The sequence below is a fragment of the Petromyzon marinus genome, unplaced genomic scaffold (genome assembly GCF_048934315.1).
Source record: "Petromyzon marinus isolate PM22_M1 ecotype Great Lakes invasive population unplaced genomic scaffold, UKy_Petmar_22M1.pri1.0 PM_G_Scaffold_14, whole genome shotgun sequence".
Lineage (NCBI taxonomy): Eukaryota > Metazoa > Chordata > Hyperoartia > Petromyzontiformes > Petromyzontidae > Petromyzon > Petromyzon marinus.
Genome location: NW_027422695.1, coordinates 3,209,319 through 3,353,497, shown reverse-complemented (window position 1 = coordinate 3,353,497; position 144,179 = coordinate 3,209,319). Strand labels below are relative to the sequence as shown.

Below are 144,179 nucleotides of genomic sequence, written 5' to 3'. Positions count from 1 at the left end.
TTACATACAGACACTTACATACAGGCACTTACATACAGACACTTACTTAGACACTTACTTACAGACACTGAGACACTTAAATACAGACACTTACATACAGATGCTTACATACAGACACTTACAAACACACACTGACATACAGACACTGAGACTTAGATACAGACACTTACATACAGACACTTACATAAAGACATTTACATACAGATAGTGAGACACTTACATACAGACACTTACATACAGACACTTACATACACATACTTACATACAGACACTTACATACAGACACTGAGACACTTACATACAGACACTTACATACAGACACTGAGACACTTACATACAGACACTTACATACAGGCACTTACATACAGACACTTACTTAGACACTTACTTACAGACACTGAGACACTTAAATACAGACACTTACATACAGATGCTTACATACAGACACTTACAAACACACACTGACATACAGACACTGAGACTTAGATACAGACACTTACATACAGACACTTACATAAAGACATTTACATACAGATAGTGAGACACTTACATACAGACACTTACATACAGACACTTACATACACATACTTACATACAGACACTTACATACAGACACTTACATACAGACACTTACATACAGACACTTACATATAGACACTTACATACAGACACTTACAGACTCTTACATAGAGACACTTACATACAGACACTTAGACAATTACATACAGACACTTACATACAGACTCTTACATAAAGACACTTACATACAGACAATTACATACAGACACTTACATACAGACACTGAGACACTTACATACAGACACTTACTTACAGACACTTACATACAGACACTGAGACACTTACATAGACACTTACATACAGACGCTTACATACACTTACATACAGACACTGAGACACTTACATACAGACACTTACATACACTTACATACAGACACTGAGACACTTACATACAGACACTTACATACAGACACTTATATACAGACACTGAGACACTTACATAGACACATACAGATGCTTACATACAGACACTGAGACACTTAGATACAGACACTTACATACAGACACTGTGACACTGACATACAGATACTTACATACAGACACTTACATTGAGACACTTACATACAGACACTTACATACAGACACTGAGACACTTACATAGAGACATTACTTACAGACACTTACATACAGAAGCTTACATACAGACACTTACATACAGACACTGAGACACTTACATACATACACTTACATACAGACACTGAGACACTTACATACAGACACTTACATACAGAAACTTACATACAGACACTGAGATACTTACATACAGACACTTAACATACAGACACTTACATACAGACACTTACATACAGACACTTACATACAGACACATACAGACACTTACATACAGACACTTACATACGGACACTTACATACAGCCACTTACATACAGGCACTTACATACAGACACTTACATACAGACACATACAGATCTGAGACACTTACATACAGACACTTACATACAGACACTTACATACAGACACTTACATACAGACACTAAGACACGTACATACAGACACTTACATACAGACACTTACATACAGATACTTACATACAGACACTTACATTCAGACACTTACATACAGACACTTACATACAGAAACTTACATACAGACCCTTACATACACACACTTAGACACTTACATACAGACACTTACATACAGACACTTATATACAGACACTGACATACAGACACTGAGACTTACATAGAGACACTTACATACAGACACTTACATACAGACACTTACATACAGACACTTACATACAGACACTTACATATAGACACTTACATACAGACCCTTACATACAGACACTTAGACACTTACATACAGACACTTACAGACTCTTACATAGAGACACTTACATACAGACACTTAGACACTTACATACAGACACTTACATACAGACTCTTACATAAAGACACTTACATACAGACAATTACATACAGACACTTACATACAGACACTGAGACACTTACATACAGACACTTACTTACAGACACTTACATACAGACACTGAGACACTTACATAGACACTTACATACAGACGCTTACATACACTTACATACAGACACTGAGACACTTACATACAGACACTTACAAACACTTACATACAGACACTGAGACACTTACATACAGACACTTACATACAGACACTTATATACAGACACTGAGACACTTACATAGACACATACAGATGCTTACATACAGACACTTACATACAGACACTGAGACACTTACATACAGACACTTACATACAGACACTTACATACACACACTTACATACAGACACTTACATACAGACACTTACATACAGACACTTACATATAGACACTTACATACAGACCCTTACATACAGACACTTAGACACTTACATACAGACACTTACAGACTCTTACATAGAGACACTTACATACAGACACTTAGACACTTACATACAGACACTTACATACAGACTCTTACATAAAGACACTTACATACAGACAATTACATACAGACACTTACATACAGACACTGAGACACTTACATACAGACACTTACTTACAGACACTTACATACAGACACTGAGACACTTACATAGACACTTACATACAGACGCTTACATACACTTACATACAGACACTGAGACACTTACATACAGACACTTACATACACTTACATACAGACACTGAGACACTTACATACAGACACTTACATACAGACACTTATATACAGACACTGAGACACTTACATAGACACATACAGATGCTTACATACAGACACTTACATACAGACACTGAGACACTTACATACAGACACTTACATACAGACACTGTGACACTGACATACAGACACTTACATACAGACACTTACATTGAGACACTTACATACAGACACTTACATACAGACACTGAGACACTTACATAGAGACATTACTTACAGACACTTACATACAGAAGCTTACATACAGACACTTACATACAGACACTGAGACACTTACATACAGACACTTACATACAGACACTGAGACACTTACATACAGACACTTACATACAGAAACTTACATACAGACACTGAGATACTTACATACAGACACTTAACATACAGACACTTACATACAGACACTTACATACAGACACTTACATACAGACACATACAGACACTTACATACAGACACTTACATACGGACACTTACATACAGCCACTTACATACAGGCACTTACATACAGACACTTACATACAGACACATACAGATCTGAGACACTTACATACAGACACTTACATACAGACACTTACATACAGACACTTACATACAGACACTAAGACACGTACATACAGACACTTACATACAGACACTTACATACAGATACTTACATACAGACACTTACATTCAGACACTTACATACAGACACTTACATACAGAAACTTACATACAGACCCTTACATACACACACTTAGACACTTACATACAGACACTTACATACAGACACTTATATACAGACACTGACATACAGACACTGAGACTTACATAGAGACACTTACATACAGACACTTACATACAGACACTTACATACAGACACTTACATACAGACACTTACATATAGACACTTACATACAGACCCTTACATACAGACACTTAGACACTTACATACAGACACTTACAGACTCTTACATAGAGACACTTACATACAGACACTTAGACACTTACATACAGACACTTACATACAGACTCTTACATAAAGACACTTACATACAGACAATTACATACAGACACTTACAAACACACACTGACATACAGACACTGAGACTTACATAGAGACACTTACATACAGACACTTACATACAGACACTTACATACAGATACTGACACACTTACATACAGACACTTACATACAGACACTTACATACACACACTTACATACAGTCACTTACATACAGACACTTACATACAGACACTTACATACAGACACTTACATGCACTTACATACAGACACTTACATAGACACTTACATACAGACACTTACATACTGACACTTACAAACAGACACTGAGACACTTACATACAGACACTTACATACAAACACTTACATACAGACACTTACATACAGACACTTACATACAGACACTTACATATAGACACTTACATATAGACCCTTACATACAGACACTTAGACACTTACATACAGACACTTACATACAGACTCTTACATAGAGACATTTACATACAGACACTTAGACACTTACATACAGACACTTACATACAGACTCTTACATAAAGACACTTACATACAGACAATTACATACAGACACTTACATACAGACACTGAGACACTTACATACAGACACTTAAATACAGACACTTACATACAGACACTGAGACACTTACATAGACACTTACACACAGACGCTTACATACACTTACATAGAGACACTGAGACACTTACATACAGACACTTACATACACTTACATACAGACACTGAGACACTTACATACAGACACTTACATACAGACACTTACATACAGACACTGAGACACTTACATAGACACATACAGATGCTTACATACAGACACTTACATACAGACACTGAGACACTTACATACAGACACTTACATACAGACACTGTGACACTGACATACAGACACTTACATACATACACTTACATTGAGACACTTACATACAGACACTTACATACAGACACTGAGACACTTACATAGAGACATTACTTACAGACACTTACATACAGAAGCTTACATACAGACACTTACATACAGACACTGAGACACTTACATACAGACACTTACATACAGACACTGAGACACTTACATACAGACACTTACATACAGGCACTTACATACAGACACTTACTTAGACACTTACTTACAGACACTGAGACACTTAAATACAGACACTTACATACAGATGCTTACATACAGACACTTACAAACACACACTGACATACAGACACTGAGACTTAGATACAGACACTTACATACAGACACTTACATAAAGACATTTACATACAGATAGTGAGACACTTACATACAGACACTTACATACAGACACTTACATACACATACTTACATACAGACACTTACATACAGACACTGAGACACTTACATACAGACACTTACATACAGACACTGAGACACTTACATACAGACACTTACATACAGGCACTTACATACAGACACTTACTTAGACACTTACTTACAGACACTGAGACACTTAAATACAGACACTTACATACAGATGCTTACATACAGACACTTACAAACACACACTGACATACAGACACTGAGACTTAGATACAGACACTTACATACAGACACTTACATAAAGACATTTACATACAGATAGTGAGACACTTACATACAGACACTTACATACAGACACTTACATACACATACTTACATACAGACACTTACATACAGACACTTACATACAGACACTTACATACAGACACTTACATATAGACACTTACATACAGACACTTACAGACTCTTACATAGAGACACTTACATACAGACACTTAGACAATTACATACAGACACTTACATACAGACTCTTACATAAAGACACTTACATACAGACAATTACATACAGACACTTACATACAGACACTGAGACACTTACATACAGACACTTACTTACAGACACTTACATACAGACACTGAGACACTTACATAGACACTTACATACAGACGCTTACATACACTTACATACAGACACTGAGACACTTACATACAGACACTTACATACACTTACATACAGACACTGAGACACTTACATACAGACACTTACATACAGACACTTATATACAGACACTGAGACACTTACATAGACACATACAGATGCTTACATACAGACACTGAGACACTTAGATACAGACACTTACATACAGACACTGTGACACTGACATACAGATACTTACATACAGACACTTACATTGAGACACTTACATACAGACACTTACATACAGACACTGAGACACTTACATAGAGACATTACTTACAGACACTTACATACAGAAGCTTACATACAGACACTTACATACAGACACTGAGACACTTACATACATACACTTACATACAGACACTGAGACACTTACATACAGACACTTACATACAGAAACTTACATACAGACACTGAGATACTTACATACAGACACTTAACATACAGACACTTACATACAGACACTTACATACAGACACTTACATACAGACACATACAGACACTTACATACAGACACTTACATACGGACACTTACATACAGCCACTTACATACAGGCACTTACATACAGACACTTACATACAGACACATACAGATCTGAGACACTTACATACAGACACTTACATACAGACACTTACATACAGACACTTACATACAGACACTAAGACACGTACATACAGACACTTACATACAGACACTTACATACAGATACTTACATACAGACACTTACATTCAGACACTTACATACAGACACTTACATACAGAAACTTACATACAGACCCTTACATACACACACTTAGACACTTACATACAGACACTTACATACAGACACTTATATACAGACACTGACATACAGACACTGAGACTTACATAGAGACACTTACATACAGACACTTACATACAGACACTTACATACAGACACTTACATACAGACACTTACATATAGACACTTACATACAGACCCTTACATACAGACACTTAGACACTTACATACAGACACTTACAGACTCTTACATAGAGACACTTACATACAGACACTTAGACACTTACATACAGACACTTACATACAGACTCTTACATAAAGACACTTACATACAGACAATTACATACAGACACTTACATACAGACACTGAGACACTTACATACAGACCCTTACTTACAGACACTTACATACAGACACTGAGACACTTACATAGACACTTACATACAGACGCTTACATACACTTACATACAGACACTGAGACACTTACATACAGACACTTACAAACACTTACATACAGACACTGAGACACTTACATACAGACACTTACATACAGACACTTATATACAGACACTGAGACACTTACATAGACACATACAGATGCTTACATACAGACACTTACATACAGACACTGAGACACTTACATACAGACACTTACATACAGACACTTACATACACACACTTACATACAGACACTTACATACAGACACTTACATACAGACACTTACATATAGACACTTACATACAGACCCTTACATACAGACACTTAGACACTTACATACAGACACTTACAGACTCTTACATAGAGACACTTACATACAGACACTTAGACACTTACATACAGACACTTACATACAGACTCTTACATAAAGACACTTACATACAGACAATTACATACAGACACTTACATACAGACACTGAGACACTTACATACAGACACTTACTTACAGACACTTACATACAGACACTGAGACACTTACATAGACACTTACATACAGACGCTTACATACACTTACATACAGACACTGAGACACTTACATACAGACACTTACATACACTTACATACAGACACTGAGACACTTACATACAGACACTTACATACAGACACTTATATACAGACACTGAGACACTTACATAGACACATACAGATGCTTACATACAGACACTTACATACAGACACTGAGACACTTACATACAGACACTTACATACAGACACTGTGACACTGACATACAGACACTTACATACAGACACTTACATTGAGACACTTACATACAGACACTTACATACAGACACTGAGACACTTACATAGAGACATTACTTACAGACACTTACATACAGAAGCTTACATACAGACACTTACATACAGACACTGAGACACTTACATACAGACACTTACATACAGACACTGAGACACTTACATACAGACACTTACATACAGAAACTTACATACAGACACTGAGATACTTACATACAGACACTTAACATACAGACACTTACATACAGACACTTACATACAGACACTTACATACAGACACATACAGACACTTACAAACAGACACTTACATACGGACACTTACATACAGCCACTTACATACAGGCACTTACATACAGACACTTACATACAGACACATACAGATCTGAGACACTTACATACAGACACTTACATACAGACACTTACATACAGACACTTACATACAGACACTAAGACACGTACATACAGACACTTACATACAGACACTTACATACAGATACTTACATACAGACACTTACATTCAGACACTTACATACAGACACTTACATACAGAAACTTACATACAGACCCTTACATACACACACTTAGACACTTACATACAGACACTTACATACAGACACTTATATACAGACACTGACATACAGACACTGAGACTTACATAGAGACACTTACATACAGACACTTACATACAGACACTTACATACAGACACTTACATACAGACACTTACATATAGACACTTACATACAGACCCTTACATACAGACACTTAGACACTTACATACAGACACTTACAGACTCTTACATAGAGACACTTACATACAGACACTTAGACACTTACATACAGACACTTACATACAGACTCTTACATAAAGACACTTACATACAGACAATTACATACAGACACTTACATACAGACACTGAGACACTTACATACAGACACTTACTTACAGACACTTACATACAGACACTGAGACACTTACATAGACACTTACATACAGACGCTTACATACACTTACATACAGACACTGAGACACTTACATACAGACACTTACATACACTTACATACAGACACTGAGACACTTACATACAGACACTTACATACAGACACTTATATACAGACACTGAGACACTTACATAGACACATACAGATGCTTACATACAGACACTTACATACAGACACTGAGACACTTACATACAGACATTTACATACAGACACTGTGACACTGACATACAGACACTTACATACAGACTCTTACATAAAGACACTTACATACAGACAATTACATACAGACACTTACAAACACACACTGACATACAGACACTGAGACTTACATAGAGACACTTACATACAGACACTTACATACAGACACTTACATACAGATACTGACACACTTACATACAGACACTTACATACAGACACTTACATACACACACTTACATACAGTCACTTACATACAGACACTTACATACAGACACTTACATACAGACACTTACATGCACTTACATACAGACACTTACATAGACACTTACATACAGACACTTACATACTGACACTTACAAACAGACACTGAGACACTTACATACAGACACTTACATACAAACACTTACATACAGACACTTACATACAGACACTTACATACAGACACTTACATATAGACACTTACATATAGACCCTTACATACAGACACTTAGACACTTACATACAGACACTTACATACAGACTCTTACATAGAGACATTTACATACAGACACTTAGACACTTACATACAGACACTTACATACAGACTCTTACATAAAGACACTTACATACAGACAATTACATACAGACACTTACATACAGACACTGAGACACTTACATACAGACACTTAAATACAGACACTTACATACAGACACTGAGACACTTACATAGACACTTACACACAGACGCTTACATACACTTACATAGAGACACTGAGACACTTACATACAGACACTTACATACACTTACATACAGACACTGAGACACTTACATACAGACACTTACATACAGACACTTACATACAGACACTGAGACACTTACATAGACACATACAGATGCTTACATACAGACACTTACATACAGACACTGAGACACTTACATACAGACACTTACATACAGACACTGTGACACTGACATACAGACACTTACATACATACACTTACATTGAGACACTTACATACAGACACTTACATACAGACACTGAGACACTTACATAGAGACATTACTTACAGACACTTACATACAGAAGCTTACATACAGACACTTACATACAGACACTGAGACACTTACATACAGACACTTACATACAGACACTGAGACACTTACATACAGACACTTACATACAGGCACTTACATACAGACACTTACTTAGACACTTACTTACAGACACTGAGACACTTAAATACAGACACTTACATACAGATGCTTACATACAGACACTTACAAACACACACTGACATACAGACACTGAGACTTAGATACAGACACTTACATACAGACACTTACATAAAGACATTTACATACAGATAGTGAGACACTTACATACAGACACTTACATACAGACACTTACATACACATACTTACATACAGACACTTACATACAGACACTGAGACACTTACATACAGACACTTACATACAGACACTGAGACACTTACATACAGACACTTACATACAGGCACTTACATACAGACACTTACTTAGACACTTACTTACAGACACTGAGACACTTAAATACAGACACTTACATACAGATGCTTACATACAGACACTTACAAACACACACTGACATACAGACACTGAGACTTAGATACAGACACTTACATACAGACACTTACATAAAGACATTTACATACAGATAGTGAGACACTTACATACAGACACTTACATACAGACACTTACATACACATACTTACATACAGACACTTACATACAGACACTTACATACAGACACTTACATACAGACACTTACATATAGACACTTACATACAGACACTTACAGACTCTTACATAGAGACACTTACATACAGACACTTAGACAATTACATACAGACACTTACATACAGACTCTTACATAAAGACACTTACATACAGACAATTACATACAGACACTTACATACAGACACTGAGACACTTACATACAGACACTTACTTACAGACACTTACATACAGACACTGAGACACTTACATAGACACTTACATACAGACGCTTACATACACTTACATACAGACACTGAGACACTTACATACAGACACTTACATACACTTACATACAGACACTGAGACACTTACATACAGACACTTACATACAGACACTTATATACAGACACTGAGACACTTACATAGACACATACAGATGCTTACATACAGACACTGAGACACTTAGATACAGACACTTACATACAGACACTGTGACACTGACATACAGATACTTACATACAGACACTTACATTGAGACACTTACATACAGACACTTACATACAGACACTGAGACACTTACATAGAGACATTACTTACAGACACTTACATACAGAAGCTTACATACAGACACTTACATACAGACACTGAGACACTTACATACATACACTTACATACAGACACTGAGACACTTACATACAGACACTTACATACAGAAACTTACATACAGACACTGAGATACTTACATACAGACACTTAACATACAGACACTTACATACAGACACTTACATACAGACACTTACATACAGACACATACAGACACTTACATACAGACACTTACATACGGACACTTACATACAGCCACTTACATACAGGCACTTACATACAGACACTTACATACAGACACATACAGATCTGAGACACTTACATACAGACACTTACATACAGACACTTACATACAGACACTTACATACAGACACTAAGACACGTACATACAGACACTTACATACAGACACTTACATACAGATACTTACATACAGACACTTACATTCAGACACTTACATACAGACACTTACATACAGAAACTTACATACAGACCCTTACATACACACACTTAGACACTTACATACAGACACTTACATACAGACACTTATATACAGACACTGACATACAGACACTGAGACTTACATAGAGACACTTACATACAGACACTTACATACAGACACTTACATACAGACACTTACATACAGACACTTACATATAGACACTTACATACAGACCCTTACATACAGACACTTAGACACTTACATACAGACACTTACAGACTCTTACATAGAGACACTTACATACAGACACTTAGACACTTACATACAGACACTTACATACAGACTCTTACATAAAGACACTTACATACAGACAATTACATACAGACACTTACATACAGACACTGAGACACTTACATACAGACCCTTACTTACAGACACTTACATACAGACACTGAGACACTTACATAGACACTTACATACAGACGCTTACATACACTTACATACAGACACTGAGACACTTACATACAGACACTTACAAACACTTACATACAGACACTGAGACACTTACATACAGACACTTACATACAGACACTTATATACAGACACTGAGACACTTACATAGACACATACAGATGCTTACATACAGACACTTACATACAGACACTGAGACACTTACATACAGACACTTACATACAGACACTTACATACACACACTTACATACAGACACTTACATACAGACACTTACATACAGACACTTACATATAGACACTTACATACAGACCCTTACATACAGACACTTAGACACTTACATACAGACACTTACAGACTCTTACATAGAGACACTTACATACAGACACTTAGACACTTACATACAGACACTTACATACAGACTCTTACATAAAGACACTTACATACAGACAATTACATACAGACACTTACATACAGACACTGAGACACTTACATACAGACACTTACTTACAGACACTTACATACAGACACTGAGACACTTACATAGACACTTACATACAGACGCTTACATACACTTACATACAGACACTGAGACACTTACATACAGACACTTACATACACTTACATACAGACACTGAGACACTTACATACAGACACTTACATACAGACACTTATATACAGACACTGAGACACTTACATAGACACATACAGATGCTTACATACAGACACTTACATACAGACACTGAGACACTTACATACAGACACTTACATACAGACACTGTGACACTGACATACAGACACTTACATACAGACACTTACATTGAGACACTTACATACAGACACTTACATACAGACACTGAGACACTTACATAGAGACATTACTTACAGACACTTACATACAGAAGCTTACATACAGACACTTACATACAGACACTGAGACACTTACATACAGACACTTACATACAGACACTGAGACACTTACATACAGACACTTACATACAGAAACTTACATACAGACACTGAGATACTTACATACAGACACTTAACATACAGACACTTACATACAGACACTTACATACAGACACTTACATACAGACACATACAGACACTTACATACAGACACTTACATACGGACACTTACATACAGCCACTTACATACAGGCACTTACATACAGACACTTACATACAGACACATACAGATCTGAGACACTTACATACAGACACTTACATACAGACACTTACATACAGACACTTACATACAGACACTAAGACACATACATACAGACACTTACATACAGACACTTACATACAGATACTTACATACAGACACTTACATTCAGACACTTACATACAGACACTTACATACAGAAACTTACATACAGACCCTTACATACACACACTTAGACACTTACATACAGACACTTACATACAGACACTTATATACAGACACTGACATACAGACACTGAGACTTACATAGAGACACTTACATACAGACACTTACATACAGACACTTACATACAGACACTTACATACAGACACTTACATATAGACACTTACATACAGACCCTTACATACAGACACTTAGACACTTACATACAGACACTTACAGACTCTTACATAGAGACACTTACATACAGACACTTAGACACTTACATACAGACACTTACATACAGACTCTTACATAAAGACACTTACATACAGACAATTACATACAGACACTTACATACAGACACTGAGACACTTACATACAGACACTTACTTACAGACACTTACATACAGACACTGAGACACTTACATAGACACTTACATACAGACGCTTACATACACTTACATACAGACACTGAGACACTTACATACAGACACTTACATACACTTACATACAGACACTGAGACACTTACATACAGACACTTACATACAGACACTTATATACAGACACTGAGACACTTACATAGACACATACAGATGCTTACATACAGACACTTACATACAGACACTGAGACACTTACATACAGACATTTACATACAGACACTGTGACACTGACATACAGACACTTACATACAGACATTTACATTGAGACACTTACATACAGACACTTACATACAGACACTGAGACACTTACATAGAGACATTACTTACAGACACTCACATACAGAAGCTTACATACAGACACTTACATACAGACACTGAGACACTTACATACAGACACTTACATACAGACACTGAGACACTTACATACAGACACTTACATACAGAAACTTACATACAGACACTGAGATACTTACATACAGACACTTAACATACAGACACTTACATACAGACACTTACATACAGACACTTACATACAGGCACATACAGACACTTACATACAGACACTTACATACGGACACTTACATACAGCCACTTACATACAGGCACTTACATACAGACACTTACATACAGACACATACAGATCTGAGACACTTACATACAGACACTTACATACAGACACTTACATACAGACACTTACATACAGACACTAAGACACGTACATACAGACACTTACATACAGACACTTACATACAGATACTTACATACAGACACTTACATTCAGACACTTACATACAGACACTTACATACAGAAACTTACATACAGACCCTTACATACACACACTTAGACACTTACATACAGACACTTACATACAGACACTTATATACAGACACTGACATACAGACACTGAGACTTACATAGAGACACTTACATACAGACACTTACATACAGACACTTACATACAGACACTTACATACAGACACTTACATATAGACACTTACATACAGACCCTTACATATAGACACTTAGACACTTACATACAGACACTTATAGACTCTTACATAGAGACACTTACATACAGACACTTAGACACTTACATACAGACACTTACATACAGACTCTTACATAAAGACACTTACATACAGACAATTACATACAGACACTTACATACAGACACTGAGACACTTACATACAGACACTTACTTACAGACACTTACATACAGACACTGAGACACTTACATAGACACTTACATACAGACGCTTACATACACTTACATACAGACACTGAGACACTTACATACAGACACTTACATACACTTACATACAGACACTGAGACACTTACATACAGACACTTACATACAGACACTTATATACAGACACTGAGACACTTACATAGACACATACAGATGCTTACATACAGACACTTACATACAGACACTGAGACACTTACATACAGACACTTACATACAGACACTGTGACACTGACATACAGACACTTACATACATACACTTACATTGAGACACTTACATACAGACACTTACATACAGACACTGAGACACTTACATAGAGCCACTACTTACAGACACTTACATACAGAAGCTTACATACAGACACTTACATACAGACACTGAGACACTTACATACAGCCACTTACATACAGACACTGAGACACTTACATACAGACACTTACATACATGCACTTATATACACACACATACAGACACTTACAAACAGGCACTGAGACACTTAAATACAGACACTTACATACAGACACTTAACATACAGACACTTACATACAGACACTTACATACAGACACTTACATACAGACACTTACATACAGACACATACAGACACTTACATACAGACACTTACATACGGACACTTACATACAGCCACTTACATACAGCCACTTACATACAGACACTTACATACAGACACTTACATACAGACAATGAGACACTTACAAACAGACACTTACATACAGAAACTTACATACAGACACTGAGATACTTACATACAGACACTTACATACAGACACTTACATATAGACACTTACATACGGACACTTACATACAGCCACTTACATACAGACACTTACATACAGACACTTACATACAGACACATACAGACGCTGAGACACTTACATACAGACACTTACATACAGACACTTACATACAGACACTTACATACAGACACTTACATACAGATAATTACATACAGACACTTACATTCAGACACTTACATACAGACTCTTACATGCAGACACTTACATACAGACCCTTACTTACACACACTTAGACACTTACATACAGACACTTACATACAGACACTTATATACAGACACTTACATACAGACACTTACATACAGACACTTACATACAGACCCTTACTTACACACACTTAGACACTTAAATACAGACACTTACATACAGACACTTACATACAGACACTTACAAACACACACTGACATACAGACACTGAGACTTACATAGAGACACTTACATACAGACACTTACATACAGACACTTACATACAGATACTGACACACTTACATACAGACACTTACATACAGACACTTACATACACACACTTACATACAGTCACTTACATACAGACACTTACATACAGACACTTACATACAGACACTTACATACAGGCACTTACATACAGACACTTACATAGAAACTTCCATACAGACACTTACATACTGACACTTACAAACAGACACTGAGACACTTACATACAGACACTTACATACAAACACTTACATACAGACACTTACATACAGACACTTACATACATACACTTACATATAGACACTTACATACAGACCCTTACATACAGACACTTAGACACTTACATACAGACACTTACATACAGACTCTTACATAGAGACATTTACATACAGACACTTAGACACTTACATACAGACACTTACATACAGACTCTTACATAAAGACACTTACATACAGACAATTACATACAGACACTTACATACAGACACTGAGACACTTACATACAGACACTTACATACAGACACTTACATACAGACACTGAGACACTTACATAGACACTTACATACAGACGCTTACATACACTTACATAGAGACACTGAGACACTTACATACAGACACTTACATACACTTACATACAGACACTGAGACACTTACATACAGACACTTACATACAGACACTTACATACAGACACTGAGACACTTACATAGACACATACAGATGCTTACATACAGACACTTACATACAGACACTGAGACACTTACATACAGACACTTACATACAGACACTGTGACACTGACATACAGACACTTACATACATACACTTACATTGAGACACTTACATACAGACACTTACATACAGACACTGAGACACTTACATAGAGACATTACTTACAGACACTTACATACAGAAGCTTACATACAGACACTTACATACAGACACTGAGACACTTACATACAGACACTTACATACAGACACTGAGACACTTACATACAGACACTTACATACAGGCACTTACATACAGACACTTACTTAGACACTTACTTACAGACACTGAGACACTTAAATACAGACACTTACATACAGATGCTTACATACAGACACTTACAAACACACACTGACATACAGACACTGAGACTTAGATACAGACACTTACATACAGACACTTACATACAGACACTTACATAAAGACATTTACATACAGATAGTGAGACACTTACATACAGACACTTACATACAGACACTTACATACACACACTTACATACAGACACTTACATACAGACACTTACATACAGACACTTACATACAGACACTTACATATAGACACTTACATACAGACCCTTACATACAGACACTTAGACACTTACATACAGACACTTACATACAGACTCTTACATAGAGACACTTACATACAGACACTTAGACACTTACATACAGACACTTACATACAGACTCTTACATAAAGACACTTACATACAGACAATTACATACAGACACTTACATACAGAAACTGAGACACTTACATACAGACACTTACTTACAGACACTTACATACAGACACTGAGACACTTACATAGACACTTACATACAGACGCTTACATACACTTACATACAGACACTGAGACACTTACATACAGACACTTACATACACTTACATACAGACACTGAGAAACTTACATACAGACACTTACATACAGACACTTATATACAGACACTGAGACACTTACATAGACACATACACATGCTTACATACAGACACTTACATACAGACACTGAGACACTTACATACAGACACTTACATACAGACACTGTGACACTGACATACAGACACTTACATACAGACACTTACATTGAGACACTTACATACAGACACTTACATACAGACACTGAGACACTTACATAGAGACATTACTTACAGACACTTACATACAGAAGTTTACATACAGACACTTACATACAGACACTGAGACAATTACATACAGACACTTACATACAGACACTGAGACACTTACATACAGACACTTACATACAGAAACTTACATACAGACACTGAGATACTTACATACAGACACTTAACATACAGACACTTACATACAGACACTTACATACAGACACTTACATACAAACACTTACATACAGACACATACAGACACTTACATACAGACACTTACATACGGACACTTACATACAGCCACTTACATACAGACACTTACATACAGACACTTACATACAGACACATACAGATCTGAGACACTTACATACAGACACTTACATACAGACACTTACATACAGACACTTACATACAGACACTAAGACACGTACATACAGACACTTACGTACAGACACTTACATACAGATACTTACATACAGACACTTACATTCAGACACTTACATACAGACACTTACATACAGACACTTACATACAGACCCTTACATACACACACTTAGACACTTACATACAGACACTTACATACAGACACTTATATACAGACACTTACATACAGACACTTACATACAGACACTTACTTAGACACTTACTTACAGACACTGAGACACTTAAATACAGACACTTACATACAGACACTTACATACAGACACTTACAAACACACACTGACATACAGACACTGAAACTTACATAGAGACACTTTCATACAGACACTTACATACAGACACTTACATACAGATACTGACACACTTACATACAGACACTTACATACAGACACTTACATACACACACTTACATACAGTCACTTACATACAGACACTTACATACAGACACTTACATACAGACACTTACATACAGGCACTTTCATACAGACACTTACATAGACACTTACATACAGACACTTACATACTGACACTTACAAACAGACACTGAGACACTTACATACAGACACTTACATACAAACACTTACATACAGACACTTACATACAGACACTTACATACAGACACTTACATACAGAAACTTACATACAGACCCTTAAATACACACACTTAGACACTTACATACAGACACTTACATACAGACACTTATATACAGACACTTACATACAGACACTTACATACAGATACTTACATACAGACACTTACATTCAGACACTTACATACAGACACTTACATAAAGAAACGTACATACAGACCCTTAAATACACACACTTAGACACTTACATACAGACACTTACAAACACACACTGACATACAGACACTGAGACTTACATAGAGACACTTACATACAGACACATACAGACACTTACATACAGACACTTACATACGGACACTTACATACAGCCACTTACATACAGGCACTTACATACAGACACTTACATACAGACACATACAGATCTGAGACACTTACATACAGACACTTACATACAGACACTTACATACAGACACTTACATACAGACACTAAGACACGTACATACAGACACTTACATACAGACACTTACATACAGATACTTACATACAGACACTTACATTCAGACACTTACATACAGACACTTACATACAGAAACTTACATACAGACCCATACATACACACACTTAGACACTTACATACAGACACTTACATACAGACACTTATATACAGACACTGACATACAGACACTGAGACTTACATAGAGACACTTACATACAGACACTTACATACAGACACTTACATACAGACACTTACATACAGACACTTACATATAGACACTTACATACAGACCCTTACATACAGACACTTAGACACTTACATACAGACACTTACAGACTCTTACATAGAGACACTTACATACAGACACTTAGACACTTACATACAGACACTTACATACAGACTCTTACATAAAGACACTTACATACAGACAATTACATACAGACACTTACATACAGACACTGAGACACTTACATACAGACACCTACTTACAGACACTTACATACAGACACTGAGACACTTACATAGACACTTACATACAGACGCTTACATACACTTACATACAGACACTGAGACACTTACATACAGACACTTACATTCACTTACATACAGACACTGAGACACTTACATACAGACACTTACATACAGACACTTATATACAGACACTGAGACACTTACATAGACACATACAGATGCTTACATACAGACACTTACATACAGACACTGAGACACTTACATACAGACACTTACATACAGACACTGTGACACTGACATACAGACACTTACATACAGACACTTACATTGAGACACTTACATACAGACACTTACATACAGACACTGAGACACTTACATAGAGACATTACTTACAGACACTTACATACAGAAGCTTACATACAGACACTTACATACAGACACTGAGACACTTACATACAGACACTTACATACAGACACTGAGACACTTACATACAGACACTTACATACAGAAACTTACATACAGACACTGAGATACTTACATACAGACACTTAACATACAGACACTTACATACAGACACTTACATACAGACACTTACATACAGACACTTACATACAGACACTTACATACAGACACTTACATACAGACACTAAGACACGTACATACAGACACTTACATACAGACACTTACATACAGATACTTACATACAGACACTTACATTCAGACACTTACATACAGACACTTACATACAGACCCTTACATACAGACCCTTAAATACACACACTTAGACACTTACATACAGACACTTACATACAGACACTTATATACAGACACTTACATACAGACACTTACATACAGACACTTACTTAGACACTTACTTACAGACACTGAGACACATAAATACAGACACTTACATACAGACACTTACATACAGACACTTACAAACACACACTGACATACAGACACTGAGACTTACATAGAGACACTTACATACAGACACTTACATACAGACACTTACATACAGATACTGACACACTTACATACAGACACTTACATACAGACACTTACATACACACACTTACATACATTCACTTACATACAGACACTTACATACAGACACTTACATACAGACACTTACAAACACACACTGACATACAGACACTGAGACTTACATAGAGACACTTACATACAGACACTTACATAGACACTTACATACAGACACTTACATACTGACACTTACAAACAGACACTGAGACACTTACATACAGACACTTACATACAAACACTTACATACAGACACTTACATACAGACACTTACATACAGACACTTACATATAGACACTTACATACAGACCCTTACATACAGACACTTAGACACTTACATACAGACACTTACATACAGACTCTTACATAGAGACACTTACATACAGACACTTAGACACTTACATACAGACACTTACATACAGACTCTTACATAAAGACACTTACATACAGACAATTACATACAGACACTTACATACAGACACTGAGACACTTACATACAGACACTTACATACAGACACTTACATACAGACACTGAGACACTTACATAGACACTTACATACAGACGCTTACATACACTTACATACAGACACTGAGACACTTACATACAGACACTTACATACAGACACTTACATACAGACACTGAGATATTCACATACAGACACTTACATACAAACACTTAACATACAGACACTTACATACAGACACTTACATACAGATACTTACTTAGACACTTACTTACAGACACTGAGACACTTAAATACAGACACTTTCATACAGACACTTACATACAGACACTTACAAACACACACTGACATACATACACTGAGACTTACATACAGACACTTACGTACAGACACTTACATACAGACACTTACATAAAGACATTTACATACAGATACTGAGACACTTACATACAGACACTTACATACAGACACTTACATACACACACTTACATACAGACACTTACATACAGACACTTACATACAGACACTTACATACAGGCACTTACATACAGACACTTACATAGACACTTACATACAGACACTTACATACTGACACAAACAGACACTGAGACACTTACATACAAACACTTACATACAGACACTTACATACAGACACTTACATACAGACACTTACATACAGACCCTTACATACACACACTTAGACACTTACATACAGACACTTACATACAGACTCTTACATAAAGACACTTACATACAGACACTTAGACACTTACATACAGACACTTACATACAGACTCTTACATAAAGACACTTACACACAGACAATTACATACAGACACTTACATACAGACACTAAGACACTTACATACAGACACTTACATACAGACACTTACATACAGACACTGAGACACTTACATAGACACTTACATACAGACGCTTACATACACTTACATACAGACACTGAGACATTTACATACAGAAACTTACATACAGACACTTACATACAGACACTTACATACAGACACTGAGACACTTACATACAGACACTTACATACAGACACTGAGACACTTACATAGAGCCACTACTTACAGACACTTACATACAGAAGCTTACATACAGACACTTACATACAGACACTGAGACACTTACATACAGACACGTACATACAGACACTGAGACACTTACATACAGACACTTACATACATGCACTTATATACACACACTTACATACAGACACTTACAAACAGGCACTTACATACAGACACTTACATACAGACACTTACAAACATACACTTACATACAGAAACTTACATACAGACACTTACATACAGATACTTACATACAGACACTTACAGACACTTACATACAGCCACTTACATACACGCACTTACATACAGACACTTGCATACAGACACTTACATACAGACAGATACAGACACTTACATACAGACACTTACATACAGACACTAAGACACTTACATACAGACACTTACACACAGACATTTACATACAGATACTTACATACAGACACTTACATACAGACACTTACATACAGACACTGTGACACTGACATACAGACACTTACATACAGACACTTACATTCAGACACTTACGTACAGAAACTTACATACAGACACTGAGACACATAGAGACACTACTTACAGACACTTACATACAGAAGCTTACATACAGACACTTACATACAGACACTGAGACACTTACATACAGACACTTACATACAGACACTGAGACACTTACATACAGACACTTACATACAGGCACTTATATACAGACACTTACATACAGACACTTACAAACAGGCACTTACATACAGACACTTACATACAGACACTAAGACACTTACATACAGACACTTACACACAGACATTTACATACAGATACTTACATGCAGACACTTACATACAGACACTTACATACAGACACTGAGACACTTACATACAGACACTTACATACAGAAACTTACATACAGACACTGAGATACTTACATACAGACACTTACATACAGACACTTAACACACAGACACTTACATACAGACACTTACATACAGACACTTACATACAGACACTGAGACACTTACATACAGACACTTACATACAGACACTTACATACAGACACTGAGATATTCACATACAGACACTTACATACAAACACTTAACATACAGACACTTACATACAGACACTTACATACAGATACTTACTTAGACACTTACTTACAGACACTGAGACACTTAAATACAGACACTTACATACAGACACTTACATACAGACACTTACAAACACACACTGACATATAGACACTGAGACTTACATACAGACACTTACGTACAGACACTTACATAAAGACACTTACATAAAGACATTTACATACATATACTGAGACACTTACATACAGACACTTACATACAGACACTTACATACACACACTTACATACAGACACTTACATACAGACACTTACATACAGGCACTTACATACAGACACTTACATAGACACTTACATACAGACACTTACATACTGACACAAACAGACACTGAGACACTTACATACAGACACTTACATACAAACACTTACATACAGACACTTACATACAGACACTTACATACAGACACTTACATACAGACCCTTACATACACACACTTAGACACTTACATACAGACACATACAGACTCTTACATAGAGACACTTACATACAGACACTTAGACACTTACATACAGACACTTACATACAGACTTTTACATAAAGACACTTACATACAGACAATTACATACAGACACTTACATACAGACACTGAGACACTTACATACAGACACTTACATACAGACACTTACATACAGACACTGAGACACTTACATAGACACTTACATACAGACGCTTACATACACTTACATAGAGACACTGAGACACTTACATAGACACATACAGATGCTTACATACAGACACTTAAATACAGACACTGAGACACTTACATAGACACATACAGATGCTTACATACAGACACTTAAATACAGACACTGAGACACTTACATACAGACACTTACATACAGACACTGTGACACTGACATACAGACACTTACATACATACACTTACATTGAGACACTTACATACAGACACTTACATACAGACACTGAGACACTTACATAGAGCCACTACTTACAGACACTTACATACAGAAGCTTACATACAGATACTTACATACAGACACTGAGACACTTACATACAGCCACTTACATACAGACACTGAGACACTTACATACAGACACTTACATACATGCACTTATATACACACACATACAGACACTTACAAACAGGCACTGAGACACTTAAATACAGACACTTACATACAGACACTTAACATACAGACACTTACATACAGACACTTACATACAGACACTTACATACAGACACTTACATACAGACACATACAGACACTTACATACAGACACTTACATACGGACACTTACATACAGCCACTTACATACAGCCACTTACATACAGACACTTACATACAGACACTTACATACAGACAATGAGACACTTACAAACAGACACTTACATACAGAAACTTACATACAGACACTGAGATACTTACATACAGACACTTACATACAGACACTTACATATAGACACTTACATACGGACACTTACATACAGCCACTTACATACAGACACTTACATACAGACACTTACATACAGACACATACAGACGCTGAGACACTTACATACAGACACTTACATACAGACACTTACATACAGACACTTACATACAGACACTTACATACAGATAATTACATACAGACACTTACATTCAGACACTTACATACAGACTCTTACATACAGACACTTACATACAGACCCTTACTTACACACACTTAGACACTTACATACAGACACTTACATACAGACACTTATATACAGACACTTACATACAGACACTTACATACAGACACTTACTTAGACACTTACTTACAGACACTGAGACACTTAAATACAGACACTTACATACAGACACTTACATACAGACACTTACAAACACACACTGACATACAGACACTGAGACTTACATAGAGACACTTACATACAGACACTTACATACAGACACTTACATACAGATACTGACACACTTACATACAGACACTTACATACAGACACTTACATACACACACTTACATACAGTCACTTACATACAGACACTTACATACAGACACTTACATACAGACACTTACATACAGGCACTTACATACAGACACTTACATAGAAACTTCCATACAGACACTTACATACTGACACTTACAAACAGACACTGAGACACTTACATACAGACACTTACATACAAACACTTACATACAGACACTTACATACAGACACTTACATACATACACTTACATATAGACACTTACATACAGACCCTTACATACAGACACTTAGACACTTACATACAGACACTTACATACAGACTCTTACATAGAGACATTTACATACAGACACTTAGACACTTACATACAGACACTTACATACAGACTCTTACATAAAGACACTTACATACAGACAATTACATACAGACACTTACATACAGACACTGAGACACTTACATACAGACACTTACATACAGACACTTACATACAGACACTGAGACACTTACATAGACACTTACATACAGACGCTTACATACACTTACATAGAGACACTGAGACACTTACATACAGACACTTACATACACTTACATACAGACACTGAGACACTTACATACAGACACTTACATACATACAGACACTTACATACAGACACTGAGACACTTACATAGACACATACAGATGCTTACATACAGACACTTACATACAGACACTGAGACACTTACATACAGACACTTACATACAGACACTGTGACACTGACATACAGACACTTACATACATACACTTACATTGAGACACTTACATACAGACACTTACATACAGACACTGAGACACTTACATAGAGACATTACTTACAGACACTTACATACAGAAGCTTACATACAGACACTTACATACAGACACTGAGACACTTACATACAGACACTTACATACAGACACTGAGACACTTACATACAGACACTTACATACAGGCACTTACATACAGACACTTACTTAGACACTTACTTACAGACACTGAGACACTTAAATACAGACACTTACATACAGATGCTTACATACAGACACTTACAAACACACACTGACATACAGACACTGAGACTTAGATACAGACACTTACATACAGACACTTACATACAGACACTTACATAAAGACATTTACATACAGATAGTGAGACACTTACATACAGACACTTACATACAGACACTTCCATACACACACTTACATACAGACACTTACATACAGACACTTACATACAGACACTTACATACAGACACTTACATATAGACACTTACATACAGACCCTTACATACAGACACTTAGACACTTACATACAGACACTTACATACAGACTCTTACATAGAGACACTTACATACAGACACTTAGACACTTACATACAGACACTTACATACAGACTCTTACATAAAGACACTTACATACAGACAATTACATACAGACACTTACATACAGACACTGAGACACTTACATACAGACACTTACTTACAGACACTTACATACAGACACTGAGACACTTACATAGACACTTACATACAGACGCTTACATACACTTACATACAGACACTGAGACACTTACATACAGACACTTACATACACTTACATACAGACACTGAGAAACTTACATACAGACACTTACATACAGACACTTATATACAGACACTGAGACACTTACATAGACACATACACATGCTTACATACAGACACTTACATACAGACACTGAGACACTTACATACAGACACTTACATACAGACACTGTGACACTGACATACAGACACTTACATACAGACACTTACATTGAGACACTTACATACAGACACTTACATACAGACACTGAGACACTTACATAGAGACATTACTTACAGACACTTACATACAGAAGTTTACATACAGACACTTACATACAGACACTGAGACAATTACATACAGACACTTACATACAGACACTGAGACACTTACATACAGACACTTACATACAGAAACTTACATACAGACACTGAGATACTTACATACAGACACTTAACATACAGACACTTACATACAGACACTTACATACAGACACTTACATACAGACACTTACATACAGACACATACAGACACTTACATACAGACACTTACATACGGACACTTACATACAGCCACTTACATACAGACACTTACATACAGACACTTACATACAGACACATACAGATCTGAGACACTTACATACAGACACTTACATACAGACACTTACATACAGACACTTACATACAGACACTAAGACACGTACATACAGACACTTACATACAGACACTTACATACAGATACTTACATACAGACACTTACATTCAGACACTTACATACAGACACTTACATACAGACACTTACATACAGACCCTTACATACACACACTTAGACACTTACATACAGACACTTACATACAGACACTTATATACAGACACTTACATACAGACACTTACATACAGACACTTACTTAGACACTTACTTACAGACACTGAGACACTTAAATACAGACACTTACATACAGACACTTACATACAGACACTTACAAACACACACTGACATACAGACACTGAAACTTACATAGAGACACTTTCATACAGACACTTACATACAGACACTTACATACAGATACTGACACACTTACATACAGACACTTACATACAGACACTTACATACACACACTTACATACAGTCACTTACATACAGACACTTACATACAGACACTTACATACAGACACTTACATACAGGCACTTTCATACAGACACTTACATAGACACTTACATACAGACACTTACATACTGACACTTACAAACAGACACTGAGACACTTACATACAGACACTTACATACTGACACTTACAAACAGACACTGAGACACTTACATACAGACACTTACATACAAACACTTACATACAGACACTTACATACAGACACTTACATACAGACACTTACATATAGACACTTACATACAGACCCTTACATACAGACACTTAGACACTTACATACAGACACTTACATACAGACTCTTACATAGAGACACTTACATACAGACACTTAGACACTTACATACAGACACTTACATACAGACTCTTACATAAAGACACTTACATACAGACACTGAGACACTTACATACAGACACTTACATACAGACACTTACATACAGACACTGAGATATTCACATACAGACACTTACATACAAACACTTAACATACAGACACTTACATACAGACACTTACATATAGACACTTACATACAGACCCTTACATACAGACACTTAGACACTTACATACAGACACTTACATACAGACTCTTACATAGAGACACTTACATACAGACACTTAGACACTTACATACAGACACTTACATACAGACTCTTACATAAAGACACTTACATACAGACAATTACATACAGACACTTACATACAGACACTGAGACACTTACATACAGACACTTACTTACAGACACTTACATACAGACACTGAGACACTTACATAGACACTTACATACAGACGCTTACATACACTTACATACAGACACTGAGACACTTACATACAGACACTTACATACACTTACATACAGACACTGAGAAACTTACATACAGACACTTACATACAGACACTTATATACAGACACTGAGACACTTACATAGACACATACACATGCTTACATACAGACACTTACATACAGACACTGAGACACTTACATACAGACACTTACATACAGACACTGTGACACTGACATACAGACACTTACATACAGACACTTACATTGAGACACTTACATACAGACACTTACATACAGACACTGAGACACTTACATAGAGACATTACTTACAGACACTTACATACAGAAGTTTACATACAGACACTTACATACAGACACTGAGACAATTACATACAGACACTTACATACAGACACTGAGACACTTACATACAGACACTTACATACAGAAACTTACATACAGACACTGAGATACTTACATACAGACACTTAACATACAGACACTTACATACAGACACTTACATACAGACACTTACATACAGACACTTACATACAGACACATACAGACACTTACATACAGACACTTACATACGGACACTTACATACAGCCACTTACATACAGACACTTACATACAGACACTTACATACAGACACATACAGATCTGAGACACTTACATACAGACACTTACATACAGACACATACAGATCTGAGACACTTACATACAGCCACTTACATACAGACACTTACATACAGACACTTACATACAGACACATACAGATCTGAGACACTTACATACAGACACTTACATACAGACACTTACATACAGACACTTACATACAGACACTAAGACACGTACATACAGACACTTACATACAGACACTTACATACAGATACTTACATACAGACACTTACATTCAGACACTTACATACAGACACTTACATACAGACACTTACATACAGACCCTTACATACACACACTTAGACACTTACATACAGACACTTACATACAGACACTTATATACAGACACTTACATACAGACACTTACATACAGACACTTACTTAGACACTTACTTACAGACACTGAGACACTTAAATACAGACACTTACATACAGACACTTACATACAGACACTTACAAACACACACTGACATACAGACACTGAAACTTACATAGAGACACTTTCATACAGACACTTACATACAGACACTTACATACAGATACTGACACACTTACATACAGACACTTACATACAGACACTTACATACACACACTTACATACAGTCACTTACATACAGACACTTACATACAGACACTTACATACAGACACTTACATACAGGCACTTTCATACAGACACTTACATAGACACTTACATACAGACACTTACATACTGACACTTACAAACAGACACTGAGACACTTACATACAGACACTTACATACTGACACTTACAAACAGACACTGAGACACTTACATACAGACACTTACATACAAACACTTACATACAGACACTTACATACAGACACTTACATACAGACACTTACATATAGACACTTACATACAGACCCTTACATACAGACACTTAGACACTTACATACAGACACTTACATACAGACTCTTACATAGAGACACTTACATACAGACACTTAGACACTTACATACAGACACTTACATACAGACTCTTACATAAAGACACTTACATACAGACACTGAGACACTTACATACAGACACTTACATACAGACACTTACATACAGACACTGAGATATTCACATACAGACACTTACATACAAACACTTAACATACAGACACTTACATACAAACACTTACATACAGACACTTACTTAGACACTTACTTACAGACACTGAGACACTTAAATACAGACACTTTCATACAGACACTTACATACAGACACTTACAAACACACACTGACATACAGACACTGAGACTTACATACAGACACTTACGTACAGACACTTACATACAGACACTTACATAAAGACATTTACATACAGATACTGAGACACTTACATACAGACACTTACATACAGACACTTACATACACACACTTACATACAGACACTTACATACAGACACTTACATACAGACACTTACATACAGGCACTTACATACAGACACTTACATAGACACTTACATACAGACACTTACATACTGACACAAACAGACACTGAGACACCTACATACAGATACTTACATACAAACACTTACATACAGACACTTACATACAGACATTTACATACAGACACTTACATACAGACCCTTACATACACACACTTAGACACTTACATACAGACACTTACATACAGACTCTTACATAAAGACACTTACATACAGACACTTAGACACTTACATACAGACATTTACATACAGACTCTTACGTAAAGACACTTACACACAGACAATTACATACAGACACTTACATACAGACACTAAGACACTTACATACAGACACTTACATACAGACACTGAGACACTTACATAGACACTTACATACAGACGCTTACATACACTTACATACAGACACTGAGACACTTACATACAGACACTTACTTACAGAAACTTACATACAGACACTGAGATACTTACATACAGACACTTACATACAGACACTTACATACAGACACTTACATACAGACACTTACATACAGACACTTACATACAGACACTGAGGCACTTACATACAGACACTTACATACAGACACTTACATACAGACACTGAGATATTCACATACAGACACTTACATACAACACTTAACATACAGACACTTACATACAGACACTTACATACAGACACTTACTTAGACACTTACTTACAGACACTGAGACACTTAAATACAGACACTTACATACAGACACTTACATACAGACACTTACAAACACACACTGACATACAGACACTGAGACTTACATACAGACACTTACGTACAGACACTTACATACAGACACTTACATAAATACATTTACATACAGATACTGAGACACTTACATACAGACACTTACATACAGACACTTACATACACACACTTACATACAGACACTTACATACAGACACTTACATACAGACAATTACATACAGGCACTTACATACAGACACTTACATAGACACTTACATACAGACACTTACATACTGACACAAACAGACACTGAGACACTTACATACAGACACTTACATACAAACACTTACATACAGACACTTACATACAGACACTTACATACAGACACTTACATACAGACCCTTACATACACACACTTAGACACTTACATACAGACACTTACATACAGACTCTTACATAAAGACACTTACATACAGACACTTAGACACTTACATACAGACACTTACATACAGACTCTTACATAAAGACACTTACACACAGACAATTACATACAGACACTTACATACAGACACTAAGACACTTACATACAGACACTTACATACAGACACTTACATACAGACACTGAGACACTTACATAGACACTTACATACAGACTCTTACATACACTTACATACAGACACTGAGACATTTACATACAGGCACTTACATACAACAACAACAACAACCGCCATTCGCCACTAAGTGGCGGTGACGTCACCACGACGCTTGTGCCAGGCTATGTGCACCCTGAGGCCACGTGAAGTGTCGAACGCCCGCTGGCAGGAGGTCACGGGGCAGACCCAGGTGCCACGGGTCGACTGACTGAGATGACTGGCTGATGCACCACCTGTGCCCCCTACTGTGCCAACCTGCTGTGCTTTAGCCACCCGGCGCTCCGCTCGCTGTTGTGAGCGTCGCTCCTCCGCCCTCCGTTGTTGTTGGAGGGCGACTGCCTCCAACTGCCCAGTAGCATCCTTCACGAGCCTCCTCCACAGAGGCCGATCTTGACACCGCTGGTACCAGTCATCGGCAAGTCCACTCAGCTCCACGTCCTCCTGTACCACATCACTCCATCTCTTCTCTAGCCCGTGCCGCGCCCGCTTAGCCCCCTCAATCCGGCCAAACAAAAGCTGTTTCGGCATGCGGTGGCTGGGCATGCGGGCTACATGACCCAGCCATCGCAGCCTTGCCTGCCGGAGGAGCTCACCGATGGGACCCTGCCCAGATCTTTCAAGGATTTGTGAGCTCCTCACACAATCCAGTCTGGTTAAACCCAGGATGGATCGTAGGCAGGCCAGCCTAAATGTTTCTAACCGGCGAAGATGTTCCATTAGGGGGGTCCACGTTTCGCAAGCGTAGAGAAGGGAGGGAATGACCGTGGCCGAGAAGACCTGAAGCTTAGTGCGGAGCGACAGACCAGGTAGCTTCCACACAGCGTTACGCAACCGATGAAAAGATATTGCCGCTCGACTGATTCGGAGTGAGACCTCTGCTGTTAAACTGGAGCCAGTCATAAGCACACTGCCCAGGTATGGGAAACTCTCCACTCTCTCCACAACTGCCCCATCACCGATTGGGAGTTGTGGGGGTGGAGTGTCCGATGGTACAAAATACCCAGGCAGGTGCTTAGTTTTGGTGGGGCTGATGGTAAGGCCCCACCTCTTAGTGGCACGCTCCAGTCTCAGCAGCAGCGTCTCCAACTCCTCCTCTGACTGAGCAGCTATTACCAAGTCATCAGCATACATAACATGGTTGAGCAATAGGGAGCCATCCCTTGACCGCACCCGGGCATCGATTAGCCTCCCATTATATCTGTACCATATGGAGATTCCCCCGGTACAGCTATTGAAGGCTTCACGAACTACGTGGTCAAAATAGATGTTAAATAATGTGGGAGCCAGAGGACATCCCTGTCGCACCCCAAGGTGTACAGGGAATGGCTCTGACTCCCGGCCACGTAGTTTTACCCGGGCCCGCCCACCATCATGAAGGTCCTTAATGATCGTGAGCAGAGGGTCAGGTACTCCAAAAGCACGAAGAACGACCCAGAGCCCAGGCCTACTGATGGTATCATAGGCCTTGACCAGGTCAATAAAGCAGAGATGTAGGTCTTGTTGGAATTCCCTACACCTCTGCTGTAGCAGACGGACAGAAAATATGGCATCTGTGCAGGACCGCCCTTTCCTGAAACCGCATTGGGGCTCCGCAAGCCTCTCCTCAGCGTGCCTGGCAAGGCGATGCTGAATAATCCTTGCCAGGACCTTTCCCGGCACACTGAGGAGTGAGATGCCCCTGTAGTTGTTACAGTCTGTGCGGTCCCCCTTCTTAAAAAGGGGGACCACCAGGGCATCCTTCCAATCCTGCGGAACCCGTCCAGTGGTCCAGACTGTTGTTATGATGTCATATAGGGCAGTCTGTGCACAAACGCCACCCTCCCTCAGCATTTCGCTTGGGAGATCATCTCTGCCCGCTGCCTTTCCTGGTCTCAGACTCCGGATCGCCTTCAATACTTCCTCAGCAGATGGCACCTCAGCCAGCCACTCACAGGGGGTGACTTCATCCAATATTTGAGGCACCGCAGCCTCAGCAGGCACATACAGACACTTACATACAGACACTGAGACACTTACATACAGACACTTACATACAGACACTGAGACACTTACATAGAGCCACTACTTACAGACACTTACATACAGAAGCTTACATACAGACACTTACATACAGACACTGAGACACTTACATACAGACACTTACATACAGACACTGAGACACTTACATACAGACACTTACATACATGCACTTATATACACACACTTACATACAGACACTTACAAACAGGCACTTACATACAGACACTTACATACAGACACTTACAAACATACACTTACATACAGAAACTTACACACAGACACTTACATACAGATACTTGCATACAGACACTTACAGACACTTACATACAGCCACTTACATACAGACACTTACATACAGACACTTGCATACAGACACTTACATACAGACACATACAGACACTTACATACAGACACTTACATACAGACACTAAGACACTTACATACAGACACTTACACACTGACATTTACATACAGATACTTACATACAGACACTTACATACAGACACTTACATACAGACACTGTGACACTGACATACAGACACTTACATACAGACACTTACATTCAGACACTTACATACAGAAACTTACATACAGACACTGAGACACATAGAGACACTACTTACAGACACTTACATACAGAAGCTTACATACAGACACTTACATACAGACACTGAGACACTTACATACAGACACTTACATACAGACACTGAGACACTTACATACATACACTTACATACAGGCACTTATATACAGACACTTACATACAGACACTTACAAACAGGCACTTACATACAGACACTTACATACAGACACTTACAAACATACACTTACATACAGAAACTTACATACAGACACTTACATACAGATACTTACATACAGACACTTACAGACACTTACATACAGCCACTTACATGCAGACACTTACATACAGACACTTACATACAGACACTTACATACAGACACATACAGACACTTACATACAGACACTTACATACAGACACTAAGAAACTTACATACAGACACTTACACACAGACATTTACATACAGATACTTACATACAGACACTTACATACAGACACTTACATAAAGACACTGAGACACTTACATACAGACACTTACATACAGAAACTTACATACAGACACTGAGATACTTACATACAGACACTTACATACAGACACTTAACACACAGACACTTACATACAGACACTTACATACAGACACTTACATACAGACACTTACATACAGACACTGAGACACTTACATACAGACACTTACAAACACACACTGACATACAGACACTGAGATATTCACATACAGACACTTACATACAAACACTTAACATACAGACACTTACATACAGACACTTACATACAGACACTTACTTAGACACTTGCTTACAGACACTGAGACACTTAAATACAGACACTTACATACAGACACTTACATACAGACACTTACAAACACACACTGACATACAGACACTGAGACTTACATACAGACACTTACGTACAGACACTTACATACAGACACTTACATAAAGACATTTACATACAGATACTGAGACACTTACATACAGACACTTACATACAGACACTTACATACACACACTTACATACAGACACTTACATACAGACACTTACATACAGACACTTACATACAGGCACTTACATACAGACACTTACATAGACACTTACATACAGACACTTACATACTGACACAAACAGACACTGAGACACTTACATACAGATACTTACATACAAACACTTACATACAGACACTTACATACAGACACTTACATACCGACACTTACATACAGACCCTTACATACACACACTTAGACACTTACATACAGACACTTACATACAGACTCTTACATAGAGACACTTACATACAGACACTTAGACACTTACATACAGACACTTACATACAGACTCTTACATAAAGACACTTACATACAGACACTTACATACAGACACTGAGACACTTACATACAGACACTTACATACAGAAACTTACATACAGACACTGAGATACTTACATACAGACACTTACATACAGACACTTAACACACAGACACTTACATACAGACACTTACATACAGACACTTACATACAGACACTTACATACAGACACTGAGACACTTACATACAGACACTTACATACAGACACTTACATACAGACACTGAGATATTCACATACAGACACTTACATACAAACACTTAACATACAAACACTTACATACAGACACTTACATACAGACACTTACTTAGACACTTACTTACAGACACTGAGACACTTAAATACAGACACTTACATACAGACACTTACATACAGACACTTACAAACACACACTGACATACAGACACTGAGACTTACATACAGACACTTACGTACAGACACTTACATACAGACACTTACATAAAGACATTTACATACAGATACTGAGACACTTACATACAGACACTTACATACAGACACTTACATACACACACTTACATACAGACACTTACATACAAACACTTACATACAGACACTTACATACACGCACTTACATACAGACACTTACATAGACACTTACATACAGACACTTACATACTGACACAAACAGACACTGAGACACTTACATACAGACACTTACATACAAACACTTACATACAGACACTTACATACAGACACTTACATACAGACACTTACATACAGACCCTTACATACACACACTTAGACACTTACATACAGACACTTACATACAGACTCTTACATAGAGACACTTACATACAGACACTTAGACACTTACATACAGACACTTACATACAGACTCTTACATAAAGACACTTACATACAGACAATTGCATACAGACACTTACATACAGACACTGAGACACTTACATACAGACACTTACATACAGACACTTACATACAGACACTGAGACACTTACATAGACACTTACATACAGACGCTTACATACACTTACATAGAGACACTGAGACACTTACATACAGACACTTACATACACTTACATACAGACACTGAGACACTTACATACAGACACTTACATACAGACACTTACATACAGACACTGAGACACTTACATAGACACATACAGATGCTTACATACAGACACTTACATACAGACACTGAGACACTTACATACAGACACTTACATACAGACACTGTGACACTGACATACAGACACTTACATACATACACTTACATTGAGACACTTACATACAGACACTTACATACAGACACTGAGACACTTACATAGAGCCACTACTTACAGACACTTACATACAGAAGCTTACATACAGACACTTACATACAGACACTGAGACACTTACATACAGACACTTACATACAGACACTGAGACACTTACATACAGACACTTACATACATGCACTTATATACACACACTTACATACAGACACTTACAAACAGGCACTGAGACAATTAAATACAGACACTTACATACAGATGCTTACATACAGACACTGAGATACTTACATACAGACACTTACATACAGACACTTAACATACAGACACTTACATACAGACACTTACATACAGACACTTACATACAGACACTTACATACAGACACATACAGACACTTACATACAGACACTTACATACGGACACTTACATACAGCCACTTACATACAGCCACTTATATACAGACACTTACATACAGACACTTACATACAGACACTGAGACACTTACAAACAGACACTTACATACAGAAACTTACATACAGACACTGAGATACTTACATACAGACACTTACATACAGACACTTAACATTCAGACACTTACATATAGACACTTACATACAGACACTTACATACAGACACTTACATACAGACACATACAGACACTTACATACAGCCACTTACATACAGACACTTACATACAAACACTTACATACAGACACATACAGACGCTGAGACACTTACATACAGACACTTACATACAGACATTTACATACAGACACTTACATACAGACACTAAGACACGTACATACAGACACTTACATACAGACACTTACATACAGATACTTACATACAGACACTTACATTCAGACACTTACATACAGACTCTTACATACAGACACTTACATACAGACACTTACATACAGACACTTATATACAGACACTTACATACAGACACTTACATACAGACACTTACTTAGACACTTACTTACAGACACTGAGACACTTAAATACAGACACTTACATACAGACACTTACATACAGACACTTACAAACACACACTGACATACAGACACTGAGACTTACATAGAGACACTTACATACAGACACTTACATACAGACACTTACATACAGATACTGACACACTTACATACAGACACTTACATACAGACACTTACATACACACACTTACATACAGTCACTTACATACAGACACTTACATACAGACACTTACTTACAGACACTTACATACAGGCACTTACATACAGACACTTACATAGACACTTACATACAGACACTTACATACTGACACTTACAAACAGACACTGAGACAATTACATACAGACACTTACAAACAAACACTTACATACAGACACTTACATACAGACACTTACATACAGACACTTACATATAGACACTTACATACAGACCCTTACATACAGACACTTAGACACTTACATACAGACACTTACATACAGACTCTTACATAGAAACATTTACATACAGACACTTAGACACTTACATACAGACACTTACATACAGACTCTTACATAAAGACACTTACATACAGACAATTACATACAGACACTTACATACAGACACTGAGACACTTACATACAGACACTTACATACTGACACTTACATACAGACACTGAGACACTTACATAGACACTTACATACAGACGCTTACATACACTTACATAGAGACACTGAGACACTTACATACAGACACTTACATACACTTACATACAGACACTGAGACACTTACATACAGACACTTACATACAGACACTTACATACAGACACTGAGACACTTACATAGACACATACAGATGCTTACATACAGACACTTACATACAGACACTTACATACAGACACTGAGATATTCACATACAGACACTTACATACAAACACTTAACATACAAACACTTACATACAGACACTTACATACAGACACTTACTTAGACACTTACTTACAGACACTGAGACACTTAAATACAGACACTTACATACAGACACTTACATACAGACACTTACAAACACACACTGACATACAGACACTGAGACTTACATACAGACACTTACGTACAGACACTTACATACAGACACTTACATAAAGACATTTACATACAGATACTGAGACACTTACATACAGACACTTACATACAGACACTTACATACACACACTTACATACAGACACTTACATACAAACACTTACATACAGACACTTACATACACGCACTTACATACAGACACTTACATAGACACTTACATACAGACACTTACATACTGACACAAACAGACACTGAGACACTTACATACAGACACTTACATACAAACACTTACATACAGACACTTACATACAGACACTTACATACAGACACTTACATACAGACCCTTACATACACACACTTAGACACTTACATACAGACACTTACATACAGACTCTTACATAGAGACACTTACATACAGACACTTAGACACTTACATACAGACACTTACATACAGACTCTTACATAAAGACACTTACATACAGACAATTGCATACAGACACTTACATACAGACACTGAGACACTTACATACAGACACTTACATACAGACACTTACATACAGACACTGAGACACTTACATAGACACTTACATACAGACGCTTACATACACTTACATAGAGACACTGAGACACTTACATACAGACACTTACATACACTTACATACAGACACTGAGACACTTACATACAGACACTTACATACAGACACTTACATACAGACACTGAGACACTTACATAGACACATACAGATGCTTACATACAGACACTTACATACAGACACTGAGACACTTACATACAGACACTTACATACAGACACTGTGACACTGACATACAGACACTTACATACATACACTTACATTGAGACACTTACATACAGACACTTACATACAGACACTGAGACACTTACATAGAGCCACTACTTACAGACACTTACATACAGAAGCTTACATACAGACACTTACATACAGACACTGAGACACTTACATACAGACACTTACATACAGACACTGAGACACTTACATACAGACACTTACATACATGCACTTATATACACACACTTACATACAGACACTTACAAACAGGCACTGAGACAATTAAATACAGACACTTACATACAGATGCTTACATACAGACACTGAGATACTTACATACAGACACTTACATACAGACACTTAACATACAGACACTTACATACAGACACTTACATACAGACACTTACATACAGACACTTACATACAGACACATACAGACACTTACATACAGACACTTACATACGGACACTTACATACAGCCACTTACATACAGCCACTTATATACAGACACTTACATACAGACACTTACATACAGACACTGAGACACTTACAAACAGACACTTACATACAGAAACTTACATACAGACACTGAGATACTTACATACAGACACTTACATACAGACACTTAACATTCAGACACTTACATATAGACACTTACATACAGACACTTACATACAGACACTTACATACAGACACATACAGACACTTACATACAGCCACTTACATACAGACACTTACATACAAACACTTACATACAGACACATACAGACGCTGAGACACTTACATACAGACACTTACATACAGACATTTACATACAGACACTTACATACAGACACTAAGACACGTACATACAGACACTTACATACAGACACTTACATACAGATACTTACATACAGACACTTACATTCAGACACTTACATACAGACTCTTACATACAGACACTTACATACAGACACTTACATACAGACACTTATATACAGACACTTACATACAGACACTTACATACAGACACTTACTTAGACACTTACTTACAGACACTGAGACACTTAAATACAGACACTTACATACAGACACTTACATACAGACACTTACAAACACACACTGACATACAGACACTGAGACTTACATAGAGACACTTACATACAGACACTTACATACAGACACTTACATACAGATACTGACACACTTACATACAGACACTTACATACACACACTTACATACACACACTTACATACAGTCACTTACATACAGACACTTACATACAGACACTTACTTACAGACACTTACATACAGGCACTTACATACAGACACTTACATAGACACTTACATACAGACACTTACATACTGACACTTACAAACAGACACTGAGACAATTACATACAGACACTTACAAACAAACACTTACATACAGACACTTACATACAGACACTTACATACAGACACTTACATATAGACACTTACATACAGACCCTTACATACAGACACTTAGACACTTACATACAGACACTTACATACAGACTCTTACATAGAAACATTTACATACAGACACTTAGACACTTACATACAGACACTTACATACAGACTCTTACATAAAGACACTTACATACAGACAATTACATACAGACACTTACATACAGACACTGAGACACTTACATACAGACACTTACATACTGACACTTACATACAGACACTGAGACACTTACATAGACACTTACATACAGACGCTTACATACACTTACATAGAGACACTGAGACACTTACATACAGACACTTACATACACTTACATACAGACACTGAGACACTTACATACAGACACTTACATACAGACACTTACATACAGACACTGAGACACTTACATAGACACATACAGATGCTTACATACAGACACTTACATACAGACACTGAGACACTTACATACAGACACTTACATACAGACACTGAGATACTTACATACAGACACTTACATACAGACACTTAACACACAGACACTTACATACAGACACTTACATACAGACACTTACATACAGACACTTACATACAGACACTGAGACACTTACATACAGACACTTACATACAGACACTTACATACAGACACTGAGATATTCACATACAGACACTTACATACAAACACTTAACATACAGACACTTACATACAGACACTTACATACAGACACTTACTTAGACACTTGCTTACAGACACTGAGACACTTAAATACAGACACTTACATACAGACACTTACATACAGACACTTATAAACACACACTGACATACAGACACTGAGACTTACATACAGACACTTACGTACAGACACTTACATACAGACACTTACATAAAGACATTTACATACAGATACTGAGACACTTACATACAGACACTTACATACAGACACTTACATACACACACTTACATACAGACACTTACATACAGACACTTACATACAGACACTTACATACAGGCACTTACATACAGACACTTACATAGACACTTACATACAGACACTTACATACTGACACAAACAGACACTGAGACACTTACATACAGACACTTACATACAAACACTTACAAACAGACACTTACATACAGACACTTACATACAGACACTTACATACAGACCCTTACATACACACACTTAGACACTTACATACAGACACTTACATACAGACTCTTACATAGAGACACTTACATACAGACACTTAGACACTTACATACAGACACTTACATACAGACTCTTACATAAAGACACTTACATACAGACACTTACATACAGACACTGAGACACTTACATACAGACACTTACATACAGAAACTTACATACAGACACTGAGATACTTACATACAGACACTTACATACAGACACTTAACACACAGACACTTACATACAGACACTTACATACAGACACTTACATACAGACACTTACATACAGACACTGAGACACTTACATACAGACACTTACATACAGACACTTACATACAGACACTGAGATATTCACATACAGACACTTACATACAAACACTTAACATACAAACACTTACATACAGACACTTACATACAGACACTTACTTAGACACTTACTTACAGACACTGAGACACTTAAATACAGACACTTACATACAGACACTTACATACAGACACTTACAAACACACACTGACATACAGACACTGAGACTTACATACAGACACTTACGTACAGACACGTACATACAGACACTTACATAAAGACATTTACATACAGATACTGAGACACTTACATACAGACACTTACATACAGACACTTACATACACACACTTACATACAGACACTTACATACAGACACTTACATACAGACACTTACATACACGCACTTACATACAGACACTTACATAGACACTTACATACAGACACTTACATACTGACACAAACAGACACTGAGACACTTACATACAGACACTTACATACAAACACTTACATACAGACACTTACATACAGACACTTACATACAGACACTTACATACAGACCCTTACATACACACACTTAGACACTTACATACAGACACTTACATACAGACTCTTACATAGAGACACTTACATACAGACACTTAGACACTTACATACAGACACTTACATACAGACTCTTACATAAAGACACTTACATACAGACAATTGCATACAGACACTTACATACAGACACTGAGACACTTACATACAGACACTTACATACAGACACTTACATACAGACACTGAGACACTTACATAGACACTTACATACAGACGCTTACATACACTTACATAGAGACACTGAGACACTTACATACAGACACTTACATACACTTACATACAGACACTGAGACACTTACATACAGACACTTACATACAGACACTTACATACAGACACTGAGACACTTACATAGACACATACAGATGCTTACATACAGACACTTACATACAGACACTGAGACACTTACATACAGACACTTACATACAGACACTGTGACACTGACATACAGACACTTACATACATACACTTACATTGAGACACTTACATACAGACACTTACATACAGACACTGAGACACTTACATAGAGCCACTACTTACAGACACTTACATACAGAAGCTTACATACAGACACTTACATACAGACACTGAGACACTTACATACAGACACTTACATACAGACACTGAGACACTTACATACAGACACTTACATACATGCACTTATATACACACACTTACATACAGACACTTACAAACAGGCACTGAGACAATTAAATACAGACACTTACATACAGATGCTTACATACAGACACTGAGATACTTACATACAGACACTTACATACAGACACTTAACATACAGACACTTACATACAGACACTTACATACAGACACTTACATACAGACACTTACATACAGACACATACAGACACTTACATACAGACACTTACATACGGACACTTACATACAGCCACTTACATACAGCCACTTATATACAGACACTTACATACAGACACTTACATACAGACACTGAGACACTTACAAACAGACACTTACATACAGAAACTTACATACAGACACTGAGATACTTACATACAGACACTTACATACAGACACTTAACATTCAGACACTTACATATAGACACTTACATACAGACACTTACATACAGACACTTACATACAGACACATACAGACACTTACATACAGCCACTTACATACAGACACTTACATACAAACACTTACATACAGACACATACAGACGCTGAGACACTTACATACAGACACTTACATACAGACATTTACATACAGACACTTACATAAAGACACTAAGACACGTACATACAGACACTTACATACAGACACTTACATACAGATACTTACATACAGACACTTACATTCAGACACTTACATACAGACTCTTACATACAGACACTTACATACAGACCCTTACATACACACACTTAGACACTTACATACAGACACTTACATACAGACACTTATATACAGACACTTACATACAGACACTTACATACAGACACTTACTTAGACACTTACTTACAGACACTGAGACACTTAAATACAGACACTTACATACAGACACTTACATACAGACACTTACAAACACACACTGACATACAGACACTGAGACTTACATAGAGACACTTACATACAGACACTTACATACAGACACTTACATACAGATACTGACACACTTACATACAGACACTTACATACAGACACTTACATACACACACTTACATACAGTCACTTACATACAGACACTTACATACAGACACTTACTTACAGACACTTACATACAGGCACTTACATACAGACACTTACATAGACACTTACATACAGACACTTACATACTGACACTTACAAACAGACACTGAGACACTTACATACAGACACTTACAAACAAACACTTACATACAGACACTTACATACAGACACTTACATACAGACACTTACATATAGACACTTACATACAGACCCTTACATACAGACACTTAGACACTTACATACAGACACTTACATACAGACTCTTACATAGAGACATTTACATACAGACACTTAGACACTTACATACAGACACTTACATACAGACTCTTACATAAAGACACTTACATACAGACAATTACATACAGACACTTACATACAGACACTGAGACACTTACATACAGACACTTACATACTGACACTTACATACAGACACTGAGACACTTACATAGACACTTACATACAGACGCTTACATACACTTACATAGAGACACTGAGACACTTACATACAGACACTTACATACACTTACATACAGACACTGAGACACTTACATACAGACACTTACATACAGACACTTACATACAGACACTGAGACACTTACATAGACACATACAGATGCTTACATACAGACACTTACATACAGACACTGAGACACTTACATACAGACACTTACATACAGACACTGTGACACTGACATACAGACACTTACATACACTTACATTGAGACACTTACATACAGACACTTACATACAGACACTGAGACACTTACATAGAGACATTACTTACAGACACTTACATACAGAAGCTTACATACAGACACTTACATACAGACACTGAGACACTTACATACAGACACTTACATACAGACACTGAGACACTTACATACAGACACTTACATACAGGCACTTACATACAGACACTTACTTAGACACTTACTTACAGACACTGAGACACTTAAATACAGACACTTACATACAGATGCTTACATACAGACACTTACAAACACACACTGACATACAGACACTGAGACTTAGATACAGACACTTACATACAGACACTTACATACAGACACTTACATAAAGACATTTACATACAGATAGTGAGACACTTACATACAGACACTTACATACAGACACTTACATACACACACTTACATACAGACACTTACATACAGACACTTACATACAGACACTTACATACAGACACTTACATATAGACACTTACATACAGACCCTTACATGCAGACACTTAGACACTTACATACAGACACTTACATACAGACTCTTACATAAAGACACTTACATACAGACAATTACATACAGACACTTACATACAGACACTGAGACACTTACATACAGACACTTACATACAGACACTTGCATACAGACACTGAGACACTTACATAGACACTTACATACAGACGCTTACATACACTTACATACAGACACTGAGACACTTACATACAGACACTTACATACACTTACATACAGACACTGAGACACTTACATACAGACACTTACATACAGACACTTACATACAGACACTGAGACACTTACATAGACACATACAGATGCTTACATACAGACACTTACATACAGACACTGAGACACTTACATACAGACACTTACATACAGACACTGTGACACTGACATACAGACACTTACATACATTAACTTACATTGAGACACTTACATACAGACACTTACATACAGACACTGAGACACTTACATAGAGACATTACTTACAGACACTTACATACAGAAGCTTACATACAGACACTTACATACAGACACTGAGACACTTACATACAGACACTTACATACAGACACTGAGACACTTACATACAGACACTTACATACAGGCACTTACATACAGACACTTACTTAGACACTTACTTACAGACACTGAGACACTTAAATACAGACACTTACATACAGATGCTTACATACAGACACTTACAAACACACACTGACATACAGACACTGAGACGTACATACAGACACTTACATACAGACACTTACATACAGACATTTACATAAAGACATTTACATACAGATAGTGAGACACTTACATACAGACACTTACATACACACACTTACATACAGACACTTACATACAGACACTTACATACAGACACTTACATACAGACACTTACATATAGACACTTACATACAGACCCTTACATACAGACACTTAGACGCTTACATACAGACACTTACATACAGACTCTTACATAGAGACACTTACATACAGACACTTAGACACTTACATACAGACACTTACATACAGACTCTTACATAAAAACACTTACATACAGACAATTACATACAGACACGTACATACAGACACTGAGACACTTACATACAGACACTTACTTACAGACACTTACATACAGACACTTACATAGACACTTACATACAGACGCTTACATACACTTACATACAGACACTGAGACACTTACATACAGACACTTACATACACTTACATACAGACACTGAGACACTTACATACAGACACTTACATACAGACACTTATATACAGACACTGAGACACTTACATAGACACATACAGATTCCTACATACAGACACTTACATACAGACACTGAGACACTTAGATACAGACACTTACATACAGACACTGTGACACTGACATACAGACACTTACATACAGACACTTACATTGAGACACTTACATACAGACACTTACATACAGACACTGAGACACTTACATAGAGACATTACTTACAGACACTTACATACAGAAGCTTACATACAGACACTTACATACAGACACTGAGACACTTACATACAGACACTTACATACAGACACTGAGACACTTACATACAGACACTTACATACAGAAACTTACATACAGACACTGAGATACTTACATACAGACACTTAACATACAGACACTTACATACAGACACTTACATACAGATGCTTACATACAGACACTTACAAACACACACTGACATACAGACACTGAGACTTACATATAGACACTTACATACAGACACTTACATACAGACACTTACATAAAGACATTTACATACAGATAGTGAGACACTTACATACAGACACTTACATACAGACACTTACATACACACACTTACATACAGACACTTACATACAGACACTTACATACAGACACTTACATATAGACACTTACATACAGACCCTTACATACAGACACTTAGACACTTACATACAGACACTTACATACAGACTCTTACATAGAGACACTTACATACAGACACTTAGACACTTACATACAGACACTTACATACAGACTCTTACGTAAAAACACTTACATACAGACAATTACATACAGACACGTACATACAGACACTGAGACACTTACATACAGACACTTACTTACAGACACTTACATACAGACACTTACATATAGACACTTACATACAGACCCTTATATACAGACACTTAGACACTTACATACAGACACTTACATACAGACTCTTACATAGAGACACTTACATACAGACACTTAGACACTTACATACAGACACTTACATACAGACTCTTACATAAAAACACTTACATACAGACAATTACATACAGACACGTACATACAGACACTGAGACACTTACATACAGACACTTACTTACAGACACTTACATACAGACACTTACATAGACACTTACATACAGACGCTTACATACACTTACATACAGATACTGAGACACTTACATACAGACACTTACATACACTTACATACAGACACTGAGACACTTACATACAGACACTTACATACAGACACTTATATACAGACACTGAGACACTTACATAGACACATACAGATGCTTACATACAGACACTTACATACAGACACTGAGACACTTACATACAGACACTTACATACAGACACTGTGACACTGACATACAGACACTTACATACAGACACTTACATTGAGACACTTACATACAGACACTTACATACAGACACTGAGACACTTACATAGAGACATTACTTACAGACACTTACATACAGAAGCTTACATACAGACACTTACATACAGACACTGAGACACTTACATACAGACACTTACATACAGACACTGAGACACTTACATACAGACACTTACATACAGAAACTTACATACAGACCCTGAGATACTTACATACAGACACTTAACATACAGACACTTACATACAGACACTTACATACAGACACTTACATACAGACACTTACATACAGACACATACAGACACTTACATACAGACACTTACATACGGACACTTACATACAGCCACTTACATACAGACACTTACATACAGACACTTACATACAGACACATACAGATCTGAGACACTTACATACAGACACTTACATACAGACACTTACATACAGACACTTACATACAGACACTTACATACAGACACTGAGATATTCACATACAGACACTTACATACAAACACTTAACATACAGACACTTACATACAGACACTTACATACAGACACTTACTTAGACACTTACTTACAGACACTGAGACACTTAAATACAGACACTTACATACAGACACTTACAAACACACACTGACATACAGACACTGAGACTTACATACAGACACTTACATACAGACACTTACATGCAGACACTTACATAAAGACATTTACATACAGATACTGAGACACTTACATACAGACACTTACATACAGACACTTACATACACACACTTACATACAGAAACTTACATACAGACACTGAGATACTTACATACAGACACTTACATACAGACACTTAACATACAGACACTGAGACACTTACATACAGACACTTATATACAGACACTTACATACAGACACTGAGACACTTACATACAGACACTTACATACAGACACTTACATACAGACACTGAGATATTCACATACAGACACTTACATACAAACACTTAACATACAGACACTTACATACAGACACTTACATATAGACACTTACTTAGACACTTACTTACAGACACTGATACACTTAAATACAGACACTTACATACAGACACTTACAAACACACACTGACATACAGACACTGAGACTTACATACAGACACTTACATACAGACACTTACATACAGACACTTACATAAAGACATTTACATACACATACTGAGACACTTACATACAGACACTTACATACAGACACTTACATACACACATCTACATACAGACACTTACATACAGACACTTACATACAGGCACTTACATACAGACACTTACATAGACACTTACATACAGACACTTACATACAGACACTTACATACAGACACATACAGACGCTGAGACACTTACATACAGACACTTACATACAGACACTTACATACAGACACTTACATACAGACACTAAGACACGTACATACAGACACTTACATACAAACACTTACATACAGACTCTTACATAAAGACACTTACATACAGACACTTAGACACTTACATACAGACCCTTACATACAGACTCTTACATAAAGACACTTACATACAGACAATTACATACAGACACTTACATACAGACACTAAGACACTTACATACAGACACTTACATACAGACACTTACATACAGACACTGAGACACTTACATAGACACTTACATACAGACGCTTACATACACTTACATACAGACACTGAGACATTTACATACAGACACTTACATACAGACACTTACATACAGACACTGAGACACTTACATACAGACACTTACATACAGACACTGAGACACTTACATACAGACACTTACATACAGACACTTACATACAGACACTTACATACAGACACTGAGACACTTACATACAGACACTTACATACAGACACTGAGACACTTACATACAGACACTGAGACACTTACATACAGACACTGAGACACTTACATACATACACTTACATAAAGACACTGAGACACTTACATAGACACTTACATACAGACGCTTACATACAGACACTTACATAAAACACTGAGACACTTACATACAGACACTTACATACAGACACTTACATACAGACACTGAGACACTTACATACAGACGCTTACATACAGACACTTATATACAGACACTGAGACACTTACATACAGACACTTACACACAGACACTTACATACAGACACTTACATACAGACACTTACATACAGACACTTACATACTGACACTGTGACACTGACATACAGACACTTACATACAGATACTTACATAGAGACAGTTACATACAGAAACTTACATACAGACACTTACATACAGATACTTACATACAGACACTTACAGACACTTACATACAGCCACTTACATACAGACACTTACATACAGACACTTACATACAGACACTTACAGACACTTACATACAGACACATACAGACACTTACATACAGACACTTACATACAGACACTAAGACACTTACACACAGACATTTACATACATATACTTAAATACAGACACTTACATACAGACACTTACATACAGACACTGAGACACTTACATACAGACACTTACATACAGAAACTTACATACAGACACTGGGACACTTACATACAGACACTTACATACAGACACTTACATACATACACTGAGATATTCACATACAGACACTTACATATAAACACTTAACATACAGACACTTACATACAGACACTTACATACAGACACTTACTTAGACACTTACTTACAGACACTGAGACACTTAAATACAGACACTTACATACAGACACTTACATACAGACCCTTACTTAGACACTTACTTATAGACACTGAGACACTTAAATACAGACACTTACATACAGACACTTACATACAGACACTTACATAAAGACATTTACATACAGACACTGAGACACTTACATACAGACACTTACATACAGACACTTACATACGCACACTTACATACAGACACTTACATACAGGCACTTACATACAGACACTTACATAGACACTTACATACAGACACTTACATACTGACACAAACAGACACTGAGACACTTACATACAGACACTTACATACAAACACTTACATACAGACACTTACATACAGACACTTACATACAGACACTTACATACAGACACTTACAGACACTTACATACAGACACATACAGACACTTACATACAGACACTTACATACAGACACTAAGACACTTACACACAGACATTTACATACATATACTTACATACAGACACTTACATACAGACACTGAGACACTTACATACAGACACTTACATACAGAAACTTACATACAGACACTGAGATACTTACATACAGACACTTACATACAGACACTTAACATACAGACACTTACATACAGACACTTACATACAGAAACTTACATACAGACACTTACATACAGACACTGAGACACTTACATACAGACACTTACATACAGACACTTACATACATACACTGAGATATTCACATACAGACACTTACATATAAACACTTAACATACAGACACTTACATACAGACACTTACATACAGACACTTACTTAGACACTTACTTACAGACACTGAGACACTTAAATACAGACACTTACATACAGACCCTTACTTAGACACTTACTTATAGACACTGAGACACTTAAATACAGACACTTACATACAGACACTTACATACAGACACTTACATAAAGACATTTACATACAGACACTGACACACTTACATACAGACACTTACATACAGACACTTACATACGCACACTTACATACATACACTTACATACAGGCACTTACATACAGACACTTACATAGACACTTACATACAGACACTTACATACTGACACAAACAGACACTGAGACACTTACATACAGACACTTACATACAAACACTTACATACAGACACTTACATACAGACACTTACATACAGACCCTTACATACAGACACTTAGACACTTACATACAGACACTTACATACAGACTCTTACATAAAGACACTTACATACAGACACTTAGACACTTACATACAGACACTTACAGACTCTTACATAAAGACACTTACATACAGACAATTACATACAGACACTTACATACAGACACTAAGACACTTACATACAGACACTTACATACAGACATTTACATACAGACACTGAGACACTTACATACAGACACTTACATACAGACACTGAGACACTTACATACAGACACTGAGACACTTACATACAGACACTGAGACACTTACATACAGACACTTACATACAGACACATACAGACGCTGAGACACTTACATACAGACACTTACATACAGACACTTACATACAGACACGAAGACACTTACATACAGACACTTACATACAGACACTTACATACAGACACTTACAAACAGACACTTACATACAGAAACTTACACACAGACACTTACATACAGATACTTACATACAGACACTTACAGACACTTACATACAGCCACCTACATACAGAGACTTACATACAGACACTTACATACAGACACATACAGACACATACAGACACTTACATACAGACACTTAAATACAGACACTGAGACACTTACATACAGACACTTACATACAGACACTTACATACAGACACTGAGATATTTACATACAGACACTTACATACAAACACTTAACATACAGACACTTACATACAGACACTTATATACAGACACTTACATAGAGACACTTACATACAGACACTTACTTAGACACTTACTTACAGACACTGAGACACTTAAATACAGACACTTACATACAGACACTTACATACAGACACTTAATTTAACTTAGGTATAAAATAAATTTAATTTAAATAAAATAAAAATGTAAAAAATTAATTTAACGTAGGTATAAAATAAATTTAATTGAAATAAAATAAATTTAATTTATAAAAAAAATAATTTAACGTAGGTATAAAATAAAATTAATTTAATTTAAATAAAAAAACTCATTCATTTATAAAAAAAAATACGTAGGTATAAAATACATTTTAATTAAATAAAAATTAAAATGAAATTTAACGTAGGTATAAAATAAAATGTAATGGAATTAATTAATTAATAATTTTTATTTTTTTATCTCCGTGACTTTACCGAAAGAAACAAAGAGTGTGGACCCACGTGACATCAAGGCTGTCCTAGTCTAGGCAAGGCCTCAGGGTGTACCGGGCCTTTCACAACAGCAGCAGCAGCAACAATGGTTCTCTTGAGAAAATGCTTTAAAAAAAAAGTCAACGTAGCTTACCTTGACACTCGCGAACTTTAAAGATTAAAATAATTAAAACAAAACTAAACACTCACACGCACATGGGCGCGCAACGTTCAGCGTGCAGCGCATTAAAAATGGTAGCGTCCTCCCGCGATCTGATTGGTCGCCCTGCGTGCCAAAGTGGAGAGGGGGGAGGGCCAGCGATCCGATTGGTCGAGAGGCAAACCTGGGCGCGTCTCCGGCGGTGGTGCGCAGCGATTGGTCAACAGGTGTCCTATGCTAATTTTGGTATGCTAATTAGTTTTAATCTGTATGCTATTGTAGTTTATTTATCCATACTCATTAAGTTTAATGTTTATCCTAAATTAGTTAAAAATGTATGCTCGTTTAGTTAACATTCTATGATAGTATCGTTATATTTTTTATCCTATAACAGCAGTGCATACTGGCTGTGGTGGTACCTGCTATGATTACAGCAGTACATACTGACTAGTGTTACCTGCTATGATTACAGCAGGTATACTGACTAGTGGTACCTGCTATAATTACATCAGTGCATACTGTGGTGGTACCTGCTTTCACTACAGCAGTGCATACTGACCGTGGTGGTACCTGCTAAGGTTACAGCAGTGCATACTGCTTATATGCTTTATCACGTGTCGTGAATGTGATAGTTTCATCCCAGAAATGGTGTCCTTGACCGGCCCAGAGCAGACATTTCACTTTGCCTTAGAACCAGAGGTGGCACAGCATTAGCAATTCCAAGTTCTTTATGTGACCAATAGCAACGAATTACGTGGCAAGCATTTGAAATGAGTGGGTTATGACGTACTGTACTTCACTCTTATCGACCATTTACATAAGTCTGTTACTGGCGTTGTGCTGCCTTGGCTGGTACCAACTTCTTCTTTGACCACATGGACCACACGGATGAACGGTCTACGCGAGTCGAGCGACCGATGGAGAAGACCTATGGGGGCACGCGGCGGGAGACTCTCAGGCGAAATTGTGGAAGTCGCGTGACAGAGGCCACGCGTGGAGGATAGACGCATGCTGGCGAGACGTCGTCTTCAGTTTAAGTTTCACGTTTTAGGTGTAGAGCCCTGTGAGCCGTGCGGCCCTTGACTCGGGTGCAACCGCAACAAACAAAAAACGTGAACATATTCATGTTGTGGGTCACTGTTGACGATATGGGTCCCTACTGACGAGGTGAGTGTCCATATTCATGTTGTGGGTCACTGTTGACGATGTGGGTCCCGATTGAAGATATGGGTCCGGATTAAAGAGGTGAGCGTCTCTTTTGATGTGGGTCTCTATTGACGAGGCGAGCATCCCTGTTGACGATGTTGGTCCCTGATGACGATGTGGGTCCGTGTTAACGATGTTAGTATTGAATTGGTCCTCGTCTAATAGCATATATGTTCTACCATATGTAAACCCATACGACAATAAATGTTACAATACATAGCATGTATAAGAATTCAAATTCATGTCAACCACCACTCACCCTCCCCTCGACTCACTCCCACGATCAGCCCTCCACTAGGGTACCCCCCCCCCCCCGTGCACACCGGTGGCAGAGGGCCTTGTTGGACCCAAGACACCTCTCCTTCTTTCCACAGAGCTACAAGACAATCAGAGTCTAGTCGTCCTACACATCGTCAGCAAGACGGATGAGGTGAGCTACGTCTGGCTGTGTGTGGCGCCGAGCGTGAAGATTTTCTTCTCTTCTGCAGCGTGCGTCCACGTCAAGTTTCACCATCAAGCGCGCCCAGACTCCTCCACGGCTCCGCTGCCTCTCCTGCCCTCGTCCTCCTGCTTCCGCTCCGTCCGATCGCCCCCCTCTCCTCCCGCCCCTTGCTGTCTCTCTTCACACGCGCACTCCGACCTCCCTCGCCTTCCACGTCAGGAGGTACGCCCGAGATCATTCGTCCTGCCCACACCAGCGGCTCACGCATCGTCTGACCGCGTCTCCGTTCATGCAGGTAAGGGCACCATCACGGCATAGCGGTTAGCGGCGCTGCGCTATTCTCGCTCACGGCAAATACCAGCGACAATTAGGGGCCGTCCGTGAATGACGTCACGCACCTAGAGGGGGGGGGGGGTGGGCGGGGTCAGACGTTTGTGACGATGTGTGACGAGGGGGGGGGTTTGAGAAATGTGACGTCACACCAAATTGTGCAACTTTAAATATAGACACGTTCTACTTAATTAGACTTTGTAATAAATGTTTTCTACCTACATCAGAGTGCAGCGCCACATTAACAACGCACTACAATGACAACAATAGTTTAAAGAGATTTGAAGCATGTTTTATCTTTTTTTTGGGTGGAGGGGGCGGAGGGGGGCAGAGCTTTGTGACGTCATATTTGAGGGGGAGGGGTCTGACTTTGTGACGTCGTGTGACGATGGGGGCGGGGGGGGTCAAAAATCCTCTAAAATCACGTGACGTCATTTAAGGTCGGCCCCTGACCTGAAGCAGTCCTGAGCGTCACTTAGGTGGACTCAGCCATAATTAAGGAGGTGGTGAGGTGGGTGGGGGTGCTAACATCAGAATTGGAGAGACGAGCGGCCAGCCGTGGTTCTGTCCACACCAGCCCCTGGTGATGTTCCATCGCGACCCTCACCGTTGCTCGCTAACAGCGCACGCCCAGTGGGAGTCGATGAGTCCGTGGGTTTCTGTGCGAGTCCGTGGGTTCACGTGTGGGTCTGTGGATGCGTCAGTCTACATTGGGGAGCCTTTGTCTTTTTATTTTGGGGACTAGTGCAGCACTAGTGTGTAGTAGTGTATAGTGTAGTGTATAGTAGTGTATAGTGTAGTGTATAGTAGTGTATGGTGTAGTGTATAGTGTAGTGTATAGTGTAGTGTATAGTAGTGTATAGTGTAGTGGATAGTGTAGTGTATAGTAGTGTAGTGTATAGTAGTGTAGTGTATAGTAGTGTATAGTGTAGTGTATAGTAGTGTATGGTGTAGTGTATAGTGTAGTGTATAGTAGTGTAGTGTATAGTGTAGTGTATAGTGTAGTGTATAGTAGTGTGTAGTGTATAGTAGTGCATATTGTAGTGTATATTGTAGTGTATAAGTGTATAGTGTAGTGTATAATAGTGTATTGTATAGTAGTGTAGTGTATAATAGTGTATAGTGTAGTGTATAAGTGTATAGTGTAGTGTATAATAGTGTGTATTGTAGTGTATAGTGTAGTGTATATTGTAGTGTATAAGTGTATAGTGTAGTGTATAATAGTGTATTGTATAGTAGTGTAGTGTATAGTAGTGTATAGTGTAGTGTATAAGTGTATAGTGTAGTGTATAATAGTGTATTGTATAGTAGTATATAGTGTAGTGTATAATGTAGTGTATAATAGTGTTTAGTATAGTGTAGTGTATAGTAGTGTAGTGTATAGTGTAGTGTATAGTTTAGTATACTAGTTATCACGTGACTAGTGTAGCTAGCCAGGTGGTGACCACACTCGTGCGTGCATATCCACTCGTCCGTGTATGCAAGTAAGCGCTCGTGTGTGTATGTGCACCCGCGTGTTTGTTCGTGTCTGTATGTACGCACACTGTTGCACATGGTTCGCTCGTGTGGGTGTGTAGTGGAACGCACTGCTCGTGAAAACGTTGCCTCATTACGCGGTAAATGATGCGGCACGACAGGAGGGCACTGCAGGGATGAGGCTCTCCGCTCTTGGTGCTGTGAATTAAAACAGCGCCAGGGTGGAGAGTCCCGTCCCTACAGCTCGTAGCTGTGACGGAGCGAGAGTGATCAGCGGACAACCACCATGGTTGCCAGGTAAGGGGAGACTTTACCTGGAACTCGACCTCCACACGTGTTCCCCGTGAACATTGTCGCAATAAACGTACGATCAGTAATCTTTAAAATATCAGACCTTTGTTGTTCCGCAAGAATATTAACGCTCAAACTCGTATCGAACTCTTCATGAATTCACTTGGTCAAACAGTTCAGGTACTCGGCAAAGCATTTCACCAACCGGTATGCAACAGTTAAACAATCTACTCCAAATCAACACTGAAATGTCAAATCATCATCCACCATTGACTTCCACATCGATGGAAGCCATTTGCCATGACGTGCAAGCCATTAAACACCGGAACAACGAACGTGCCATTCAAGTACATCTTGAAACCCATTATCTGAAGTAGTTTGTATTAAACAATAACTAAATAATAGAAACACGTTTACAATATTGAGCGAAGTTATAGTCACGGACTTTTTCCAACTTTAGCTCAACAGGACCACAAAAGCTCAGATATGTGGTGCATAATCAATGAATCAATCTGATTAAAATCATGAACTGGCTAAACACTTTTAGATTTCAACATCACCTTAAAAAATAACATTTTAAATATAAGCGCGCAACTTTATCTATCTGTGATGAGCGCTGCACTTTCCATTGTTTTCATGCAAGGGGCGCTGTAAACCTACGCACCCCCTGCATGGACGACGGAGGCGCAGGGAAAGACGTTCGATTACGTTGGAATCGATCTGTAGACGGCAGTCTTCTCGCACGGCCAGCTCCGTGTCGCCTTATCTCGATCCCGCAATCCCAAACAGGTGAAAGTCCGCATCGAACCGAACCCCCGGCAAGGCCATCTACTTAACGTTGAGAGAAAATTCACTCGAAATGTCCTTTTCAATGTAGCCTTCCAGATGTAAATTGATACAAGCTTTTAATGAAGAAGTAAAATAATCTAATTCAAAACACAACACAATTCAAAGATGCTTCATTTTAAAACTTCAAAACGGAGCATGAGGTACTTGCGTGAATGCGTCCTTCGTGTGCAAATGTTGTGACTTTCCTGGCCTGAAGGCCGTCAATGTGTTGGACCATTAAATGGTGCACAGCGTCTCAACAACAGCAGTGGGGTTTGCTTCAACCGATAGGTACGAACATCCAGACGTGAATCAGCAAGGAGCATTTCTAGTCCCAGTTAGACAAAATCTACGTCAACACGTAAGACAAAACTACAATTCGTGTTGTAGAGAATGTACCTCCTCCTATACGTGTAACTTTTAAATGGTATGGCTTGTAACTGATGAATGATCCGAGCGTGCTCCCTATTTCAAAGACAATGAGTTGCTCCAGAGGCAGACGCTTCGTGAAACACAAAAATACCCTTTGACCTGTATCACAAGAACAACGTGTCTCACCCGAGTGATCTGTACAGGTTACTTCCAAACACACACACACACTTTGTCCTAACATCACTTATTCAATGTTTGACCCTCAGACAAAATGTTACATGCACGCGCACAATCAGACACGGTATTCATTCTAAATAATTGACGGGCATATAAACAAAATTGAATTACTGCAGCGAAATTGACTGCATCACGTTACATCGTATTAACAAGAAGCTATTTTACAAATACGCACCGTCTGCTTAACAGTGTATGTACAACGTACTATTGTTGCGTCATTCAAAACGAGTAGGCCGTTGCATGCTGGCGTCTGGGTCAAAATGTAGCAAATTCTAAACATTACGCTACAAATAATAGATCACGGCGTTTCGATGGCAACACAAGCAATCGTCATCAGGTAGGACAAGCACAGCAGCAATAAGAGGAAACTGCTGGAGTAGGCGCCTACTACTTCAGCAGTTTCTCTTGCTGTGGTTGTCCCACCTGATGACGATTGCTTGTGCTGTGATCTAAACGCCGTGATCTGTTATGTTTCTACCCACGTGGTGACTTTACCGAAATAACTCAAGAGTGTGGATTCCTGCAGTCACGAAAGCTTCGAATCAAGATTGCCTACAAACTACACAACTGAGATGACGCATCAATCATCGCCCCCTACTGACAGGCTCTTGTCCACATGCAGGCTGGTGCAGGGCCACCACCTTGTGCCACACAGGGGCAGCTGCTAATTGGGGATGCTCTTCGAGTGTTCAGACGAGGTACGACACGAAACTTCGAGTTGCTGAGGCGGTTAAGCAAGCACCGTGTAAAAGCAATTATTATAACATAGTGAATGCTTGGGAGCTTATTGTCTCTCGCTCCTGGTTAGAGATCTACCCAACCCACAGGTCCACAAAGACTGGCCGCCCTTACTCTGCAGGTTGAACCTAGGAGCTGAGTGTTCAACTTCACGTTCTTGTCATTAAAGGCCGGTGACAAAGGTGCATCTAGTGTAGCGACATCGTCTCAAGCTTACACATCTAACGGGTCTCCACTTGACTTTGTATTGTCAAGGAGGAAGTCCACCCACACCTCTACTTCCACAAACTGCTGGGAGTTGCCTCGCTCTGCCTCACAGTAAGAATTCTCCTCCTGCTTCATGTTGCCTCCATCGATGTGAAGGTCGGATTTTGAAGTTGAATCTTCATCTTCACATTTTACCTTCACTTCTTCGCTCATCACTTCTTCCCTCTTCACCATCACCTCTTCACGTTTCACCTCGATACCCTTAAGTGTCAAAGCTGGGATTTTCCTCCGGTTCTTGTTTCATGAGGGATGGGCTGATTGCGGCACTTTGACTTTCACAAGCTGATTTCAGACGCCACTCCTTGTGAATCTTCTGATGCTTTTGTGTTCTCTGGTGTACTTGAAGATTTGATGAATGTGTAAACGCCTTCCTGCAGAGTGCACCTGAAGAGTTTCTCTCTCGTGTGTGTTCTCTGGTGTACTTTAAGATGTGGTGACTGTGAAAATGCCTTCCCGCACAGAGTGCACTTGAAGGGTTTCTCTCCTGTGTGTGTTCTCTGGTGTTTTTGAAGAACAGATGACTGTGAAAATGCCTTTCCACACACACTGCACTTAAAGGGTTTCTCTCCCGTGTGTGCTCTCTGGTGTCTTTGACGATTTGATGAATCTGCAAACGCCATCCCGCACAGAGTGCACCTGAAGGGTTTCTCTCCCGTGTGTGTTCTCTCGTGTCTTTGAAGATGTGACACATGTACAAACGCCATCCTGCACAGAATGCACCTGAAGGGTTTCTCTCCTGTGTGTGTTCTCTGGTGTAATTTAAGATGTGATGACTGTGCAAACGCCATCCCGCACAGAGTGCACCTGAAGGGTTTCTCTCCTGTGTGTGTTCTATGGTGTTTTTTAAAAACAGATGACAGTGAAAATGCCTTCCCACACACACTGCACTTGAAGGGTTTCTCTCCTGTGTGTGTTCTCTGGTGGGTCTGAAGAACTGATGAATGTGCAAACGCCTTCCCACACACAGTGCACTTGAAGGGTTTCTCTCCAGTGTGTGTTCTCTGGTGTACTTGAAGATGTGGGGACTGTGCAAACGCCATCCCGCACAGATTGCACTTGAAGGGTTTCTCTCCCGTGTGTGTTCTCTGGTGTCTTTTAAGAGCAGATGACCGTGAAAATGCCTTCCCACACACACTACACTTGAAGGGTTTCTCTCCCGTGTGTGTTCTCTGGTGTCTTTGAAGATTAGATAAATCTGGAAATGCCTTCCCACACACACTGCACTTGAAGGGTTTCTCTCCCGTGTGTGTTCTCTGGTGTTTTTTAAGAGCAGATGACTGTGAAAATGCCTTCCCACACACACTACACTTGAAGGGTTTCTCTCCCGTGTGTGTTCTCTGGTGGGTCTCAAGAACTGATGGCCATGCAAATGCCTTGTCACACACAGTGCACTTGAAGGGTTTCTCTCCTGTGCGAGTTCTCTGGTGCTGTGTCAAATTTCCAGTCCGATCCGTGCTGTATGCACGCTGGTCGCAATGTTGACTTGTCGTACCGAGCTGCGCTGACTGCCTTTGCTCCATCAGACCAGCGTCAGCTGCAGACAGAAAATAAGAATATCCACACCATCTTCACGTCAATATCGAGGCACAGAGGAATGCATATATAGTCACATGTGACTTCGACGTCTATACTTATTCATGTATTCATGATGCAGTGAAAAAGTTTCCCAAATTCCTCACACGGGCTGTTATGGCACACAATGAGAGGGCAAATATCATTAATATGCCTGGAAGTCCTCGTCTCTTCAAAATGAATGTTAACTCAAAACTCCGAGTACACAATTTCGGCAAAGGGTGTTGAAAACAATATTATTTGTGTTTTGCAGAAATGCATTAATTAATGTTCAATCGCAACTTAGAGGTGTGAATCCAGGCTCAGATGTCCTTAAATGCTGGGATGAACAGATCCGACTTCAGCTGAATGTGTGTGCTGTGTTCACCTCCTGTTTCGATTCTTACAAAGAGTTCCAGAGGAAAACAAAAATAAACTATTGTTTTGATATAACTTCCGTGTTCAACAGAGTTAATAGATCTTCTTTGGTTCTTTCGGTAAAGTCACGTAGAATGAGAATAAAATAAAACAAAATTCTCACGACGTTTCGGCCACAACACAAGTGGCCTTCTTCAGGTGAAAGGAACAAACCTGTCAGGACGACAGAGTTACAATGAACGCTGCTAAGATTCGCAGCGTCTTTTAAGCTGGTTGAGAGAAGTGAGGCACCTTGACAAAGGGGTTTACATAACAGGATAATTTAGCATAGACTTTACTGCAAACACAAACTTGACACTGTCACACACTGGCACGGGTCAAGAGGCGGTGGCATGTCCAGAACCATGCCTGGCCACCTTCATCTGCTTGGCATGAATGCTTCCTCACTCCAAGTAATTAATTGAGGATCAACGAACATAGCCGAGGCTAACTGGAGTTTGCGTGTCTCTCCGTGGTGAGATGTTAACTACCTCAACCGGTACACAGGAAGTCGTGGGTTCGATCCCGACCCTGACGCCTGCTGTATATTTGGAGTTTGCGCGTCTCTCCGCTGAGTGTCTTTGACCGATAGACATTGACACACGTATTCTTGTTTCTTTCGGTAAAGTTACGTAGATAAAAAATAACAATAACTGATACTACAATTACATTAAATAAAGACCACTTGTGTTGCAATCAAAACGTGTTTTTTTTGCTTTATTTACTATTTTTTATTTTTATTATGTTATTTAAATTTCTATCTACGTGACTTTACCGAAAGAACCAAGAATATTAATTCCTGCAGTCACCAAAGTTTTAAGTCAAAACATTCACACATGTTGACAAAGCCTCACCTTGTGTTGTTGTGGGCAGGTCGCTTCTGATAACAAGAGCGGTATAGCAGCTCAAGCGGGATTGGCCTGCTGAAAAAAATAAAAACTGCGTGAATATTTACAATAAAACAAAGTTACAAAGTGGCGAGCCGGGTGAAGACAAATTAAACTTAAGCGAGATAATTAAAGTAAACGCAATCAGGCGAGGGCAGGAGGCAAGGCCCCGCGTGGCTAGGCCCCGCGCTGTAAAGTTCCAACCTGGACATCGATTCCCATGCTCGCTGCTACTCAACTGACATCCCTACGAGAGAGAGCGAGGCTCTACCTTGGTAAACAACAACAACCACCACAACCACCACCACAACAACCACAATCGCAATGAGAATTTCTCACCTCGGATTTCCGTGACGTCACGCAGCAGCAGGTGACATGACGTCACTTTCCGGGAAACGAGACACGCTCCTCCCACAATGAGCTGCTCCGTAGATAAATAAATTAGAGAATGATTATATTATGTTAATGTCACATAGCCCATAGCTCTATTAATTTGGTATAGCCCTGTGAGCCATTCGGCTCTTGAATCGGGTGCAACCGCAACAAACAAAAAACATGAACAAGAAAACATCTTAAAGTGATCATGTGACTGTCCAAACAGAAAATCCAGGAGAAAAAAACATCAAAATATTCCTGAGATAGCACCGTACACCAACGCTGTGTGCAAAAATCCCAGTGGGATGCAAGTCAAACAACAACAACCACAAGAAAACTAAGATTAAGGCCATCAGTCTAACTCCGTACTACAATAAACAAAAACATGGCCATCTTCATTAGCAGCGGCATTGACATTGCCACCATCAGTTGTTGCGGTGTCATCAGCGGCATTGACATCATCCGATATATCGTAGGTGCTGAACTCGTCGCAATAAACTCGCGACGGCTTTAACGGATACATAATGTTAATGAGCCGCCAGTCACTGGGCGTAGCTTTGCCCAAATAAGGATTGGCACTGGAACGATATCGGCAGTGACCCCAGCGGAGGTGACGTCACGCTCAAGAACGCGGTGGAATACCGTGGTGACATGACGTCACTAGCGAGGTACACCTCCCCCTGGCGTTTCACGCCGATGAAGTAAGGCTGAGTGGTGACGTCACAGAGCGGGATTGGAGTTTAAGTTGATTTAGATTCATTTTACATTGCTCCCTCCCTTGGGTGCGTGGGCTCAGCTACAACAACAACGTGGACATTATTGTGTATACACTGTGTGTGTACACTGTGTGTGTGTACACTGTGTGTGTACACTGTGTGTGTACACTGTGTGTGTGTACACTGTGTATGTGTTTGTATACACTGTGTGTGTGTACACTGTGTGTGTGTACACACTCTGTCTGTGTACACTGTGTGTGTGTACACTGTGTGTGCACTCTGTGTGTGTGTACTGTGTTTGTACACTGTGTCTGTGTGTACACTGTGTGTGTACTCTGTGTGTATACACTGTGTGTGTGTACACTGTGTGTGTGTACTCTGTGTGTGTACACTGTGTGTATACACTGTGTGTGTGTACTCTGTGTGTGTACACTGTGTGTGTGTACACCGTGTGTGTGTACACTGTGTGTGTGTACTCTGTGTGTGTGTACACTGTGTGTGTGTGTACACTGTGTGTACTCTGTGTGTGTACACTGTGTGTGTGTGTACACCGTGTGTGTGTACACTGTGTGTGTGTACTCTGTGTGTGTACACCGTGTGTGTGTACACCGTGTGTGTGTACACTGTGTGTATACACTGTGTGTGTACACTCTGTGTGTGTGTACACTGTGTGTACACAATGTGTGTACACTGTGTCTGTGTACACTGTGTGTGTACACTGTGTGTACTGTGTGTGTAAGGTGTTTGTACACTGTGTATACAGTGTGTGTGTGTACAGTGTGTACACTGTGTGTGTGTACACTGTGTGTACGTATATACACTATGTATGTACATACACACTGTGTGTACACTGTGTGTGTACAATGTGTGTGTGTACACTGTGTGTGTGTGTACACTGTGTGTGTACACTGTGTGTGTGTAGTGGGGGGCACAGGTGGTGCATTGGCCAGTCATCTCAGTCAGTCGACCCATGGCATCTTTTCATCAATTTATTTTCAATTTATTATTTTTATTTATTATTAAAATGTTACTTTATTATTTTTATAATTTATTTTTCTATCTACGTGACTTTACCGAAAGAACCAGGAATATGGTAGCGCTTTCTCTATTTATTGCCGAGGTTCAAGATTCAAATCCGATAGGCATATCTGGCTACCCCAGTAACATTCACAACAACATGCGCAGTCTACTTAACAGCGGATGTCAAACAAACCACTGTGTCACTCACAACGCACATTGCATGTTGGTATCACGGTCAAAATAGTGGCAATTCCAGACACTATCCAGAAACTCCACAGGGAGATGACGCGTCAATGATCGCCCCCTACCGACAGACTCATGTCCACGTGCAGGCCGGTGCAGGGCCACCTTGTGCCACACAGGGGCAGCTGCCACGAGGGGGCGCCCTTCGATTGTTTGAGATAAGGTTCGATACGAAACACCGAGTTGCTGAGGCAATTAGGCAAGCGACTTATGAGTGCAAATATGTTGTTTATAACGTAGTGAATGCTTGGGAGCTTAATTGTCTCTCGCTCCTGCTCACAATTTACCCAGCCCACAGCTCCACAGATACCAGACGCTCCTCCTTGGCAGGTTCGGTTATGTACTGTGCGAAATAAGTTCCAGATACACACACAGAGACTCACACAGATACACACACAGATACACACACAGAGACTCACACAGAGACCCATCGATTATCACGGTTGGCAACATACGGTGCGAAATAAATTACAGATAAACACTCCTTTGAGCAAGTTTAAGTCACGGGGCGTGCAAGTTGACCGGGCGCGTGTTGCTACTGACAGTCGTTGAATACGGTTAGATAGACGCTGATAGACACACACACAGACAAGACAGGCGGACAGACACAGACAAGAGGAACACAGAGACGACAGAGAGACACAGGCAAAGAGAAACACAGAGGCAAACAGATGACACAGACGGACAGAGACAGAGAGATGTTGAATCGAACACACTGAACTCGCTCCATTGAAAGAGATTCCTCGATCTTCGCAATGCCCGGAAGTCGTTCTTATTTTTATTGATTTAATTGCGTGTGGTGTGTACGTGCAAGCAATGTGGGATATCGATGTACACAGATATGAACAAGATTAGCAGACAAGACGTATTTAATTTAATCGGTCTCTCCACGAAACAAAGGAATGTTGAACACGAAATATAAATCCCACGGCCTTCGTGCAAGTCCATAATTACTGCAGCATTGCTTCAGTGCAAGCCAACTGTGGACCGGTTTTGGTGGACACTGTGTGTGTACACTGTGTGTGTGTACACTGTGTGTGTGTACACTGTGTGTGCAAGCCAACTGTGGACCGGTTTAGGTGGACAATGTCTCAACAGCAGTGGGGCTTGCTTCAAGCCATGGTTGTGAACATCCAGACGTTAATCAGCAAGGAGCACTTCTAGTTCGAGCTCGACAAAATCTACGTCAACACGTAAGACAAAATTATAATTCGTGTTGTAGAGAATGTATCTCCTCTACGTGTAACTTTAAGGTGGTATGCCTTGTAACTGATGAATTATCCGAGTGTGCTTCCTATGTCAAAGACAATGAGTTGCTCCAGATGCTTCCTGAAACACAAAACTAGCCTTTGACCTGTATCACAAGAACAACGGGTCTCACCTGAGTTATCTATACAGGTTACTTCCAAACACACACACACTTTGTCCTAACATCACTTATTCAATGCTTGACCCTTATAAAAAATAAAGTGATGCATGTACACACAATATCAGACAAGTGTTCATTCTAAATTATTGACAGGAATTTTAACAAAATTTAATTAAATTTTGATTTAAAGCTTTCGTGACTGCAGTAATTCATATTCTTAGTTTTTTCGGTAAAGTCACGTTGAAGAGAAACAACAAAATAACAAAATATATATAAAACAATAAAAAATTCTCACGACGTTTCGACCATAACTCAAACGGTCATCATCAGGCGGAAAAAAATAATAAATGCAGGCCGGTGCAGGGCCACTACCCTGTGCCACACAGTATCAGCTGCTACTTGGGGATGCTTTTCGAGTGTTTCAGACGAGATCCGAAACTCCGAGTTGCCGAGGCGATTAAGCAAGCACCGAATTAATGCAATTATTATAACATAGTGAATGCTTGGGGGCTTCTTGGCTCTCGCTCCTGGTCAGAGATCTCCCCAACCCACGGGCCCACAAAGACTAGCCGCTCGCTCTTACTCTGTAGGTTGAACCTAGGAATTGAGTGTTCAACTTCACATTCTTTTCATTAAAGGCCTGTGACAAAGGTGCATCTATTGTAGCGACCGTCTCAAGCTTACACATCTACCGGGTCTCCATTTGACTTTGTAATGTCTAGGAGCAAGTCCACCCACACCTCCACTTCCATGAATTGCTGGGAGTTGCCTCGCTCTGCCCCAGTCAGAATTCACCTCTGGCTTCACGTTGCCTCCATCAATGTGAAGGTCCGATTTTGGAGTTGAATCATCTTCACATTTCACCATCACCTCTTCCCTCTTCACCATCACCTCTTCATATTTCACCTTGAGACCTTTAAAAGTGTCCAAGCTGGGATTTTCTTCCGGTTCGTGTTTCATAAGGGATGGGCTTATTGTGGCACTTTGACTTTCACAAGCTGATTTCAGACTCCACTCCTTGCAGATCTTCTGATGCTTCTGTGTTCTCTGGTGTACTTGAAGATTTTATGAATGTGCAAACACCTTCTTGCAGAGTGCACCTGAAGGGTTTCTCTCCTGTGTGTGTCCGATCCCGGGATCCCCTACCAGGTGAAAGTCCGCATCGAACCGAACCCCCGGCAAGGCCATCGTCTACTTAACGATGACAGAAAATTCACACGAAATGTCCTTTTCAACGAAGTCTTCCAGATGTAAAATTAACTTTTAATGAAGAAATAAAATAATCTAAATCAAAACACAACACAATTCAAAGATGTTTCATTTTAAAACTTCAGAACTTGCGTGAATGCGTCCTTCGTGTGCAAATGTTGTGACTTTCCTGGCCTGAAGGCCGTCAATGTGTTGGACCATTAAATGGTGCACAGCGTCCCAACAACAGCAGTGGGGTTTGCTTCAACCGATAGGTACGAACATCCAGACGTGAATCAGCAAAGGGCATTTCTAGTCCCAGTTAGACAAAATTTACATCAACACATAAGACAAAACTACAATTCTTGTTGTAGAGAATGCATCTCCGCTACGTGTAAATTGTAAGTGGTATGCCTTGTAACTGATGAATGATCCGAGCGTGCTCCCTATTTCAAAGACGATGAGTTGCTCCAGAGGCCGACGCTTCGTGAAACACAAAACACCCTTTGACCTGTATCACAAGAACAACGGGTCTCACCCGAGTGATCTGTACAGGTTACTTCCAAACACACACACACACACACTTTGTCCTAACATCACTTAATCTATATTTGAACACTTAATCAATGTTTGACACTCATAGAAAAAAATGTTACATGTACACGCACAATCAGACAAGTATTCATTCTTAATTATTGACAGGCATATTAACAAAATTGAATTACTGCAGTGAAATATCCTGCATCAGGTTCCATCGTATTCACAAGAAGCTATTTTTAAAAATACGCACCGTCTGCTTAACAGTGTATGTACATATTCGTGGTTCTTTCGGTAAAGTCACGTAGAAGGGAAACAATAAAATAATAAAAAATATAAAACAATAAAATTCTCACTGCAGTCGAAACGTCGTGAGAATTCTATTGTTTTATATTTTTATTATTTTATTGTTTCCCTTCTACGTGACTTTGCCAAAACAACCAAGAATATGAATCCTTGCAGTCACGAAAGCTTTAAATCAAAAGTGTATGTACACCGTACTATTGTTGCGTCATTCAAAACGAGTAGGCCGTTGCATGCTGGCGTCTGGGTCAAAATGTATCAAATTCTAAACATTACGCTACAAATAATAGATGAGGGCGCTTCGATGGCAACACAAGCAATCGTCATCAGGTGGGACAAGCACAGCAGCAATAGTAGGCGCCTACTACTTCAGCAGTTTCTCTTGCTGTGGTTGTCCCACCTGATGATGATTGCTTGTGTTGTGATCTAAACGCCGTGATCTGTTATGTTTCTACCCACGTGGTGACTTTACAGAAAGAACTCAAGAGTGTGGATTCCTGCAGTCACGAAAGCTTCGAATCAAGATTGCCTACAAACTACACAACTGAGATTACGCATCAATCATCGCCCCCTACTGACAGGCTCTTGTCCACATGCAGGCTGGTGCAGGGCCACCACCTTGTGCCACACAAGGGCAGCTGCTACTTGGGGATGCTCTTCGAGTGTTTCAGACGAGGTACGACACAAAACTCCGAGTTGCTGAGGCGGTGAAGCAAGCACCGTGTAAATGCAAATATTATAACATAGTGAATGCTTGGGAGCTTATTGTCTCTCGCTCCTGGTTAAAGATCTACCCAACCCACGGGCCCACAAAGACTGGCCGCCCTTACTCTGCAGGTTGAACTAGGAACTGAGTGTTCAACTTCACGTTCTTGTCATTAAAGGCCTGTGACAAAGGTGCATCTATTGGAGCGACATCATCTCAAGCTTACACATCTACCGGGTCTCCACTTGACTTTGTATTGTCTAGGAGGAAGTCCACCCACACCTCCACTTCCACAAACTGCTGGGAGTTTCCTCGCTCTGCCTCACAGTCAGAATTCTCCTGCTTCACGATGTGAAGGTCCCATTTTGGAGTTGAATCTTCATCTTCATATTTTACCTTCACTTCTTCGCTCTTCACCATCACTTCACCACATTTCACCTTTACTTCTTCGCTCTTCACCATCATTTCTTCCCTCTTCACCTTCACTTCTTCATATTTCACCTCGATACCTTTAAAAGTGTCCAAGCTGGGATTTTCTTCCGGTTCGTGTTTCATGAGGGATGGGCTCATTGCGGCACTTTGACTTTCACAAGCTGATTTCAGACTCCACTCCTTGTGGATCTTCTGATGCTTCTGTGTTCTCTGGTGTACTTGAAGATTTGATGAATGTGCAAATGCCTTCCCGCACACACTGCACTTGAAGGGTTTCTCTCCCGTGTGTGTTCTCTGGTGTGTTTTAAGAGCAGATGACTGTGAAAATGCCTTCCCACACACACTGCACTTGAAGGGTTTCTCTCCCGTGTGTGTTTTCTGGTGTGTTTTAAGAGCAGATGACTGTGAAAATGCCTTCACACACACACTGCACTTGAAGGGTTTCTCTCCCGTGTGTGTTCTCTGGTGTGTTTTAAGAGCAAATGAATCTGAAAATGCCTTCCCACATACACTGCACCTGAAGGGTTTCACTCCCGTGTGTGTTCTCTGGTGTTTGTTAAGAGCAGATGAATCAGAAAATGTCTTCCCACACACACTGCACAAGAAGGATTTCTCTCCCGTGTGTGTTCTCTGGTGTGTTTTAAGAGCAGATGACCGTGAAAATGCCTTCCCACACACACTGCACTTGAAGGGTTTCTCTCCCGTGTGTGTTCTCTGGTGTGTTTTAAGAGTAGATAAATCTGAAAATTTCTTCCCACACACAGTGCACTTGAAGGGTTTCTCTCCTGTGTGTGTTCTCTGGTGTGCTTTAAGAGCAGATGACCATGAAAATGCCGTCCCACACACACTGCACTTGAAGGGTTTCTCTCCCGTGTGTGTTCTCTGGTGTTTTTTAATATTAGATGAATCTGGAAATGCCTTCCCACACACACTGCACATGAAGGGTTTCTCTCCCGTGTGTGTTCTCTGGTGTGTGTTAAGAGCAAATGAATCTGAAAATGTCTTCACACACATACTGCACTTGAAGGGTTTCTCTCCCGTGTGTGTTCTCTGGTGTTTTTTAAGAGTCGATGAATCTGAAAATGCCTTGTCACACACAGTGCACTTGAAGGGTTTCTCTCCTGTGTGAGTTCTCTGGTGCCGTGTCAAATTTCCAGTCCGATCCGTGCTGTATGCACGCTGGTCGCATTGTTGACTTGTCATACCGAGCTGCGCTGAGTGCATTTGCTCCATCAGACCAATTCTGCGGAGGAAGCGTCAGAGGAAGCGTCAGCTGCAGACAGAAAAAAAATATCCACACCATCTACACGTCAGTATCGAGGCACAGAGGAATGCATATATAGTCACATGTGACTTACACGTCTATACTTATTCATATATTCAGGATGTAAAAACGTTTCCCAAATTCATCACAGGGCTGTTATGGCACACAATGCGAGGGCAAATGGTTATAAACATGCCTGGAAGTCCTCGTATCTTCAAAATGAATGTTAACCCAAAACTCCGAGCACACAATTTCAGCTGTCTGGCTACAAAAGGAATATTTATGAGAGCTAAATTCAGCTGACATAGCAGACGGTGTTGAAAACAATACTATTTTTGTAATGCAGAAATTCATAAATTAACGTTCAATCGCAACTTAGAGGTGTGAATCCAGGCTCAGATGTCCTTAAATGCTGGGATGAACAGTTCCGACTTCAGCTGCATGTGTGTGCTGTGTTAACTTCCTGTTTCCATTCTTACAAAGAGTTCCAGAGGAAAACAAAAGTAAACTATTGTTATGATATAACCTCCGTGTTCAACAGAGTTAATAGACGTTACTGCAAACACAAACTGTACACTGTCACTGGGTAAACAGGCGGTGGCGTGTCTAGAATCACGCCTGGCCACCTTCATCTGCTTGGCATGAATGCTTCCTCACTCCAAGTAATTAATTGAGGATCAACGAACATATCCGAGGCTAACTGGAGTTTGCGTGTCTCTCTCCGTGGTGAGATGTTAACTACCTCACCTGGTATACAGGAAGTCGTGGGTTCGATCCCGACCCTGACGCCTGCTGTATATTTGGAGTTTGCGCGTCAATCCGTTTAGCGTCTTTGACCGATAGACATTGACACACGTATTCTTGTTTCTTTCGGTAAAGTTACGTAGACAGAAAATAACAATAACAGATAATACAATTACATTAGATAAAGACTACTTCTTCTTTGGTTCTTTCGGTAAAGTCACGTAGAATGAGAATAAAATAATAAATTGATAAAATAAAATAACACAATAATATTCTCACGACGTTTCGGCCACAACACAAGCGGCCTTCATCGTTGTGGCCGAAACGTCGTGAGAATATTATTGTGTTATTTTATTTCATCAATTTATTATTTTATTCTCATTCTACGTGACTTTACCGAAAGAACCAAAGAAGATGAATCCTTGCAGTCACGAAAGCTTTAAATCGAAAATTAAAGACTACTTGTGATGCGATCAAAACGACGTGAGTTGTTTTGCTTTTTTCATTGAGACCTCCTTTGCCAGAAACAAGATATAGGAATAGGTTTTACCCTTTTAACTGGCACAAAAACTGACACCTTTATTCAAGGCATCATGTTTGCAATAACCACAACACAAGCAGTCAAAATGCAAACAAAAAAGACAACTCTGATAATAATATGCATTGTCCTTGAATTTGATTGTCCTGAATCTTTGTGCCAGTTAAAAGGGTAAAACCAATTCCTATATCTTGTTTCTGGCAAAGGAGGTCTCATAATGTTAATGCTCACCCCGAGCCCTCAATACTCTGATAGTGCGCTGTTTTTGAGTTGTACGCCTTTTGGCGTCTTCTGGTCCAACATCAATGGAGACTAGGCTCTAAGAAAAGCTGTCTCGGGTGTGGACCAATCAAATTCAAGGACAGTGCATATTATTATCAGAGTTGTCTTTTTTGTTTGCATTTTGACTGCTTGTGTTGTGGTTATTGCAAACATGCCTTGAATAAAGGTGTCAGTTTTTGTGCCAGTTAAAAGGGTAAAACCTATTCCTATTGTTTTATTTACAATTATTTGTTCATTTTCATTGTTATTTTCATTTAACTTTCTATCTGCGTGACTTTACCGAAAGAACCAAGAATATTAATTCCTGCAGTCACCAAAGTTTTAAGTCAAAACATTCACACACGTTGACAAAGCCTCACCTTGTGTTGTTGTGGGCAGGTCGCTTCTGATAACAAGAGCGGTATAGCAGCTCAAGCGGGCTTGGCCTGGTAACAAAAAAATAAAAACTGCGTGAATATTTACAATAAAACAAAGTTACAAAGTGGCGAGCCGGGTGAAGACAAATTAAACTTAAGCGAGATAATTAAAGTGAACGCAATCAGGCGAGGGCAGGAGGCAAGGCCCCGCGTGGCTAGGCCCCGCGTTGTAAAGTTCCAACCTGGACATCGATTCCCATGCTCGCTGCTACTCAACTGACATCCCCACGAGAGAGAGAGGCTCTACCTTGGTAAACAACAACAGCAACCACCACAACCACCACCACGACCACCACCACAACGATGAGAATTTCTCACCTCGGATTTCAGTGCAAGCGCACACACGGCAGCTTCCTGTTGCCTCGCGACAGCAGGAAGTAGTATGACGTCACTTCCCTCCCACGAACGGCTCTCTAACTGAATAAATTATGTTAATGAGACCGGGCCAAACTGCGAGGGATGGAAGCGTGAGCGCCGAGCCCGTCGCAATAAACTCGCGACGGCTTTAACGGACACATTATGTTAATGAGCCACTAGTCACTGGGCGTAGCTTTGCCCAAATAAGGATTGCCACTGGAACGATATAGGCAGTGACCCAAACGGAGGTGACGTCATGCTCAAGAGCGCGGTGGACGGAGGAGGGATGAATACCGTGGTGACATGACGTCACTAGCCAGGTACACCTCCCCCTGGCGTTTCACGCTGATGAAGTAATGCAGAGTGGTGACGTTACAGAGTTGGAGTTTAAGTTGATTTAGATTCATTTTCCATTGCTCCCTCCCTTGGGTGTGTAGTGAGTTCGAAATAGGTGCACACACGACTCCTTGGGAGGCAACGCTGATTTATTAGAACGGTAAGTAATATAACACTGCACATAAGGTGGTGACCACCAACCTACTCTAGCTAACACATACTTCTCAAATACTCTAGCGTGACCCAGCGAGGTGGGCTACTGCCAGGTCCGCTGACTGGAGGCTTGACTCTTCTTGGCGTCTTCACGATGCATCTTCGTTCTTGATACGGGCAGCCTCGAACCTCGTGAGGAGGCTGCTTATATGGGCCTCGGCGTGCCCGGGCCCCACCCCGGCCACGCCTCCCTTCGAGAACCCTCTCGAAGCCCCCCTGCTGTCCACGTGCCCTCCGAGGTGCCTCCTAGGCCCCCAGTCACGTGTCCAGCCGGGGTCACCGAGAGTGCCACGGCCTCACACCACCCTCGTGGCCTCCCGGAGCCCAGAACCGGCCCTGACGTCATTCCCGCCTCCAGCCGAGATGACGTCATGCGTGTGTGTAGACCCGCGTGGTCATGACGCTCCCCCGCATAGTGACGTCACGCTTGTGCGTGTGTACACAGTAGTGATTCTACAATCACTACACACACAGTACACACACGTTACACACACGGTACACACACACACACGTTACACACACACACGCACAGTACACACAATGCACACACACACAGTACACACAAACGGTACACACACACAGTACACACACACGGTACACGCACACACACGCACGGTACACACACACACGCACAGTGCACACACACGTTACACACACACAGTATACACACACACACACACGGTACACACACATACGTTACACACACACACGGTACACACACGGTGCACACACACACACAGTACACACACACACGGTACACACACACGGTACACACACACACTCACAGTACACACACACACATGCACGGTACACACACACACACGGTACACACACAGTACACACACACACGCACAGTACACACACACGGTGCACACACACGCACGGTACACACACACACGCACGACACACACAGTACACACACACACGGTGCACACACACACGGTACACACACATGCACGGTACACACACGCACGGTACACACACACACGCACAGTACACACACACAGTACACACACACGGTACACATACGCACAGTACACACACACACACGCACAGTACACACACACTCACGGTACACACAGTACACACACGTACGCACGGCACGCCCACACTCCTTCAGTCACGTGACTAAGGTTGACACGCCGTCCCGTCTCCCGAGGTGACCTCTTGGCTCTCTCGTCTCTCCTCGACACGTAGATTCATTTCTTACTCTTACCTAGAAACGTCATTGTCTGTCTGTGTGTCTCTGTGGACACAACTTGTGAGGAATTGTACTCACAAACTGTGGGGTTTACGTTTCAAATAAAGTGCCCAGATACCACGCAATAAGCCCCGTGGTGAGCCAGTGCTATTCCTATTTCCAATCAGTCAACTTGAAAGTAGTTAAATTAACAATTTATTACCAATCTCCATATATATCAAAGGCAAAGTTGTGAATGTGTGCGTCTGTTCAAAATGTTTAGCGTACTTCCCGACACGCACCAAGCTTGAAATTTGCCATGTGGGTAATTTCCAGACTGTACACCGTGCAAACATTATACAAATACACTTTTGTATATTTTTTGGGGGGGGACGCACAATAATGGATAAGCATGAAAACACCACGATACATAGGACTTACTTTGAATAGAATCTTGGAATTGATTGTGTACATGTTGAAATTGGTAAATTTGCATTTTGAGCACACTGCTGTTTTAATAAATGTTCATGATTCTGAGAATATAACTAATTCTGAGCATCATAATGACCACATTGGAATGGTCATCATGAATGGGGGTACAATGATTTTTTATAACAATAGGAATGCGGTTTTGAGCATGACTATTGATATTTGGGACTCATTTATGACAATAGATTGATAATTTTGTTTTGCTCATCAATCAGGATACTTTTGATTTAAAGCTTTCGTGACTGCAGTCATTCATATTCTTAGTTCTTTCGGTAAAGTCACGTTGAAGGGAAACAACAAAATAATAAAATATATATAAAACAATAAAAATTCTCACGACGTTTCGACCATAACACAAACGGTCGTCTTCAGGTGTGGTGGTTTGCATAAATATATTTTTTAAACGGTGCATTTATTTATTTATAAAAACGTTAGCGCAACGCGCAGCGATTTGGCAGTTTATTTAGGACTAGTCCATCTATATTCTGAAAAGAGGAGGGGGGAGACAATTTTTTTTATAATGTATGCTGTCTGAAAGCCACTGTAAGCGTGAACAATCAATTAAGACCTGAAATGGTTTATCAAATCTTTCCAATGATTGCTAAGATAGAATCCATCTTCTCGGTTGAAATTGTCTCTGTGCTTGTATATGTGGATAGCCTCATGAACGAATCTCTCATGGTAGCCAGATGGCTTACAAAGAACCTCTGGGAATTGAACATCAGCTCCCTCACCAAGAAAGCTCAACAGAGGATGTACTTTCTACGGCAGCTGAAGAAATTCAACCTGCCAAAGACAATGATGGTGCAATTCTATACAGCGATCATTGAATCCATCCTCACCTCCTCCATAACCGTCTGGTATGCTGCTGCCACTGCCAAGGACAAGAGCAGACTGCAGCGTATCATCCACACTGCTGAGAAGGTAATTGCCTGCAATCTACCAACCCTCGAGGACCTGCACACGACAAGGTCCATGAGGCGAGCGAGGAAGATTATGGCCGATTTCTCCCACCCTGGACACTCTCTGTTTCAGCTACTCCCCTCTGGCAGAAGGCTTCGGTCCATCAGGACCAAAACCTCACGCCATAAAAACAGTTTCTTCCCATCTGCTGCTGGCCTGTTAAACAAGGCCAAGGGCTAACACTGTTTTTAACATTTGATCTACATAACGACACCTTGCCGATATTAACTATGTTACCCTATTTGTATTTTTTATTTTTAAATTATATCTTAAAGCTATTTTATATTCGATATTTATTTAATTTTATATACTTCAGCGCCCTTGGTGTTAGACTTTTAACCCTTATTATAGTAAGACTTGTTTAAAACTTATTTAAGATTTTAGATTCCTATATGTTGAATGTATGCACCATCCTGCCAAAGTAAATTCCGTGTCGGTGTGAACTTACATGGCGAATAAAACCCTTTCTGATTCTGATCTGGCTACCATGAGAGATTCGTTCATGAGGCTGTCCACATATACAAGCACAGAGACAATTTCAACCGAGAAGATGGATTCTATCTTAGCAATCATTGGAAAGATTTGATAAACCATTTCCGGTCTTAATTGATTGTTCACGCTTACAGTGGCTTTCAGACAGCATACATTATAAAAAATTTCGTCTCCCCCCTCCTCTTTTCAGAATATAAATGGACTAGTCCTAAATAAACTTCCAAATCGCTGCGCGTGGCGCTAACGTTTTTTATAAATAAATAAATGCACCGTTTAAAAATAATTTTATGCAAACCAACACACCTTAAGACGACCGTTTGTGTTATGGTCGAAACGTCGTGAGAATTTTTATTGTTTTATATATATTTTATTATTTTGTTGTTTCCCTTCAACGTGACTTTACCGAAAGAACTAAGAATATGAATCAGGATACTGTTAATGATGCGCATGCCCATAAAGTTGTTGAAATGACTAGAAATGCAAGTTGTGTATACTCTCCAACCCCATTCCTCTACCTACCCATTCCCTTGACGGGCTCCGTGCCCACTTAAACCCATGACGATGACGGTGATGATTCCACCTCTCGCTGTAACAATCAAAGCACCTCCAACTTCTGAATGCAAAGGTGCTGGTTGGTGTAACGCCAAAACACATCGTCAACGCCGCTCCCAAGCCCGCCCTACGTTAGTTACATCGTTAGGATCAACAAAATAAAAAGTTCCACGGAGGAAACTAAAATGACATTACGCAATCCCCAAAGTGGCACGCGGTAGGCTACACGACTCGGAGAACAACGTCAGACTTCAAGACTTGCATCGTCATCATCATCATCATTCTTCCTCTCCACAAGTCATCACACGTCAATATTCAACAAGCTGCACACACGTGCAAGTCACCTCTCGACCCCCGCCACCTGCACAGTTAACGCGATCAGACCCGGGGGTCAAATTAAAATTGTGTCGTCTTTGGTGACGTATTGCAATCGGTGTAATTTTAATGATGTACGTACAGCAACTGCTGTACGTAGATCAAATTATATCATTGACAACGGGGTCCGCTTTTGCGGTATCTGCTTGCGGTCTTTTAATTATATAGATATGTAGTCAGTTCATTAGTATGGGGTTCCTCTATAAGGAATTGTAATTGTAAAATGTATTACTTAATAATACGATTCCAGGCCGCACTTAGCTTGTAGCAGTCAGAGCAGTTAAAATGACTGTACATGTAAAATAAATTTGATTAAAATTTTTAATTTAATTTAACGTAGGTATAAAATAAATGTAATTTAAATAAAAGAAATGTAATTTATTTTAAAAAATGTATTTAAATAAAATAATTTAACTTATGAAAAATTTAATTTAACGTAGGTATAAAATAAAATTAATTTAAATAAAATAATGAAATTTATTTTAAAAGTTAAATTAAACGTAGGTATTAAATAAAATAAATGTAATTTAAATAAAATAAATTTAATTTATTAAAAATTTAATTGAACGTAGGTATTAAATAAAATTAATTTAAATAAATGTAATTTATGAAAATATCAATTTAATTTTACGTAGATATAAAATAAAATACATTTAATTTAAATAAATGTAATTCATAAAAAAATTAAACGTAGGTATAAAATAAATTTAATTTATTAAACATTTCAATTCAATTTAACATATGTATGAAATAAAATTTATTACACATTTAAATTAAATTTAACGTAGGTATAAAATAAAATGAATTTAAATGATAAAAAATATTCATTTATAAAAAAAAATACGTTGGTATAAAATAAGTTTAAATTAACTTAATTAACCATTTAAGTGAAATTTAACGTAGGTATAAAATTAATTTTAATTAAATTAAATAATAAATAAATTTTGCTTTCTACCTCCGTGACTTCACCGAAAGAAGCAAAGAGTGTGGACCCACGTGACATCAAGGCTGTCCTAGTCTAGGCAAGGCCTCAGGGTGTACCGGGCCTTTCACAACAACAACAGCAGCAGCAGCAGCGGTTCTCTTGAGAAAATACTTTAAAAAATAAAGTCAACGTAGCTTACCTTGACAATCGCGAGCTTTAATGATTAAAATAATTAACACAAAACTAAACACTCACACGCACATGGGCGCGCGGCGTTCAGCGTGTAGGGCATTAAAAATGGTAGCGTCCTCCCGCGATCTGATTGGTCGCCGCGTGCCAAAGTGGGGAGGGGGGGAGGGCCAGCGATCCGATTGGTCGAGAGGCAAACCTGGGCGCGTCTCCGGCGATGGTGCGCAGCGATTGGTCAACGGTTGTCCTATGCTAATTTAGGTATGCTAATTAATTTGAATCTGTATGCTAATGCATTATATTTATCCATACTCATTAAGTTTAATGTTTATCCTAAATTAGTTAAAAATGTATGCTCGTTTAGTTAACATTCTATGATAGTATCGTTATCTTTTTTTATGCTATAACAGCAGTGCATACTGACTGTGGTGGTACCTGCTATGATTACAGCAGTACATACTGACTAGTGGTACCTGCTATGATTACATCAGGGCATACTCTGGTGGTACCTACTTTCACTACAGCAGTGCATACTGCTGTGGTGGTACCTGCTAAGATTACAGCAGGTATACTGACTAGTGGTACCTGCTATAATTACAGCAGTGGATACTGACTGTGGTGGTACCTGCTTTCACTACAGCAGTGCATACTGACTGTGGTGGGTACCTGCTAAGGTTACAGCAGTGCATACTGCTTATATGCTTCATCACGTGTCATGAATGTGATCGTTTCATCCCAGAAATGGTGTCCTTGACCGGCCCAGAGCAGACATTTCACTTTGCCTTAGAACCTGAGGTGGCACAGCATTGGCAATTCCAAGTTCTTTATGTGACCAATAGCAACGAATAATGTGGCAAGCATTTGAAATGAGTGGGTTATGACGTACTGTACTTCACTCTTATCGACCATTTACATAAGTCTGTGTTACTGGCGTTGTGCTGCCTCGGCTGGTACCAACTTCTTCTTTGACCACGTGGACCACGCGGATGAATGGTCTACGCGAGTCGAGCGACCGATGGAGAAGACCTATGGGGGCACGCGACGGGAGACTCCCAGGCGAAATCGTGGAAGTCGCGTGACAGAAGCCACGCGTGGAGGATAGATGCATGCTGGCGAGACGTCTTCAGTTTAATTTAAGTTTCACGTGTCAGGTGTAGAGCCCTGTGAGCCGTGCGGCCCTTGACTCGGGTGCAACCGCAACAAAAACGTGAACATATTCATGTTGTGGGTCACTGTTGATGATGTGGGTCCCTACTGACGAGGTGAGTGTCCATATTGATGTTGTGGGTCACTGTTGACGAAGTGGGTCCCTACTGACGAGGTGAGTGTCCATATTCATGTTGTGGGTCACTGTTGACGATGTGGGTCCCGATTGAAGATATGGGTCCGGATTAAAGAGGTGAGCGTCCCTTTTGATGTGGGTCTCTATTGACAAGGCGAGCATCCCTGTTGACGATGTGGGTCCCTGTTGACGATCTGGGTCCGTGTTAACGATGTTGGCACTGAATTGGTCCTCGTCTAATAGCCTATATGTTCTACCATATGTAAACCCATACGACTATAAATGTTACAATACATAGTATGTATAAGAATTCAAATTCATGTCAACCACCACTCACCCTCCCCTCGACGCACTCCCACGCTCAGCCCTCCACTAGGGTACCCCCCCCCCCCGCCCACACCGGTGGCAGAGGGCCTTGTTTGATTCAAGACAACTCTCCTTCTTTCCACAGAACTACAAGACAATCAGAGTCTAGTCGTCCTACACATCGTCAGCAAGACGGATGAGGTGAGCTACGTCTGGCTGTGTGTGGCGCCGAGCGTGAAGATTTTCTTCTCTTCTGCAGCGTGCGTCCACGTCAACTTTCACCATCAAGTGCGCCCAGACTCCTCCACGGCTCCGCTGCCTCTCCTGCCCTCGTCCTCCTGCTTCCGCTCCGTCCGATCGCCCCCCTCTCCTCCCGCCCCTTGCCGTCTCTCTTCACACGCGCGCTCCGACCTCCCTCGCCTTCCACGTCAGGAGGTACGCCCGAGATCACTCGTCCTGCCCGCACCAACGGCTCACCCATTGTCTGACCGCGTCTCCGTTCATGCAGGTAAGGGGCACCATCACGGCGTAGCGGTTAGCGGCGCTGCGCTATTCTCGCTCACGGCCAATGAGAGCGACAATTAGGGGCCGTCCGTGAATGACGTCACGCACCTAGAGGGAGGGGCTGGGTCAGACGTTTGTGACGATGTGTGACAAGGGGGGGGGGGGGGGGGGGTTTGAGAAAAGTGACGTCACATCAAATTGCGCAACTTTAAATAAATATAAACACGTTCTACTTAATTAGACTTTGTAATAAATGTTTTCTACCTACAACATCAGTATGCAGCGCCACATTAACTACGCACTACAATGACAACAATAGTTTAAAGCGATTTGAAGCATGTTTTTTTGGGGGGGGGGGGCGGAGGGGGGCAGAGCTTTGTGACGTCATATTTGAGGGGGAGGGGTCTGACTTTGTGACGTCGTGTGACGATGGGGGCGGGGGGGGGTCAAAAATCCTCTAAAATTACGTGACGTCATTTAAGGTCGGCCCCTGACCTGAAGCAGTCCTGAGCGTCACTTAGGTGGACTCAGCCATAATGAAGGTGGTGAGATGGGTGGGGGTGCTAACATCAGAATTTGAGAGACGAGCGGCCAGCCGTGGTTCTGTCCACACCAGCCCCTGGTGTTGTTCCATCGCGACCCTCACCGGTGCTCGCTAACAGCGCATGCCCAGTGGGAGTCGATGAGTCCGTGGGTTTCTGTGCGAGTCCGTGGGTCCACGTGTGGGTCTGTGGATGTCAGTCTACATTGGGGAGCCTTTGTCTTTGCAGTTTGGGGACTAGTGCAGCACTAGTGTGTAGTAGTGTATAGTAGTGTATAGTGTAGTGTATAGTATAATAGTGTTTAGTGTAGTGTATAGACGTGCATATTGTAGTGTATAGTAGTGTATAGTCGTGCATATTGTAGTGTATATTGTAGTGTATAAGTGTAGAGTGTAGTGTATAGAAGTGTATTGTATAGTAGTGTATATTATAGTGTAAAAGTATATAGTGTAGTGTATAGTAGTGTAGTGTATAGTAGTGTATAGTGTAGTGTATAATAGTGTTTAGTGTATAATAGTGTTGTGTATAGTGTAGTGTATAGTAGTGTGTATAGTAGTGTATAGTGTAGTGTATAGTGTATAATAGTGTTTAGTGTATATAGTGTAGTGTATAGTGTAGTGTATAGTAGCATAGTGTATAGTGAAGTGTATAGTGTAGTGTATAGTTTAATATACTAGTTATCACGTGACTAGTGTAGTTAGCCAGGTGCTGACCAGCAGGCTAGCTATACTAGTTATCACGTGACTAGTGTAGCTAGCCAGGTGGTGACCACACTCGTGCGTGCATCTCCACTCGTCCGTGTCTGCAAGTAAGCGCTCGTGTGTGTATGTGCACCCGCGTGTTTGTTCGTGTCTGTATGTACGCACACTGTTGCACATGGTTCGCTCGTGTGGGTGCGTAGTGGAACGCACTGCTCATGAAAACATTGCCTCGTTACGCGGTAAATGATGCGGCACAACAGGAGGGCACTGCAGGGATGAGGCTCTCCGCTCTTGGTGCTGTGAATTAAAACAGCGCCAGGGCAGAGAGTCCTGATTCCTACAGCTCGTAGCTGTGACGGAGTGAGAGTGATCAGTGGACAGCCACCATGGTTGCCAGGTAAGGGGAGACTTCACCTGGAACTCGACCTCCACACGTGTTCCCCTTGAACATTGTCGCAATAAACGTACAATCAGGAATCTTTAAAATATCAGATCTTTGTTGTTCCGCAAGAATGTTAACGCTCAAACTCGTATCGAACTCTTCATGAATTCACTTGGTCAAACAGTTCAGGTACTCGGCAAAGCATTTCACCACCCGGTATGCAACAGTTAAACAATCTACTCCAAATCAACACCGAAATGTCAAATTATCATCCACCATTGACTTCCACATCGATGGAAGCCATTTGCCATGACGTCCAAGCTATTAAACACCAGAACAACGAACGTGGCATTCAAGCACATCTTGAAACCCATTATCTGAAGTAGTTTGTATTAAACAATAACTAAACAGAAACACGTTTACAATATTGAGCGAAGTTATAGTCACAGACTTTTTCCAACTTCAGCGCAACAGGACCACAAAAGCTCGGATATGTGGTGCATAATAAATGAATCAATCTGATTGAAATCATCAACTGGCTAAACACTTTTCGATTTCAACATCACCTTATAAAAGAATAACATTTTAAATATAAGCGCACAACTTTATCTATCTGTGATGAGCGCTGCACTTTCCGTTGTTTTCATGCAGGGGGCGCTGCAAACCTACGCACCCCCTGCATGGACGACGGAGGCGCAGGGACAGACGCTCGATTACGTTGGAATCGATCTGCAGACGGCGGTCTTCTCGCACGGCCAGCAGCTCCGTGTCGCCTTATCTCGATCCCGCAAACCCAAACAGGTGAAAGTCCGCATCGAACCGAACCCCCGGCAAGGCCATCTACTTAACGTTGAGAGAAAATTCACACGAAATGTCCTTTTCAATGAAGTCTTCCAGATGTAAATTGATACGAGCTTTTAATGAAGAAATACAAATTATCTAATTCAAAACAACACAATTCAAATATTTCATTTTAAAACTTCAAAACGGAGTATGGGGTACTTGCGTGAATGCGTCCTTCGTGTACAAATGTTGTGACTTTCCTGGCCTGAAGGCCGTCAATGTGTTGGACCCTTATTGGTGCACAGCGTCTCAACAACAGCAGTGGGGTTTGCTTCAACCGATAGGTAACGAACATCCAGACGTGAATCAGCAAGGAGCATTTCTAGTCCTAGTTAGACAAAATCTACGTCAACACGTAAGACAAAACTGCAATTCGTGTTGTAGAGAATGTATCTCCTCCTATACGTGTAACTTTTAAGTGGTATGCCTTGTAACTGATGAATGATCCGAGTGTGCTACCTATTTCAAAGACAATGAGTTGCTCCGGATGCTTCGTGGAACACAAAAACACCGTTTGACCTGTATCACAAGAACAACGGGTCTCACCTGAGACTTCTGTACAGGTTACTTTCAAACACACACTTTGTCCTAACATCACTTATTCAATGTTTGACCCTTATAGATCAAATGTTACAAGTATGCACAAAACCAGACAAGTATACATTCTAAATTAATGACAGGCATATTAACAAAATTGGATTACTGCAGTGAAATATACTACATCACGTTACATCGTATTAACAAGAAGCTTTTAAAAAAAGTTGCACAGTCTGCTTCACAGTGTATGTAAAACATACTATTGTGTCATTCAAAACGAGGCCATTGCATGCTGGCGTCTGAGTGAAAATGTAGCAAATTCTAAACATTACTTACAAACTACACAACTGAGATGACGCATCAATCATCGCCCCCTACTAACAGGCTCTTGTCCACACGCAGGCCGGTGCAGAGCCACCATCTTGTGCCACACAGGGACAGCTGCTACTTGGGGATGCTTTTCGAGCGTTTGAGATGAGACACAAAACTCCGAGTTGCTGAGGCGATTAAGCAAGCACCATGTAAAAGCAATTATGATAACATAGTGAATTCTTGGGAGCTTATTGGCTCTTGCTCCTGGTTAGAGATCTACCAAACCCACGGGCCCACAAAGTGTGTGACAAAGGTGCATCTATTGTAGCGACATCGTCTCTGGCTTACACATCTACCGGGTCTCCAATTGACTTTGTATTGTCTAGGAGCAAGTCCACCCACACCTCCACTTCCACAAACTGCTGGGAGTTGCCTCGCTCTGCCTCACAGTAAGAATTCTCCTCCTGCTTCACGATGTGAAGGTCCCATTTTGGAGTTGAATCTTCATCTTCACATTTCACCTTCACATCTTTGCTCTTCACCATCACTTCTTCACATTTCACCTTCACCTCTTCACATTTCACCTCGATACCTTTAAAAGTGTCAAAGCTGGGATTTTCCTCCGGTTCTTGTATCATGAGGGATGGGCTCATGGTGGCACTTTGACTTTCACAAGTTGATTTCAGACTCCACTCCTTGTGGATCTTCTGATGCTTCTGTGTTCTCTGGTGTACTTTAAGATGTGGTTGCTGTGCAAACGTTATCCCGCACGGAGTGCACCTGAAGGGTTTCTCTCCTGTGTGTGTTCTCTGGTGTACTACAAGAAGAGATGAATGTGCAAACGCCTTCCCACACACACTGCACTTGAAGGGTTTCTCTCCAGTGTGTGTTCTCTGGTGTATTACAAGAGCAGATGAACGTGGAAACGCCTTCCCACACAGACTGCACCTGAAGGGTTTCTCTCCCGTGTGTGTTCTCTGGTGTTCTACTAGAGTAGATGAATGTGCAAACGCCACCCCACACACACTGCACTTGAAGGGTTTTTCTCCTGTGTGAGTTCTCTTGTGCCGTGTGAAATCTCCAGTACGATCCGTGCTGTATGCACACCGGTCGCATTGTTGCCTTGTCCTACCGAGCTGCGCTGAGTGCATTTGCTCCATCAGACCAATTCTGCAGAGGAAGCGTCAGAAAAAGCGTCAGCTACAGACAGAAAAAAATAATATCCACACCATCGACACGTCAGTATCGATGCACAGAGGAAAGCATATATACACAGTAACACGTGACTTACACGTCTATACTCGTTCATATATTCATGATATAGTGGAAAAGTGTCCCAAATTCATCACACGGTCTGTTATGGCACACAATGAGAGGGCAAATGGTTATAAACATGCCTGGAAGCCCTCGTATCTTCAAAATGAATGTTCACTAAAAACTCCGAACACACAATGTCGGCTGTCTGGTCACAAAAGGAATATTTATGAGAGCTAAATTCAGCTGACATTGCAAAGGGTGTTGAAAACAATACTATTTGTGTTATGCAGAAATGCATGAATTAATGTTCAATCGCAACTCAGATGTCCTTGAATGCTGGGATGAACAGTTCCGACTTCAGCTGAATGTGTGTGCTGTGTTCACCTCCTGTTTCCATTCTTAGTAAGAGTTCCAGAGGTAAACAAAAATAAACTATTGTTTTGATATAACCTCCGTGTTCAATAGAGTTGATAGACTTTACTGCAAATACAAACTTGACACTGTCACACACTGGCGGTGGCGTGTCTAGAATCATGCCTGGCCACCTTCATCTGCTCAGCATTAATGCTTCCTCACTACACCAAGTAATTAATCGAGGATCAATGAACATAGCCGAGGCTAACTGGAGTTTGCGTGTCTCTCTCCGTGGTGAAATGTTAACTACCTCACCTGGTATACAGGAAGTCGTGGGTTCGATCCCGACCCTGACACCTGCTGTATATTTGGAGTTTGCGAGTCTCTCCGCTGAGCGTCTTTGACCGATAGACATTGACACACGTATTCTTGTTTCTTTCTGTAAAGTTACGTAGACAGAAAATAACAATAACAGATAATACAATTACATTAAATAAAGACTACTTGTGTTGCGATCAACACGACGTGAGTTGTTTTGCTTTATTTGGAATTATTCATTTATTTTATTGTTATTTTTATTTAATTTTCTATCTACGTGACTTTACCGAAAGAACCAAGAATATTAATTCCTGCAGTCACCAAAGTTTTAAGTCAAAACATTCACACACGTTGACAAAGCCTCACCTTGTGTTGTTGTGGGCAGGTCGCTTCTGATAACAAGAGCGGTATAGCAGCTCAACAAAAGAACGAAAATAAAAACTGCGTGAATATTTACAATAAAACAAAGTTACAAAGTGGCGAGCCGGGTGAAGACAAATTAAACTTAAGCGAGATAATTAAAGTGAATGCAAATCAGGCGAGGGCAGGAGGCAAGGCCCCGGGTGGCTAGGCCCCGCGTTGTAAAGTTCCAACCTGGACATCGATTCCCATGCTCGCTGCTACTCAATTGACATCCCTACGAGAGAGAGGCTCTACCTTGGTAAACAACAACAACCACCACCACAACGACCACCACCACAACAACGATGAGAATTTCTCACCTCGGATTTCAGTGCAAGCGCGCACACGGCAGCTTCCTGTTACCTCGTGACAGCAGGAAGTAGTATGACGTCACTTCCCTCCCACGAGCGGCTCTCTAACTGAATAAATTATATGCTTATATGCTTAGTTTTTGAATTACTGCAGTCACGAAAGCTTTAAATAAAATTGAATAAATTATGTTAATGAGCCGGCCCAAACTGCGAGGGATGGGAGCGTGAGCGCCGAACCCGTCGCAATAAACTCGCGACGGCTTTAACGGACACATTATGTTAATGAGCCGCCAGTCACTGGGCGTAGCTTTGCCCAAAAAAGGATTGCCACTGGAACGATATCGGCAGTGACCCAAGCGGAGGTGACGTCACGCTCAAGCGCGCGGTGGACGGGCGAGGGGTAAAAACCTTGGTGACCTGACGTCACTAGGGAGGTACACCTCACCCTGGCGTTTCACGCCGATGAGGTAATGCAGAGTGGTGACGTCACAGAGTTGGAGTTTCCATTGCTCCCTCCCTTGGGTGTGAGCTCAGCAACAACGTGGACATTATTGTGTATACACTGTGTGTGTGTACACTGTGTGTGTACACTGTGTGTGTCACTGTGTGTCGCTGTGTGTGTCACTGTGTCACTGTGTGTGTCACTGTGCCTGGCACAAGCGTCGTGACGTCACCACCACTTAGTGGCGAATGGCGGTTGTTGTTGTGTCACTATGTCATTGTGTGTCACTGTGTGTACACTGTGTGTGTACCCTGTGTGTACACTGTGTGTGTACAGTGTGTATACACTGTGTGCAAACTGTGTGTGTACAGTGCATACACTGTGTGTGCACACTGTGTGTGTGTACACTGTGTGTCTACACTGTGTGTGTGTACATTGTGTGTGTACACTGTGTGTGTACACTGTGTGTACACTGTGTGTGTACACTGTGTGTACACTGTGTGTCTACACTGTGTGTACACTGTGTGTGTGTGTGTACACTGTGTGTCCGCATTGAACCGAACCCCCGGCAAGGCCATCCACTTAATGACGAGAGAAAATTCACACGAAATGTCCTTTTCAATGAAGTCTTCCAGATGTAAATTGATACAAGCTTTTAATGAGGAAATAAAATAATCTAATTCAAAACACAACACAATTCAAAGATGTTTCATTTTAAAGCTTCAAAACGGAGCATGGGGTACTTGCGTGAATGCGTCCTTCGTGTGCAAATGTTGTGACTTTCCTGGCCTGAAGGCCGTCAATGTGTTGGACCATTATTGGTGCACAGCGTCTCAACAACAGCAGTGGGGTTTGCTTCAACCGATAGGTAACGAACATCCAGACGTCAATCAGCAAGGAGCATTTCTAGTCCTAGCTAGACAAAATCTACGTCAACACGTAAGACAAAACTACAATTCGTGTTGTAGAGAATGTACCTCCTCCTATACGTGTAACTTTCAAGTGGTATGCCTTGTAACTGATGAATGATCCGAGCGTGCTCCCTATTGCAAAGACGATGAGTTGCTTCAGAGGCAGACGCTTCGTGAAACACAAAAGTACCCTTTGACCTGTATCACAACAACGGATGTCACCCGAGTTATGTGTACAGGTTACTTCCAAAACACACACGCACTTTGTCCTAACATCACTTATTCAATGTGTGACCCTCAGACAAAATGTTACATGCACGCGCACAATCAGACAAGTATTCATTCTAAATCATTGACGGGCATATTAACAACATTGAATTACTGCAGCGAAATTGACTGCATCACGTTACATCGTATTAACAAGAAGTAATTTTACAAATACGCACCGTCTGCTTAACAGTGTATGTACACCGTACTATTGTTGCGTCATTCAAAACGAGTAAGCCGTTGCATGTTGGCGTCTGGGTCAAAATGTAGCAAATTCAAAACATTACGCTACAAATAATAGATCACGGCACTTCGATGGCAACACAAGCAATCGTCATCAGGTGGGACCACAGCAGCAAGAAGAAGAAACTGCTGGAGTAGGTGCCTACTACTTCAGCAGTTTCTCTTGCTGTGGTTGTCCCACCTGATGATGATTGTGCGTGTTGCGATCTAAACGCCGTGATCTGTTATGTTTCTACCCACGTGGTGACTTTACCGAAAGAACTCAAGAGTGTGGATTCCTGCAGTCACGAAAGCTTCGAATCAAGATTGCCTACAAACTACACAACTGAGATGACGCATCAATCATCGCCCCCTACTGACAGGCTCTTGTCCACATGCAGGCCGGTGCAGGGCCACCACCTTGTGCCACACAGGGGCAGCTGCTACTTGGGGATGCTCTTCGAGTGTTTCAGATGAGGTACAACACAAAAATCCGAGTTGCTGAGGCGGTTAAGCAAGCAACGTGTAAATACAATTATCATGATAACATAGTGAATGCTTGGGGGCTTATTGTATCTCGCTCCTGGTTAGAGATCTACCCAACCCACAGGTCCACAAAGACTGGCCGCCCTTACTCTGCAGGTTGAACCTAGGAACAGAGTGTTCAACTTCACGTTCTTGTCATTAAAGGCCTGTGACAAAGGTGCATCTATTGGAGCGACATCGTCTCAAGCTTACACATCTACCGGGTCTCCACTTGACTTTGGATTGTCTCGGAGGAAGTCCACCCACACCTCCACTTGCACAAACTGCTGGGAGTTGCCTCGCTCTGCCTCACAGTCAGAATTCTCCTCCTGCTTCACGATGTAAAGGTCCCATTTTGGAGTTGAATCTTCATCTTCACATTTTACCTTCACTTCTTCCCTCTTCACCATCACTTCTTCACTCTTCACCATCACTTCTTCCCTCTTCACCATCACCTCTTCATATTTCACCTCGATAACTTTAAAAGTTTCCAAGCTGGGATTTTTTTCCGGTTCGTGTTTCATGAAGGATGGGCTCATGGTGGCACTTTCACTTTCACAAGCTGATTTCAGACTCCACTCCTTGTGGATCTTCTGATGCTTCTGTGTTCTCTGGTGTACTTTAAGATGTGGTGACTGTGCAAACGCCTTCCTGCACAGAGTGCACTTGAAGGGTTTCTCTCCTGTGTGTGTTCTCTGGTGTATTACTAGAGCAGGTGACCGTGACAAAGGTTTCCCACAAACACTGCATTTGAAGGGTTTCTCTCCCGTGTGTTCTCTGGTGTTTTTTAAGAGCAGATGACTGTGAAAATGCCTTCCCACAAACACTGCATTTGAAGGGTTTATCTCGCGTGTGTGTTCTCTGGTGTTTTACAAGATCAGATGACTGTGCAAATGCCTTCACGCACACACTGCACTTGTAGGGTTTCTCTCCCGTGTGTGTTCTCTGGTGTTTTACAAGATTGCATGACTGTGTAAACGCCACCCCACACACACTGCACTTGAAGGGTTTTTCTCCTGTGTGAGTTCTCTTGTGCCGTGTGAAATCTCCAGTACGATCCGTGCTGTATGCACACCGGTCGCATTGTTGCCTTGTCCTACCGAGCTGCGCTGAGTGCATTTGCTCCATCAGACCAATTCTTAAAGAGGAAGCGTCAGAAAAAGCGTCAGCTACAGACAGAAAAAAATAATATCCACACCATCGACACGTCAGTATCGATGCACAGAGGAAAGCATATATACACAGTAACACGTGACTTACACGTCTATACTCGTTCATATATTCATGATATAGTGGAAAAGTGTCCCAAATTCATCACACGGTCTGTTATGGCACACAATGAGAGGGCAAATGGTTATAAACATGCCTGGAAGCCCTCGTATCTTCAAAATGAATGTTCACTAAAAACTCCGAACACACAATGTCGGCTGTCTGGTCACAAAAGGAATATTTATGAGAGCTAAATTCAGCTGACATTGCAAAGGGTGTTGAAAACAATACTATTTGTGTTATGCAGAAATGCATGAATTAATGTTCAATCGCAACTCAGATGTCCTTGAATGCTGGGATGAACAGTTCCGACTTCAGCTGAATGTGTGTGCTGTGTTCACCTCCTGTTTCCATTCTTAGTAAGAGTTCCAGAGGTAAACAAAAATAAACTATTGTTTTGATATAACCTCCGTGTTCAATAGAGTTGATAGACTTTACTGCAAATACAAACTTGACACTGTCACACACTGGCGGTGGCGTGTCTAGAATCATGCCTGGCCACCTTCATCTGCTCAGCATTAATGCTTCCTCACTACACCAAGTAATTAATCGAGGATCAATGAACATAGCCGAGGCTAACTGGAGTTTGCGTGTCTCTCTCCGTGGTGAAATGTTAACTACCTCACCTGGTATACAGGAAGTCGTGGGTTCGATCCCGACCCTGACACCTGCTGTATATTTGGAGTTTGCGAGTCTCTCCGCTGAGCGTCTTTGACCGATAGACATTGACACACGTATTCTTGTTTCTTTCTGTAAAGTTACGTAGACAGAAAATAACAATAACAGATAATACAATTACATTAAATAAAGACTACTTGTGTTGCGATCAACACGACGTGAGTTGTTTTGCTTTATTTGGAATTATTCATTTATTTTATTGTTATTTTTATTTAATTTTCTATCTACGTGACTTTACCGAAAGAACCAAGAATATTAATTCCTGCAGTCACCAAAGTTTTAAGTCAAAACATTCACACACGTTGACAAAGCCTCACCTTGTGTTGTTGTGGGCAGGTCGCTTCTGATAACAAGAGCGGTATAGCAGCTCAACAAAAGAACGAAAATAAAAACTGCGTGAATATTTACAATAAAACAAAGTTACAAAGTGGCGAGCCGGGTGAAGACAAATTAAACTTAAGCGAGATAATTAAAGTGAATGCAAATCAGGCGAGGGCAGGAGGCAAGGCCCCGGGTGGCTAGGCCCCGCGTTGTAAAGTTCCAACCTGGACATCGATTCCCATGCTCGCTGCTACTCAACTGACATCCCTACGAGAGAGCCAGGCTCTACCTTGGTAAACAACAACAACCACCACCACAACGACCACCACCACAACAACGATGAGAATTTCTCACCTCGGATTTCAGTGCAAGCGCGCACACGGCAGCTTCCTGTTACCTCGCGACAGCAGGAAGTAGTATGACGTCACTTCCCTCCCACGAGCGGCTCTCTAACTGAATAAATTATATGCTTATATGCTTAGTTTTTGAATTACTGCAGTCACGAAAGCTTTAAATAAAATTGAATAAATTATGTTAATGAGCCGGCCCAAACTGCGAGGGATGGGAGCGTGAGCGCCGAACCCGTCGCAATAAACTCGCGACGGCTTTAACGGACACATTATGTTAATGAGCCGCCAGTCACTGGGCGTAGCTTTGCCCAAAAAAGGATTGCCACTGGAACGATATCGGCAGTGACCCAAGCGGAGGTGACGTCACGCTCAAGCGCGCGGTGGACGGGCGAGGGGTAAAAACCTTGGTGACCTGACGTCACTAGGGAGGTACACCTCACCCTGGCGTTTCACGCCGATGAGGTAATGCAGAGTGGTGACGTCACAGAGTTGGAGTTTCCATTGCTCCCTCCCTTGGGTGTGAGCTCAGCAACAACGTGGACATTATTGTGTATACACTGTGTGTGTGTACACTGTGTGTGTACACTGTGTGTGTCACTGTGTGTCGCTGTGTGTGTCACTGTGTCACTGTGTGTGTCACTGTGCCTGGCACAAGCGTCGTGACGTCACCACCACTTAGTGGCGAATGGCGGTTGTTGTTGTGTCACTATGTCATTGTGTGTCACTGTGTGTACACTGTGTGTGTACCCTGTGTGTACAGGGTACACACAATGTGTTGGACCATTATTGGTGCACAGCGTCTCAACAACAGCAGTGGGGTTTGCTTCAACCGATAGGTAACGAACATCCAGACGTCAATCAGCAAGGAGCATTTCTAGTCCTAGCTAGACAAAATCTACGTCAACACGTAAGACAAAACTACAATTCGTGTTGTAGAGAATGTACCTCCTCCTATACGTGTAACTTTCAAGTGGTATGCCTTGTAACTGATGAATGATCCGAGCGTGCTCCCTATTGCAAAGACGATGAGTTGCTTCAGAGGCAGACGCTTCGTGAAACACAAAAGTACCCTTTGACCTGTATCACAACAACGGATGTCACCCGAGTTATGTGTACAGGTTACTTCCAAAACACACACGCACTTTGTCCTAACATCACTTATTCAATGTGTGACCCTCAGACAAAATGTTACATGCACGCGCACAATCAGACAAGTATTCATTCTAAATCATTGACGGGCATATTAACAACATTGAATTACTGCAGCGAAATTGACTGCATCACGTTACATCGTATTAACAAGAAGTAATTTTACAAATACGCACCGTCTGCTTAACAGTGTATGTACACCGTACTATTGTTGCGTCATTCAAAACGAGTAAGCCGTTGCATGTTGGCGTCTGGGTCAAAATGTAGCAAATTCAAAACATTACGCTACAAATAATAGATCACGGCACTTCGATGGCAACACAAGCAATCGTCATCAGGTGGGACCACAGCAGCAAGAAGAAGAAACTGCTGGAGTAGGTGCCTACTACTTCAGCAGTTTCTCTTGCTGTGGTTGTCCCACCTGATGATGATTGTGCGTGTTGCGATCTAAACGCCGTGATCTGTTATGTTTCTACCCACGTGGTGACTTTACCGAAAGAACTCAAGAGTGTGGATTCCTGCAGTCACGAAAGCTTCGAATCAAGATTGCCTACAAACTACACAACTGAGATGACGCATCAATCATCGCCCCCTACTGACAGGCTCTTGTCCACATGCAGGCCGGTGCAGGGCCACCACCTTGTGCCACACAGGGGCAGCTGCTACTTGGGGATGCTCTTCGAGTGTTTCAGATGAGGTACAACACAAAAATCCGAGTTGCTGAGGCGGTTAAGCAAGCAACGTGTAAATACAATTATCATGATAACATAGTGAATGCTTGGGGGCTTATTGTATCTCGCTCCTGGTTAGAGATCTACCCAACCCACAGGTCCACAAAGACTGGCCGCCCTTACTCTGCAGGTTGAACCTAGGAACAGAGTGTTCAACTTCACGTTCTTGTCATTAAAGGCCTGTGACAAAGGTGCATCTATTGGAGCGACATCGTCTCAAGCTTACACATCTACCGGGTCTCCACTTGACTTTGGATTGTCTCGGAGGAAGTCCACCCACACCTCCACTTGCACAAACTGCTGGGAGTTGCCTCGCTCTGCCTCACAGTCAGAATTCTCCTCCTGCTTCACGATGTAAAGGTCCCATTTTGGAGTTGAATCTTCATCTTCACATTTTACCTTCACTTCTTCCCTCTTCACCATCACTTCTTCACTCTTCACCATCACTTCTTCCCTCTTCACCATCACCTCTTCATATTTCACCTCGATAACTTTAAAAGTTTCCAAGCTGGGATTTTTTTCCGGTTCGTGTTTCATGAAGGATGGGCTCATGGTGGCACTTTCACTTTCACAAGCTGATTTCAGACTCCACTCCTTGTGGATCTTCTGATGCTTCTGTGTTCTCTGGTGTACTTTAAGATGTGGTGACTGTGCAAACGCCTTCCTGCACAGAGTGCACTTGAAGGGTTTCTCTCCTGTGTGTGTTCTCTGGTGTATTACAAGAGCAGGTGACCGTGACAAAGGTTTCCCACAAACACTGCATTTGAAGGGTTTCTCTCCCGTGTGTTCTCTGGTGTTTTTTAAGAGCAGATGACTGTGAAAATGCCTTCCCACAAACACTGCATTTGAAGGGTTTATCTCGCGTGTGTGTTCTCTGGTGTTTTACAAGATCAGATGACTGTGCAAATGCCTTCACGCACACACTGCACTTGTAGGGTTTCTCTCCCGTGTGTGTTCTCTGGTGTTTTACAAGATTGCATGACTGTGTAAACGCCATCCCGCACATCGTGCACCTGAAGGGTTTCTCTCCCGTGTGTGTTCTCTGGTGTAGTTTAAGATGTGGTGACTGTGCAAACGCCATCCCGCACAGAGTGCACCTAAAAGGTTTCTCTCCCGTGTGTGTTCTCTGGTGTTCTACAAGATTAGATGAATGTGCAAACGCCTTCCCACACACACTGCACTTGAAGGGTTTCTCTCCCGTGTGAGTTCTCTTGTGCCGTGTGAAATCTCCAGTACGATCCGTGCTGTATGCACACCGGTCGCATTGGAGCCTTGTCCTACCGAGCTGCGCTGAGTGCCTTTGCTCCATCAGACCAATTCTGCAGAGGAAGCGTCAGAGGAAGCGTCAGCTGCAGACAGAAAAAAATAATATCCACACCATCTACACGTCAGTATCGATGCACAGAGGAAAGCATATATACACAGTAACACGTGACTTACACGTCTATACTTATTCATATATTCATGATATAGTGGAAAAGTGTCCCAAATTCATCACACGGGCTGTTATGGCACACAATGAGAGGGCAAATGGTTATAAACATGCCTGGAAGCCCTCGTATCTTCAAAATGAATGTTCACCCAAAACTCCGAGCACACAATTTCAGCTGTCTGGCTACAAAAGGAATATTTATGAGAGCTAAATTCAGCTGACATAGCAAAGGGTGTTGAAAACAATACTATTTGTGTTAGGCAGAAATGCATAAATTAATGTTCAATCGCAACTTAGAGGTGTGAATCCAGGCTCAGATGTCCTTAAAAGCTGGGATGAACAGTTCCGACTTCAGCTGCACGTGCGTGCTGTGTTAACTTCCTGTTCCATTCTTATAAAGAGTTCCAGAGGAAAACAAAAAATAACTATTATGATATAACCTCCGTGTTCAACAGAGTTAATAGACGTTACTGCAAACACAAACTGTACACTGTCACTGGGTAAACAGGCAGTGGCGTGTCTAGAATCATGCCTGCCACCTTCATCTGCTTGGCATGAATGCTTCCTCACTCCACCAAATAATTGAGGATCAACGAACATAGCCGAGGCTAACTGGAGTTTGCGTGTCTCTCTCCGTGGTGAGATGTTAACTACCTCACCTGGTATACAGGAAGTATACCAGGCCGATAGATATTGACACACGTATTCTTGTTTCTTTCAGTAAAGTTACGTAGATAGAAAATAACAATAATTGATAATACAATTACATTAAATAAAGACCACTTGTGTTGCGATCAAAACGACATGAGTTTTTTTGCTTTATTTACATTTATTTATTTTTCTTGTAATTTTCATTTAATTTTCTATCTACGTGACTTTACCGAAAGAACCAAGAATATTCATTCCTGCAGTCACCAAAGTTTTAAGTCAAAACATTCACACACGTTGACAAAGCCCCACCTTGTGTTGTTGTGGGCAGGTCGCTTCTGATAACAAGAGCGGTATAGCAGCTCAAGCGGGCTTGGCCTGCTAACAAAAGAACGAAAGTAAAAACTGCGTGAATATTTACAATAAAACAAAGTTACAAAGTGGCGAGCCGAGTGAAGACAAATTAAACTTAAGAGAGATAATTAAAGTGAATGCAAATCAGGCGAGGGCAGGAGGCAAGGCCCCGGGTGGCTAGGCCCCGCGTTGTAAAGTTCCAACCTGGACATCGATTCCCATGCTCGCTGCTACTCAACTGACATCCCTACGGGAGAGCGAGGCTCTACCTTGGTAAACAACAACAACAACCACCACAACCACCACCACAACGAAGAGAATTTCTCACCTCGGATTTCAGTGCAAGCGCGCACACGGCAGCTTCCTGTTACCTCGTGACAGGAGGAAGTAGCATGACGTCACTTCCCTCCCACGAGCGTCTCCGTAACTGAATAAATTATGTTAATGAGGCCGGCCCATATGTGGAGGGACGGGGGCGTGGGCGCTGAACCCGTCGCAATAAACTCGCGACGGATTTAACGGACACATTATGTTAATGAGCCGCCAGTCACTGGGCGTGATGAATACTAGGTGCCTCGGTGAATGTATATGCTCTGACTTTAACATAGCTATTTCTGTGACCAGTTACAAGCTAATCACTCAGCTATTTCAATGCTAAATTCTATGCTAATTCCTTGTCAAGGGGTACCTCTGCGGATGTGTATACTTTAACTTAGCTATTTCAATGAGCCATTTCAATGCTAAATTATATGCTAATTCCTTTGTCAAGGCGCTTGGTCTTTTTCTTCTCACACAGCTTAAAGGTCGTGATGTAAGCGTGGCTTCTTCCACTCCAGCGCTGTCCTCCAGACAGTCTCGTCCCTTCATCTGATGAAGGCCGCTTGTGTTGTGGCCGAAACGTCGTGATTTTTTGTTAATTTTTTATTTTATTTTCACCTACGTGACTTTACCCAATAGAACCAAAGAGTATTTGATCCTAGCAGTCACGAAAGCTTTAAATCTAGAATTTACCCAATAGAACCAAAGAGTACTGGGCGTAGCTTTGCCCAAATTAGGATTGCCACTGGAACGATATCGACAGTGACCCAAGCGGAGGTGACGTCACGCTCAAGAGCGCGGTGGGCGGGGTTGGGGTGAATACCTTGGTGACATGACGTCACTAGCGAGGTACACCTCCCCCTGGCGTTTCACGCCGATGAGGTAATGCAGAGTGGTGACGTCAGAGGGTTGGAGTTTAAGTTGATTTAGCTTCATTTTCCATTGCTCCCTCCCTTGGGTGCGTGGGCTCAGCAACGTGGACATTATTGTGTATACACTGTGTGTACACTATGTGTGTACACTGTGTGTGTGTGTACACTGTGTGTGTGTGTACACTGTGTGTGTGTACACTGTGTGTGTGTGTACACTGTGTGTGTACACTATGTGTGTGTACACTGTGTCACTGTGTGTGTCACTGTGTGTGTACACTGTGTGTGTACACTGTGTGTGTACAGTGTGTGTACACTGTGTGTACGTATATACATTGTGTGTGTACACTGTGTGTGTGTACACTGTGTGTCACTGTGTATACACTGCGTGTGTATACACTGCGTGTGTATACACTGTGTGTGTGTACACTGTGTGTATACACTGTGTGTGTCACTGTGTGTCACTGTGCGTCGCTGTGTGTGTCACTGTGTCACTGTGTGTGTGTCACTGTGCCTGGCACCAGCGTCGTGGTGACGTCACCACCACTTAGTGGCGAATGGCGGTTGTTACGTCACTGTGTCACTGTGTGTACACTGTGTGTGTACACTGTGTGTGTACACTGTGTGTCACTGTGTCACTGTGTGTGTGTCACTGTGTGTACACACTATGTGTGTCACTGTGTCACTGTCACTGTGTGTGTACACTGTGTGTGTGTGTACACTGTGTATACACTGTCACAGTGTGTGTACACTGTGTGTACACTCTGTGTATACACTGTGTGTCACTGTGTGTCGCTGTGTGTGTCACTGTGTCACTGTGTGTGTGTCACTGTGCCTGGCACAAGCGTCGTGGTGACGTCACCACCACTTAGTGGCGAATGACGGTTGTTGTTGTGTCACTGTGTCAGTGTGTGTCACTGAGTGTGTACACACTGTGTCACTGTGTCACTGTGTGTCACTGTGTGTGTACACTGTGTGTCACTGTGTGTGTGTACACTGTGTATACACTGTGTGTATACACTGTGTATGTACCCTGTTTGTGTCCACATTGAACCTAACCCCCGGCAAGGCCATTTACTTAATGACGAGAGAAAATTCACACGAAATGTACTTTTCAATGAAGTCTTCCAGATGTAAATTGATACAAGCTTTTAATGAGTAAATAAAATCATCTAATTCAAAACAACACAATTCGAAGATGTTTCATTTTAAAACTTCAAAACGGAGCATGGGGTACTTGCGTGAATGCGTCCTTCGTGTGCAAATGTTGAGACTTTCCTGGCCTGAAGGCCGTCAATGTGTTGGACCATTATTGGTGCACAGCGTCTCAACAACAGCAGTGGGGTTTGCTTCAACCGATAGGTACGAACATCCAGACGTTAATCAGCAAAGAGCATTTCTAGTCCCAGTTAGACAAAATCTACGTCAACACGTAAGACGAAACTACAATTCGTGTTGTAGAGAATGTACCTCCTCCTATACGTGTAACTTTCAAGTGGTATGCCTTGTAACTGATGAATGATCCGAGCGTGCTCTCTATTTCAAAAACAATGAGTTGCTCCAGAGGCAGACGCTTCGTGAAACACAAAAGTACCATTTGACCTGTATCACAAGAACAACGGGTCTCACCCGAGTTCTCTGTACAGGTTACTTCCAAAACACACACTTTGTCCTAACATCACTTATTCAATGTGTGACCCTCAGACAAAATGATACATGCACGCGCACAATCAGACAAGTATTCATTCTAAATCATTGATGGGCATATTAACATCGAATTACTGCAGCGAAATTGACTGCATCACGTTACATCGTATTAACAAGAAACTATTTTACAAATACGCACCGTCTGCTTAACAGTGTATGTACAACAAACTATTGCTTCGTCATTCAAAACGAGTAGGCCGTTGCATGCTGGCGTCTGGGTCAAAATGTAACAAATTCTAAACATTACGCTACAAATAATAGATCACGGCACTTCGATGGCAACACAAGCAATCGTCATCAGGTGGGACAAGCACAGCAGCAATAAGAAACTGCTGGAGTAGGCGCCTACTACTTCAGCAGTTTCTCTTGCTGTGGTTGTCCCACCTGATGACGATTGCTTGTGTTGTGATCTAAACGCCGTGATCTGTTATGTTTCTACCCACGTGGTGACTTTACCGAAATGACTCAACAGTGTGGATTCCTGCAGTCACGAAAGCTTCGAATCAAGATTGCCTACAAACTACACAACTGAGATGACGCATCAATCATCGCCCCCTACTGACAGGCTCTTGTCCACATGCAGGCTGGTGCAGGGCCACCACCTTGTGCCACACAGGGGCAGCTGCTACTTGGGGATGCTCTTCGAGTGTTTCAGACGAGGTACGACACTAAACTCCAAGTTGCTGAGGCGATTAAGCAAGCACCGTGTAAATGCAATTATTATAACAGTGAATGCTTGGGGGCTTATTGTCTCTCGCTCTTGGTTAGAGATCTACCCAACCCACAGGTCCACAAAGACTGGCCGCTCTTACTCTGCAGGTTGAACCTAGGAATTGAGTGTTCAACTTCACATTCTTGTCATTAAAGGCCTATGACAAAGGTGCATCTATTGGAGCGACATTGTCTCTGGCTTACACATCTACCGGGTCTCCACTTGACGTTGTATTGTCTCGGAGGAAGTCCACCAACACCTCCACTTCCACAAACTGCTGGGAGTTGCCTCGCTCTGCCTCACAGTCAGAATTCTCCTCCTGCTTCACGTTGCCTCCATCGATGTGAAGGTCCCATTTTGGAGTTGAATCTTCATCTTCACATTTCACCATCACTTATTCCCTCTTCACCATCACCTCTTCATATTTCACCTTGATACCTTTACAAGTGTCCAAGGTGGGATTTTCTTCCGGTTCGTGTTTCATGAGGGATGGGCTCATGGCAGCACTTTGACTTTCACAAGCTGATTTCAGACTCCACTTCTTCTGATGCTTGTGTTCTCTGGTGTACTTAAAGATGTAGTTTATGTGCAAACGCCTTCACGCACAGAGTACACATGAAGGGTTTCTCTCCCGTGTGTGTTCTCTGGTGTGCTACAAGAACAAATGACTGTGCAAATGCCTTCCCACACACACTGCACTTGAAGGGTTTCTCTCCCGTGTGTTCTCTGGTGTGTTACAAGAGTAGATGAAAGTGTAAACGCCTTCCCACACAGAGTACACTTGAAGGGTTTCTCTCCCGTGTGTGTTCTCTGGTGTTTTACGAGAGCAGATGACTGTGAAAACGCCTTCCCACACACACTGCACTTGAAGGGTTTCTCTCCCGTGTGTGTTATCTGGTGTGTTACAAGAGTAGATGAAAGTCTAAACGCCTTCCCACACAGAGTGCACTTGAAGGGTTTCTCTTCCGTGTGTGTTCTCTGGTGTTTTACAAGAGCAGATGACTGTGCAAACGCCTTCCCACACACACTGCACTTGAAGGGTTTCTCTCCCGTGTGTGTTCTCTGGTGTGTTACAAGAGTAGATGAAAGTGTAAACGCCTTCCCACACAGAGTGCACTTGAAGGGTTTCTCTCCTGTGTGTGTTCTCTGGTGTACTTGAAGATTATATGACTGTGAAAATGGCTTCCCACACACAGTGCATTTGAAGGATTTCTCTCCCGTGTGTGTTCTCTGGTGTCTTTTAAGAGCAGATGACCGTGAACATGCCTTCCCACACACAGTGCACTTGAAGGGTTTCTCTCCTGTGTGTGTTCTCTGGTGGGTCAAACAGTTTTCGTTGAAACCTTCTGCTGCCAGGCCACCAAGATTATACGGCTTACCAAAAATACATGAAGTTGATACACCTCTTCGTCCCATAGTCTCTACTATCAGCTCCCCCCACCTATAAACTAGCTCGTTTTTTTGTCTGAAATCCTGCGTCCTTTCACTGGAAAGACCACCTCTGCGGTACAAAATTCTACTCACCTGGTATCGACAATTAAGGGTATTTCCCTGTCCCCAGACGACCTGCTTGTCAGTTTTGATGTAGTTTCCTTATTCACCAAGGTTCCTGTACCTGACACCATTGCAATCATTGAAGACTTGGTTCATCAAGGACTAAACACTGAGGTACCCCCCCTGGTGAGACACTGTTTAACCAATACATACTTCACTTGGAATGGAACTTTCTACAAACAAACTGAGGGCACCCCAATGGGCTCCCCCCTTTCTCCAGTTATAGCTAACATTTTCATGGAGAAATTTGAGACTGACGCCATCCAGACTGCCACTCTGCGCCCAACCTTATGGAAGAGGTACGTGGATGACACTTTTGTCATCTGGCCACATGGCCGGCCTGCTCTAGACCAATTCTTCGACCACATCAATTCCATACACCTAGCCATCAGATTTACCATGGAAGTCGAAATAGATGGCAAGATACCTTTTTTGGATGTCCTAATTAAAAAGAGACCTGATGGTTCAATGAGCCACTCTGTCTACAGGAAAGCTACCCATACGGATGCTTATCTGAAACCGGATTCCCACCACCATCCATCACAGAAGAATTTTCTCATCAAGACTCTGTATCATAGAGCCCAATGCATATCCGACCAGGAACACATAAGCAGTGAACTCAAGCACGTACACCAAGCTCTTAGGGCTAATGGTTACTCCGACTATACAATCCGCAAAGCTATCACTCAAACCATGAAGAAGAACCCTCTTGAGGAGCCTTTCAAAACCATCACTTTACCCTACATTGCTGGGATCACAAAAAAGATCTCCAAAATCTTGAATAAACACAAGATCCAGGTCCGTTTCAACACATTACATAAAATTCGTGATCTGGTTCCGTCTGTAAAAGATGTGATTCCGGACATACAATACCCTGGTGTCTACAAACTAAGTTGCCTCTGTGGTAGTAGTTACGTTGGAGAAACCAAACGCCATGTCTTGGACCGCATTCGTGAACACAAAGCAGACCTTAAACACGGTAGGACCAACACCTCGGCCGTAGCAGATCATTGTTCTAATTCAGTAGGCTCACATGCCATTGACTTTTCCAAGACAGAGGTTCTTTGTAAGCCATCTGGCTTCCATGAGAGATTCGTTCATTAGGCTATCCACATACACAAGCACAGAGACAATTTCAACCGAGAAGATGGATTCTATCTTAGCAATCATTGGAAAGATTTGATAAACCATTTCAGTTCTTAATTGAGTGTTCACGCTTACAGTGGCTTTCAGACAGCATACATTATAAAAAAAAATTTCGTCTCCCCCCTCCTCTTTTCAAAATATAGATGGACTAGTCCTGGGTAAACTGCCAAATCGCTGCGCGTGACGCTAACGTTTTTTTATAAATAAATAAATGCGCCGTTTAAAAATAAATTTATGCAAACCAACACACCTGAAGATGACCGTTTGAGTTATGGTCGAAACGTCGTGAGAGTTTTTTATTGTTTTATATATTTTATTATTTTGTTGTTTCTCTTCAACGTGACTTTACCGAAAAAACTAAGAATATGAATTACTGCAGTCACGAAAGCTTTAAATCAAAACATATATTTTCATTTAGAGAGCCGCTCGTGGGAGGGAAGTGACGTCATACTACTTCCTGCTGTCGCGAGGTAACAGGAAGCTGCCGTGTGCGCGCTTGCACTGAAATCCGAGGTGAGAAATTCTCATCGTTGTTGTGGTGGTGGTCGTTGTGGTGGTGGTGGTTGTTGTTGTTGTTTACCAAGGTAGAGCCTCTCTCTCTCTTTCGTAGGGATGTCAGTTGAGTAGCAGCGAGCATGGGAATCGATGTCCAGGTTGGAACTTTACAACGCGGGGCCTAGCCACGCGGGGCCTTGCCTCCTGCCCTCGCCTGATTGCATTCACTTTAATTATCTCGCTTAAGTTTAATTTGCCTTCACCCGGCTCGCCACTTTGTAACTTTTGTTTTATTGTAAATATTCACACAGTTTTTACTTTCGTTCTTTTGTTAGCAGGCCAAGCCCGCTTGAGCTGCTATACCGCTCTTGTTATCAGAAGCGACCTGCCCACAACAACACACGGTGAGGCTTTGTCAACGTGTGTGAATGTTATGACTTGAAACTTTCGTGATTGCAGGAATTCATATTCTTGGTTTATTCGGTAAAGTCACGTAGATAGAAAATTAAATTAAAATAACATATTGTAAAAATAATTAAGAATTGTAAATAAAGCAAAAACCACGTCGTTTTGATCGCAACACAAGTGGTCTTTATCTTATTAAATTTAATCTGTTATTTTTATTTTCAATCTACGTGACTTTACTGAAAGAACCAACAATACGTGCGTCAATGTATCTATCGGTCAAAGACGCTAAGCGCGTGCCGCTGTTGACTCTGAATGTGTGGAGGGGAACACCTTCACCACGGGGAGAGAGAGATAGAGACACGGATAGCCTTGGCTATGTTGATTGATCCTCGATTCATTACTTGGTGGAGTGAGGAAGAATTAATGCTGAGCAGATGAAGGTGGCCAGGCATGGTGCTTGTCACACCACCACCTGTTTACTCATGGCAGTGTGTGACAGTGTGAAGTTTGTGTTTGCAGTAAAGTCTGTTAACTCTATTGCACACGGAGGTTATATCAAAACAATAGTTTATTTTTGTTTTCCTCTGGAACTCTTAATAAGAATGGAAACAGGAGGTGAACACAGCACACACATTCAGCTGAAGTCAGAACTGTTCATCCCAGCATTAAAGGACATCTTAGCCTGGATTCACACCTCTAAGTTGCGATTGAACATTAATTCATGCATTTATGCAAAACACAAATAGTATTGTTTTCAACACCCTTTGCTATGTCAGCTGAATTTAGCTTTCATAAATATTCATTTTGTAGTAAGACAGCCGAAATTGTGTGCTTAGAGTTTTGAGTTAACATTCATCTTGAATATATGAAGGCTTCCAGGCATATTCATGACATTTCCCCTCTCATTGTGTGCCATAACAGCCCGTTGAGAGAAACCCTTCAGGTGCACTCTGTACGTGAAGGCGTTTTCACGTTCATCAAATCTGATTAATTTGGGAAACTTTTTCACTACATCATGAATATATTAATAAGTATAGACGTGTAAGTCACGTGTGCATTCCTCTGTACCTGACATGTAGATGGTGTGGATATTATTTTTTTATGTCTGCAGCTGACGCTTCCTCTGCAGAATTGGTCTGATGGAGCAAAGGCACTCAGCGCAGCTCGGTACGACAAGTCAACAATGTGACCAGCGTGCATACAGCACGGACCGGACTGGAAATTTGACACGGCACCAGAGAACTCACACGGGAGAGAAACCCTTCAAATGTACTGTGTGTAACAAGGCATTTGCATGGCCATCAGTTTTTCAGAACCACCAGAGAACACACACGGGAGAGAAACCCTTCAGGTGCACGATGTGCGGGATGGCGTTTGCACAGTCATGTAATCTTGTAACACACCAGAGAACACACACGGGAGAGAAACCCTTCAAGTGCAGTGTGTGTGGGAAGGCATTTTCACATTTATCTACTCTTAAAAAACACCAGAGAACACACACAGGAGAGAAACCCTTCAAGTGCAGTGTGTGTGGGAAGACATTTTCAGATTTATCTACTCTTAAAAAACACCAGAGAACACACACAGGAGAGAAACCCTTCAAGTGCAGTGTGTGCGTGAAGGCATTTTCACAGTCATCTGATCTTGTAAAACACCAGAGAACACACACAGGAGAGAAACCCTTCAGGTGCAGTGTGTGCGTGAAGGCATTTGCACAGTCATCTGATCTTGTAAAACACCAGAGAACACACACGGGAGAGAAACCCTTCAGGTGCACGATGTGCGGAATGGCGTTTACACAGTCATGTAATCTTGTAACACACCAGAGAACACACACGGGAGAGAAACCCTTCAAGTGCAGTGTGTGTGGCAAGTTATTTTCAGGTTTATCTACTCTTAAAAAACACCAGAGAACACACACAGGAGAGAAACCCTTCAAGTGCAGTGTGTGTGTGAAGGCATTTGCACAGTCCTCTGATCTTGTAACACACCAGAGAACACACACGGGAGAGAAACCCTTCAGGTGCACGATGTGTGGGATGGCGTTTACACAGTCATATAATCTCGTATTACACCAGAGAACACACACGGGAGAGAAACCTTTCAAGTGCAGTGTGTGTGTGTGAAGGCATTTTCATGCTCATCTGCTCTTGTAACACACCAGAGAACACACACAGGAGAGAAACCCTTCAAGTGCAGTGCGTGTGGGAAGACATTTTCACAGTCATCTGCTCTTAAAACACACCAGAGAACACACACGGGAGAGAAACCCTTCAGGTGCAGTGTGTGTGGGAAGACATTTTCACAGTCATTTGCTCTTAAAACACACCAGAGAACACACACAGGAGAGAAACCCTTCAGGTGCAGTGTGTGTGGGAAGACATTTTCAGATTCATCTACTCTTAAAAAACACCAGAGAACACACACGGGAGAGAAACCCTTCAAGTGCACTGTGTGTGGGAAGACATTTTCACAGTCATCTACTCTTAAAAAACACCAGAGAACACACACGGGAGAGAAACCCTTCAGGTGCAGTGTGTGTGGGAAGACATTTTCAGATTCATCTACTCTTAAAAAACACCAGAGAACGCACATGGAAGAGAAACCCTTCAAGTGCACTGTGTGTGGGAAGACATTTTCACAGTCATCTACTCTTAAAACACACCAGAGAACACACACGGGAGAGAAACCCTTCAGGTGCACTCTATGCGGGAAGGCGTTTGCAGTTTCATCAAATCTTCAAGTACACCAGAGAACACAGAAGTATCAGAAGATCCACAAGGAGTGCAGTCTGAAATCAGCTTGTGAAAGTCAAAGTGCCGCAATGAGCCCATCCCTCATTAAACACGAACCGGAAGAAAATCCCAGCTTGGACACTTTTAAAGGTATCGAGGTGAAATGTGAAGAGGTGAAGGTGAAATGTGAAGAGGTGATGGTGAAGAGCGAAGAAGTGAAGGTAAAATGTGAAGATGAAGATTTAACTCCAAAATGGGACCTTCACATCGTGAAGCAGGAGGAGAATTCTGACTGTGAGGCAGAGCGAGGCAACTCCCAGCAGTTTGTGGAAGTGGAGGTGTGGGTGGACTTCCTCCGAGACAATACAAAGTCAAGTGGAGACCCGGTAGATGTGTAAGCCAGAGACGATGTCGCTCCAATAGATGCACCTTTGTCACAGGCCTTTAATGACAAGAATGTGAAGTTGGACACTCAGCTCCTAGGTTCATCCTGCAGAGTAAGGGCGGCCAGTCTTTGTGGACCTGTTGGTTGGGTAGATCTCTAACCAGGAGCGAGAGACAATAAGCTCCCAAGCATTCACTATTTTATTATAATTGCATTTACACAGTGCTTGCTTTATCGCCTCGGCAACTCGGAGTTTTGTGTCTCGTCTGAAGCACTCGAAGAGCATCCCCAAGTAGCAGCTGCCCCTGTTTGGCACAAGGTGGTGGCCCTGCACCGGCCTGCATGTGAACAAGAGCCTGTCAGTAGGGGGCGATGATTGATGCGTCATCTCAGTTGTGTCGTTTGTAGGCAATCTTGATTCGAAGCTTTTGTGACTGCAGAAATCCACACTCTTGAGTTCTTTCGGTAAAGTCACCACGTGGGTAGAAACATAACAGATCACGGCGTTTAGATCGCAACACAAGCAATCGTCATCAGGTGGGACAACCACAGCAGGAGAAACTGCTGAAGTCGTGGCGCCTACTCCAGCAGTTTCTTCTTCTTGCTGCTGTGCTTGTCCCACCTGATGACGATTGCTTGTGTTGCCATCGAAGCGCCCTCATCTATTATTTGTAGCGTAATGTTTAGAATTTGCTACATTTTGACCCAGGCGCCAGCATGCAACGGCCTACTCGTTTTGAATGACGCAACAATAGTACGTTGTACATACACTGTTAAGCAGACGGTGCGTATTTGTAAAATAACGTCTTGTTAATACGATGTAACGTGATGCAGTCAATTTCGCTGCAGTAATTCAATGTTGTTAATATGCCCGTCAATGATTTAGAATGAATACTTGTCTGATTGTGCGCGTACATATAACATTTTGTCTGAGGGTCAAACATTGAATAAGTGATGTTAGGACAAAGTGTGTGTGTGTTTGGAAGTAACCTGTACAGAGAACTCGGGTGAGACCCGTTGTTCTTGTGGTACAGGACAAAGGGTACTTTTGTGTTTCACGAAGCGTCTGCCTCTGGAGCAACTCATTGTCTTTGAAATAGGGAGCACGCTCGGATCATTCATCAGTTACAAGGCATACCACTTGAAAGTTACACGTATAGGAGGAGGTACATTCTCTACAACACGAATTGTAGTTTTGTCTTACGTGTTGACGTAGATTTTGTCTAACTGGGACTAGAAACGCTCCTTGCTGATTCACGTCTGAATGTTCGTACCTATCGCTTGAAGCAAACCCCACTGCTGTTGTTGAGACGCTGTGCACCAATAAGGGTCCAACACATTGACGGCCTTCAGGCCAGGAAAGTCACAACATTTGCACACGAAGGACGCATTCACGCAAGTACCCCATGCTCTGTTTTGAACTTTTAAAATGAAACATTTGAATTGTGTTGCGTTTTGCATTAGATGATTTTATTTCCTCATTAAAAGCTTGTATCAATTTACATCTTGAAGACTTCATTGAAAAGGACATTTCGCGTGAATTTTCTCACGTCATTAAGTGGATGGCCTTGCCGGGGGTTTGGTTCAATGTGGACACAAACAGTGTACACACATAGTGTACACACACACAGTGTACACGCACAGTGACACACAGTGTATACACATAGTGTACACACACAGTGTATACACAATAATGTCCACGTTGCTGAGCCCACGCACCCAAGGGAGGGAGCAATAGAAAATGAATCTAAATCAACTTAAACTCCAACTCTGGGACGTCACCACTCTGCATTACCTCATCGGCGTGAAACGCCAGGGGGAGGTGTACCTCGCTAGTGATGTCATGTCACCAAGGTATTCACCCTTCCCCCGTCCACCGCGCTCTTTGGGCGTGACGTCACCTCCGCTCGGGTCACTGCCGATGTCGTTCCAGTGGCAATCCTTATTTGGGCAAAGCTACGCCCAGTGACTGGCGACTCATTAACATAATCTGTTCGTTAAAGCCGTCGCGAGATTATTCAGCGCCCACGCCCCAATCCCTCGACATATGGGCCGGCCTCATTAACATAATATATTCAGTTGGAGAGCCGCTCTTGGGAGGGAACTGCCGTGTGCGCGCTTGCACTGAAATCCGAGGTGAGAAATTCTCATCGTGGTGGTGGTCGTTGTGGTGGTGGTGGTTGTTGTGGTTGTTGTTTACCAAGGTAGAGCCTCGCTCTCTCTCGTAGGGATGTCAATTGAGTAGCAGCGAGCATAGGAATCGATGTCTAGGTTGGAACTTTACTCCAGGTTGGAACTTTACTCTTAAAGAACACCAGAGAACACATACGGGAGAGAAACCCTTCAGGTGCAGTGTGTGTGGGAAGACATTTTCATGGTCATCCGCTCTTAAAACACCAGAGAACACACACGGGAGAGAAACCCTTCAAGTGCAGTGTGTGTGGGAAGACATTTTCAGATTCATTTGCTCTTAAAACACACCAGAGAACACACACGGCAAAGAAACCCTTTAAGTGCAGTGTGTGTGGGAAGGCATTTTCAGATTAATCTACTCTTTTAAAACACCAGAGAACACACAGGAGAGAAACCATTCAAGTGCACTGTGTGTGGGATGGCATTTTCACGGTCATCTGCTCTTAAAACACACCAGAGAACACACACGGGAGAGAAACCCTTCAGGTGCAGTGTGTGTGGGAAGACATTTTTAGGTTCATTTGCTCTTAAAACACACCAGAGAACACACACGGGAGAGAAACCTTTCAAGTGCAGTGTGTGCGGGAAGGCATTTGCACATTCATCAAATCTTCAAGTACACCAGAGTACACACACGGGAGAGAAACCCTTCAAGTGCAGTGTGTGCGGGAAGGCATTTGCACATTCATCAAATCTTCAACTGCACCAGAGAACACAGAAGCATCAAAAGATCTGCAAGGAGTGGAGTCTGAAATCAGCTTGTGAAAGTCAAAGTGCCGCAATGAGCCCATCCCTCATGAAACACGAACCGGAGAAAATCCCAGCTTGGACACTTTTAAAGGTATCGAGGTGAAATGTGAAGAGGTGAAGGTGAAATGTGAAGAGGTGAAGGTGAAGAGGGAAGAAGTGATGGTGAAGAACAAAGAAGTGAAGGTGAAATGTGAAGATGAAGATTCAACTCCAAAAATGGGACCTTCACATCGATGGAGGCAACGTGAAGCATGAGGAGAATTCTGACTGAGGCAGAGCGAGGCAACTCCCAGCAGTTTGTGGAAGTGGAGGTGTGGGTGGACTTGCTCCTAGACAATACAAAGTCAAGTGGAGACCCGGTAGATGTGTAAGCTTGAGATGTCGCTCCAATAGATGCACCTTTGTCACAGGCCTTTAATGACAAGAACGTGAAGTTGGACACTCAGTTCCTAGGTGCAACCTGCAGATTAAGGCTGGCCAATCTTTGTGGACCTGTGGGTTGGGTAGATCTCTAGCCAGGAGCGAGAGACAATAAGCTCCCAAGCATTCACTATGTTATAATATTTGCATTTACACGGTGCTTGCTTTATCACATCGGCAACTCGGAGTTTTGTGTCGTACCTCGTCTGAAACACTCGAAGAGCATCCCCAAGTAGCAGCTGCCCCTGTGTGGCACAAAGTGGTGGCCCTGCACCGGTCTGCATGTGGACAAGAACCTATCAGTAGGGGGCGATGATTGATGCGTCATCCCAGTTGTGTAGTTTGTAGGCAATCTTGATTCGAAGCTTTCGTGACTGCAGGAATCCACACTCTTGAGTTCTTTCGGTGAAGTCACCACGTGGGTAGAAACATAACAGATCGCGGCGTTGAGACCACAACACAAGCAATCGTCATCAGGTGGGACAACCATAGCAAGAGAAACTGCGGAAGTAGTAGACGCCTACTCCAGCAGTTTTTTCTTGCTGCTTGCTTGTCCCACCTGATGACAATTGCTGGTGTTGCCATCGAAACGCCGTGATCTATTATTTGTAGTGTAATGTTTAGAATTTGCTACATTTTGACCAAGACGCCAGCATGCAACGGCCTACTCGTTTTGAATGACGCAACAATAGTACGGTGTACATACATTGTTAAGCAGACGGTGCGCATTTGTAAAATAACTTCTTGTTAATACGATGTAACGTGATGCAGTCAATTTAGCTGCAGTAATTCAATGTTAATATGACCGTCAATGATTTAGAATGAATACTTGTCTGATTGTGCGCGTACATGTAACATTTTATCTGAGGGCCACATTGAATAAGTGATGTTAGGATAAAGTGTGTGTGTGTGTTTTGGAAGTAACCTGTACATAGAACTCGGGTGAGACCCGTTGTTCCTGTGATACAGGTCAAAGGGTGTTCTTGTGTTTCACGAAGCGTCGGCCTCTGGAGCAACTCATTGTCTTTGAAATAGGGAGCACGCTCGGATCATTCATCAGTTACAAGGCATACCACTGGAAAGTTACACGTATAGGAGGAGGTACATTCTCTACAACAAGAATTGTAGTTTTGTCTTACGTGTTGACGTAGATTTTGTCTAACTGGGACTAGAAACGCTCCTTGCTGATTCACGTCTGGATGTTCGTAACCATCGGTTGAAGCAAACCCCACTGCTGTTGTTGAGACGCTGTGCACCATTTAATGGTCCAACACATTGATGGCCTTCAGGCCAGGAAAGTCACAACATTTGCACACGAAGGACGCATTCACGCAAGTTCTGAAGTTTTAAAATGAAACATATTTGAATTGTGTTGTTCTGATTTAGATGATTTCATTTCTTCATTAAAAGTTTATTTCATTTTACATCTGGAAGACTTCGTTGAAAATTACATTTCGCGTGAATTTTCTCTTGTCATTAGGTAGATGGCTTTGCCGGGGGTTCGGTTCGATGCGGACTTTCACCTGGTAGGGGATCGCGGGATCGAGATAAAGCGACACGGAGCTGCTGGTCGTCTGCAGATCAATTCCAACGTAATCGAGCGTCTGTCCCTGCGCGTCCATCGATCGCATGCAGGGGGTGTGTGTAGGTTTACAGCGCCCCCTGCAGGAAAACGACGAAGTGCAGCGTTCATCACGGATAAAGTTGTGCGCTTATATTTTAAATGTTATTCTTTTATAAGGTGATGTTGATATCGAAAACTGACACATAGCTGGCATGCCATAAATAGGAAATTAACTCTGCTTATTCGAATCAATGCATTCATATATGTTGATGAACTGTTTTCAAGCAGATTTTGTGTCTCTAACGGCGACTACAGGGACCACGTGATTGTTTAAAAATGTATTTTGATTATAACTATAATTGCCTACAATTCGTCATGTGTAGCTTCTTTAGACTATAATTTATTCGATACCCAAAATGTATTTATTTGAAAACATAGAGCTGATATTTATTCTTGGTTCTTTCGGTAAAGTCACGTAGAAGGGAAACAATAAAATAACAAAAATATAAAACAATTAAATTCTCACGACGTTTCGACTGCAACACAAGCAATCATCATCAGGTGTCACACACAGGCACACACAGAGACACAGGCACACACAGATATACAGGCACACACTATACACACACTGTACACACACAGTGTACACAGAAACAGTGTGTACACACAATAATGTCCACGTTGTAGTTGCTGAGCTCACGCACGCAAGGGGTCTCTGTTCAAGAGATGGAGCAATGGAAAATGAATCTAAATCAACTTAAACTCCATCCCCGCTCTGTGACGTCACCACTCAGTATGACCTCATCGCTCTGAAACGCCAGGGGGAGGTGTGCCTCGCTAGTGACGTCATGTCACCAAGGTATTCACCCCACTCCCGTCCACCGCGCCCATGAGCGTGACGTCACCTCTGCTTGGTCACTGCCGATATCTGTTCCGGTACAATCCTTATTTGAGCAAAGCTACGCCCAGTGACTGGTGGCTCATTAACATAATGAGTTCGTGAAAGCCGTCGCGAGTTTATTGCGACGGGTTCAGCACCCACGCCCCCATCCCTCGACATATGGCCCGGGCTCATTAACATAATTTTATTCAGTTACGGAGCCGCTCGTGGGAGGGGAGTGTCTTGTTCCCCGGACGTGACGTCATGTCACCTACTCCTGCCGCGTGACGTCACGAGGTAACAGGAAGCGATCGCTTCGCTCTTGCACTGAAATCCGAGGTGAGAAATTATTATCGTGTTGGTGGTCGTGGTTGTGGTGGTTGTTGTAGTGGTTGTTGTGGTTGTTGTTTACCAAGGTAGAGCCTCTATCTCGTAGAGATGTCAGTTGAGTATCAGCGAGCATGGGAATCGATGTCCAGGTTGGAACTTTACAGCGCGGGGCCTAGCCACGCGGGGCCTTGCCTCCTGCCCTCGCCTGATTGCATTGACTTTTATTATCTCGCTTAAGTTTAATTTGTCTTCACCCGGCTCGCCACTTTGTAACTTTGTTTTATTGTAAATATTCACGCAGTTTTTATTTTCGTTCTTTTGTTAGCAGGCCAAGCCCGCTTGAGCTGCTATACCGCTCTTGTTATCAGAAGCGACCTGCCCACAACAACACAAGGTGAGGTTTTGTCAACGTGTGTGAATGTTTTGACTTAAAACTTTGGTGACTGCAGGAATTAATATTCTTGGTTCTTTCAGTAAAGTCACGTAGATAGAAAATAAAATAGGATAATAAATTAAAATAAATGTTTTTTTTTAAATAAAGCAAAAAACCCACGACGTTTCGATCGCAACACAAGTGTTCTTTATCTTATTAAATGTAATCTGTTATTTTTATTTTCTATCTACGTGACTTTACTGAAAGAACCAACAATACGTGCGTCAATGTCTATCGGTCAAAGACGCTAAGCGCGTGCCGCTGTTGACTCTGAATGTGTGGAGGGGAACACCTTCACCACGGGTAGAGAGAGACAGAGACACGGATAGCCTCGGCTATGTTGATTGATCCTCGATTCATTATTTTGTGGAGTGAAGAAGAATTAATGCTGAGCAGATGAAGGTGGCCAGGCATGGTTCTGGTAACACCACCACCTGTTTACTCATGGCAGTGTGTGACAGTGTCAAGTTTGTGTTTGAAGTAAAGTCTATTAACTCTGTTGAACACGGAGGTTATATCAAAACAATAATTTATTTTTGTTTTCCTCTGGAACTCTTCATAAGAATGGAAACAGGAGGTGAACACAGCACACACATTCAGCTGAAGTCGGATCTGTTCATCCCAGCATTCAAGGACATCTGAGCCTGGATTCACACCTCTAAGTTGCGATTGAACATTAATTTATGCATTTCTGCATAACACAAATAGTATTGTTTTCAACACCCTTTGCTATGTCAGCTAAATTTAGCTTTCATATATATTCCTTTTGTAGTCAGACAGCCGAAATTGTGTGCTTAGAGTTTTGAGTTAACATTCATCTTGGAAGATATGAAGGCTTCCAGGCATATTAATGACATTTTCCCTCTCATTGTGTGCCACAACAGCCCGTGGAGAGAAACCCTTCAGGTGCACTCTGTACGTGAAGGCGTTTTCACGTTCATCAAATCTGATTAATTTGGGAAACTTTTTCACTAAATCATGAATATATTAATAAGTATAGACGTGTAAGTTACGTGTGCATTCCTCTGTGCCTGACGTGTAGATGGTGTGGATATTATTTTTTTCTGTCTGCAGCTGACGCTTCCTCTGCAGAATTGTTCTGATGGAGCAAAGGCAGTCAGCGCAGCTCGGTACGACAAGTCAACAATGCGACCAGCGTGCATACAGCACGGACCGGACTGGAAATCTGACACGGCACCAGAGGAGTCACACAGGAGAGAAACCCTTCAAGTGCAGTGTGTGTGGGAAGGCGTTTGCATGTTCATCTGTTGTTAAAAAACACCAGAGAACACACACGGGAGAGAAACCCTTCAAGTGCAGTGTGTGTGGGAAGGCGTTTGCAGATTCATCAAATCTTCAAGTACACCAAAGAACACACATGGGAGAGAAACCCTTCAAATGTACTGTGTGTAACAAGGCATTTGCATGGCCATCAGTTTTTCAGAACCACCAGAGAACACACACGGGAGAGAAACCCTTCAGGTGCACGATGTGCGGGATGGCGTTTACACAGTCATGTAATCTTGTAACACACCAGAGAACACACACGGGAGAGAAACCCTTCAAGTGCAGTGTTTGTGGGAAGACATTTTCAGGTTCATTTGTTCTGAAAACACACCAGAGAACACACACGGGAGAGACACCCTTCAAGTGCAGTGTGTGTGGGAAGACATTTTCATGGTCATCTGCTCTTAAAAAACACCAGAGAACACACACAGGAGAGAAACCCTTCAAGTGTACTCTGTGCGGCAAGGCGTTTTCAGATTCATGTCATCTTGTAACACACCAGAGAACACACACGGGAGAGAAACCCTTCAAGTGCAGTGTGTGTGGGAAGGCATTTGCACAGTCATCTGCTCTTGTAGAACACCAGAGAACACACACGGGAGAGAAACCCTTCAAGTGCAGTGTGTGCGTGAAAGCATTTGCACAGTCATCGGCGCTTGTAAAACACCAGAGAACACACACGGGAGAGAAACCCTTCAAGTGCAGTGTTTGTGGGAAGGCATTTTCATGGTCATCTGCTCTTAAAAAACACCAGAGAACACACACGGGAGAGAAACCTTTCAGGTGCACTCTGTGCGGGAAGGCGTTTGCACGTTCATCAAATCTTGAAGTACACCAGATAACACACACGAGAGAGAAACCCTTCAAGTGCAGTGTGTGCGTGAAGGCGTTTGCACATTCATCTGATCTTGGAAAACACCAGAGAACACACACAGGAGAGAAACCCTTCAAGTGCAGTGTGTGCGTGAAGGCGTTTGCACATTCATCTGCTCTTGTAGTACACCAGAGAACACACACGGGAGAGAAACCCTTCAAGTGTACTCTGTGCGGGAAGCCGTTTGCAGATTCATCAAATCTTCAAGTACACCAGAGAGCACAGAAGCATCAGAAAATCCACAAGGAGTGCAGTCTGAAATCAGCTTGTGAAAGTCAAAGTGCCGCAATGAGCCCATCCCTCATGAAACACGAACCGGAAGAAAATCCCAGCTTGGACACTTTTAAAGGTATCGAGGTGAAATATGAAGAGGTGATGGTGAAATGTGAAGAAGTGATGAGCGAAGAAGTGAAGGTAAAATGTGAAGATGAAGATCCAAAATGGGACCTTCACATCGTGAAGCAGGAGGAGAATTCTGACTGAGGCAGAGTGAGGCAACTCCCAGCAGTTTGTGGAAGTGGAGGTGTATGTGGACTTGCTCCTAGACAATACAAAGTCAAGTGGAGACCCAGTAGATGTGTAAGCCAGAGACGATGTTGCTTCAATAGATGCACCTTTGTCACAGGCCTTTAATGAGAAGAATGTGAAGTTGAACACTTTGTGGGCCCATGGGTTGGGTAGATCTTTAACCAGGAGCGAGAGACAATAAGCTCCCAAGCATTCACTATGTTATCATAATAATTGCTTTTACATAGTGCTTGCTTAACCGCCTCAGCAACTCGGAGTTTTGTGCCGTATCTCGTCCGAAACACTCGAAGAGCATCCCCAAGTAGCTGCCCCTGTGTGGCATAAGGTGGTGGCCCTGCACCGGCCTGCATGTGGACAAGAGCCTGTCCGTAGGGGGCGATGATTGATGTGTCATCTCAGTTGTGTAGTTTGTAGGTAATGTTTAGAATTTGCTAAATTTTCACTTAGACGCCAGCATGCAATGGCCTACTCGTTTTGAATGACACAATAGTATGTTTTACATACACTCTGAAGCAGACTGCAACTTTTTTTAAAAGTTTCTTGTTAATACGATGTAACGTGATGCAGTATATTTCACTGCAGTAATCCAATTTTGTTAATATGCCTGTCAATTTAGAATGTATACTTGTCTGGTTTTGTGCATACTTGTAACATTTGATCTGTAAGGGTCAAACATTGAATAAGTGATGTTAGGACAAAGTGCGTGTGTGTTTGAAAGTAACCTGTACGGAGAACTCAGGTGTGACCCGTTCTTGTGATACAGGTGAAACGGTGTTGTGTTCCACGAAGCATCTGGAGCAACTCATTGTCTTTGAAATAGGTGGCACACTCGGATCATTCATCAGTTACAAGGCATACTACTTAAAAGTTACACGTATAGGAGGAGGTACATTCTCTACAACACGAATTGTAGTTTTGTCTTACGTGGTGAGGCCACGTGATGTGTCGAAGGCTCTCTGCCAGCTCAGGACAGACCCAAGTTGCCATGTGCTCAATAAGATGACTGACAGAGGCACCACTGCACCGACTTGGTGTGGCCGACGCTCCGCTCGTTGTCGTGAGCGTCGCTCATCCGCCCTCCGTTGTTACTGGAGGGCGACTGCCTCCAACTGCCCAGCAACGTGCTTCACGAGCCTCCTCCACAGAGGCCGATCTTGACACCGCTGGTACCAGTCATCGGCAAGCCCACTCAGCTCCACATCCTTCTTGTACAGCATCAGTCCATACATCTTTAAGAGGGTTATCGAAATGCCATGCTACAGACAGATCGGCAGATATGAACGAACAGAGCTAATGCATTAACATCTCAACCTTGGTTGGAAAGCGTTAAAAAGGAATGTCTTATTTGACCTGAACTGCATATTGATTGATTTGAGTTAAGGACAATAAAAAAACTAATACAGAGATCGTGCACTCACATCAGTCTGGGTTAGCGCGTGAGAGGACCTCCTGTAATACTATGATCTTACCAGATACGGAGACAAATTGGCATTAATGCAGATTTGAGGCTATGCGGATGGCTTTGAACCCAAAGCACCCTTCAATGGTAATGCACATAATAGAGACATGCTTTGTTCACTTTTCTAAACCCATGCTTTTAAAATAATCTCAAGCAATTTTCTCTGCCAGTCATTGCCTGATCTTATTGCACACAAACACTCACACACTCACACACACACACAAAGATCCCCCGTACAGCCTTCAACAGACTGCTGGGGCAAGTGCTGTTAACGAGCACCTATGAAGGATTGCACGGCACACGAGGGGGTGGGTAGCCAGCACCGCGCCCGGCCGCCTTTGTATCCCGAGTGGTGATGCTCACATCACACTGGGTACTCATTTTTAGGCTGAGTCGACCTAGGGAAGGCCCAGGACCGGTTCAGATAATCATCACTGGCGGTGTTGGCCGTGAGCGGGAAACGACTCCGGGTCTCTGGGTTCGTAGCGCAGCGTAGCGCTAACCGCTGCCCTACCGCTCGTACAAAGATACGTTTAAACACGCGCACGTAAATACACATTCTGTTTGACTAACACTTCTTTAAAACCGTACGTAGCCAAACATTTCCGTTGTTGAGTTTCTGGATAATGTTTTGGAATTACAACAATTTTGACCGTGACACCAACATGCAATTACCTGTGCGTTGTGAGTGACACAATACTCTGTTTTACATCCGCCGTGAAGCAGAACAGCGCATATTGTGGTGAATGTTACTGGGGTGGCCAGGTGTGCCTGTCGGATTTGAACTTTGAACCTCTGCAACAAATAGAGAATGCGCTACCATATTCCTGGTTCTTTCGGTAAAGTCACGTAGATAGAATACAAAAAATAAACAAAATAAAATAAAAATAAAATTTTAAAAATACGAATAAATAAAAATAATAAAAAAAATTAAATAAATTGATGATAAGATGCCATGGGTCGACTGACTCAGATGACTGGCTAATACACCACCTTTGCCCCCCACTACCCACACACACACAGAGTGTGTATGTACACACTGTATGTGTACGTACACACATACAGTGTGTACATACACACACACAGTGTGTGTATGTACACACACAATGTCCACGTTGTTGCTGCGTTCACGCACCCAAGGGAGGGGGCAATGGAAAATGAAGCTAAATCAACTTAAACTCCATCCCCGCTCTGCGACGTCACCACTCAGCATGACCTCATCGGCATGAAGTGCCATCGGGAGGTGTACTTTGCTAGCGACGTCATGTCACCAAGGTATTCACACTGCCAACCCCGTCCACAGCGCTCTTGAGCATGACGTCGCCTCCGCTTGGGTCACTGCCGATGTCAATCCAGTGCCAATCCTTATTTGGGCAAAGCTACGCCCAGTGACTGGCGGTTCATTAACATAATGTATCCGTTGAAGCCGTCGAGTTCAGCAGCCACGCCCCATCCCTCGACATATGACCAGTTCACATTAACATAATCTATTCAGTTGCCGAGCCGCTTATTATGGGAGGGGCGTGTCTCTTACCTCGGAAGTGATGTCATGTTACCTGCTTACATGCAGTCAATTTCGCTGCAGTAATCAATGTTAATTAGAATTAATACTTGTCTGATTGTGCGCGTACATGTAACATTTTGTCTGAGGGTCACACATTGAATAAGTGATGTTAGGACAAAGTGTGTGTGTGTGTGTGTTTGGAAGTAACCTGTACAGAGAACTCAGGTGAGACCCGTTGTTCTTGTGATACAGGTCAAAGGGTACTTTTGTGTTTCACGAAGCGTCTGCCTCTGGAGCAAGTCATCGTCTTTGAAATAGGGAGCACGCTCGGATCATTCATCAGTTACAAGGCATACCACTTGAAAGTTACACGTATAGGAGGAGGTACATTCTCTACAACACGAATTGTAGTTTTGTCTTACGTGTTGACGTAGAGTTTGTATAACTGGGACTAGAAATGCTCCTTGCTGATTGACGTCTGGATGTTCGTACCTATCGGTTGAAGCAAACCCCACTGCTGTTGGGGTCCAACACATTGACGGCCTTCAGGCCAGGAAAGTCACAACATTTGCACACGAAGGACGCATTCACGCAAGTACCCCATGCTCCATTTTGAAGTTTTAAAATGAAGCATCTTTGAATTGTGTTGTGTTTTGAATTGGATGAGTTTATTTCTTCATTAAAAGCTTGTATCAATTTACATCTGGAAGACTTCATTGAAAAGGACATTTCGTGTGAATTTTCTCTCGTCATTAAGTAGATGGCCTTGCCGGGGGTTCGGACACAAACAGTGTACACACACAGTGTACACACACACAGTGTACACACACAATGTATACACACTGTACACACACACAGTGTACACACACACAGTGTGCACACACTGTGTACACACAGTATACACACAGTGTACACACAGTTTATACACAGTGTATACACAATGTACACACACACAGTGTACACAGACAGTGTACACACACACAGTGTATACACAGTGTACACACACAGTGACACACAAAGACAAAGATCCCCCGTGTAGCCTTAACAGACTGTAGGGGCAAGTTCTGTTAGCGAGCACCTATGAAGGCCGGAACGGTACACGAGGGGGTGGGTGGCCAGCACCACGCCCGACCGCCTTTGTCTCCCTAGTGGCGATATTTACACACCGCACCAGGTACTCAGTGACACACAGTGACACACACAGTGTATACACATAGTGTACACACACACACGGTGTATACACAATAATGTCCACGTTGCTGAGCTCACACACCCAAGGGAGGGAGCAATGGAAAATTAATCTAAATCAACTTAAACTCCAACTCTGTGACGTCACCACCCAGCATTACCTCATCGGCGTGAAACGCCAGGGGGAGGTGTACCTCGCTAGTGACATCATGTCACCAAGGTATTCACCCCTCCCCCGTCCACCGCGCACTTGAGCGTGACGTCACCTCCGCCTGGGTCACTGCCGATATCGTTCCAGTGCCAATCCTAATTTGGGCAAAGCTACGCCCAGTGACTGGTGGCTCATTAACATAATGTATTCGTTAAAGCCGTCGCTAGTTTATTGCGACGGGTTCAGCGCCCACGCCCCCATCCCTCCACATATGGGCCGTGCTCATTAACATAATTTATTCAGTTACAGAGCAGCTCTTGGGAGGAAAGTGACGTCATACTACTTTCTGCTGTCGCGAGGTAACAGGAAGCTGCCGTGTGCGCGCTTGCACTGAAATCCGAGGTGAGAAATTCTCATGGTGGTGGTGGTCGTGGTTGTGGTGGTGGTTGTTGTTGTTTACCAAGGTAGAGCCTCACTCTCTCTCTTGTAGGGATGTCAGTTGAGTAGCAGCGAGCATGGGAATCGATGTCCAGGTTGGAACTTTACAACGCGGGGCCTAGCCACGCGGGGCCTTGCCTCCTGCCCTCGCCTGATTGCATTCACTTTAATTATCTCGCTTAAGTTTAATTTGTCTTCACCCGGCTCGCCACTTTGTAACTTTGTTTTATTGCAAATATTCACGCAGTTTTTATTTTCTTTTGTTAGCAGGCCAAGCCCGCTTGAGCTGCTATACCGCTCTTGTTATCAGAAGCGACCTGCCCACAACAACACAAGGTGAGGCTTTGTCAACGTGTGTGAATGTTTTGACTTAAAACTTTGGTGACTGCAGGAATTAATATTCTTGGTTCTTTCGGTAAAGTCACGTAGATAGAAAATAAAATAAAAATAACATAACAAACGTAAAAAATAGTAAATAAAGCAAAAAAACCCACGTTTTGATCGCAACACAAGTAGTCTTTATTTAATGTAATTGTATTATCTGTTATTGTTATTTTCTATCTACGTAACTTTACAGAAAGAACCAAGAATACGTATGTCAATGTCTATCGGTCAAAGACGCTAAACGGAGTGACGCGCAAACTCCAAATATACAGCAGGCGTCAGGGTCGGGATCGAACCCACGACTTCCTGTATACTAGGTGAGGTAGTTAACATTTCACCACGGAGAGAGACACGCAAACTACAGTTAGCCTCGGCTGTGTTCGTTGATCCTCAATTAATTACTTGGTGGAGTGAGGAAGCATTCATGCCAAGCAGATGAAGGTGGCCAGGCATGATTCTAGACACGCCACCGCCTGTTTACCCAGTGACAGTGTACAGTTTGTGTTTGCAGTAACGTCTATTAACTCTGTTGAACACGGACGTTATAGCACAACAATATTTTACTTTTGTTTTCCTCTGGAACTCTTTATAAGAATGGAAACTGGAGGTGAACACAGCACACACATTCAGCTGAAGTCGGAACTGTTCATCCCAGCATTTAAGGACATCTGAGCCTGGATTCACACCTCTAAGTTGCGATTGAACATTAATTTATGCATAACACAAATGGTATTGTTTTCAACACCCTTTGCTATGTCAGCTGAATTTAGCTCTCATAAATATTCCTTTTGTAGCCAGACAGCCGAAATTGTGTGCTCGGAGTTTTGGGTGAACATTCATTTTGAAGATACGAGGGCTTCCAGGCATGTTTATGACCATTTGCCCTCTCATTGTGTGCCATAACAGCCCTGTGATGAATTTGGGAAACTTTTTCACTGCATCATGAATATATGAATAAGTATAGACGTGTAAGTCACATGTGACTATATATGCATTCCTCTGTGCCTCGATACTGACGTGTAGATGGTGTGGATATTATTTTTTTCTGTCTGCAGCTGACGCTTCCTCTGACGCTTCCTCCGCAGAATTGGTCTGATGGAGCAAATGCACTCAGCGCAGCTCGGTATGACAAGTCAACAATGCGACCAGCATGCATACAGCACGGATCGGACTGGAAATTTGACACAGCACCAGAGAACTCGCACAGAAGAGAAACCCTTCAAGTGCAGTGTGTGTGACAAGGCATTTGCACAGTCATCTGTTCTTAAAATACACCAGAGAACACACACGGGAGAGAAACCCTTCAAGTGCAGTGTGTGTGGGAAGGCATTTGTGCAGTCATCTGCTCTTGTAGCACACCAGAGAACTCACACGGGAGATAAACCCTTCAAGTGCAGTGTGTGTGGGATGGCATTTGCACAGTCAGCTGCTCTTATAGTACACCAGAGAACACACACGGGAGAGAAACCCTTCAAGTGCAGTGTGTGTGGGAAGGCATTTGCGCAGTCATCTGCTCTTGTAGCACACCAGAGAACTCACACGGGAGAGAAACCCTTCAAGTGCAGTGTGTGTGGGAAGGCATTTGCACAGTCAGCTGCTCTTATAGTACACCAGAGAACACACACGGGAGAGAAACCCTTCAAGTGTACTCTGTGCAGGCAAATGTTTGCAAATTCATCAAACCTTCAAGTACACCAGAGAACACAGAAGCATCAGAAGATCCACAAGGAGTGGAGTCTTAAATCAGCTAGTGAAAGTCAAAGTGCCGCAATGAGCCCATCCCTCATGAAACAAGAACCGGAGGAAAATCCCAGCTTTGACACTTAAAGGTATCGAGGTGAAATGTGAAGAGGTGATGGTGAAGAGGTGATGGTGAAGAGCGAAGAAGTGAAGGTAAAATGTGAAGATGAAGATTCACCAAAATGAGACCTTAACATCGATGGAGGCAACGTGAAGCAGGAGAATTCTGACTGAGACAGAGCGAGGCAACTCCCAGCAGTTTGTGGAGGTGTGGGTGGACTTCCTAGACAATACAAAGTTAAATGGAGACCCGGTAGATGTGTAAGCCAGAGACGATGTCGTTACAATAGATGCATCTTTGTCACAGGCCTTTAACGAAAAGAATGCGACGTTGAACACTCAGGTCCTAGGTTCATCCTGCAGAGTAAGAGCGAGCGGATAGTCTTTGTGGACCTGTGGGTTGGGGAGATCTCTGACCAGGAGCGAGAGCCAAGAAGCCCCCAAGCATTCACTATGTTATAATAATTGCTTTTACACGGTGCTTGCTTAATCGCCTCGGCAGCTCGGAGTTTTGTATCTCGTCTGAAACACTCGAAGAGCATCCCCAAGTAGCAGCTGCCCCTGTGTGGCACAGGGTGGTGGCCCTGCACCGGCCTGCATTTATTATTTTTTTCCGCCTGAGGACGACCGCTTGTGTTACAATCGAAACGTTCTGATCTATTATTATTTTGTCTACCTACGTGACTTTACTGAAAGAACCAAAGAGTATGTGAACAAGAGGCTGTCAGTAGGGGGCGATGATTGATGTTTCATCTCAGTTATGTAATTTGTCGCTAATGTTTAGAATTCGCCAGCATGCAATGGCCTACTCGTTTTGAATGACACAACAGTATGTTTTACATCCACTGTTAAGCAGACGCTGCATATTTTTTGTTTAAATAGCTTCTTAATCAGATGTTATCTGATGCAGGACATTTCACTGCAGTAATTAAATTTTGTTAAAATGCCTGTCAATTATTCAGAATGAACGCTTGTCTTATTTTGTGTGTACATGCATCATTTCATTTATAAGGGTCAAACATTGAATAAGTTACGTTAGGACAAAGTGTGTGTGTGTGTGTGTGTTTTGGAAGTAACCTGTACAGAGAACTCAGGTGAGACCCGTTGTTCTTGTGATACAGGTCATGAAGCATCTGGAGCAACTCATTGTCTTTGACATAGGAAGCACACTCGGATCATTCATCAGTTACAAGGCATACCGCTTAAAAGTTACACGTATAGGAGGAGGTACATTCTCTACAACACGAATTATAATTTTGTTTTACGTGTTGACGTAGATTTTGTCGAACTAGGACAAGAAATGCTCCTTCCTGATTCACGTCTGGATGTTCACAACCAATGGTTGAAGCAAGCCTGACCGCCTGCCGCGCCCCTCACAACCATTTGCGGCCTTGGGCCAGGAAAGTCATGAAAAAAATTGCACACGAACAACGCCTCCACGCAAGCTCCCGATGCTCCGTCTTGAAGTCTGAAAATGAAACAACTTTTAATTGTATTTTGTCTTGAATTGTATAATTGTATTCATTAAAAGCTTATTCATTGAAAACGATATTTCGTGTGAATTTTCTCTCGTCATTAAGTAGACGATGGCCTTGCCGGGGGTTCGGTTCGATGCGGACTTTCACCTGGTTGGGATCGCCGGATCGAGATAAGGCGACACGGAGCGGCTGACCGTCTGCAGATCGATTCCAACGTAATCGAGCGTCTGACCCTGCGCCTCCGTCGTTGGTAACAGGGGGTGCGTGTCTCCCTTGTGGAGTTTCTGGATAATGTTTGGAATTGCCACAATTTTGACCGTGACACCAACATGCAATGACCTGTGCGTTGTGAATGATGCAACGTTATGTTTTACATCTGCCGTTTAGCAGACTGCGCATATTGTGGTGAATGTTACTGGGGTAGCCAGGTGTGCCTGTCGGATTTTAACCTTGAACGTCTGCAATAAATAGAGAATGTGCTACCACATTCTTGGTTCTTTCGATAAAGTCACGTAAATAGAAAATAACAAAAACAAGAAAATTGGAAAATAATAAATTGATGAAAAGATGCCCATTGGTCTACTGAGATGACTGTGCCCCCCACAGTGTACACACTGTACACACACACAGTATACACACACATACACACAGTGTACACACACACAGTGTACGTACACACAGTGTGTACACAATTTCAGTTTATATATTTTGGTATACCCCTGTGAGCCATTCGGCTCTTGAATCAAGTCCAACCACAACAAACACGAACAAGAAACATCTTAAAGTGACTACTTTGTGTGACTCTGCAAACAGAAAATCCATGAAAAAACAGCAAAATATTCCTGACAAAAGCACCGTACACCAACGCTGTGTGCTAAAAATCCCAGTGGGATGCAATGTCCACGTTGTTGTTGTTGTTGCTGAGTTCAAGGGAGGGAGCAATGGAAAATGAATCTAAATCAACTTAAACTCCAACCCCGCTCTGTGACGTCACTACTCAGCATCACCTCATCGGCGTGAAACGCCAGGGGGAGGTGTCCCTCGCTAGTGACGTTATGTCACCAAGGTATCCACCCCACCCCGTCTACCGCGCCCTTGAGCGTGACGTCACCTCTGCCTGGGTCACTTCCGTTATCTGTTCAAGTACAATCCTTATTTGGGCAAAGCTACGCCCGGTGACTGGCGGCTCATTAACATAATGTATTCGTGAAGGCCGTCGCGAGTTTATTGCGACGGGTTTCAGCACCCACGCCCCATCCCTCCACGTATGGGTCGGGCTCATGAACATAATTTATTTAAATTATGACCGCTCGTTGCAGGAGGGGAGTGTCTTGTACCACGCAAGTGACGTCACCTCCTGCTGCCGCGTGACGTCACGAGGTAACAGGAATCTGCCGCTCCGTGCGTGAACTGAAATCCGAGGTGAGAAATTCTCATCGCGGTTGTGGTGGTGGTTGTGGTGGTGGTTGTTGTTGTTGTTGTTTACCAAGGTAGAGCCTCGCTCTCTCGTAGGGATGTCAATTGAGTAGCAGCGAGCATGGGAATCGATGTCCAGGTTGGAACTTTACAGCGCGGGGCCTTGCCACGCGGGGCCTTGCCTCCTGCCCTCGCCTGATTGCGTTCACTTTAATTATCTCGCTTAGTTGAGCAATCTTTGTAAGAAAGTAATCTACCAGGCTATGCATTTATTGTGTGTTGACCGACTCTCTGTGTTGCATTGCATTACATTTCCAAGTTTTACTCAGTTTGTTTGATTAAGTGAGCTTTTGATTTAAAGCTTTCTTGACTGCAGGGATTCATATTCTTGGTTCTGTCGGTAAAGTCACCACCACGTAGAAGGGAAACAATAAAATAATAAAAATATAAAACAATAAAATTCTCACGACGTTTTGACTGCAACACAAGAAGCAATCATCATCAGGTGTGAAAACCACAGCAAGAACATCATCAGGTGTGAAAACCACAGCAAGAACATTTTCTTGCTGCGGTTCTCACACCTGATGATGATTGCTTCTTGTGTTGCAGTCGAAACGTCGTGAGAATTTTATTGTTTTATATTTTTATTATTTTATTGTTTCCCTTCTACGTGGTGACTTTACCGACAGAACCAAGAATATAAGTGAGCTTTCTCTCTCTGCGTGTCCTCGTGTTATTATTATTTCCTGCAGTCACCAAAGTTCCAAATCTCTCATTGACACAAGGCCGTAATTATAATATATAATAATTATAATATGTTATAATAATTATAATATATATTGGTGGGGGACATATCCCCCCACAATAATCAAATATGCTCAAAATGTCCCCCCAATATATTGCTATAAAAATATTTTTTTAAATAATAATTGCTATGCTATGTTAATAAAAACAACAATTTCGCTAAACCTTGGCCACAAAACCAGGACTTGTCTTCATATAACAATGCGTAGATTTGTGTTTATATGATTGCGTTGTACTTTATGAATCCCTAATCTCTGCCATTACATACTATGAAACAAGAAAAGTTAAAAAAGAAACAACACAGAGCAATGTAATACAATATTATACATTATTGTATCAAATAATACAAATTCCATCCCATGTGTTAGCGAAATTTTTCAATATTTTAGGAAATGTCAGGAAATTAGTTTTAAAATTTAGATTTTTTCTTTCTGGGGGGGGACCCCAGACCCCCTGGTAGATTTGGTCTCCCCCAATCTTGACTCCATGGCTACGGCCTTGTTATTCTGTCTCTCACTGTTCAAATAAACCTACCGTTAACATTATAGACTGATCATTTCTTTGTCAGTGGGCAAACGTACAAAATCAGCTGGGGATCAAATACTTTTTTCCCTCACTGTATGTGTGTATCTCTCTCTGTGTGTCTCTGTGTTATATCTGTCTCTGTCTGTGTGTCTCTCTTTCAAATTGAGCAACCTTTGGAAGAACGTGATCAACCAGGTGGGGTGTTGACTGTTATGTTGGCCGACTCTCTGTGTTGTATTACATTACATTTCTAAGTTAACTAGGTTTGTTTTCTCTTGCATTTGTACCTGATGATGATTGCTTGTGTTGCAATTGAAATGTCGCATGCTATGTGCACACAGCGTTGGTGTACGGTGCTTTTTGTGGAATATTTTGCTGTTTTTCCCTGGATTTTCTGTTTGCACAGTCACACAAAGTCACTTCAAGATGTTTTCTTGTTCATGTTTTAGTTTTTTTTTGTTGCGGTTGCACCCGATTCAAGAGCCGAATGGCTCACAGGGCTATACCAAATAACTGAACTATGACCTATCCCCCCCCTCCCCAAGCCTGTTAGCCACGCCCCATCACCCTCCCCCACACACGTCACCCCCCTCCCCTAGCCTTGTTAGCCACGCCCCATCACCCTCCCCCCCCACACACGTCACTCTCCCCCCCACACCCTCCTCCCCAAGCCTTGTTAGCCACGCCCCATCACCCTCCCCCACACACGTCAGCCCCCTCCCCACCCCCCCAAGGCTGTTAGCCACGCCCTGTCACCCTCCCCCCCACACACACGTCACTCCCCCACCTCACCCCCCCCTCCCCGTGTCTGCTAGCGAGCCACGTGACAGGCAACGAGGAGACAGAGCGAGGCCTCGTGGCGAGGCTCACTGAGGAGGAGGATTTGACGAGGACGACGATGGCGGAGCTGCAGGGATCGTCGTCGTTGTTGGTGCCCGTGGGGCTCTGTGTCGCGTGCTGTGTCGGTCTCGTCGCCTGTGCCGGTGTAGAGACCGACGCCACGGGTACAGCAGCAGCAGCAGGAGCAGCAGCAGGAGCAACAGCAGCAGGAGGAGGTGAGTGATATTTTTGTAATTTATATATTCTCACAATAAGGAAAGGCAGTGTCTATTTGTGTCATCCCTTCACGTGAAGTCCTCGTCACAACAGCAACGTTTTGAGGCATAAGCAATTATAAAATAACATTTAGACTTAAAGCTTTCGTGACTGTGCAAGGATTCATCTTCTCGGTTGTTTCGGTAAAGTCACCACGTAGAAGGGAAACAATAAAATAATAAAACAATAAAACAAAATTCTCGCCTATTATGTTTTTTTATTATTTTATTATTTCCCTTCTACGTGGTGACTTAACCGAAAGAACCAAGTATAATAAAACTCTTACAACATAGGATCACAAAGTGGCGTCACACACAGAGTTACTCGTTAGCTCATCAAGCTGTGTTATGGGTGGGGGAGGGGCGTCAGTGCTTTGATTGGTAATCGATGCTTGCCAGTGCGTTGATTGGTAATCAATGCTCGTCAATGCGTTGATTGGTAATCGATGTGTGTCAATGCGTTGATTGATAATTGATGCTCGTCAGTGCGTTGATTGGTAATCGATGTGTGTCAATGCGTTGATTGATAATCGATGTGTGTCAATGCGTTGATTGGTAATCGATGTGTGTCAATGCGTTGATTGGTAATCGATGTTCGTCAGTGCGTTGATTGGTAATCGATGTGTGTCAGTGCGTTGATTGGTAATCGATGTGTGTCAATGCGTTGATTGGTAATCGATGTGTGTCAATGCGTTGATTGGTAATCGATGTGTGTCAGTGCGTTGATTGGTAATCGATGTTCGTCAATGCATTGATTGGTAATCGATGTGTGTCAATGCGTTGATTGGTAATCGATGTGTGTCAGTGCGTTGATTGGTAATCGATGTGTGTCAGTGCGTTGATTGGTAATCGATGTGTGTCAGTACGTTGATTGGTAATCGATGTGTGTCAATGCGTTGATTGGTAATCGATTTGTGTCAATGCGTTGATTGGTAATCGATGTGTGTCAGTACGTTGATTGGTAATCGATTTGTGTCAATGCGTTGATTGGTAATCGATGTGTGTCAATGTGTTGATTGGTAATCGATGTGTGTCAGTGCGTTGATTGGTAATCGATTTGTGTCAATGCGTTGATTGGTAATCGATGTGTGTCAGTGCGTTGATTGGTAATCGATGTGTGTCAGTGCGTTGATTGGTAATCGATGTGTGTCAGTGCGTTGATTGGTAATCGATGTGTGTCAGTGCGTTGATTGGTAATCGATGTGTGTCAGTGCGTTGATTGGTAATCGATGTGTGTCAGTGCGTTGATTGGTAATCGATGTGTGTCAGTGCGTTGATTGGTAATCGATGTGTGTCAGTACGTTGATTGGTAATCGATGTGTGTCAATGCGTTGATTGGTAATCGATGTGTGTCAATGCGTTGATTGGTAATCGATTTGTGTCAATGCGTTGATTGGTAATCGATGTGTGTCAGTGCGTTGATTGGTAATCGATGTGTGTCAGTACGTTGATTGGTAATCGATGTGTGTCAATGCGTTGATTGGTAATCGATGCTTGTCAATGCGTTGATTGGTAATCGATGTGTGTCAATGCGTTGATTGGTAATCGATGTGTGTCAGTGCGTTGATTGGTAATCGATGTGTGTCAATGCGTTGATTGGTAATCGATGTGTGTCAGTGCGTTGATTGGTAATCGATGTGTGTCAGTGCGTTGATTGGTAATCGATGCTCGTCAATGCGTTGATTGGTAATCGATGTGTGTCAGTGCGTTGATTGGTAATCGATGTGTGTCAGTACGTTGATTGGTAATCGATGTGTGTCAATGCGTTGATTGGTAATCGATGCTTGCCAATGCGTTGATTGGTAATCGATGTGTGTCAGTGCGTTGATTGGTAATCGATGCTTGCCAATGCGTTGATTGGTAATCGATGCTTGTCAATGCGTTGATTGGTAATCGATGCTTGCCAATGCGTTGATTGGTAATCGATGCTTGTCAATGCGTTGATTGGTAATCGATGTGTGTCAATGCGTTGATTGGTAATCGATGTTTGTCAATGCGTTGATTGGTAATCGATGTGTGGCAGTGCGTTGATTGGTAATCGATGTGTGTCAGTACGTTGATTGGTAATCGATGCTCGTCAATGCGTTGATTGGTAATCGATGCTTGCCAATGCGTTGATTGGTAATCGATGTGTGTCAGTGCGTTGATTGGTAATCGATGCTTGCCAATGCGTTGATTGGTAATCGATGCTTGTCAATGCGTTGATTGGTAATCGATGCTTGCCAATGCGTTGATTGGTAATCGATGCTTGTCAATGCATTGATTGGTAATCGATGTGTGTCAATGCGTTGATTGGTAATCGATGTTTGTCAATGCGTTGATTGGTAATCGATGTGTGTCAGTGCGTTGATTGGTAATCGATGCTTGCCAATGCGTTGATTGGTAATCGATGTGTGTCAGTGCGTTGATTGGTAATCGATGCTCGTCAATGCGTTGATTGGTAATCGATGTGTGTCAGTGCGTTGATTGGTAATTGATGTGTGTCAGTACGTTGATTGGTAATCGATGTGTGTCAATGCGTTGATTGGTAATCGATGCTTGCCAATGCGTTGATTGGTAATCGATGTGTGTCAGTGCGTTGATTGGTAATCGATGCTTGCCAATGCGTTGATTGGTAATCGATGCTTGTCAATGCGTTGATTGGTAATCGATGCTTGCCAATGCGTTGATTGGTAATCGATGCTTGTCAATGCGTTGATTGGTAATCGATGTGTGTCAATGCGTTGATTGGTAATCGATGTTTGTCAATGCGTTGATTGGTAATCGATGTGTGTCAGTGCGTTGATTGGTAATCGATGTGTGTCAGTACGTTGATTGGTAATCGATGCTCGTCAATGCGTTGATTGGTAATCGATGCTTGCCAATGCGTTGATTGGTAATCGATGTGTGTCAGTGCGTTGATTGGTAATCGATGCTTGCCAATGCGTTGATTGGTAATCGATGCTTGTCAATGCGTTGATTGGTAATCGATGCTTGCCAATGCGTTGATTGGTAATCGATGCTTGTCAATGCATTGATTGGTAATCGATGTGTGTCAATGCGTTGATTGGTAATCGATGTTTGTCAATGCGTTGATTGGTAATCGATGTGTGTCAGTGCGTTGATTGGTAATCGATGCTTGCCAATGCGTTGATTGGTAATCGATGCTTGTCAATGCGTTGATTGGTAATCGATGTGTGTCAATGCGTTGATTGGTAATCGATGTTTGTCAATGCGTTGATTGGTAATCGATGTGTGTCAATGCGTTGATTGGTAATCGATGTTTGTCAGTGCATTGATTGGTAATCGATGCTCTTCAATGCGTTGATTGGTAATCGATGTTTGTCAGTGCATTGATTGGTAATCGATGCTTGTCAGTGCGTGATTGGTAATCGATGCTTGTCAGTGCGTTGATTGGTAATCGATGCTCGTCAATGCGTTGATTGGTAATCGATGTGTGTCAATGCGTTGATTGGTAATCGATGCTTGTCAATGCGTTGATTGGTAATCGATGTGTGTCAATGCGTTGATTGGTAATCGATGCTTGTCAATGCGTTGATCTGCTTGCGTTGTGATCGAAACGTCGTGATTGTGATTTGTTTTAATATAATTTTATTGTACTTCTACACACGTGACTTTACCGACAAAAACACCACAACGAGTAATTTTATCGCGGTCACGACAGCTTTAATACCTCATTAACAGAAAGAGTTTTGTTTACTCATTTTGTTGTGTTCGTCAGCCCCAGTGTTCTGTTTCGATTTAAAGCTTTCGTGACTGCAAGGATTCATCTTCTTTGGTTCTTTCGGTATAGTCACCACCACGTAGAATGAGAATAAAATAATAAATTGATAAAATAAAATAACACAGTAAAATTCTCACGACGTTTCGGCCACAACACAAGCGGCCTTCATCAGGTGAAGGGACGAGACTGTCTGGAGGACAGCGCTGATGAAGGCCACTTGTGTTGTAGCCGAAACGTCGTGAGAATTTTACTGTGTTATTTTATTTGATCAATTTATTATTTTATTCTCATTCTACGTGGTGACTTTACCAAAAGAACCAAAAAAGAGAGTTTTGTTTCTTCATTTTGTTGTGTTCGTCAGCCCCAGTAAGCCACATCGTGACGCTACAGAACTTTAAACGAACACACCGCACTAACACGTACACAACAAGTACCAGCACTGTGTGTGACACTCATTACTCCTATTGATTCGTCTGTGTGGGGGGATGTGTGTGTGTGTGGTGTGTGGGGGAGGGGATGTGTGTGTGTGGGGGATGTATGTGTGTGTGGTGTGTGTGGGGGGGGATGTGTGTGGGGGGGGAGGGGATGTGTGTGTGGGGGGATGTGTGTGTGTGTGTGGGGGGATTTGTGTGTGTGTGGGGATGTGTGTGTGTATGGGGAGGGGATGTGTGTGTGTGTGTGGGGGGGGATGTGTGTGGGGGGGGAGGGGATGTGTGTGTGTGTGTGGGGAGGGGATGTGTGTGTGTGGGGGGGGATGTGTGTGTGGGGGGGGTGTGTGTGGGGATGTGTGTGTGGGGGGAGGGGATGTGGTGAGTGGGGGGAGGGGATGTGTGTGTGTGGGGGGAGGGGAGAGAGATCCATTGTCATTGTTACAGGATCCAATTATTATTGTGTGGTGACGTGCCCTGTTGATTGTTAATTGTGTCTGTGTAGTTAACTGCAGGGCACGCGGCCTCTGTGGGACTGTTAGAGGGATGTGAATGTCACGGCTACCCTGCCAGCTGAATGTATTTGTGTCATTCACGGTACTTCACAGATAACCGGAAGGTTTTAATGATGATGGCATTTTACTTGGAATTTTCATTGAGCTTTCAAGGAACTTTTTTTCACCACTAATTTATTAACGTCCCTAACGAGAGTTGTTGTTGTCACCACGCCTACGGTGGTGTTAATGTGTTTGTGTTTTCACATCGTTGGAATTGTAAAGCTCCCGCTTTTGCTCTTTTGTTAGGTCGTGGGGAATCCAATGGCGGTGCTAATTGAATGTTCGCAGTCACTAATTCAAGGCGTCTCCTTAACAACAACAACAAAGTTGAGCACCACCCTCCCCCCCAGACCTGCAAGTTAGTCATTGTTAGTCATTGAAGTTAGTCATTGAAGTCATTAAAGTTAGTCATTGACTAGCTTGCAGGTCTGGGGGGGTTCAGCCATTGACTAACTTGAATTTTTCACCCCCTGCGTCATTCTCATTGTTTTCACAAGTTGCGGTGGTTTCTGATGTTTCTCCCAATTACCACGACTCACGGTGACCCCCCCCCCACCCCCCCACTCCGTCACCTCCACCGCAATCCCAACCCGACCCACAGCCCCCTCCGCGCCCCCACAGAACATCACGTGCGTGGCCCTCAACTCCAGCAGCCTGCTGGTCAGCTGGGAGCCGCCACCCGCTCACGGCCAGCAAGACGGCGGCGGCGGCGGCGTCACGGGGTACACGGTGGCCTACAGGGAGCTGCCCAGCCAAGGCGTGGCGCACGCAGCAGACGCAGACGACGGCTCGGGGGATGGGGACGACGACGACGACGAAGAAGAAGGGGACGATGACCAAGGGGATGACGATGACCAAGGGGACCACCAAGGGGACCACCACGGTGACTACGACCAAGGGGACCACCACCAAGGGGACGAGGAAGGGGACGGCTCGGGAAGGCGGCCGAGCCGGGGGGGCGGCTGGCGCCGGACGCCGCGTCAGCCCGCGTACCGGAGGAGCGTGACGCTGCACGGGCTGACCAGGTGGGCCCCCTACGAGGTGACGGTGCGGGCCTACACGGGGGCCAGCCCGGGGCCCTCGTCGCCACCCGTCCAGGCTCGCACGCGCGACGATGGTACGTCAGGGGGGGGGGCGCCGTGTTCCCGGCCGGCCGCACCGTAGCCGTGCCGGCCGCGCCGTAGCCGTGCCGGCCGCGCCGATGCTCCGACGTGGCTCCCGAGTGTTTTCCCTCCTGATCTTGGCGTCTTCGCAGCTAACGGTCGCGTCTGGCCCGAGTCCTTCCCTGTCGGCTTGCTGCACCGCTCCTCTCTCTCGTGTCATGCCAAATGATAATTGACGCGGCTCTGGGATGAACACCCACGCCAACTTGGGCCGTGAAATCATTTTCGTCTCCATCTGGTTAATTTTCCCCGTCTGCATTTTTAGCAGTCGCCCTTTGCTTGAGTGCCCCCCCTTCCCCCCCCCCCGCGTGCCGCCCAAAGTTCCCACCGCGGAGCTCCGCAAGGGGTCGTGGACTGCACGCCCATCAACCATTTTAGTGTCCGTCCCTTGGGGTGCACGGCTGAGACCAGGCCACTTTAGGTTGGAATGGGCTCCTGGGTGTACACCCACCGCCGGAGTGGAAGAATGGCAGGCACATCTTACAGATGACTAGCCGATGGTCATTGTCCAGATCGGCTCCACGGCAGGTTCTGGTCTCAAGGGCACGGGCTCACATCCGCTGTTGCATCCACTACGTAGTCCGGCAGATGGTTCTTGCTTGGACTCGGCATCCATCCGTGATGTTGTGCGGATGCGCCGATGCCGGAACAGCGTGTTGGTAATTACAAGCCCATGGGCTGCACAAAAATCTAGCGGCCTCCTGCCGTTGTTATTGAGCTGATCTGGCCCACGCCTTCCAATCACTCCAGACCAGGTGCCTCGCGCATTGAAGTCGCCCAACGGGATGACTCTATCCCGAGTGGCCACTTTTGCTAGCACCTGTGACAGGAGGTCATAAAAGCCATAGACAGACACAGATACACAAAGACATAGACACAGACAGACACAGAATTGATGAAGACCAAATCCTCCTCCTCACGAACTTCATCCAACAACACCGCTCAGCTATGCAATCTGTCTGTGTTTGTCTGTCTGTGTCTCGCTGTCTGTATCTGTCTCACTTTTTCTCTCTGTTTCCCCGTGTCTCTACGTCTCCCCATTTCTACCCGTGTCTCCCCGTATCTCCCCGTGCCTCCCCAATCTCGTAGCCACCACCACCACTACCACCTCCCGCTCCTCCCCACCCTCGTCCGGGGTGTCTACGGGAGACAAGGCGACGCTCCCCTCCAGCGGCAGTAGCAGCGCCTCCATCAGCTTCCTGTCGGTCATAACGGTGCTGGCGATCCTCCCCTTCCTGATGTGCACCGTGTGGGGCAGAGAGAGCGCCGGCAAGCGTCCCGGTGAGCGGCGGTGGCGTTGCGGTGGCTACGGAGATGTTGACTGCCTCGCTTCGTGCTTGGGAGGTCGTGGGTTGGATCCAGACTCTGACGACGCCTGCTGCTGCCGCTGTTTATTTAAAGTTTGCGGTGTCTCTCATGATCATCATCACAATGGCTGAGATGTTGACGACCTCGCCTGGTACACAGGAGTCCGTGGGTTACATCCCCGCCCCTGACACCTATATATTTGGAGTTTGCGGTGTCTCCCTCATCATCATCATCACGGTGGCTATGAGATGTTAACTACCTCGCCTGGTGCGCAGGAGGTCATGGGTTCTATCCCGACCCTGACACTTCCTGCGTTTACGCGTTCAGAGCCATTTGGCTGCTGCTCTTTATTTGCCACCCGATGACGACGATGATGACGATGACGATGATGACGACGATGACGATGACGACGAGGAAAATGACGATGATGACGACGATGATGACGATGATGACGACGGTGATGATGATGACAATGACGACGATGATGACAACGATGACGATGATGATGACGACGACGATGATGATGTCGTCGACGATGATAACGACGACGATGACGACGACAATAAGCCACTGAGTTCAGCTGTCACTTGTGATAGCCGGCGTAGCTTCTACTAAACAAGTCACGTAGTAGCACAGTGGGGGGCTTACCCGGTAAGATACACAAACAAGGTATTGGTGTTTGTATCTATATACTTGTTATAGATTTGTTAACCGTTGCTCTACTTTGCACGTGCCAACGGCGGCGCATGTGTTTGTGTTCGTGTTCGCGTGTTCCATTTGTCGCAACGTTCCGCGTAGATTTTTCTCGTTCCCCAGCAGACGAGCGAGGAGGAAACGCCCCGAGCCTGGTCCCCGAGAAGGATACCGTCTCTGATTGCAGGTAGCCACCGCCAACACAGCTGCCGCCACCGTGGTGGAACAGAAACAATCTGAATTTTAAGACCTCGTCCCACCCCCCCCCCCACCCCCCCCCCCCCCCCCCCCCCCCCCCCCCCACCCCCCCGGTTGACACCGCCGGATGAAAGCCACTCCCCAAGTGGTCGCCACACCACGCGGGGCGACGCGACACAGCGCTCCGTACGTACACGCTCACGCGCTAGGTACGTACGTATCACTCTCACGCTAGGTTAGTACGTATCATTCTCACGCTAGGTAAGTACGTATCACTCTCACGCTAGGTAAGTACGTATCACTCTCACGCTAGGTTAGTACGTATCACTCTCGCGCTAGGTTAGTACGTATCACTCTCACGCTAGGTTAGTACGTATCACTCTCACGCTAGGTTAGTACGTATCACTCTCACGCTAGGTACGTACGTATCACTCTCACGCTAGGTTAGCACGTATCACTCTCACGCTAGGTTAGCACATATCATTCTCACGCTAGGTTAGTACGTATCACTCTCACGCTAGGTTAGTACGTATCACTCTCACGCTAGGTACGTACGTATCACTCTCACGCTAGGTTAGCACGTATCATTCTCACGCTAGGTAAGTACGTATCACTCTCACGCTAGGTTAGCATGTATCATTCTCACGCTAGGTTAGTACGTATCATTCTCACGCTAGGTTAGTACGTATCACTCTCACGCTAGGTTAGTACGTATCACTCTCACGCTAGGTACGTACGTATCACTCTCACGCTAGGTTAGCACGTATCATTCTCACGCTAGGTAAGTACGTATCACTCTCACGCTAGGTTAGCATGTATCATTCTCACGCTAGGTTAGTACGTATCACTCTCACGCTAGGTACGTACGTATCACTCTCGCGCTAGGTTAGTACGTATCACCCTCACACTAGGTTAGTGCGTATCACTCTCACGCTAGGTTAGTACGTATCACCCTCACGCTAGGTTAGCACGTATCACTCTTACGCTAGGTTAGCACGTATCACTCTCACGCTAGGTTAGCACGTATCACTCTCACGCTAGGTTAGCACGTATCATTCTCACGCTAGGTGCGTACATATCATTCTCACGCTAGGTTAGTACGTATCACTCTCACGCCAGGTTAGTACGTATCACCCTCACACTAGGTTAGTGCGTATCATTCTCACGCTAGGTTAGTACGTATCACTCTTACGCTGGGTTAGTACGTATCACCCTCACGCTAGGTTAGTGCGTATCATTCTCACGCTAGGTTAGTACGTATCACTCTCACGCTAGGTTAGTGCGTATCATTCTCACGCTAGGTTAGTATGTATCATTCTCACGCTAGGTACGTACGTATCACTCTCACGCTAGGTACGTACGTGTCACTCTCACGCTACGTTACTACGTACACGCTCACGCGCTAGGTACGTACGTATCACTCTCACGCTAGGTTAGCACGTATCATTCTCACGCTAGGTAAGTACATATCACTCTCACGCTAGGTTAGTACGTATCACTCTCACGCTAGGTTAGTACGTATCACTCTCACGCGCTAGGTACGTATGTATCACTCTCATGCTAAGTTAGTACGTATCACTCTCACACTAGGATAGTACCTATCACTCTCACACTAGGTTAGTACGTATCACTCTCACGCTAGGTTAGTACGTATCACTCTCACGCGCTAGGTACGTACGTATCACTCTCACGCTAGGTTAGTACGTATCACTCTCACGCTAGGTTAGTACGTATCACTCTCACACTAGGTTAGTACGTATCACTCTCACGCTAGATACGTAAATATCACTCTCACACTAGGTACGTACGTATCACTCTCACGCTAGGTTAGTACGTATCACTCTCACGCTAGGTACGTACGTATCACTCTCACGCTAGGTACGTACGTATCACTCTCACGCTAGGTTTGTACGTATCACCCTCACGCTAGGTGCGTACGTATCATTCTCACGCTAGGTTAGTATGTATCATTCTCACGCGCTAGGTACGTACGTACACACTCACGCGCTAGGTAAGTACGTATCATTCTCACGCTAGGTACGTACGTATCACTCTCACGCTAGGTTAGTACGTATCACTCTCACGCTAGGTTAGTACGTATCACCCTCACCCTAGGTTAGTGCGTATCACCCTCACGCTAAGTTAGTACGTATCATTCTCACGCTAGGTTAGTACGTATCATTCTCACGCTAGGTACGTACGTATCACTCTCACGCTAGGTTAGCATGTATCATTCTCACGCTAGGTTAGTACATATCACTCTCACGCTAGGTACTTACGTATCAGTCTCACGCTAGGTTAGTACGTATCATTCTCACGCTAGGTTAGTACATATCACTCTCACGCTAGGTACGTACGTATCACTCTCACGCTAGGTTAGTACATATCACTCTCACGCTAGGTACGTACGTATCACTCTCACGCTAGGTTAGTACATATCACTCTCACGTTAGGTACGTACGTATCACTCTCACGCTAGGTACATACGTATCACTCTCACGCTAGGTTAGTACTTATCACTCTCACGCTAGGTACGTACGTATCACTCTCACGCTAGGTACATACGTATCACTCTCACGCTAGGTTAGTACTTCTTATCACTCTCACGCTAGGTACGTACGTATCACCCTCGCCTACTTTCTCCGCTCCCTCCAGCGGCTACGGGAGCAACGTGCTGGCCGGTGACGGCGGAGACGGCAGCGACACCGTGGAGATGATGTAGCTGCACGTGGAGGTGGAGGAGGTGGTGGAGGTGGTGGAGGTGGAGGAGGTGGTGGAGGTGGTGGAGGTGTAAGGGGAGGAGGAGGCTGATGGTGACAAGCCCTGCCGATGGTTCTCTCCCGGCCTTCATTGGTGCACTGGCTACTGACACCGAGCCCCCAGCAGCCTAGTGAGGCTGTACGCGGCACGGGGAATCTTTGTGTTTGTGTGTGCAGCGTTTGCAAGTCCGCCACTGGAGTGTGGTATTGTTTTTGTTATTATCCTCACGTTGATTAAAAGTAATTTCCCCCCCCCCCCCCGACTTGATTTTCAAGCTGTAAATCGTGGGGGGGGTGGCGCTCGCATCGTTCCCGGAACGATGCGAGCGTCGACAGAAAAGCGTCGTCCGTTCGACTCGCCCTTCCCCCCCCCCGCGTCGCGGTTCTGTTTGACGTCGCTCCCGTGTCCCAGGGTTGGTTGTGGGTCACGTGGTCTGTCGTGGCCTCCTCCTCTCTCCCTGCCTGCCTGCCCTCAGAGTGAGGGCACTTGGCGGCTGTTTTGTTTGCTGGAGACATTGTAGTGGTGGTGGCGATGGTGATGGTGGTGATAATAAAGGTGCCAGGTTCAACACTCACCTGGGCTGGAACTCCTCTTAGCAGGAGGACACGTGATGTTGTTCGCGACGCCGTTTTGCAAGTCGTGCACGAGACTCGAACAAGAAACTAAACCACGTTTTATTTTTACCGGGTAAGGCCCCCCATTGAGATGCTGCGTAGCTCTCTCAGAACGGCCCTGACCTGGCCATTACAAATTAGAGCTCTACCAGTTAGATTTATCATCATCATCACGTGGACATTTACAGCAGTTGCCAAATACTCAAACTCACGTTTCTCAAATGTGGAAGGGGAAATCCGGAAGGACCTGGAAACAAAATCCACACCCTGGCCTGGGTCCTCGTCCGCGTGTTGGTGACTGCTTCTCCCGAACGTAGATCGTCGATCTTCAGATGACGAGAGTCAACGCAGAGCCCCGGTCCCTGGTGGGGAGCCCGGTTTACCAGCTCCTGGCCCGTGGCTAAGGCCCCGCCCTCGGCCACGACCACCGTCGAGAACGCCTCCTGGGCTTTCTCGACCCTTCCCGTGGGATCTCGCCCCCTGGCACGTGACCTACCCCCTAGCCCAATTCAGAGCGAATCCAAAAAGCTACGATCTGTTGTTTGCTGGCTGAATGCCTCCCTTCAATCGTGGCTACGGTGGCAAAAAGCCACCGAGCTTTTTCTGCCCGTGAGCTGTGATCTTACCGCCCCGTCTGCGTTCATAGGTTATCGCCCCCTTATCGCCGTGCCGCCCTGGCCAAACTCAACAGGACACCTCCACGGTAATATATTGTCCTGAGAGGCGTTACGGTCGTCCTGAAGCCAACTCTACCAGAGCGAGAGAGAGAGAGAGAGGAGGCAGTGTGCGTATAGTTGTGGTGTGCCCCCGAAAGTTCACCGTGACAAGTCAGGGGCCCCGATGCTGATGGGAAGATCGCCAGTTGGGGTAGACACGTGGCTGCGCCTCACCACGCGATTCCCGCGCACGTGACCTCTTGACCCGCACGACCGAATTCCGCATTCCTAAGGCTACGCGAGCACCCCGCACCCTTCCCGTGCGCTTACAAGAACAGAACCCACACCCCCCAGTAGCCCCCCCCCAGCCTTAACAGCGTGTTAGGGCAAATACTAATAGGAGTCCACTGGAGACAGAGCCGGGTTAAGATTGTGTAAGCCCCCTGGGCTACAGGTACTGTGAGGCCCCCTGATAAAAATGTTCAAAAGGAAAACATTTTTATTTAAAGCTTTCGTGACTGCAGTAATTCATATTCTTAGCTCTTTCGGTAAAGTCACGTTGAAGGGAAACAATACATTTTTTTATTGTTTTATATATTTTTTATTATTTTATTGTTTCCCTTCAACGTGACTTTATATATTTATTATTTTATTGTTTCCCTTCAACGTGACTATATATATTATTTTATTGTTTCCCTTCAACGTGACTTTATATATATTTTATTATTTTATTGTTTCCCTTCAACGTGACTTTACCGAAAGAGCTAAGAATAAGGAAAACAAAGTTAAAGAAAAATAAAATGTATATTTTTTGTTACAAGGCTAACGACGAATAAAATTCAGCATGCGCAACTGAAATCACTTTTCACTTCGCCTCTGGAGGCGCTTCAGCTGGACGAGGCCCCTGGGCTGCAGCCCCTGAAGCCCCCCGCCCCCACGCCCGAATCCGGCCCCGATGTTGGATGTTGGTGGATGAGTGAGCGAGTGAGGGAGAGTGTGAGAGAGAGAGGGGAGTGTGAGTGAGGACGAGTGAGTGATGTACGCGCATCGGTTCATCCGGCGGTTGTTTATTTTAGCGTTTCGGCGTTAAATGTGCGATCGGGGCGACAAGCTCGTACGCGCGGAACGTTGCAAATCACGCGGCTGTGGAAACTTTAGCTGACGTGGAAATAAGTCGATAATCCTTCGACGCGCCCGCGCGCACAAAACCAGAGCGCCGCGCAAATTCGAGAATGGTGTTGAAACCGCGTCAACGATTGGGGAAAAACAATAAATCTCGAGGCTCACTCAAACAACAAATATTAAGGAACGCGACCCTAAATAACAAACCGCGGGGCGGCGTGGCGCGCTCGCGAGTCCCGACGTACCGCGGCGACAGTGCCGAAGCAGACGAGCAAAAAAATTCTAGATTTGAAGATTTAGTGACCGCGAGGATCCACACACTCTTTGGTTCTATTCGGTAAAGTCACGCAGGTAAAAACAATAAAAAATCACGACGTTTCGGCCACAACACAAGCGGCCTTCATCAGGTGACTTATTGTCCCGTTGTCTGTTAAAAGCTCTAACAGGTGAAAACCCTCCCCGTAGAGGCTATCAATTCTAGATTTGAAGCTTTCGTGACTGCGAGGATCCACGCTCTTTGGTTCTATTCGGTAAAGTCACGCGGGTAAAAAAATAAAACAAAAATCACGACGTTTCGGCCACAGCACAAGCGGGCGTCAAAGGTCTCGCCACGGAGCCCACGCCACTGGGTGACGGGCCAAGTAGCTCGGGGAACGAGCGGCGAGGGTCGTCGAGCGTTCCGGCAAACTCGTAGCCACCTACCCGGCGGGTAACGGGGGCGGTTCCGTGTACACAACGCGTGTGCACATGGCATCGTGACGTGTACACAACGTGTGCACGTGGCATCATGACGTGTACACAACGTGTGCACGTGGCATCATGACGTGTACACGTGGCG

At 42.3% G+C, this 144,179-nt stretch overlaps 6 protein-coding genes and 1 long non-coding RNA gene across 16 annotated transcripts; 3 read left to right on the top strand and 4 right to left on the bottom strand.

Annotated features, from left to right (window-relative positions):
* Positions 1-61,495: 61,495 nt before the first annotated feature.
* Positions 61,496-67,068, bottom strand: LOC142910261 (uncharacterized). The gene is made up of 2 exons (XM_076059964.1): positions 67,062-67,068; positions 61,496-63,234 (listed from the first exon to the last, which is right to left on the bottom strand). Exons 1-2 carry the CDS (start codon positions 67,066-67,068, stop codon positions 62,156-62,158), a joined length of 1,086 nt encoding a protein of 361 aa, XP_075916079.1. The 3' UTR covers positions 61,496-62,155.
* A 2,632-nt stretch (positions 67,069-69,700) lies between these two features.
* Positions 69,701-74,874, bottom strand: LOC142910215 (uncharacterized). The gene is made up of 3 exons (XM_076059914.1): positions 74,812-74,874; positions 72,310-72,867; positions 69,701-72,141 (listed from the first exon to the last, which is right to left on the bottom strand). The coding sequence occupies exons 2-3, from the start codon at positions 72,855-72,857 to the stop codon at positions 71,415-71,417; spliced, it is 1,275 nt and encodes a 424-aa protein (XP_075916029.1). The 5' UTR covers positions 72,858-72,867; positions 74,812-74,874; the 3' UTR covers positions 69,701-71,414.
* Positions 74,875-85,556: 10,682 nt separating this feature from the next.
* On the bottom strand, positions 85,557-89,040 carry LOC142910276 (uncharacterized). Its single transcript, XM_076059975.1, has 3 exons — positions 89,000-89,040; positions 88,275-88,398; positions 85,557-87,518 (listed from the first exon to the last, which is right to left on the bottom strand). Exon 3 carries the CDS (start codon positions 87,506-87,508, stop codon positions 86,693-86,695), a length of 816 nt encoding a protein of 271 aa, XP_075916090.1. The 5' UTR covers positions 87,509-87,518; positions 88,275-88,398; positions 89,000-89,040; the 3' UTR covers positions 85,557-86,692.
* Positions 89,041-91,222: 2,182 nt separating this feature from the next.
* Positions 91,223-94,294, bottom strand: LOC142910214 (uncharacterized). Its single transcript, XR_012932804.1, has 3 exons — positions 93,980-94,294; positions 93,253-93,376; positions 91,223-92,495 (listed from the first exon to the last, which is right to left on the bottom strand). It is a non-coding gene; the product is annotated as an uncharacterized LOC142910214 (long non-coding RNA).
* Positions 94,295-107,566: 13,272 nt separating this feature from the next.
* Positions 107,567-110,129, top strand: LOC142910260 (uncharacterized; the record flags this gene model as incomplete). The annotated part of the gene is made up of 1 exon (XM_076059963.1): positions 107,567-110,129. A coding segment is annotated over one exon (1,065 nt), but the record flags the coding sequence as incomplete, so codon positions are not given.
* A 6,247-nt stretch (positions 110,130-116,376) lies between these two features.
* Positions 116,377-126,093, top strand: LOC142910259 (uncharacterized). The gene is made up of 2 exons (XM_076059962.1): positions 116,377-117,763; positions 126,079-126,093. Exons 1-2 carry the CDS (start codon positions 116,567-116,569, stop codon positions 126,091-126,093), a joined length of 1,212 nt encoding a protein of 403 aa, XP_075916077.1. The 5' UTR covers positions 116,377-116,566.
* A 1,516-nt stretch (positions 126,094-127,609) lies between these two features.
* On the top strand, positions 127,610-143,071 carry LOC142910212 (uncharacterized). 10 transcript variants are annotated; one of them, XM_076059912.1, is made up of 7 exons: positions 127,610-127,701; positions 129,840-130,079; positions 135,429-135,944; positions 137,080-137,204; positions 138,118-138,178; positions 138,324-138,375; positions 140,845-143,071. In XM_076059912.1, exons 2-7 carry the CDS (start codon positions 129,923-129,925, stop codon positions 140,909-140,911), a joined length of 978 nt encoding a protein of 325 aa, XP_075916027.1. In that variant the 5' UTR covers positions 127,610-127,701; positions 129,840-129,922; the 3' UTR covers positions 140,912-143,071. The 10 variants fall into 10 exon arrangements, with proteins under 10 accessions (XP_075916027.1, XP_075916022.1, XP_075916024.1 ...); XM_076059907.1 differs by having other exon boundaries at positions 137,080-137,271; positions 138,097-138,178; positions 140,845-140,948; XM_076059909.1 differs by having other exon boundaries at positions 127,611-127,701; positions 138,324-138,398.
* The last annotated feature ends 1,108 nt before the right edge of the window (positions 143,072-144,179 follow it).

Bases quoted from the DNA above. Each gene is read 5' to 3' on its own strand.
- LOC142910259 (XM_076059962.1), top strand. From the start codon at position 116,567: ATGGGAGAGAAACCCTTCAAATGTACTGTGTGTAACAAGGCATTTGCA.
- LOC142910212 (XM_076059904.1), top strand. From the start codon at position 129,923: ATGGCGGAGCTGCAGGGATCGTCGTCGTTGTTGGTGCCCGTGGGGCTC. The intron at 138,179-138,323 runs GTAGCCACCGCC...GCCGGATGAAAG, and splicing joins GATACCGTCTCTGATTGCAG to CCACTCCCCAAGTGGTCGCC. The intron at 138,399-140,844 runs GTACGTACGTAT...CGCTCCCTCCAG, and splicing joins CGTACACGCTCACGCGCTAG to CGGCTACGGGAGCAACGTGC.
- LOC142910215 (XM_076059914.1), bottom strand. From the start codon at position 72,857: ATGGAGCAAATGCACTCAGCGCAGCTCGGTATGACAAGTCAACAATGC. The intron at 72,142-72,309 runs GTGCAGTGTGTG...GAAACCCTTCAG, and splicing joins ACGGGAGAGAAACCCTTCAA to GTGCAGTGTATGTGGGAAGG.
- LOC142910276 (XM_076059975.1), bottom strand. From the start codon at position 87,508: ATGGAGCAAATGCACTCAGCGCAGCTCGGTAGGACAAGGCAACAATGC.